This window comes from Pseudonaja textilis, chromosome 5, assembly GCF_049901715.1.
Source record: "Pseudonaja textilis isolate UNSWEBS1 chromosome 5, rPseTex1.2, whole genome shotgun sequence".
Classification (NCBI taxonomy): Eukaryota; Metazoa; Chordata; class Lepidosauria; order Squamata; family Elapidae; genus Pseudonaja; species Pseudonaja textilis.
The window spans coordinates 68,096,527-68,230,386 of NC_141994.1; the positions used below are offsets into that span (position 1 = coordinate 68,096,527).

Consider the following 133,860-nt stretch of genomic DNA (forward strand, 5'->3'; position numbering starts at 1 on the left):
CCACATTCCAAGGTCAAACACAGCCCTGATGCATACCTCAGTGAAATCGAGTTTGACACCCCTGATGTAGAAGGAACTCTGTTTTAAAGGTTTTCCTAAATGATGGATAGTGTTAAGCTTGATTTAGAGTTGCGCACAACTGCGCATAGGCATCATTGTTTACCTCCACAGATGGATAAGCATAGGTTGGGCCGATGCACACACCTCTCAAATCCCAACTATGTGTTGTGCAGAAATGTGCATCTTGCATGGTGATAGTTTGATCTGACTCCCTTTTCCTGTTGCATTTATATGTCTGCGAATGTTTATTCCGGCTGGTGGAGCGTCCCTCTAGTCAGAATGAACATTCACAGTTGTGTAAATACGACAGCTTTGCAACCAGTGATGGAAGTCTGTCCAGGGCCTTTCGGGATTGTGCAAATTTTAAAGGCGGCATTATTCTGTGTGACCACAGAAAGGCCATATCTTAGACTTCACAGTTAAGGGGGCCAACATACATACCTGGAGAAAGATGTTCCCACTGATAAACCAGTTGACTTTGGAATTTGGACAAAAGGTCTCATTTTATAGATTTAACTCTGGATTAGTCATAAACCCACACCTTAGAATTAAATTAGCACAGATGTTTCTCTAAAAAAAAGTGTTGTCCACTATATTCTTACGTTTGGCAGGAACAGTTTTCAAAGTGCAGAGAATCTATCATTAGCTACAGAATCTATTTATGGCCCTCTAATGGACAGTGAACTATATATAGGAGAATCCTTATTTAGAAATGAAGGAGGTTTGTTTTCTAGAAATTTGAAGTGTTAATGACAATGATTTAGTAAATTCAAGATAGTGTGTGAATAGTACTTAAAAGGACAATGCCTAGAAATGTGTACGAAAAGAGGGAGAAAATAGGATTTGAGGATTTACTTCAGGCCCCGGATGTGAAAAGAAGTTGTGCGTGATAGAGATTTCATTTATTTTCTGATGGATTCTACACTGGTTATAAAATCCAGTACCTTTTGGCAAAAGCTGACTTGTTGTGTCCTCTTGATATGTTGAGACTACATTTCCCAGAATTCCAGCCACTATGGCCATTGCTGAGGTAAATGATCATTTCTGTAGCTGCTGGGTCACAGCTATCTTTATTTTATTTACTGGGCTTATATGGCACTCTGATTATAATTGAAGCCGAACTGCATTCATACCTAATACAATAATTGGGTTAAAAACAAAACATACAAGAATTCTCTCACTGTCTTTCTCAAAACATCCCAAGCTCTTCTACCAACCTATCATATATAACATTCTTCCTTGTAGTAGAGAGCACCACAGATCTCAAAGGCATGCTACAAAAATTGAGTTTTGATTGCTTTTTGAAAATTTAGGAGATTTAAAAGGCACACTATACCCAACTTTAGAAAGACCTATTGTGTATAATTTAAAAAACCCTTACACTTTACTGATTTAATAAAAAGTCCAGTAGTTCTGTGGAAATTTAGACTTTGCTTAAGAGACATCACCTAGGCTGAAGTAGCAGTTGCTTTCATGTTGGGTAGAGTTGCAATTAATATTGGTAGTAGCCAAACTCTGCAGGAGAACCCATTTTTAGCATGTATAATTTGGTTTAAGTCTCTTAGGATATTTATCATGTCTGCGTCAAAATTATAGCTCAAGACAGACAGCTTGGAGCAGAGTAAATGCCAAAACAGAGGGCAGGTGTTGTGTAGTGTCCAGCAGATTATCCAAAATCTCAATTTTCAAAAAATAAAAAAGCAACATCTTTCTAATGAAAGACATACCTGCTTTTACAGCTGCAATTACAGTTCCTAAGGAATAGAAAAAGCTGTGGGAGAATTAATTCAATCACTGAGCAATCCCTTTGACTAAAAAAGCTTTTTCTGGTTTGAGATGGTACAGTAATATAGTTCATTGTGCCTTTGATAGGTTGCATTTTTCTGCAGAAATCATATATAGGTAATCCTCGACTTAACGACCATAACTGAACCCAAGATTTATGTGGCTAAAGCAAGATAGTAAAGTGATTTTTATCCCATGTTACCACCTTTCTTGCCACTGTTATTAAGTGAATCACTGCAGCTGTTAAGTTAGTAAGCGAATCTGGCTTCCCCCTCTGACTTTGCTTGTCAGAAGGTTACGAAAGGTGGTTGCATGATCCTTCATGTGATTACATTCATCGCTGCAACCGTCATAAATATGAGCCAGTGGCAAAAGGATCATGGATCATGTGACTGTGGGGATGCTGCAATGATTGTAAGTGTGAAAAATGGTCATGTCACTTTTTTTTCAGGGCCATTGTAACTTTGAACAGTCACTAAATGAACTGTTGTAAGTCGAGGACTACCTGTTCTACATGTTCTAAACCAGTACAAGTGAGAGCGCTATATGTAGTACTGAATCAATATGGTTGAACAGACAGCAAGGAATCGACTAAATCAGGGGTCACCAACCTTTTGGACTTCAGGGACCACCAAACTCATAATTTTGGATTCCGGGGAATAACCGGTTTTGTGGGTGTAGCCTAATTTGTGCGTGTGGCTTGGTGGTCATGTGACTGGCTGGGCACGGCTTGTATATAAATATTATAAATAATAATATTTATATTAATATTTATATTAATATTGAATTTTTTATTCTTAAAAAAGAGCAACTTTTACCCAAAATCAGGCAGAGCAGGCAGATCAGTTCCTCACAGAATCATTCAGTGATCTATCTATCTGCCATCGGCTAGCTCAGTCTCTCAAATTTGCTTGCCATGAGTCTGCACTGAATTTGCTTGCAAGCAAACCTTCAGTCCTAAAGGAGGTTCGGCTGTGCTGAGCAGAAGATCTAAAGACTAGCTAGAAAGCAAGAAATCCAACCATTTCCTGCTTCCTAGCTAATCTAAATCTCCCGGCACAGCAGAACAGATGATGTTCAGAAAAAGGAAAAATAGCAATTTAGCAGGCAGGTTTACCAGGTAAGGAGTGAGTGGGCGGGGAGGGTTCCCGCAGGCCATGTGGGCGGCACAGCCTTGTGTTTCTGTGCAGCCTGGATTAATTGCTTTGTGGGGGGTGCTCTGGGGGTGAGATTTCTCTGTGGCCCACCAAAATTTTCTCACGGCCCACTGTTTGGCGACCACTGGACTCAATAATAAAGTGCACTGGCTAATAATATTTGCAAATGCTTATTGAAAGAATTTGTCTGATGTGCTGCAGAGTAAAAAGGAGAAAGGTGAATGGAATAAAATGCGTTTGGTTCTGCCAGAGTTTGCAGTATGTACCATGATTATTGAAGTTTCCATTAATATAAGATTTCTCATTTACTTCATGTGGAGACAGTCTAAAGGTCAAAATTCTCAATATTAATGAATAGTTGTGTCTTGCAACTCAAATGAAACGTTTCCTTAAGTTTGGTGGGCTTATAGGTAGACAGATAAAACGCACTCACCTGTTGGGAACCCCTTATCTAAAGTTAGTTTCCAGTACTTGCTCTTCTTCTAAATATTGTCTTTGAATTTCTCCTGTTGCTATGATTGCATCAGGTTACTGTTCTTTGCTAATTTTTGCCGTTGACGAACTGGCAGCCTTCTATTTGAAAAACCTGGTGGCTTTCCAGCTATTTTCATGGATTTGTTTCAGATCTGCAAATGTTAAGTTGCATTCTAAGGAAGTGGATAATTATGCTTGCTTCTTATTCTTAAATTGTAAGAAATCAGAGATTTGGCATAAATCTAGTTGGCTTGGATTTAGACGGGTGGTGAAGTTGTATCGATTCCCTTTTTACATTTCTTTCGTATATAAGGGAGTTTCCAAGTGGAACAAACTGGCTGTAATATTGATTTGGGGACAAATGAACTGATTGAGAGACCTCTCAGAGATTCAGAAAGTTGTTTTTTTTTTCCCCAGAAAAATGAAGGTAAGTTGGAATCCAATTAATTCAAGTTGGGTCGATGGTAAAGATCAGGAATGCTTCTGTTTGCTTAATGGTTTTCTAAATGCGATGTTAATAACGAGCAGCATTAAATGTGGCCTGGTAAATGGCATGGTTATCACGCCTGGCATTTTCAGAAGGGCCTTCTCTGCAGATGTTAATGCCGAGATGGGCTTCAATTTTTTTTTTTTTGCATCAAGCCAGAAGGACAAGCTGCATTGCTTTGATTCGGTGCAAACTCTTGGTTAATGAATTTAGCTCTGGGTTTTTTTTTCTGACCAAGAGGTGCTATGCCGTTTGGTGAAGGTACATGGGGATGTGATGTGATTTGAGAAGGGGTGTTGTGGGGGTGTGTGCTGCAGGAAGTGCCAGGTAGGTTGGTGAGGGCGTGCAGTGATGTGGCACGGGTTTGGGAAGGAGTGTGGGAGCTGCCATGTGGGTCAAGGGTGCATGGGTGTGGTGGGAGTTGGAAACAGGGAGCTGGGTCTGTGTCGGTGGGATTCAAAAATGTTTAGTACCGGTTCTGTGGGCGTGGCTTGGTGGGCGTGGCAGTGGTAGGTTACTGCAAAATCCCCATTCTCTCCCCACCCTACTGACCTGCTTTCCAGCTCCGTTCTCCTGGGCAGGGCAACAAAAGAAGACCCAGCAGATCAGCTGAGAGTCGGGAGGCAGCGAATAGCTGGGGGCAGGGCCAGTCAGAGGTGGTATTTGCCGGTTCTCCAAGCTACTCAAAATTTCCACTACCGGTTCTCCAGAACTGGTCAGAATTGGTTGAATACCACCTTCGGTCTGTGTGCGCCTGTGGGAAGTGCAGCGTGGGTCCGTGGGGGATGGGGAGGGCAGGAAAGGGTACAAATTGGGGAGGCTGTGCAGGTTGGCAAGGCTTATCCAAGAAATTTGTGACTTTTCCTGCTGGCTTCTCCATTGATTTATGGGAAGCTGTCAGGGAATATTGGAAGCGAGGATCACATGATTGCATCTGACTGGGTTGTTTCTCAAATTTCATTCTCACAGCAACGATGGGTCCCAGCGTTCTGTATACTAGCCCATTTGAGCTACCTTGGTTTCATAATGGTTGCCCTACGGTACTCCACTTTGTCCAATTGAAGGTTACTAACCAACAGATATAGAAGTACTGATAAAAGAGAATATTTGTAGCTCGGGGTTGAGATGAGGGCTCTTTGGTGCTCTCCGAGCTTGGTTTGTTTTCTTCTTGCAGACATTTCATGACCCAGCTAGGTAACATCCTCAGTGCTAGAAGGCGGAGGGGTTTGCACTGAGAATGTTATCCAGTTTGGTTCAAGAACATGTCTGCAAGAAGAAAACAACCAAGCTCAGAGAACACGAAGAACCCCTCAGATATAAGAGTTTCAGTAGCATGTTGACAGTATTTCTTCATTTTAACAAAATTAAGATTAAATATAATTACGTACCAAGTGTTTGTTTACATGTGAATCAGAGAAGAGAAACATGAGCTAATTTGTTTTGTAGTCAAAAGCTAAAGGAGGGTCTAAACAAGGCCAGTAAAGTGCACTTTGATAAGAGATTAAAACACAAATATCCTGTCAGCTCCACAGGAGTCCAGCTTCATTGTAATTTTTTCCTCCTGTTCCTGCCACTTTTTCTAAGAATAGGTATCTATTTCTGAATAGATCTCTAAGCTGGCGTGTTTTCTGTTCTCATCCCTATCTACTTTTGTATTTTAAAGTCAGGTTTATATTTACCTTAACTTTTATTAGTACTTCTTTGAAAGCTGTTCTGGGAGTTGTTTCAAACAGGGCGATACACTTCAGACGAACTACTGCTGGAGCAAAGCATCTCGAACAAATTCCCTTGCTAGACATCATAAATCTAAAGCAAGTTCTAGAAGTGGGTTTGAGAATCTTTGGTTTTTTTTAAATGTACTTTGGATCTTTACAGCTACCGTTTAGATGCCGCCGAGCATTTTACCTAAAATGTTGGCAAATGATAATGAGTTATTTCCTCTCACTGACGGCTTCCTTCTGCGATGATTACCAATTCCCTTGCATTTCCTGTACATTGTCCTCCAAAATAGCTGCTTGGAAATCAGGCAGTTGACTGTTATGGGAGCGTAAGTTTTTTTCCAGTACAGGTAGTCCTCAACTTAATGATCACAGTTGAGTTCAGTGTTTCTGTTGCTAAGCGAGACAGTCGTTAAATGAATCGCTGCTGCTGTTAAGTGAACCTGGCTTCCCCATTGACTTTGCTTGTCAGAAGGTCGCAAAGGGGACAGTGCAACTGTCATAAAAATGAACCAGTTGCCAAGCGTCCTAATTTTCATCACGTGGCCATGGGGAGGCTGCAATTATCTTAAGTGTGAAAAATGGTCCTATGTCACTTTTTTCAGTGCCGTTGTAACGTTGAACGGCCACTAAATGAATGGTTGTAAGTCGAGGACTATCTATACTTGGTAGAAGTGTCTTTCTTCCAACTTTAAAGAGCTGCTATCTTTCTTTCAGGAAAAAGAGGAGAAAGGCTAAGATTGTAACCTTGTTGTAGCTTATCCCAGACAACTTAGCTCTTAGTCTGAGCAGTCTTAAAAGTGGGCAAGGCCTGAAGTTGTTGCAGGCTTGACCCATTTCTCACCGACAAAGATTGGTACTAGATTCACATCTTGCCAAGCTGATAAACAGGATCTTTGTGCTCCGAATTTGAAATTATTCTGCCTACATCCTCTTTCAGGATAAAAATATAAGCTGAAAAATCAAGAGAGGGTTGCATAATGTTCTAGGAACAATGTGAGAATGCTAAGTGGTTGTTTGTGGAGTTCTTGATGTTCTATGAACTTGATTGTTTTCCTGCAGGTGTTGCCTAGTTGGGTCATGAAACAGCTGCAGGAAAGCAACCAAGCTCAGAGAGCACCAAGGACCCCACGGTTATTTATCAAGAGTTTCCTTAAAGTTCCTTTCACTGCTATATGCTCTTCAAAACAAAACAAGAACGCTCCAAAAGTCATTGCTACGTATTGAGACTACATCATAGACTCATTTGTGAAGGATTGATTAAGAACTAGCTCTCTTGGTCCCAACAATTCCTTGGACTGTCTCATTCAACAGTTAAATTTTTCCTAAAAGAACTATGTCATCAGATGGATTCACTCTTGAAGTAATACTGTTTTCGTTGTTTTTGTTTTCCCTTGGTTAGGACATGTATACCTCGGAGAGATCTTCTCGGACAAGCTGCCTTAATTTTATATCTATCTGGAACTATATGAGAAGAGACAACCAGTCATGAGTAAGTAAAAAGCTTGGAAGGGATTCGTCAATTATCAAAATTGTCCAGTATTAAAAACATTCTTAGCTGTTCAAACGTTGTGGTAGTGACATCTGTAAAGAGAAGAATCCATACTTGCTTTGAGGAATTGGTGATTCCTTTTTCATCGTGCCCTGTGCTAAGCACATTGGGCTACAAGCATACTTCCCAATTTTCAGTCTGTTGCTACAGTCTCCACATCCTTCCATTTAAGGTTGATGCTTTTCAAATCTTCGTGAAATGTTTGGTGCCAGGTTTTCTTTGGTTGTCCTTGTGTCCCCGTCCCCCCCAATTTAATGGTATCCAATTAATTGCAGTCTTTGCTGGGTGTTGTTCATTCATGTGGACCACATGTCCCTCAAAGCTCATTCTACATTCCGTGGCTATCTCAGAGAGTCTTTGGGAATTACATCTTTGTAATTTTCTTGCAACAGAAACTACAAGTGAAGATTCCTATTTACCTCCCAGTTATTGAACGGGTTATAATCCATCAAGCGATTGGGAGCTGCATGAAACCATAATCAATACAAGTATCTTGAGGACAGAATTGGGAATATCCACCATGAATTAGTGTCACCATCAATGGGGACTTCACAATTTTCCTACAGCTTCCTAGCATGAGATCCTCAACTCTCTTAAGACAAAGGAGCAGAGTAGCTTAGTGATTAAGGTGTTGGGCTAGGGCTGGAGGACCTGGGTTCAAATCTAACCAAAGCTGTGGAGGGCTCCATAGTGACTTGGGCCAGTCATTCTCTCTCAGCCTTACCGTGTCACAGGATTATTATTGAAGGGGAAATGTCTAGAAATCCTGGAGGAAAAGTAGAACATAAACTTAATAAAAATGTAAGAGTGTATGGTGGCCTTCAGGAAGATTTTGATATAGCTCCTTTCAGATTGCTGACTGCCTGTCGGAAATAATGCTTTACGTAGCATTGGAGTGGAATTTTCCTGTTTACCTTAACCAGTTTTCATGTGCTCCTAAAAGTTATCATTACAGGATAATTTCTCTTCTTGTCGTTTACTCTTTGCTTCCAACTTGTAAACAGGGATCTCTTGATGTTCAAGGTGGAACAAGCTATCATATAGCTGTTTAGCTGACATGGTTCCTGTATCTGTTTCTTTCTCCAGATTGGTACTCTAGCTTAGAGGGGCTCCATTATTTCTTTCCATAAATGCTATTTTGGGAGAGGTGGGGGTCGAGATTACTTAAGAAGAAACCAGTAATTTTTGGATCCATGAGAAAAGGAGATGGGTAGATAAATTACTGTCTGTTTGGCTTAGTATCATCAGAGAATGACAGAAGGCGTTTACCATCCAAATAAAACGATGATAGTTAGGGCTTCTTTCTTGGTTGCCTTATAGAAAAAAAAAACAGGCAAAAGGGCATCTTATTTGGCAGGAAAAAAAGTGTGTGTGTGGGGGGGGGAAGTTACAATGAGGTATTGTTCTCTTGTGGGAGTTGGAGGCCACAAGCAGACCAGCCAAAATTGGAGAATAAAATTTCACCCTTCCTTTTAAGTCCTCCTCCTCCCCTCGCCCTAAATAATCTAGGAGTTTGCAGGCATAGTTCCTTCATGAAAAGGTCAGCCATTAAGAGACAGATACAGAAAGGCAGCCTCTTGACAAATGATTTAGTATTGTTCCTTGGGTGTTTTAATAATGTGCTGGAGATGACACAGAAAATGTGAACTGAAAACCTTTAGAGCGGAGTTGAATAATGCAACAAGAAGTAAGTTTTGCCTTATCACTGTCTGCAAATTCTTCTTGTAAGGTAACAATCCAAAGAATGTGGGTTAGAGTTTATAACAGGGTGGGCTGGGCAATCATTTTGGGCAAGGTTTGGTCCAACCAAACTGTTAACATCATCAGTGCTAGCAGGGAGTGCAGTTTGGTCTCAAACCCCACTCCTACCACCACTGATGATGTTACCTAGTTTGATAATGAAATGTCTTCAAGAAAACAAACCAAGCTCAGAGAGCACCAAGGATCCCACTGTTCAACCCTGAACTTCAGATATTCTCTTCCATTGAAAGCCATCTATACCCTGAGATCTCTGTCCCTGAAAGGTTGGCAGTTCCCCAAATAATTTATTGGCACCAAACTGAGATCTTTTGGGGAAGACTTCTTTTCTCCTTTGTACATAAAAGCGCATGAAATATGTATTTCTGAGGGGACTTCCTGATGGTTGGATTATCTTACATGCCACCTGTTGCTTTCCACTTTTGTGCAAATCGGCAAACTTGCTAGGAAGCCGCAATTAAAGGTCTGTAATTTCTAAGCCAGGAAATTGAGGTGCTGCTTTCCAGCAGGCCAGCATGTGAAATCATATTCTCAAGCTGGCCTTGGAAATCATGGCTTTTTTGGAAGTCATCCCCAATTTAGACATAGCAGGGTGCTGCATTTAAGAACTGGAGGTCCCTTTTATAGAAGAAGCAAATAGAGAATATGTAGAGAGCTTAAACCAGGTTTGTCCATCCTTAGCAACTTGGAAGATTTGTAGACTTCAACTCCCAGAATTCTCCAGCCAGCATCATGGTGGCCCAGGACGCCTGGCCAGTACTCACTCTTGATGTGTGGCCCTTGCTGGATCCTTAAGCCTTAGTGCAGGGGTGTCAAACTCAAAGCCCGGGCCCGGATCTGGCCTGTGGGGCACTTAGATCTGGCCTGCGGAGCCGCCCTGGAAACAGCGAAGGACCGGCCTGCGATGCCTCTGCCAGCAATAAATGGAGCTTGGGAGGGCCACATATAGCCCTCCTAAGCTCTGTTTTCACTGACAAAGGGTTGCAGGAGGCCATCGCAGCTGAAAATGGAGCTTGAGAGCCCCTTTTCGCTGGCAGAGCCAATGGGCCACTACAGGTGCCCCCGACACAAGTGACGTCGAGCTGGCCATGCCCACCACGCCCACCCCGTCCCCCTGAGGTCAAACACAACCCTGATGCGGCCCTCAATGAAATCGAGTTTGACACCCCTGTCTTACTGTCTGTTTTTTTTTTTTAAAGTGCGGGAAAGCTATTCTGTAAAAGAGCAGGTTTAGTATGGTTTTCAAGTTGACAGAAGGAGCCACTGGGAGGTTAATCTCTGTCATGAGCCAGAGAATGTCATTATGTGTATCTTTGAGGAAACTCATTACCTGGACAGATGGAGTAGAATGTTTCCTATCAGGGTTTTTGAATAATTCATGGCCGCATGGCTATTTTTCAATTTTTTTAAAAAAAGACTGATATCTTGTTCCTATTTTGGAAGATTATGTGAAATAGCTGAGGCTATTTTTAGTCTTAATAGCTGTTGCTGTTTTTCTTGAACCTGTGCTGCAGCTTTTCACCGTTCCTGTGTTTGTGTTATTTCTGAATAGAGAGAGTTTCATTGTGTAGAAGAGCAGATGGGAATTCTGGAGAGCCAGTGCCTTGCTTGTAACTCGAATCCATCAGTGGCCATCAGGTTGGTTTCTTTAAAAGCCTTCCTTTGCGAAGACAATCAACACTGCTGTCAGTCTATACCAGGGGGTCCCCAAACTTGGCAACTTTAAGATCTGTGGACTTCAAACTCCCAGAATTCTCCAGCCAGTTGAAATCCACAAGTCTTAAATTTGCCAAGTTTGGGGACCTCTGGTCTATACATTCATAGCTATTTATATATTAGGCATCACTGTTTCAGGGAGCCTTTGGGCCATAGCTCTTCCTCTGTCACAAAGGTCTCCAAACCTTGGCAACTTTAAGACTTGTGGACTTCAACTCCCAGAATTCCTCAGCCAGGCATGCTGGCTAGGGGATTCTGGGAGTTGAAGTCCATCAGTCTTAAAGTTGCCACCTTTTGGAGACCCCTGCTCTATCACGAATTGAGGATTTACTGTGTAGTTTCATTGAGGAGTTTTGATGCCTTAACCCCTAGGCTAGTGTTTTTCATCCTTGGGACCTTTAACATGGATGGACTTCATAGATGGCTGGAGAACTCTGGGAGTTGAAGTGCATCCATCTTAAAGTGGCCAAAGTTGGGAAACACTGCAGCAGGTCAAGCTGGCTCTCTTTAAAATAATGACTGCTTCATTCTGCTTTTTTATTTTATTTTGTTTGACTGCGTGGCTTTTGAATTTTATCCCTATGCCCGGGTATATGATTGAAAAGCAGAATGGAATTATTCATATGATATGATGTAAGGGGATGACCAATGTTTGTGATGCTTGTAAATCTAACAAAATGCTTTTGTTTCTTGCATCTTTGGCTTACGGAGTGTGTTGTGTGCAGTCATGTTGGTGTGATATCTCACTGTCCCTTCTGAAAGGCTTAATCTATCCACTTTTGTTTCACAGATTAGTTTTTCCTGAAGGGTCTCAGGGTGTCATCTCGAAATTATTTTTGATGTTGTCCTACTCTATTGCGTGTGTGTATCAGGCTTTTTTCATAATATTTGAGATAAACAATGCTTAATAGAGCTCTGGTGGCAAAATGGTTAGAATGCAGCATTGCAGACTAACTCTGCCCACTGCCAGCAGTCTCCCGCTTGGGCAGGGGGTTGGACTAGATGACCTACAAGGTCCCTTCCCACTCTGATTATCTGTTATCTGTTATAATTCTGTCCGGCTCAAGGTTGATTCAGCCTTCCATTCTTCCGAGGTCAGAAATATGAAGACCCAAATTGTTGGGGAGGCAATACGCAAATAATGCCTACATTGTAAACTGCCCAGCGCTATTGAGCGATATTTAAGACTTAAGTGCTATACAAGTAGTCCTCGACTTAGGACCACAATTGAGCCAGACATTTCTGTTGTTAAGTGAGGCCTTTGTTAAGTCACGATGAGATGATCACATGACCTTGGGCTACAGCAACAGTCATAAATATGAGTCGGTTGCCAAGAAGTCTGAATTTTGCTCAGATGACCATGGGGATGCTACCAAGGTTGTAAGTGTGAAAAATGGTTCGTATGTCACCTTTTTCAGTGCTGTTGTAACTTTGACCTGTTGTAAGTGAAGGACTACCTGCAGTTAGATCATAGATGGGAATTTGAAAAAAAGATCCTGAAAGAAAGCAGTAGTAAACAACTATTGCTAATAAATATTACTAACAGTATAACACTCCTCTTTTCAGCTGCCATAGTTTTCATTTGCTCAAAAAAATAAATATATGGCATACTTTTGTTGCTGATGCGCGGCCCTTCCATTAATTTTCCATTTACTGATCAGCTGCTTAGTCCCTGTAGATCCTCCTTAATAGGTCCATTCACTGAAGGAGCCATTTTTTCCCCTTAGGTTAGGAGGAGGAAAAAAATATATATAAATCTTTCCCCACATGCCTGCTTTCCTCTCTTTTATCATTGTCTAGAGGAAGCTTTTGAACTACCTTTGAACGAGAAATTCCTTTCTCTTCTAAGCTTTGAGAAGACAATGTATTTAAGAGGAAGGTTTGCCTTTTACTGTGTTGGGGTTTTATCGGATAAAGTAAAATGCAGACTTTTAACAGGCGAATCGCCTGGAGCTGCTAATGAATCTGGGTTTTTCTCCCCAGCAGCTGAAGAAGGTCTTCCTTGTAGTGGCTGTGTGTCTCATTACACCTGGGATTAGAACCGCCACAGACATTTGCACACTGCCAAATACTTGATTCTTGCCAACAAAGTGGTCAGGTGGAATTGCGTGGTTAGCCTTAGCTTTCCGGATGATGTAAAAATGGGGGGGTTTGGTCTCCCTCGCATCTTTTTCGGGAGTGTTGCCCTGTTTTCCCTGCTGTCTCTTTGAATTTCCTCGTTTCTCGGCATTTCCCTGATTCATTTACTTCTGACAGAAACACTTCGCTTTTCAGTGGGAGACGCGTAGGTTAGTAGTGATGTGCTGTCCTTGAAATTATTGTTTGATTTTTTTTTTAAATTTAATAGAGGAGTCCCGTTTATAACGTGCATTGTTAGATCATATTCAGTTCAGTTTTCAGTGTGTTGATTGTCAAGGAAGTCATAGCAATCCGGTCAGAATCCCCCCAAAACGCATGAAATTGCATTTATAGCCTCTTTGTTGTTGTTGTTGTTGTTGATATTGCCCTTCCAAGTCATTGTTGATTGCTGATGACTGTCTGGACAATTGTCTGCAGTTTTCTTACGTAAGATTTTGAAACTGGCTCGCCATTGCCTTTTTCTTCCTAGGACTTTTACTTATTTATTTGGCATATGGCACGGGTGTCAAATGTAACGCCCGGAGCCCAGGTGCAACCCGTGGGGTGCTTAGATCTGGCCCGCAAGTCCACCCTGAAAACAGTGATGGACTGTCCCGCGGTGCCTCTGCCAGCAAAAAGGGAGCTTGGGAGGACCCCATGCAGCTCTCCCGGGCTCTGTTTTGGGCTGCAACGGCCTCCTGCAACCTTCTGCCAGTGAAAACGGAGCTCGGGGAAATAAATGGAGCCAGTGAAAATGGAACCCGCACAGCAGAGGGTTGCAGGAGGCTGTTGTGGCCCAAAAGAGAGCCTCAATGAGTGACATCAAGCTAGTCACGGCCATGCCCCAAGCGTGTCCCCCACAGCTTCATTTTCACTGGCAGGGGGCTGCAGGAGGCCGTCGCAGCCTAAAACGGATCCTCAATGAGTGACATCAAGCTAGCCACATCCATGCCCACCCTGGCCACACCCACCCAGCCTCCCCCCCAAGGTCAAACTTGACCCTAATGCGGCCCTCAGTGAAATCAAGTTTGACACCCCTGGTGTATGGCATTTATAGTGGTAAATTCAGGCTACTTATCAGTATAGTAATCCATAATCTTGGACAGGTCCATAATCAGGTCCAGAGGTTTTTATCCTGAAGTGGATTGATTTGGAATAGCAGTATCAGAAATAACAATTAGTAATAGGTTTTCTGGTAAGTGCTTTCTTTTCCGGAATAGCAATCATGGCATATTTTCCCCAGGTTCGAGTGACTATCTTAATTGCTGCATGCTGTGGGGTAGCAGGACCTTTCTAAATTGTAGATGATGGGAAAATTTCCCATTTATTCCAGTGAGGAAGAAAGAATGTGATTTGCTACAATGACTTCCAACGTGCAAGTCAACCCCGCAAGCATTTTCCAACAGATGCCCACTGAGCAATGGGATTGAATAACAGTTTTTTGGCTTTGCTTTGTGCTGTAAATATATTAGGCGTCTGGCAAGAAAATCCCTAAAATCTGTTTGTTAAGAACAGTTAATTCTAATTTTGTTAATGGAGGCATTTTTTGTTTAATCTTAACTGATGACAGCTGAATAATCAGAACCGAAGTTCACTGCACTCTTATGCACCAGTGTTGCAAACATCAAAAAGTCGAATGGTTTAGTTTGGGTCTTAATGATTTGGAAAATTTTGGATCTTGCAGAAATGCAGCATTTCTCTGTTCATTAAAGCACCCCCTTCATTTTAGACTTCTGTCCGAAGCTGGAAAAATAAATAAGATGCAGCTACTGTAATAGTATGTCCTCTGAAACAAGTTTAGTTCAATTAAATGAGTATTTTATTCTCAGTCTCTCTTTTTCTTTAACTTAAATACTCATTTCCAACTTGGTGAAAGATTTTTTTTGTTGTTCATTGAAATTACCAAACACCAAGATACAAGCTTAAATTGATATTAATCTAGCACAGTAATTGGATCAACACCACAGTTGCTACCAGAAATAGCCAACAGCTAGCTGTCTTGTGCAAAAGAATGTAAATTAAGGATTGCTGTATGCAAGGTTCAGAAAACAACTGTATTTCCATCCATTACATAGGAAACTTGCAAATGTTTTGATTTTTTCTATCAAGAAGGTAAAAGTTGGAGTCAGTTGGAGTTGATACAACGGTTCCACTGTGATAAGGACTGGCTAAATCCAGATGATTTTGCTAAGCTTCAGTCTGCTTATCTGTGGCCTGTTTTAACTTATGCATGTTCCACCTAGATTATGATTTTACCTTTTCAGCTTTGTTGCACAGTGTGCCTTACCCATTATGAACCGAGCAAGTCCATAAATCAGCTAATAAATGATTGCATACTGATGAAGGTGTGGTTTGTGCACATAATAAATGAGCAGGTGGGCGGAAGGAAGGATTAATGGGATGCAAGAAGAAGGCTCTGAATCTTCTCTCGGGGCTCCTTCCTTTAGAATTAAACTGCTGTGTACACTTCTCATTCCAACTGCAGTAGAAAAAGTTTGAAGATGTGGTTGGAAACCAGAATGTTTGTAAGTGTCCTACATTCCTTATTTCATCCCAGCTGAAAAAGCTTGGCCAAAATCTTTGTAAACCACGGGTGAAACGAGTTGGTATTATATGATACCCAAGAACTTGGTTTATGTCTCAAGATGCGCTTGGTTCTAAGGACCTGTCTAGAATATGTCAGCTGTGGATATTTGTTTTATTCTTCCCAATCAAGTGATACTTAGCTTACCTTTCCCTTAACTGTGTATAGATCAGGGTGGGGTCCAACCTTTGCAACTTTAAGATCTGTGAACTTCAACTCAGAATTCCCCATTCATCCATGCTGAGTGTTGAAGTTCACAGGTCTTAAAGTTGCCCAGGTTGGACACACCTGGTGTAGATTGTTTACCTGGAATACATCCTGTTGTCTGTGAAGCAGTTTCACTTTCGCTTCCCTGTACTTTGCTGAAACTTTTGGTACCTGCCTGTGGTCAGATCACCTTTAAAGAAAAATTATCAGTGATGGAAAATAAAGTTGCATGGCTGTTAAAGCTTTTGTTTTCCAGATAGTAGTAGAGGTTGCTTTTTCTGGCTTGTTTTTTTTCTTTCTCTTGAAGGCTTCTTGTTTAAATGAGGTTGGTTTAATGTTGGGAGTGGCCCAATCCATTGATAAGCTGTCCCTGTCCCTTTTTCAGATCCTTTTTCTCTGATGATTTTAAATAGAAGCATCCTATAACGGCATCTTATAAATATGGACGTGTAAAGCTTGGGTCTGAGCATGCCTAAATTATTCATTATTTTGTTTATTGTAAGAGCTAAATAGCCATTTGCTTTCATTTCGTGATTTTTTTTTAATTCCATTTTTTTCCTGTGGTTGTTGCAGCCAGGATGTTTATTTAATATTCTGGCCTCTTTCCGAAATGCCTTTAATTTTAAATGTTTTGCCCTTTTGGGGAGTGGAATGGGCTTACTGTTCAAAAAGAGATAGGAACATGGGATGTTTATAATATAAACAACCATGGAATCATGCCATAAAAGATTCAGGAAACAAACACTCTTCTACAGTAATTCACTCCCCCCCCCCTTCTTGTATCATCTTAATTATTTTTTAAAGGTTCTATCTTTATACAAATGTATTAACAAATGGCAAGTAGTCCCTGGAGAATATGCAGAGGAAAATCCCCATGATGGCTGCCTAACATGTCCCGATATAAATTTCCCTTTCAGCCATAAAAATGGTGACCAGCGTTACCATGGGCATTTTGGAAAAGGCCATGTAATAAATGAAAGGGAATCCACAAAGAAAGTCAGCCGGCCAGGAAGTATGAGAATTCCTTGATAAGAAGAAGTCAAGAGCCAAGGGCTACCCTCAGACCCCTAGGAAATGTTGTGATGGCCATGGACCAGGAAAAAAAAAAAAGTTATTTTTGCAGACTTAAAAAATGCTCAGAGGGCTCAAAAGATGCAAACTTCCTTTGTTTTGGTTTTGGGAAGAGCCAGAGGTCAGAAAACAAAGTCCCTTGCAAGATTTCGAAGTGGCTGTTTATAGAGAGAATAGAATGCTTAGGAAACTAGCAAGAGTCTGTTGGAAAAGTTAGAACATAGAATACAGAATTGGAAGGGACCTTGGAGGTCTTCTAGTCCAACCCCCTGCTCAAGCAGGAGAGCCTATCAGAATCTCTTTGGAGTGAGTTGATGAAATGCAGGAGAGAGGGAGTTGCTTTCAGAGGACTAGATAAAACCAGGAATTAAGGAAATAATATTGGGGGTCAAGGAAAATGAAAATTTCTTAAGGGTTGGTTCAGGCTAGCGGGCTAGGAAGGTATGGTAGAATCCAGTAAATCTGAAGAGTCTCTTTGAGAAGGTTGGAACAAGTCGTCAAAGAAATATTCTTGTTCCTATTCATTAGTCTGGTGGTGAGCAACTATGGTAACTTTACAACCTATGAACTTCAACTCCCATGGCTGGCAGAGGAATGCTGGGAGTTGAAGTCCACAGGTTGTAAAGTTGGCATAGTTGCCCACTCCTGCGTTAGCCTTCGATTTTGCTGCAGTTGATGCTGATGCGGCTGCATCCCATAGTACAGCTCTTCGAGGCTTCCATGGTAACCACTGAGAAGAAGCATTCCCACCAAAGTATTTGCCCATCTAACAACCAGATGGAACCAACTGGGCATCCGGTTTCTTTGGCTCTTCCCAGTGATAGGATTAAGTGGTAATGTTTGCTGGAGGCAGACCAAAATGGTCTTCTCCATGAGCTTTAAATCACTCATCCTCAACTTGGCACTTTCTAATTATGCTATTTCTTCTCAACCCCCAGCCAGCATTGGCGGTTGTAATTGAGATCATCTGGCAGAACAGCAACATGTAGAGAACTCCCTGATAATTATTCACTGCAAAAAAAAAAAACCCTATATCCTTCCTCTTCTGTTCCACTCCCACGTACTACTCCTAGTTGCTGTGGCTGAGAATATAAATAGGCAGTACAGTGTGATTGGTGGAATACCGTTCAACCTGCCTGCTTATCCAAAAACCACACGTTTACATTGAAATTGGTGACGCTGTGTAAAGAAAGTGTTCACGTGGAATACATTGAATGTGATGGAGATTCATGTCCCTATGTTAAGGGGGATTCTCTGATGGACAATTTCTTCGACCCACTGTTCAGGTTGAAGTAAAAATAAATAAATTAAAAAATAAAAATAAAACTGTAAATGAGGGAGAACTGTTGCTCAGCAAAAGGGACACATGAGAGAATCCACTGAGAAGCGTGGATAACTAAAATTCTTTAAAAAGGCCTCACAAGTAGGTCAGATTTTTTAGTTCATCTTGCTCCCTGTGATTGGCTTCAGTTAGGAGCCGGTGTTTTCTCGCATTGTTGTTGCGCTTTGAATCTCAAGAGCTTGCTGGATCTGGAGCGACAGGCTCAAAAGGGAATAACGCTTATTGCCAGTTGCATTCTCAAAGGGCTAAGAGAAAAAAGCATTTACATGTAGGTTTACTAACATTGCTTTATGCCTTGCCACCGAGGAGGACCCAGGAGGCATTGGTCATTGAGATGAGCCAAGACTTCGTCAAACCATGGAATTAAAGAGAAAGCAAGGGCAGGTTGCCTCTTCTCTCAAAGCATCGACGACGTCAAACTGAATGCTGGGGGGTTGTTTGGGCTTTATAGTTCCCAAGTTCAGGAGAACCCAGAAAACGAGTCTGTTTTTCCAGCTCTGCTCCGTGCTGGTGATCATGGCTTATTTAGGCAGCAGACGGAATTCCCCGTTTCAACTCCAGCCGCAGCATTGCAGAATAGACTTTGCACTAACAGCATCTGCAATGGTTCAGGTGCAACATTAGGTCAGGTACAAGAACCACATTTTGGGGGGGGGGAGGGGGGATTCCTCTCAACAAGATATTCTCAGCTCTGTGTGTGTGTGTGTGTGTGTGTGTGTGTGTGGATCATGGAGTAACTGTATTTGTGGCTCTAGATAAGTTCGTACTGTCAAAAGCCCCAAAGGCACCGATTTCACTTTAAGTATGATATTCATACTTTTATCACAGATACATTTAAAAAAAAAAATGCTGGCTTTACCCTTACATCTTTTTCAGACTCAAAGATTGCATACCCTGTTTTTTAAAATGTGTTTTGCTTCAAAAGATTCTAACAAGACTAGGTTTTTAGAAGGAGAGGGGAAAAGTCCTTTCCCCCGTTTCACTATCACAGTGATGTATACCTGAGCAGGTGTCATGGACGATTAGGTTAATGGTTTGGAAACTTTGAGTTGTTGATGCTCTGTGGTTCAAATTACCTGGCAGCCGCAACAGGGATGGCTCAGGTGAATATGTATTCCGTTCCCCGGTGGGAAGATTTAATCGCTGCTGAAAGGCTCCTAAGGTTTTCAGTTTGCAGCATGATGCATATGTGTAAGAATGAGAGAGGCTGGGATGTGCACAAAAGGAGGAAGCTTTTCCCAACACATTTAAGAGTGCTTTCTTTTCAATTTACTGCAGCGTTACTTTGGGCTCAAAGTTTTTAGGTACCTCGGAGCTTTCTGATTTTTCAACCCATCGCTAGAATTGATTTCCTGTGTGAGTTTGATCTACGCTTTGTTGTTGTTGTTGTGGAAAAGAACAGAAGTCCACGTCCTGAAGTGGGGAGAAAGGTGTCGGTTTCAGAAGTCTTTATTTGCAAAGGGGGCCATGCGAACTTCGGAGCTCCATCCTGAAGCGCTTTGCAGAGGTCTGATAGACAGTGCCCAGTCGGTGCTGCTCCTGCATCCGTACTGTTGGTCACGCATATGCTCAGAAAGTAGGGGAGCTGCTGCGTTGCTGTGGTTCCAGCTTATCCGGAGGCAGCCGTGAAGCGATCTGTGTAGGGATGAAACCTGTTGGCATTCCAGAAGAGCAGCTGGTGGCTTTGATTTGGTTAACCAGCAATGATGATTCAGGTCTTGCAGACTGTGAAGGAGCTGGTATCGCCAGCCAGGCGTAGATCAGGCACTGCCAAGAAAGGTAGGAAAAGTCCTTAAACACCCCCCCCCCAAAACTCATAGTTAAAGGCATTCACCTAATTTATTCTTGCCCGAACCTGATCTCAGCTGTTGGGCGATTGACTTCCTGCCTGGGGCTTTGGCTGTCTTTATTTCAAGTTTGCATGTCGGATTCCGTTGCTACAGCCTTTGCTTGGAGCAGTGATAAATTCGGTCTGATTAACAATGAAAGAGAATTTTAATCACTTAAAAAAAACAAAAACCCAAAGATGGATGCTAAGGATGTTTAATAATATATAACGGCAAGGATCGTATTCTCTTTTCTCTTCCCCATTCTCCAGCCAAAGCTGTCAGGGCAACTGATGAGAAGACTAAATTTCTCGGAATACATGAATACTGGGCAGATCATCCTGTAGCTGCAATATTATATTTAAATAAAGGACGAGTATCTGTATTTCTCAGTAAAATCCCACTGTACATTTTTAAAAAGCTGCAAAAATCTGTGTCTTTAATCCCATGACACTACTTGCTTTGATACAATTCTGTTTTCAATTTTTATGTTTCCATTTATTGATTCTACATAAGTAAAAATGCTGTCCTTTTTAATATATGTAATTGTTTTTATAGATGCATGGGTAAGGGGAAAAAAAATTGAAGCCCTAAGGAAACGTGTTTAGAATTCCCTGGCATTGCTTACCCAAGTAATTAAAGCTGTATTCTCACAAATCAAAGTACTTGTTAAATTGGTCACATCTTTAAAATGAATATATCTTTCTCAAATAATGCTTTGAGGCTGAACTGGACTTTATTTCTAATCAGGTATGGTTAAGTGTATGCTATTAAACAGCTGTTTCTCTAATTAAACCCATATGTAAGCAGTAGGCATTATATAATAAAAATGTTAAAGGTCAGTTTCTTGCTTTTTAGATAACTTGGCATGCCATAATAATGTGTACTTTCTCTCTCTCTCTTTCTCTCTCTCCCTCTTTCTCTCTCTCTCTCTTTCTCTCTCTCTTTCTCTCCCTCTTTTTCCCTTTCCCTCTCGCTCTCCCTCCCTCCCCCCCCTTCATTCATTTATATTCTGTTGGAGCCATTCCCTAACTTTGCTCTTGATGTTAATACTGAGTTGTGTCCTTTACATTGAGAGCATTAGTCATTTGTATATGGGTATGTGATGGAACAAGCATGGATTGATGTAAAAGTGAAAATGTGGACTGCAGAGGCTTCTCCTTTCATGCCAACCAGAATCAAAAGTTGTTTTTCAGTCACTGTGAAGACATTTTAAGAGCATTCTTAGGCCCTCTCTCCAAGACCCCATAATCTACTTCAGGGCTCTCCAACCTTGGCAATTTTAAGACCTGTGGACTTCAACTCCCGGAGTTCCTCAGTCAGCAAAGCTGGCTGAGAAACTGGGAGTTGAAGTCCACAAGTCTGAAAGTTGCCAAGGTTGGAGAGCCCTGATCTACTTAGTCAGAGTTCTGTCTTTGGTATCAGTCATTATCAGGTTTTATATTTGGGGCTCTTTGATTTTACAAACGTTTATTGTGGATGTACAATGACCCAACATTTTAAAGTCAGCAGGAGACAAGTGCTTTGTCACTGGAACAAATGAGCTTTCCCTCTTGTAATGGATGGATCTTACATGGCAGTTAGCTTGCTTTATACTCAGGGGGACTTGTACTTCGGTCAAGATGGATGGATGAAATTATCAGGTTCTACCCTTTGGCTCTATCATGTCCAAAAACCTAAGCCATCCTTCACAAGATAATGTCACTGGTTGTTTTGTATGGCATTATGTAATATTTCCAAAGGAATGGCAAGAAATATGAATTAAGCAGTCCCCGAACGCACTACATAGAGAGACATTGTTTTTTTTCTCAAGGCTCTAATTGAGCATGACCTTGGTCATTGGTAATATGCCAAGACAATGCTGTGTGGTATAAGTCAGCCTAATTAACATTTTGAATAATTAAAACCCTCCCCACTGTAAATGACTTGATGCTCAGAATTCCAGGACATTAAAGCAAAAGGTTAATTCAATCAGGATAAAGAATGGCAAGCAAACTTTTACGGGTTTCAGAAAGTTTCTTGCAAGTGGCCTTTATGCATTCTCCTCCTTTGCCTTACATTGCTGATAAAAAGTAATCATATTATTTTGGTTATGCTAGATAAAATCTGGGTGCTCCTTTCATGACCACCTTTGTGCATGGACAGTATGTGCATGCTCAAACCTCCCCCCGCACCCGCTGCCAAACAGTTTAGCATTCTTCTTAAAATAAACTCATGGCCAAAAAGAAGGGATCTTAAAAATTATTATTGTTCAATGACTTCTAAACCAACCAATAAACCGGACTATTCCCATTGCTCTGTTGAATTGAACTTTGTGAGGTGGAGCTTGGGGCTTGAACCCCAAGAGTTTCCAAAGTTCATGGGAGTATTTGGCTCAAGATATCTCACTTGTATGTTGGGAACATCCTTAGGTATCTGAGGAAGCTTCAGGTGACTATCGATTGTAGCAAAAGCAAGTGAGAGCTTGTCAAAGATAGGACCACTTTCAGGTAAATAAGGTAGTATTCTAAATTAAACGGGGAGTGTGCGGATTATAAAACTATGATGAAGGCATTGATATAACTGGTTATAATTTTCCCAAGTAGTTCAGGAGAACTTGCAGTTTATTTTGTGCTGGAAGAAGTTGACTGAAATACACAAAATCTTAGCCCATGATAGAGTGTCTTTCATTTTTTAAAGGCCTGGCTCCACTTCCTGTTCCAAAAGAATGTCTTCTGGGCAACTGCCAGACTTCCTCCTGGGAATGGCCAGATTAGTAGGCTTGTTAAAGAAAATAGGACATTCCGAATTTTTCCTAACACCGATGCAAAATGGCATGTTTTTGCACACCCTATGCCGATCACCTGGGAAGGCCGCTGCCTGATCAAAGCGGACAATTCTGAAATAACAATGTAATGGTCCGACTTTGTGTATGCAGACTTTCCTTGCTACACTTTCCTTTCAGAATGTATGTTTCTACTCCCCCAAAATAAAAAAAAATCAAGACGTTGCTAAAGTTTATCCGTGCTAGGTGGATTGGAAATGCTACATGGAACAGTAGGGGGAAGAAGAATCTGCAGCCTAGGATCCAGCAGGATCAGAAAGAGAGATCTGCAGAACAGACTGGCTGGTGGCTAAATCTACTGCATTTGGAAAGAATAAACTTGATGTCAGCAAAGAGAGCTTGATAAAAGTGTTGGAATTCCCCCAGAAAAACTTTGCAACGAGTTGTTTTTCTCCTTTCCATCTCCTCTCCAGGATAAAAGCAGGTTTGTGAAAATACTCACTCTGTCTAAACAAAGTAAATATGCTTGACTTATGACCACAATTGTGCCCAACATTTCTGTTGTTAAGTGAGACATATGTTAAGTGAGTTTTGTTCCATTTGACGACCTTACCAAAGTTGTTAAGTGAATCACTGTAGTTGATAAGTAACCCGGTTGTTAAGTGAATCTGGCTCTCCCATTGACTTTGTTTGTCAGAAGGTTGGAAAAGGTGATCACGTGACATTGGGACACTGCAACGGTCATAAATATGAGCCAATTGCCAAGCACCTGAATTTTGATCACATGATCACGGGGATGCTGCAAAAGTCATAACTGTGAAAAAACGGCCGTAAGTCACTTTTCTCAGTGCTGTTGTAACTTTGAAAGGTCACTAAATGCACTATTGTAAGTCGAGGGCTACCTGAATGATAAGGAATATTTATAGGAACAAGGGAAGAAAAGAATGGGACAATTAAGAAAGTTGCTTAAGAATGAATTAAGGAAGGAAAAGGCTGTGTATGGAAATGTATGCATATAACTAGAGCTTGGGAAGCTAAGGCCATATATGCATTTGAAATAAATGCTCTTCATTTAATTGAAAAGCTGTGATGGAATGTGCAGCTGAAGGAGAAGTTATGGGGAACAGAAGTTGGGAGGCGAGGAGAGCACTTTTTAGACAAGAGGCTGTTAGGTTAGAACAGTGGTGGCTAACCTTTTTTGTCTCCCGTGCCGAAAATTGTGCATGTGCTCGTGTGCCAGCACCCAGAAGGCAATGCGTGTGGGGCCCCCATGCTCCCTGTGGATGTGTGCCCCCCGTGCACCATGCATCTCTGCCCCCCACGTCCGTCACGTGTCTCTGCACATGCGCGCCCAACTCCCCTGCCCCTTGTGCATGCATGCCAGATACCCGATAATCAACTGTCAGATGGGTAGCGCCGGCACATGCGCAGTGGGCAACCTCTCGCGTGCCAGCGGAAGTGGTTCTGTGTGCCTTTTCCGGCACATGTGCCATAGGTTTGCCATCACAGGGTTAGAAGGTTATAGTTTTAGTTTGGCAAGATTCTGTCTAATTTGTTAAGCAAATGAAGGACTGGATTCAATCAGACCTCAATGTGTTGTCTTTGGGACTTAAGTTTGACAAGAACACACTGAATATCACTAATGTGAAGTAGGTGTGTGTCTGGCAAGTTTCCATCTTCTCTCCTTTTAAAGACCATTACAGGTAGTCCTTGTCTTACAGTCACAATTGAGCCCAACATTTCTGTTGCTAAGCAAGACAGTTACTTAAGTTTTGCCCCATTTTACAACCTTTCTTTCTTCTCACTGTTGTTCAGTGAATCACTGCAGTTGTTAAGCTAATAACACCCTTGTAAAGTGAATCTGGCTTCCTCATTTACTTTGTTTGTCAAAAGGTCACAAAAGACCTGGGACACTGCAACCATCGTAAATGCCTGCCAGTTGCCAAAGGTCTAATTTTTGATCACATGACCATGGTGTCAGGATTCCGGCAGTTACCCCAATTAAATCATGAGTCTCTAGTCAAATTCCCATAACTTCAAAGGATTTATTGGAAGTCAACATTTCTGCATGACTTGGGCATAGCCGACTCTGAGACACGTAATTCACTGTTACCCTTGACCCTGCTTCCCCCCCCCATCCCTCTGGGTGTATCATAATTCATATTCTCCAGCGAAATACGTCCACAGCCAAGGGTCATCAATCATGCTCTCCAATTAGAATTTTGTGTGGCAGAAGCTTCAGTCATCTAATCAGTCTCTGAAGAAAATAAGAATGGAATGTACTTTTGATTCCACACTGCTGCCGGCTCTTTGAAACTCCCTCCCTTCTTTCTGTTTGCAACTATAAAACGTGTATAGAAAATGTTTTATGAGTTGACATTCGGCTCCCCTCACTTCTTGAAAGTGACCTGTATGGCACACACAAAAAAAACAAATTGATTGCAGTTATAGAAAGATATGCTCACGAATCCCCTCTCACCTCTCTCCCCCAAGCTAGGTTGGATTTTCTGCATGGAACCTTGCTACAAGGTGGTCAGCTTGGAGATTCCTACTCTTTACCCATGACGCCTCTGATAAGGGGTAGCCCTTCCACTTGCTTTCTGTTGGCAACTATAAAACGTGTATAGAAAATGTTTTATGAGTTGACACGTGGGAGATGATGCAACCGTCATGTGAAAAGCAGTCACAAGTCACTGTTTTTAGTACGGTTGTAACTTCAATCAATCACTAAGTGAATGGATGTAAGTCAAGGACTTCCTGTATGGAGAACTTTCTGGTCTGATCTGTTCTGCTACTTTTCAGCAATGGTTGAAACAATTGTGTACCTTTTCCAAGGATTTAAAATCACCTGTGATTTAAAATAGTTTTAAAACTATGTGGCTGTATTTAAAGCCCAGGCCTTGCACATTTGCAGTGGTGTATTTGTCTATCACGTGTGTGTGTGTGTGTGTGTGCATGCATATAACAGATAACAGATAATCAGAGTTGGAAGGGACCTTATAGGTCATCTAGTCTAATCCCCCGCCCAAGCGGAAGTCCCCACACCATTTCTGACAAATGGCAGTCCATATGTAAGTATTGTGTCTGTAGCATATTAAATGTACATGCATGTAAGCATATGTATCTTGATCCATTGAACTGATAATATTCCTATATTTGGTAATGATGTAACTTCGTTACAAGGGTCATTCTACCTGAAGCCAGGATAATTAAAATTTTCAAGGGTATAGCTGGCAGTATCTGTGGAAAAAAATAGGGACTTAAGTCTTTAAGGAATGTAACTGAATGCCAAATCTTTCTAGACATTTTTAACAGGGTGTAATTTTGTTCCTTTTTTTTTTCCTGTATTGGTCTGATGAGAATCAGAAAAAAGGAAAACAGAAGAAAAATAGTAATTCATTGCTGTAATGAAAATGAGATAACAACCATTGATTTAAATCAAGCATTGAAAGTGCTATATTGTTTTGGCCCTGATCTGTGATTAAAACTACTAGTGCAATAAAAATGAAAGCCAGTTAATCTAGATCTATTAAAACCTTTCCTTTTCTTTTGATTTTTTTAAATTCAATCTTCACATTTTGTCTTCATTAGGCCTAACAATTTTAAGAGTTATTAGTTGGTTATAGAATTTTCAGCTGATTGATTACACAAATGGAGTAATCATTTCTATTTAAATAAATTGGCATATTCCCAGAATTTTTTAGTACCAATTCTTTTCCAACATATGGGAGCAACTATGTGAAAACTGGCAGTTTAATAAAATAGAAGCTGTGGCTCATTATTAAAAGGTCGTCCTTATTTTTTGTTTCTTTTCAGTTATATTATAGAGCCAAAATAGCTGAAAATTAATTTGTTTCCATCACTTTAATTTGCCATTGAGCCAGATTAAATGTTTCAGTCCTAATCTTTTATATTCTTTAAAAGAATTCTGTGATGTTTGGAAATATAGAAACGTGGTAGATTACTTGTAACCTGTTGGGTCATTGTTTCAGCCATATTGCTTTGCCTAAATAGAGTAACAGAATGAATAGAATAGAATAGAATAACAGAGCTGAAAGGACCTTGGAAGTTGTATAGTCCAACCTGCTGCTTAGGCAGGAAACCCTACACCACTTCAGGCAAATGGTTGTCCAACATCTTTTTAAAAACTTCCAGTGTTGGAGCATTCACAACTTCTGGAGGCAAGTTGTTCCACTGGTTAATTGTTCTCTCAGTCAAGAAATTTGTCCTTAGTTCTAAGTTGCTTCTCTCCTTGATTAGTTTCTACCCATTGCTTCTTGTCTTACTCTCAGAATGACCATGGATGACCCTAAGAAACAGAGAAGTGGAAGCAACTTGCAACTTCCTTCCAGATTCCCCATGGAATTTCTTTATAGGAAGCTGGTAGGGAGCATCAAAAATCCCTCCCTCCCTCCCCTCCCTCCCTCTCAATTTGGACTTCCTGCCAGCTTCCCCACTGACTTGTGGGAAACTGTCAAGGGGTGTTGGAGATGGTGATCACATGATTGCTGCTGTATTAGAGAATGTGTCCAAAGCCCATCCTGAAATATGACAAATTTGTGGCTGATTCAGCGCCACTGCTTCAATGCTACCACACTGCTACCATGTTCTCTAACCCACTTTACAAGTTAGTCCATTTGGGGTACCTTGGTTGAAAACCCGAACCCTAATTTCGTTTTTACAACAGCTCAGTTCATACTTCACACTGAGTTAATTTCAAGCACATCACATGATAGCTTCTGAGCCTGGAAGACGAGAAGGCATCTCTTTGGAAAAGCAGCAAGGATCTTCTAAGTTGCTTTATTCTAGTGAGATTGAGTGTAGCTTTTTTCAGCTATTTCAGAGCTGTGGTGGCGCAGTGGTTGGAATGCAGTATTGCAGGCTAATAATGCTGACTTCCAGGAGGTTGTTTCTGACCGGCTCAAGGTTGACTCAGCCTTCCATCCTTTGAGGGTTGGTAAAATGAGGAGACAAATTGTTGGCGGCAATAGGCTGACTTTGTAAACCACTTAGAGAAGGCTGTAAAGCACTATGAAGTGCTACATAAGTCTAAATGCTATTGCTAGTGCTATTTCATTCTAGCTTTGCGCATCCGTAAATGTGTATATACATATTGTTTGCATAATAACAGTGATTTTTATAGAACTCCCCTTCCCATCGATGGAAAGGCAACATATTAACTTCAACTTCGACCACTCCTAAAAGATCTACTGTAGATTGTTGTGATTTACATATTTGGGTCAAATTTATGTCAGCCGCATGATTATCCAAATGACACAAATTATATCCATTTGATTTAATGGACAACTCCGCTTTAATGGACACTTTTCCTCACCTGGTCTGTAGAATGACAGTTTTACTTGCATTTCCGCTACCATGAAAGTGCAGCCTTCTGAATTCAATTAATAAGCATCATGATCCAATGACGTAAAGGATGGAATAGTATTTCTCAGCCTAAAGTACTTAAGCTGACCTTGGAAAGAACTTGGATCCTTTCCAGACAATACCTATTTGCAACTTGATTGTTATTAAGCATACAACTGAAGGGTAAAACGAACTGCAGCTAATTCTAATTAGAAATCAATATAAATGACATTGGGTTTAGTTTTTGACCTAACTTCACCCAGTACTTGTTGGGATGTATTGCCAGAAGACAACTTGGAGCTTGAGTGCAGATCTCAGTGTGACAATGGGTGTGTGTTGTGTGTGTTACAGGTAGCTCTTGATTTACAACCATTTGTTTAGCCATCACAACTGGTCCCAATCATGGCTGCATACTTTGGACCTAAGTCACTTCTTCCTTTCAGAACAGATTGGTGCTCAGACCTCTTTTATCGTTGTGCCAATGAAGGACAAGAAAGCTGATCTAAAAGGCTCTTCTTCCAATTTACAGGAAGTAAAGAGCCCCTCACCCCCATGTTCGGTGTTGGTGAAATCCCAGCTTGACTTGTGCATCCATGTCTGGAATTTTGAAGATGATTCAGACCTAAGGGATCAATGATTCAGACCTAGGAGAAGTTGAAACTAGGATGAGGAGGACACTGGATATTTAGTCCTAGAAGGGGAGACCAGAGCAGCTGATTGTTTTTAACTTAAGTTAAACAAAACATATTTGAGTCAAATTTATGTCACCTGCATGATTACCCAAATGACACAAATGATATCCATTCAATTTAATGGACAACTCCTCTTTAATGGACACTTTTCCCCACCTAGTCATCATCCAGGTTATGGTTGTCCCAAAAGTGCTTTTTCAGAAAGCAAATTGCTTTTTCTTTTCTCTTTCTTTTTCTTTTTCTTTGAAAATGTTTCGCTTCTCACCCAAGAAGCTTCAGTTCTGACTCTTGGATGAGAAGCGAAATGTCTTCAAGGAAAAAAAAACCAAGAAAAGTCCCATTGCCTTTTGAAAAAGCACCTTTGGCTTGAGGAAAACACACTTTTCTGTTCTGTTTTAAAAGTGGTCACACAAAAGAAAGTGCCAGATTTGCCGTCTTATTATCACAGAGGGAAGGACCCAGAATATAGATCTTAATTCGGATTCCAACAAAATGCGAGGGTAAATTTTCCCAAGGTAGGAGCAGGCTGACAATATAACCTGCTATTGATGGAGGTGGTAGTGAAGGAGAGGCGATACCCATTAAATATTAGGAAAGCATTTCTTAGGAATAAGAGCAGTGTCTCTGTGGAACTGTATCCAATTCCAATTTCAGTATCACTGTGAAACCACCAGGAAAGTGGCAAGTTTTCCTTCTCTGGGTGTGTGTGAGTAGAAGCTGGTCAGCCATCTGACTGGATTCCTGCCTGGAGCAAAGAGTTGGACATAGGAGATTAAATGATCCCTTCCAACCCAGTGGATTTTGTAATTCTAGACCATGACCGGAAAATTTGGTTTCTTAAACAATGAAGTAAGCTCATGATACTTAGCAGACAGGTAAGGAGTTAGCTTCATCAACAGATTTGATTAGCATTTTTTCCCCTTGGTTTTGATGTGAGGTTGTGATAGAAGAATGTTCCTCAGGGCTGTGAAGAATCTTATGTGTGTTTGTGGATGTGTGTGTGTGTTTTCCTAAACTGCTCAGATAGATGAGAAACCCAGAATATTGCTTTTTCTGCCTTTGGTGAGGGGAAAAAAAAAGGTTTTTCCTGCAAGTTAAGATCCTTTGAAGTCTCACTTCTGGCTTCGCTTCTTACCAAGTTTTACTGAATCTTGGCTGTTCCACTATTTCTGGGTGCCACCATTTTGTTGGTTGTTAGTTTTTTTTTATCCTGTCTTTTCCCGAGTACCAAAGATAGCTTTCATTTCCCGCTTTACCATATTTTATCAGCCTGATAACAGTTCAGTAAAGTGGACTATGCTGAAAGAGAATAAGGAGCTCAGATTGCATAGTGATTTTCCATGATTAAGGTTAGAGTGTAAAACTCTCTAGATTTAGCCTAACTAAACCTGCATGATTTGATTTGATTATTTTTTATTTTTTAAACCCACCGTTATTTTTATAAACAACTTAAAGTGATGAACATACATAATGCCTTTTCTTCTTCATGGTTTCTATAATCACCCTGTGAGGTGAGTTGGGCTGAGAGAAAGTGACTGGCCCAAAGTCACCCAGCTGGCTTTCATGCCTAAGGCAGGATTAGAACTCAGGGTCTCCTGGTAAGTGGCCCAAAGTGGCTGGCTTTCATGCCTGGCTAGAACTCACAGTCTCCTGGTGATTGGTCCAAGGTCAGCTTTCATGCCTAAGGTGGGACTAGAACTCATTGTCTCCTGGTTTCTGGACCAGTACCTTAATCACTACATCCAATTGGCTTATGTAGGCTGTATTGGCTTATGTAGTTTGTATTGCAAACTAGGATATATCTTTTTTTCTCTCTCTCTTCCTGCTCTAACTCAAATCCTGTATGGGGATTTTAATTTGTCTTGCACTAAAGAGCGATTGTAAGAAATGAAGGAAACTGTCAGCACAACTCTCTGGTTTGGAGGAAAAGTCTTGAACTTCCTCTGACAGTTGTTGTTGAGACAGTAGCTCATTCGTTGCCAGTCAAAATTGAGATAACTTCTATAAAGGCATTAGCTGCAAATTCCATTCATATGAAACCTTAAGGAACTTAGCTGGCTGATCCTTTGTGACATTCCTCAGAATATACAACAAGCTCAGGTTAAAATTCAAAAACCAGTTGACACTAAACCCGCTGGCCATTTTGACGGAAAGACAGAACTCATGTGCAATTTGCTTCCTTTTCTCCTCCTTTCCTGGTATAGCCAGATGGATTTAGCATTGCAGATTTTAATTCTTTAAAAGTCAGCGGCGTATGCTTGGCTTGTCAGGAGCTCTTATGTATTTCAAAGTGGGGAAACCGCAGAGGGTTCCTGAACTGCGAAGGGCTAAAATGTTCAGTAAAAAGCTGTAAAGAATACATATGTATTGGACATACGCTACATCAATATTTCTCAACTTTGGCACTTGAAGATGGGTGGACTTCAGCTCTCAGAATTCCTCAGCCAGCACAACTGGGAGTTGAAGTCCACCCATCTTCAAGGTTGAGAAACCTTTATCTATTTGTGCTTGAGGTGCACAAAGTTAAGGAGAATAGCTGTAGCTCAGATTTTCTGGCGGAAGATCTATTAGATACCATCTCCAAATATCGTAGAAACTCTGGCTGGCTTATTCAGTTTGGTGCCAGGAACATGCACTTATGACCTACTACCTTGGTAACCAGCCTCAGAGTCCTTGTCTCTCCTATCTTACTTACCTTTAAGCAAAACGTTTTAATTTTAGAAAAATGAAAACTAAGATACTGTACAACGCTAGATTCCAACATCATTTTTTAATCTCAGGAACGTTCCTGAGCACCACATGGGTCTTCATCATCATCTACAAAACACCAAGTGGGCAGGTTGCTGTTGTTCCATTACCTCTGATTCCTCATTTCCCAAGTGGACGTGGTTTTGTCAGGACAGCCGGTCACTAACTGTTTCTTTGAATTCTTGCAATTCTTGTTTATGCCATCAGGGAATTATAGCTCTCTGCCTTGTTTTCGGCTGGCCTTTCCTCTCCCCGCCCCGCGTTGCCTTTGATTCAGGCGGGGGAGATGGCAGTGAGGACCATTTTAGGATGGAGATGGATAGGTCCTTAGGGACAGCCATTTTGAAAGAGCACATGCAACCAGATGCAGAAAAAAAATATATACAAAGCAACCAAGATGTCTGTCACTGTCTTGTGAACTTTCCGGGTCTTCTGGTTGGCCATAGTTAGTTAGCTCAGGGGTGTCAAACTCGATTTCATTGAGGGCCGCATCAGCGTTGTGTTTGACCTCAGAGGGCCGGATGGACGTGGCCAGGGTAGGCGTGGCCAGCTTGACGTCACTCATGTCAGGGGCGCCTGTGGGGGCCCAAGCGCTATGCCAGTGAAAATGTAGCTCGAGCTCAGTTTCCGCTGGCTTTTTCACAGCCCAAAACAGAGCTCCATTGTAGCTGGCAGAGGCATTGCAGGCCGGTCTTTCACTGTTTCCAGGGCGATCCCGTGGGCCAGCTCTAAGAATCCAGTGGGCTGGATCTAGCCTGCAGGCCTTGAGTTTGACACCACTGATCTAGCAGGACCTTTCTAAAGTGAATTTGCTCTTACGAGCTGTTTACAAAAGTGTAAGATGAAGTTCCAAATCATATACAAAATATATGCAGTATATATGTTCTGCATACTGTATATCATACACAGAAGCTCCAAATCATGTAAAGCTTTGTCCTTGATTTAATACCATTCGGTTAGTGACTGTTCAGGTTACAGTGGCATTGAAAAAAGTGACTTAAGGCACTTTTTCACCTACTGTCAAGCAGTCAGTGGGGAAGCCAGATTCACTTAACAACCGTGTTGCTAACTTAACAAATGCAGTGATCCACTGAACAACGGTGGCAAGAAAGGTCGTAAAATAAAGCAAAATTCACTGAACAACTACTTTGATTAGCAGTGGAAATTGACTTTGCTTGTCAGCAGGTCGCAAAAGATGATCATGTGACCTCAGGACACTGCCGCCATCATAAATACGTGCCAGTTTCTAAGTGGCTGAATTTTGGTCATGTGCCCATGGGGATGTTGCAACGGTCTTAAGTGCGAAAAACGGTCATAAGTCACTTTTGGGGGGGAGGGGGCATTGTAACTGAACATTCACTACACCAAGGGTCTTCAAACTTGGCAAGTTTAAGACTTGTGAACTTCAACTCCCAGAATTCCTGAGCTAACATGACTGGAGGACGGAATTCTGGGAATTGAAGTCCACAAGTCTTTAAAGCTGTCAAGTTTGAAGACCCCTGCACTACACAAACGGTTATAAGTCAAGGACTACCTGTAAACAAATGGTCTATCACCTACTCGCACCGTGCCCGGGGTTTCAGCAAAATAAATAAAATCTAAATATATATATATAAAAAAGGAATACATTTTCCAATCCTTGGCTTTGCTGTTAATGATTTTTGAAGTTTTGTATCGTCTCAACGTACCACAACGACACACCGGAAACGAAGAGAGAAACTCTCACCTGAGGTTAGAGAAAGAGCTTTTCAGGGGCTTTGGGTTGTGACTCAGCGCCTCCTTCCTATTGTGTCTCCCAAAACAAAAGAGTGGCAGCTGCATTGTCCCAACTGCTAAAACACAGCGCAGCTGTGTCTCCCCTCCCAGCTCCAGGCTTGAATTGTGGCAGAATCTGTGCCAGTTGTGGGTTTGCAATTGTTTACCCAGTGAAATCCAGCCACTGCCTCAGCAATGCAGAACAGGGCTGCTGTTGGAAGAGCGTAGCTGGCAATTTGAAGGGAATCTGCCACTTTCTGGTGCCACTTGAGAGTTTCCTGACGCTGAAGGATGGTGGCTGCCCTCTGAAAGACAGAAAATATTTTATTCCCCCCTGTGACCCAGCTGCTATTTTTCATTTTCCTGGATGAATATGCTTATCGCTTTTTATCTTGTCGGTACAAAGGATTTGGAAAAAACACAAGGTACGCAACTACGGGCACAATGGGTGAACAGGCAGCTTTAGTTTACCACAGTAGTTCTTTTAGCCATGACAACTTCCAGATGTGTGGACGTCAATTCCCAGAATTCTGGGAGAAATTCCGGGAATTGAAAGTTCACACCTCTTTATGTTGCTAAGGTTTAAAAACACTGGCTTACCATCTGCAACAGCGGTGGGATTCAAATTTTTTTACTACGGGTTCTCTGGGCGTGGCTTGGTGGGTGTGGCAGGGGAAGGATACTGTAAAATCTTCAGTCAGAGGTGGAATTTGCCGGTTCTCCGAACGGCTCAAAATTTCCACTACCGGTTCTCCAGAACTGGTCAGAACCTGATGAATACCCACCTCTGATCTGCAAGCAAGAGGAAAACATCTCGCTCATAATTATAACTGATTAAAATAACCGGAAATGTTATAGATGCAGTACAAATGTAACATTGGGATTTTTGCCTTGGGTAGCACGAGGCAGAAAGATTGCCTGTGGGTGGTAAGTAATTGCATTAATCGGGTTTTTTTTTTTAAAAAAATTAATGTAATTAGTAAGTGCTAATTGCTGAAGCATGTGGTAGTTCAATAGGTAACTTTGCACAAGAAAATCTAACCAGGTCTAAATAAAACGTGGAAATGCAAATGCAAGGCTTTCGGGCCACCGTCCCCAGTTCTTCTATTCAGTCTCAGCTGGTATAGATGGCTGCTAGATTGCTCCTCTATTTACCCTTGTAGCACCCCGTGGTCATGTGATCAAAATTCAGGTGCTTGACAGCCGATTCATATTTATGACAGTTGCAGTATCCCTGGGTCACGTGATCATCTTCCGAGAAGCAAAGTCAATTGGGAAGCCGCCTTCACTTAACAATCGTGTTACTAACTTAACCACTGCAGTGATTCACTTAATAGCTTGTGGCAAGAAAGGTCTTAAAATGGGGGCAAAACTCTTTTAACAAATGTTACACTTAGCAACATGCATTTTGGGCTCAATTGTGGTCAAACTTAAATGACAGGAGAATGGAGAGCTGGTGGTGCATTCCAGAGGTGGGTATTCAGCAGGTTCTGACCAGTTCTGGAGAACCAGTAGCGGAAATTTTGAGTAGTTCGGAGAACCGGCAAATCCCGCCTCTGACTGGAGATTTTACGGAATCCTTCCCCTGCCACGCCCACCAAGCCACGCCCACAGAACCAGTAGTAAAAAAAATTTGAATCCCACCACTGGTGCATTCCACACTTGATTTAAGAATTCTGTGTCACTTCAACCTTTGGTTGCTGTAAGCTCCTTGCCTTTTTTGTTAGTAAAAGGAAAATTACATGCAGGTCATATTTTTGGTACAGTTAATTGGATTAAATTAGGTCGTCCCTCTCGATAGGTTTCTAATGTAGAGCTATCTTTTGATTTGACCAAAATGAATCTCTCTCTCTCTCTCTCTCTCTCTCTCTCTCTCTGTCTCTCTCGAGTAACTCTGTAGCTAGGACATAGCCTGGTATCCTAGTTCCTGGATCATGTGGAGTTTTCTCATCAGTTGGCTTTAAACAGTATCTTCACTGTTTTCAGTGCTTGGTTTGTAGCGTGAATAAAAATTGGAATTTACAGTGGAAGAAGTTTTCTTCTCCCGCAACAGAAATTCCATTTTGTGGGCCAGTCCACCCTTGAAAAGAAACAAAGGGTCTTATTCAAGTCTGTTTCTTGTTTGCCATCCTGCTTTTCCCAGAAAACTTACAAATTGGAGCCAGACCTTATATTAAACAGAAAATGGCAGTGTCTGAAGAGAAGTATATTAGATATTTGGAGTAGTAATGTGCGGGTAGGCATATAGATGACTCAACAGTTGAGCCAGGCCTACCCAAAATAAATAAAATGAATGTTGAACTATCAAAATTATCACAAAAATAAGAATATTACAAATTTCTTGTGTGTCCAATCCCACTTGGCCAATAAAGAATTCTATGCTATGCTGTGCTGTGCTGTGCTGTGCTATGCTATGCTATCCTATGCTATCCTATGCTATACTGTCCAGCAACCCTTTTGTACAGATGTAATCATCAGATATATGCATATACAGGTGATTCCTAATTTACAACCATTCATTTAGTGATCACTCAAAGTTACAACGGCACTGAAAAAAAGTGACTTATGACCGTGTTTCACACTTACGACCATTGCAGCATCCCCATGGTCACGCGATTAAAATTCTGGTGCTTGGCCACTGACATGTGTTTATCCCGGGTTCATGGGATCCCCTTTAGCGACCTGGGAAGCATAGATTTGCTTAACAACCGTGTTGCTAACAATCTGCCGTGATTCGCTTTGCAAGTGTGGGGACAGAAGTCACTTAATCACGATCTTGCTTAGCAATCGAAATTTGGGGCTTAATTATACTCGTAAATTGAAGACTAGCTGTATTCACTCACTTGAAGTCCGGGTTATTTCTTCCTTTTATGTTCCATTCAGCTTCTTGGGAGCACAAAAGTCAAAATAAGAAGCAGGTCACAGTGGCTAGTTTCGGGCACCCATCTCACAATCTGGTTTGTTTGATTTCACTGTAACGTGACGAAGGAACCCAGCCGTGGTACTTTGTAAACAATAATTTAGGACTTAGCATGATGCGCAAAGGTAGCTATTGTGTCTTATGTCACGGTTTCTTTGAATCCAAACAATAGGCAGGTTTTTTTTAAGCTCAGATTTCTGATGATTGCATTTGTCTTATTTTCTGAAAAGAATTAAACCCTATACAACATGTTTACTGTAGGAACTTCAGTTGAACAGAAGAAGTGGTTTAAAAGAAATGGATAAATCCTAACTGAGAATGTTAAGCTTTAGAGCAGCATTATAAGAAGCCTCGGCTGGCAAATAGTACAACTCTCGGAGAAGGGGACACGTTCAGATTGGATTAGTTTTTTCCGGGAACAGTGAACTTTTTAAAATCTATTTGGGTGAGCATCCTGTTATCTTGTTATTTGCATTTTGTTGTTTCTGTCAGATTTAATACAGGAATGATAATTAAGAAAGAACAGGTGTTTGAATATAAAGAGAGGCTGTTCTGGAACAGATGGGTCCAAATTACACCACCAAAAGAAATAATTCCATTCCCTGTTTGTCTCTTCTCTTGTCTGCCCCATGCAATTCTGTTTTTTTTTTCTCTCTCTTCCTCAAATTCTTCATTTTCTTTTTTTTCTCCCTGTGAATACGATTGGCCTACACTCCAATTTAGGTGTATCATAAATTGTGCAAGACTGTATCTGTTTTAACTATATATTAAAATGGAGAGTCTCAGGACCAGTAAAAAAAATTACGCATTTTCTCGAATTGAAGATAGTCTGTTTTCCCTAACATTTTTCTAGGATCTCAGTTTCTTTTCTTTTCTTTTCTTTTCTTTTCTTTTCTTTTCTTTTCTTTTCTTTTCTTTTCTTTTCTTTTCTTTTCAGTATAACCTTTTTTTTAAAGCTGGCAGAGACGGGCTGCTTACCTTTTCAGAAGAGGCATCCTGTCAGTCTTATGAAGAAAATAATGTTTCATGAAGACTTCTGGGCATGGTGCAATAGGCAACCCCCTCCTCCCATTTCCTTGTTAGCAAGTAAAGTCAAAAAGTTGAACTTTTAGCTATTTATTGGGCATCTTTTTATAAGAATTTGTAAGCCAAGACAACTGTCAGGCATGTTACTTTGCTTGGCTTGGCTTACTTTCCAGATGGCTTATTAGTGACAGTTTTAGCAGAAAGAAAGAAGAAAGCTGCCAGGTTTCTTTCCCTATTTACATATTAATTGACTGATTGATTTAAAGATTTCCCAACTCATAAAAATGCAACTCTTGGAGGACATATAACAACAACAACAACAACAACAACAACAACAACAACATGACAATTTTAGGAATTCTTTATTTTTCCCCTTCATCCCGGCTCTGACTTCCACTCAATTTTTGTTTAGCTGTGCTGTTATTTTTCTTTTTATAATATTTTGATTTGTCACTTGGATTTTAAATAACTTTTGAGATACCTTTCTGCCCCAGTGTGGTTGATTGCTTAACTTTTCAGCAATACAACCATATCCAGTTCTATTTAGCATGTAATCATCAGATGCATTGAATATTAGCAAGCAATAATATTGTATTAGGAGAGAAGTAAGGCATTACTGCCAATAGAGTAACATATACCGATCAATAGATTAAGATGCTATTGCCAGTACGTATTATGAATTTTCCTTTTTGGTGAAGCTTTTTGGCATATTTCCAAAAATATTGACTGGCTCTGCTTTGGGATTACAAGTAATCCTGGATTTACAACCATTCATTTAGTGATCATTCAGTTACAATAACTCTGAAAATACTGACTTATGATCCATTTTACACTTCCATTTTTTTTACATTTATGACCAATGCAATAAACTCGTAGTCACGTGAACAAAATTTGGATCCTTGGCAACTGGCCTGTATTTATAATGGTTGCAGTGTTCCAGAATTACATGTTAACTTTTGGAGTCCTGTACTTCTGTTTCAAATGCATGAATTGTTTTTGTAGAGAGAGTTGTAAGTAATAGTTCAGGGTCTCTTAAGGCTAGTAAATTGCTCACAGCTGAATTGTTAACCATTCCCTGGAATAGTTATAAAGACAAATATATATACCATTTTTATCAAGGGAAAATGATTCTGCCCTTAAGTATGATAGCTTTATTATCGGTGTTTTGATATACCCTGCAAACTAATTCTATTTGATTACTATTCTCTTTATATCACCAAACATCTCACTTGTCCTGGTGATTCATTTTTGTATAAGGTAAATCCACATCCGTATTTATACTTTGACCTGTTTTACAACACATATTTTTCCTAAGTGAGTTAAGTACTCACGTAATAAACTAACGCTATTAGAATCTTAAATAAATGAATAAATACCGCAGTCCTCAACTTACAACCACAATCGAGCCCAACATTTATGTTGCTAAGAGAGAAATTTGTTAAGTGAGTTTTGCCCCATTTTACGACTTTTCTTGCCACGTTTGTTAAGTGAATCACTGCAGTTGTGAAATTAGTAACATGGTTGCTAAGTGAATCTGGCTTCCCCATTGACTTTGCTCGTAACTACGGACCGCTTGTCAAGCACCCCGAATGTAAATCATGTGACCATTGGGTCGTAAGTGTGAAAAATGGTCCTAAGTCACTTTTTTTCAGTGCCGTTGCAACTCTGAACTGTTGTAAGTCAAGGGTTGCCTATATTGATTTAAATAATTAATCAAAGTTGTAATTAGAAGATCTGAATGCTGTTTTAAATTGATTTGATTTTAATCAAACCTACCCTAAATATTGTTTTTCCAAAATATATGTAGGCATGGACAGACTAATGAAAAAAATAATGTGAGTGGGGAGATGTATTTTTGTACAAAAACAAAAAAAAACTTTGCTTATTTTCCTTTTTCGCACCTCTAACCTCCTTTTTCAGTGCTTCAGATTGCTTGAAAAGGGCCACTTTGCCCCAATTATGCGATGAGGTAATGTTTATGCAGTACTATAGTAGATTTGTTAGACATTAAGGTGCCATACGACTCATATTATTTCCTTCCAAGGGTGTAATTGCTTCTTCAGAAGATGTTAGCATATTTCCATGGGAAGCATTCATATGGCTTGAGAATAATTTCAGATGGCTGCTAGATTTATCTTGCCTATCAATTCCCTTGGTTTCCTGTTTCAAGTTTTTTCATTTTTTTCTGCACATCTGCTACTTGCCCCCCCCACCCCCCTTTAACCATTTCACGCTCTACATAGCCTGTTTTGAAAACTCAGAAAAGTTCAGGGATAATGTATTTTGGAACTTGGTTAAGAAATTGTGAATGTGATGATTTGGTGTTAAAAAACCGCCAGCATGCATTCAACATTTTGAGTGTTAAAATACTAACGTGGATCACAGTTGCAGTGGTGTGTCGACTGATATCAAATCATGGGGTTTTTATTTTGAACGTGGTGTGTTTTCAGTAGCTTATAGTATCTAAAGCTTTGCTGCTATGGTTAGTATGCAGTGTCTTTAGAATAAAAGTAAATATTGGAAGAAATGCACTTTTTCAGAAGGGCAGTTTTAAAATCGGATGAGCCCTTTATTCTTTATTTATTTAGAACATTTATAAGAGTATTTATTCCCATGAATGAAGGTGAATATACATATCCAGATAATGTTGCAGGATCCAATTCGGGACCAGAGATTTAATCTTCCAAGCTTTCAGACTCCGGTTGGAGCCCATCCTCAGGGAACTTCTCTCTTGCAGAGTGTGTTCTTTGGACTGTTCTGCGTGTGCCTAATTGTGTGTGGCCTTTTAGTTGTTGATTGGAGTGTTGATGGCCAGCTATTAAATCATTAGCTGTTGTTTGCTTGTGCTGCCAAGTCCTGGGCTGCTAAGTACCTGATAAGCTGGTAATAAATCAAGCACTCCTGGTGGCTGACACGGGGCCTGTTTCGCAGGTTTCAATCGTTTCCCTGGCTATTTTTGTTCTTACTCGGCCAACAATCTTAGTAGCTGCGAAATTTAATGTATGTTCTTAATTCACTGCAATGTGAGGCTACCAATGAATTTGGGTTTTTTCATCCGACCGTTGACTTGCGTTCTTGCAATCTGGGGCTTAGCTTCCTCCCTTGATAGCCACAGGGGCATCCCATGCAGGAAATCTTGCTAGATTACATTTGAAGTATCTCACACCTCCAAGCGATCTTTGTAATGCATGATTTGGCCTCTTATGGTAGCCTATGTGCGATGCCCACTTGCCGATCTCGGAAACTGTTCTGCTGCTTCCGAAGTGTTTTTGATGTATGGCACGGTGTGCCATATAGTTTGTTGTGTACCTTCTTTCCTCCTTTCTCTCCCTTGTGTGTTGCTCAGGCATCTTGTAATAAATGCTTGTGGGTATCCATTCTGCCTGAATTGTCCGCCTGCTCTCCAGAAATACTTGTTCACTAGGAATCGTCCACTTGGATGCCAAATATTGAATTCAGAAAGCTCCTTAATATGAAAGGAACATTATTTCATTTGTAGAAGGGCGGGTTCTGATTCTGCAGCAGTTCACATCGAAACCTTGAATATTGAGGCCCCTGATCACCTCTCAGTTTTATCTTCATTTGTCCATATATTTTGAGCTGGATTTCTCCTCTGGCCAATAAATGCCTATCCCCTTTATGATCAAAGTGCTGTAAGTACATACTGAATACGTTATCTAGTCTTCTAAAGTATAATGCTAATATCGCACTGGTCAGAGTAGGCTGAGGTAGGGATTAGATGGTTGTTCAGAGAGTCCAAAAATAAAAGCAGGCAAAGAACTCTCCCCATTTTTTCTTAAAAGCTATTTTTAAATGACAGGCGATCGGGGTTGACTTTCATTTGTGTAAATCTAAATGAGGAAGCGATACCTGATTACTTCATAAAGACCAAAGTGTTTGCTTGGCAAAACGGACCAGTTTCTACCACACCTGTTTTGAAGTGTGGTTTGGAGGGAAATAGCAAAGGACGACTTAATTTCCACTGGATTGGTGGGAGGAATAGATTACACAACTGATTCACAAGCCAAACTAATCCAGAAACATTGAAAACCCTTACAGCATCATGAGAACAAGTATTTATCTTGCCCTTTCTCTGTGTAGGGTTGTGTTTCTCAACCATAGCAGCTTGAAGATGTGTGGACTTCAGCTCCCAGAATTCCTGAGCCAGCATGGAATGGCTCAGGAATTCTGGGAGTTGAAGTCCACAGGTTGTAAAAGGGCCGTAGGTGCCAACCCCCTGGTATAGAGGCATGCTAAACCAAGCTAGGAGTGTCTTCTCCAAAATGTGATTTTAAAAAAGTCAACGTAGTGGTCACAAATATGTAATTAAGGCCCCTCCTGTTTTTGTGTACAATCCAAACCCTGTCTGAGTTTCTGACTCCCTTTCTCAACATCTTATATTTTCCCTGTTGTTTGGAATTGCACCAGCAACTTTGACATTGTAGAATCATTTGTATTTATTTATTTATCATTTGGCATAAGAAACACGGATGTACCATGCATATTAGCATTTCACCTAAATTAAAAGCACAGTAAAAAAAGAATGTTAAAACAGATCTACGTACAGATATACTAAAGTCTAAGCCAGGGGTCTCCAAACTTGGCAACTTTTAAGACTTGTGGACTTCAACTTGCAGGAATTCTGGGAGTTGAAGTCCACAAGTCTTAAAGGTGCCAAGTTTGGAGACCTCTGGTCTAAGCTGTCTGCCCTCAGCTTACAATCAGTCACGATGTGATCTACTGTTTGAAGTGGGACTTCGCATTGACACTGAGGGGGGACGACACTATGCCCCATTTATTGCTGGTGTGGCAGTTCAGAACCTAGTAACTTTTGGGTAGCGTCGTCTATACAGGTAGCCCTCGATTTTACAACCACAATTGAGCCCAGAATTTACGTCAAGTGAGAAATTCGTTAAGTGAGCTTTGCCCCGTTTTATGACTTTTCTTTGTAAGTGAAGCACTGCAGTTCTTAAATTAATTCACACATTTGTTAGGTGAATCTGGCTTCCCCGTTGACTTTGCTTGTCAGAAGGTCACAAAAGGGGATCGTGTGACCCCAGGATGCTGCAACCGTCACAAATGTGAGTTCAGTTACCAAGCATCCAAATACAAATCACATGACCATACGGATGCTGCAATGGTCGTAAGTGTGAAAAATGATCATATGTCACTTTTTTCAGTGCCGTTGTAATTTCAAACGGTCACTAAAGGAAGTGTTGTAAGTCGGGGGGCAACCTGTATAGCTTCCTGCAGCTGGGCATTCAGCAACCCATGTGGCTTTCCATTGGGAATCGATGTTAAAGTTGTTATGCAGATGTTGTACAAGTGGCAGCGAGAGCTTCATAGATTTGAATCTTCTAATTGATAAGTGGGGAAGGTCTCTGTGGTCCACAAGGAGAGAGTTGTTCCTAATCTATATATATAAAGCGAAATACCACTCACACCTCACCACAAAATTTCCAGAACCGTAAAACCTACAAACCTGATATTTGGCACGTATGCTCCTCTTGGCTTCTAGGTGCTCACTAAGAAAGGATTTTTCAAAATGAGCATTAGCATTTCCTATATTGTTATTATTAACATGCTCTGATGCTAAGGAGTTCTACTCCCCCTCCCTACCTGAAAAGAAATCTGTTCCAAATCAAAACACCAGCAGAGGAGAGGAGTTTCAGTTTTAGTTTCAGAGCACCAAACAGCTTTAGTACAGAACAGTTGAGCTAAGCCACGCCTACGCCCCTTGCTGCCTCCTTGCTCATACAGCAAATACTGCTTCAGTTTCCAAACAGCCCTCAACTCTCACATACTGACAGTCTGCTAGCCAGATGAATACGGACAGATGCTGGTAGGCAGAGGCAGAATCCCGCCCCCCTTATTTTCCTCCCCAAAAACTAAGCCCGACCACATAGTTTCGTAGCAAAGCACAGGTATCGAGCTAGCTATTCTCTTACTAGTGTATCTTGCCTTCAGAGCTAGATGGCTCAGAACAGGAAGCCAGCAAATGGTGTTTTTAATGCATCTGTTTAATGCATCCTCATGTTGTCCTTGAGTCTGGTGTCTAACAGCTGTTAAGCCATCCAGGGGCACAATATTCTAATGCAAAGTGGACCAGCCCTAATGCCGATGACCTGAGGGTGGCAGCTGAGGTTTCCCCTTTAGTTCAACCTAATTTCTGGAGTGTGTTCTTCCTAGTTTTGATTTTTGCCCCCATGTTCTCTAGATGTATCGTATAGGAAAGAGTCCGATCCAAGGTGCTTTGGATTAGGGTTGCAGGGGAGCAGGTTGTTGTTTGCGTAAATCTTTGGAGCTTCATTTGCTAGCTTGTTTATTCAGACAGAAGCACGAAATAAACAAGTGTTTGTGTACATAACGACGAATATGTACTAATAAGCTGTCGGTAATAACCTTACATTGGAGTATATAGGTGGATTGCATAATGATTTCATTAATCATTTCTCAGCATTATAGAATGGCCTGGCAACTGAGAGAACCCAGTGAGTTTGAAAAGCTAAGCATGGTTGGGCTTTATTAGTATTTGATGAAAAACTATCAGGAAACTAGCTGGAAGAGGTAACTTAATGTTAACCTGAATCTCAAAACCTAAATATAGTTACTTTTAAGGTAAAGGTAAAGGTTCCCCTGGCACATACGTGCTAGTCGTTTCCGTCTCTAAGGGGCGGTGTTCATCTCTGTTACAAAGCCGAAGAGCCAGCGCTGTCCAAAGACGTCTCCGTGGTCATGTGGCTGGCATGACTAATTGCCGAAGACGCACAGAACGCTGTTACTTTCCCACCAAAGGGGGGAAATTATTTTTCTACTATTTTTCTACTTGCATTTTTACATGCTTTCGAACTGCCTGGTTGGCAGAAGCTGGGGCAAGTAAGGGGATCTTACTCCGTTACATGGCCCTAGGGATTCGAACTGCCAAACTGCTGACCTTTCTAATCGACAAGCTCAGCATCTCAGCCACTGAGCCACCACGTCTCCTATACTGTTACCTTTAGGACCTGCTTAATTCTGAGTTTACAAAGGCAGAGCTTTTTTTTTTTTTTCATTCTTTGAAAAACAGTCTTTGATGAAGAGGAGACATAGCTAACCATTTACCAAGTGAGGGAGGGATATCTGGATCTTCTGAACCTGGAGTTCTTTCAAAAACAGCCCGTTCTTTCCCAGGGATTAGGGAACAGGCACTTCCATGTAACATGTTCCACTGTAAAAATTCTAATGCTGCCCATGTGGTCACCGATTCATTCCACAAGTGGCTGGAGTAGTGCAGTTTACGAACTATACAGTCCGTGGGAGTTAGGCCGCATTCACATTTAATAATAAATAAATGGGCCATATTAGTTGGAGAACTCTGTCCAGAGACAAGATACACGCTGTATTCTGTCATGCAAACTGCATCCAGAAGTAGCATAGAACTAGTGACATCAAGCGATGGTCTATACAGGTAGTCCTCAATTTACAACCATTTGTTTAGTGACCGTTCAAAATTACAACGGCACCAAAAAAAGGGATTAATGACTGTTTTTCCACACTTATGACCATTGCAGCATCCCCGTGGCCACGTGATCAGAATTCGAACGCTTGGCAACTGGCAGGTATTTAGGATGGTTGCATTGTCCTGGGGGGCGGTCAATGATCACCTTTTGGGACCTTCTGTCAAGCAAAGTGATTGGGGAAGCCAGATTCATTTAACAACCGTGTCACTAACTTAACAACTCCAAGGATTCACTTCACAATGGTGGCAAAAAAAGTTGTAAAACGGGGCAAAATTTACTTAATAACTATCTTGCTCAGCAGCAGAAATTTTGGGCTCCATTGCAGTCATAAGTCAAGGACAACTTGTATATACTATAGAACAGGGGTCTCCAACCGTGGCAACTTTAAGACTCGTGGACTTCAACTCCCAGAATTCTGGGAGATAAAGTCCCCAAGTCATAAAGTTGCCAAGGTTGGAGACCCCTGCTGTAGAAGCAATGTAAAAAGTACCCACTTCTTATTTGTGTTTGAGGATAGATCCCTACATTTTAGGGCATTTGAAATATCAGGCCTTTGCTTATTTAGATGAAACTCAAGACACTCCAGGAGTCATTAAAAAAAACCCTAAAGGACTTTTACAGCCTGTTGTGTTTTGTATGATATGCTAAATAAATACTGTACCTAAGTGGCAAATAAATACATAAATTCTGCCTTTTCCAAAGTTTACATGTTGGTTTTGTCTTCTGGAGGTGGGGGGGGTGGGGGGAGAACAGTGTGATTTGTTTTATATTTCATTCTCTGCTTGTTCCACCAAAAGGTGAAATGTAGTTGAACTTATTCCTGGAAAGAGAAAGTTTGCAGCTGCTGCCAGACTTTAGTTTTTACTCAGCTCTGTATGTGCTCCTTGTTCATGGAACCTTAGAAGCCATTCAGGGCAATGCATGTGGAGCACTTCGATGGCACATCGCTCTGGTGGCGCTGTTAAATTATTGTGGGGGGTTCCGTCTCTCACATCGATCTAATACGCAGGATCAGTGATCAGGAAATCAGGTGAAATTTGATTCTGTTGCTTCTTCCTTTCAAGGCAGATCCTGATCTTTACTTTCTTTTGTTGACAGTCACAATTTCATTTTCCCAGTTCCCTACCTTCACCCTGATTGTCTCTAAATTTTCTGCACTACTCGTTCATTTACATTTAACCAGGGGCATTTTCCCAATAATATTCAGGCCATAAGCTGTGCTTTCAGCAGGGGCCTTGTCATAAGTCTTTATTTTATGCCCCTGTTCCACTTTTGCAGCAAGGCCCTTAAAACAACTTGAATCAGGGGTGTCAAACTCAATTTCATTGAGGGCGGCATCAGGGTTGTGTTTGACCTTGGGTGGGGTGGGCTGAGGTAGGCGTGGCCAGTTTGACATCACTCATGTCGGGGGCACCTCTGGTGGCCTGGGTGGAGCTGGGGGACCAATGTCTCTTTCCTTCCTTCCTTCCTTCCTTCCTTCCTTCCTTCCTTCCTTCCTTCCTTCCTTCCTTCTTTCCTTCCTTCCTTCCTTCCCTTTTTTCCTTCCCTCTTCCCTGACAGCCTGCTACAACCCTCTGCCAGCGAAAACAGAGTCCCGTTTTCCCTGGCAGAGGCATCACGGGCTGGTCCTTGCTGTTTCTAGGGAGGCCCCGCGGGCCAGGTCTTAACTTTGACACCCCTGGTTTCCATGGTTCTTCCAATTTCTGCTTGCTCACAAGTGTTCAGCTGCTGTGATTATACCAGATTGACACCATGCAGTAATATGAGCAAATAAGCAAGGATGGTGGGATTATCTGATCTGTGAATGATTGGTGAGCGTCACCAAGCAACGATCAAAAGTTACCCTGGAGTAACTGAAATGAAGAAATCCCAGTGTTAGATAACATCGCTTAAGAAATTGTTTTATCCATTTTTATCAGTCACTAGCTGGGTAAATAGAAGCGGGGGTGGTGGGGGCTGCTACCAGTTCACCCTGTTTCAGGTGAACCTGTACCGAACCGATAGCTAATTTTATGGCCAGTCTGGCAAACCGGCAAATCCCACCATTGGTTGGCCCCTCCTCTCCCAGGAGTCCCCATGTGGGCCATTTTGGATCCCAGGTAAGTACAGGCCCCACGCGGAAGCTCTGGAAGGGCAAAAAATGGGCCTCCTGGAGGCTCGGGCCTCCAGATGGCTTCTGGAGCCTGGGGAGGCTGTTTTTGCCCTCCCGGAGGCTCAAAGAAATCCTCCAGAGCCCAGGGAGGGCAAAAACGGCTCTCCCACCATGATGCAGGAGGCCGACTAGGCCATGCCCACCATGGCCACGCACACCCAGCAACCAGGCAGAGAACCCATCAGTTAATGGATCTTGAAAGAATTCTAAAGAAGACTAGGTAAAGGTAAAGGTCCCCCTCGCACATACATGCTAGTTGTATTTGGCTCGAGGGAGCGATGCTCATCTCCGTTACAAAGCCGAAGAGCCAGCGCTGTCCGAAGACGTCTCCCTGGTCATGTGGCCGGCATGACTAAACGCTGAAGGTGCATGGAACGCTGTTACCTTCCCACCAAAGTGGTCCCTATTTTTCTACTTGCATTTTTACGTACTTTCGAACTGCCAGGTTGGCAGGAGCAGCTGGGACAAGGAATGGGAGCTCACTCCATTATATGGCGCTAGGGATTTGAACCGCCAAACTGCCGTCCTTTCTGATCAACAAGCACAGCGTCTTAGCCACTGAGCCACCCCATCCCTCTAAAGAAGACTAGCATGGTATGAAACTAAGCAGATATCACTGCGAATCATCACAGATATGAATCAGTCACCAAACGGTTAGATTTGGATCACATGACCATGTTTTTTTTTTCTGCAGCAGTCATAAAGCGTGAAAACTAGTCACTTTTCTGTGCCTTTGCAACTTTGAGCAGTCACTAAATGAATGATTGCAATTCAAAGACTACCTGTACCAAAGCTACTCTACTTCTGAAGAGGCTTTCTGATAGGCGTGTATGCTTTCTAGCTTAATTCTTTTAAAAACCATCCCTCAACGTTCATTAAAACAGCATCAAGTCTTGTAGTTGCCGCCCACAAGAATTTTAATACTTGCTGAATTGGAATGTTTGGGTATTTCCAAGAGAGCTAGCACACGGCAACGCAATCTTCTACAGCTTGTTTTTTTGGGAAGCCTGCGTGGAACAAGTTTTTTGTTTTTGTTTTACTTTTTCTTTCTTTCTTTTTTTCTTTTTGACCGGGAACATTCTGTCTTATGTGCATATTTAATAGTTGCAACCCAACTACTTTTTTATCCCAGGACAATATCATTTTGATATTCTGTTCTTGTTGCTGTATTCATTGCTGTCCTTGATGTTGGTTCATCTCAAACTGTTGCAAAAGACGTTTACTGAAGACTTGTTTCTTCTGGAGTGGAATGCTGGATGTGTAGGCTGGGATGGGAAATACTTGCGCGTCGTTCACGCTTCACCAATGGCACCATTGTTTTAAAGCTCTATAGACAGCAAAGCGGGGCTACATTGAGCCGAGTGTTCGAAGGAATTTGATATTCAAACCTTCCAAGTGATTTGAAGGTCTCGTTTTTTTTTTTTTTTCCCAAGCAAAAGAAGAAAGACGGGTGTCACCTCCTTTGCTTTGGATTTTTCTGCACGCGTGAACAGAATGGACTTTGTATGATTGATTGTTGCGGGGCGATCTGGAAATAGAGGTTCTTGCTCAATGAGGACTAAAACTGTAAATAGGATTCAGGGCCGCTCAAGGAAAGCGAACTTCTATGGTAAAATACAATTCCAAAATTAAACTGCATGCTTTACTGACTTATTCTTAGTATCATAAGGAAGCACTTTGCTTCTGGTCTATCTCTTTCAACTGCTTTCCTTTAAAATAAGACTTGTGCAGATAACTTTACTTAGAAATGATTATCAGTGTAAGATATGTATTTTGTATGTAGTTTACCTCAAAATGTACTTTTAAAAGAGGAGTGGATTTGGTTCCATATCTCTTAAAAGTATTTTATGCATTGACCTTTCTGTATAAAATGCTAGAGAGGAAAAAACACAGGCACTGCGCCAATAATCTTCTACCATAATACCTTTTTAAAAAATTTGTAATCCTTATTTTCTTGTGGATGATGCTAAATGGAAGAATTATGGAATCAGCTGCTAGATAACTACATGGTTTATCACAAGCCAGACTATGTTGGGGGGGGCATGACTCTTTTAGCTTTGGTGTCCAAATTGCTTGTTTCTCAACCATATGAAGTGCTCACTTCACTGCCATCAATCAAGCCTTCTTGTAGATGTGCTAGCTAATTGTGAAATCTAATGCTAAAACCCAAGTATTACAGAAACTCAGGTAATTTGTGGATAATAATTATCTTCAGTAAGTCATTTGCTCCACCCTCTGAGCCATGGTGTAGTATCTGGCTTAACCTGCCAGGTACTGTTTTGTATTGGTATTGTTTTGGGGTGTGGGGCTGGAGAAAATTCCAGGAGATATCCAAAACTTGAGATCTGCCCATTTCTTTTACTGAAAAGCATAGGTAGTATCTATCCATGGGATGTCCCTTAATCTCCCGTCCAACCTCTGACCAGATTCAGATCTGCCTAGTTTCACCCAAGCCCTGTGTTATGTTCCTTTGTCATCCTAAGGAATTTTAGTCCCCTGGTAGGAAGGCTTTGAAAACAGCATTGCAAATAACAAAGATCTTAATGGTGCGCTGGTGGTCAGGAGTTTATGCCGCTAAATTGTTTAATGGATAAATGAGGAAACAAGGAATTTTGGTAATGCTACATGGAATTAAAATGGATCCACTCCAGAGATTGAGGAAGGCAGCAAATTCAGCAGCATTCCAGAAGAAAATGTTGCATGCCAGTAATTACAGTACTTCACTGCTTTCTCATATCATTAGAAGGGGTTCTTCCCACACTTAAAGGTAGCACATACAGGGGTAGATTTAACAGTTACGCTGATCCGTGTGTCAGTAGCTTCACTTTTCTCAATGGAGTGAGAGCTTTGTAATTTTATGCATGTAGTTTGTGACCCTTAGAGGTAAATGGTGAGCTATTGGAAGATGCCAACGGTTAATTCAAATACATTAGTTTCTGTCTCTTTGTCTCATTGTTGAGTTTTGTATTTTTGGTGCCTCTTCTGGGACTAGTCCACTGTTCTTTTCTGTATCCTTTGCAGACAGATCTTGCATCCATAAGAAATCCTGTGCCCATATGCCTAGGACTTGGTATAAATACTGTGTGTCCCCCCCCCCCCCAATACGACCTATCCTGAAAACAAGCCCTAGCCTTATTTTCATGCCTGGGCCTATTATAAGCCATACCCCCCAAAATATGCCCGAGTTAAGCCCTGCCCAACATATGGTTGTACGAGGTGGGGTGAGTCCCCAGTGTAAAAATCAAGCTAGAACCACTGCACCCAGGCTTCCCACGCCCCGACACCTGTTGTGCCACTGCCCAAATCCTTCTGCAACTGCCTGTGTCAGAATGCCGTGACGCTCATTGCGCTGGTGCCACTGCTCGTGAGAGCAATGGCACAATACACCATGCAACGTCCTGCCACAAGTGGCTGCATCAATGTGATAAGCCACCTAGGATCTGCCCATGAGTGGCTGCAGAAGTCAGGGAGTGGCACAATAGGTGTTAGGGCGTGGAGGCACGGCTGTATAAGGTAAGTGGGTCAAACATCCCCTGAAAAATAAGACCTGGTGCTTATTTGGGGGCCCCAAAAGAGAAGCCTTATTTTCAGGAAAACATGGTAGACGGGAGTGCCTAACTAGCTATCATTATTGCAAGGTTTCTCTGCTCTCTCAAAAGGAACCTGTATTATGTCATAGAGCCCTGTGGAAGATTCTTAGTGGTTGGGATAAAAGCTGTACCGGGCACTTCTCTCTACAACATCTCTTCAGAAGTAGCCAAGAACAGTGCTGGAAGTCGTTATGGGGAGAAAGGAATGGGGGCTACCCTTAATCTGCTCAATTTTGGCAAGATGGGTAAACGTGTTCATTTTGTTAATAAGGTTAATTCACTTATCCTTCCTTTATAACAATGGTAGGCTTAAATAACAAAGCGAAGTGGAATGAGACAATTTACTACCAATTTCCTGATTAGAGTGTTGGCTTTATGACCTAAGAATGTTAGTACATGAGATTATGGTAAGAATGTTGTTGAACAAACAGAACAGAATGATGCCACCATAAATTTAAGCACACAGTCATTGCTCAAGGAGTCAGACAAGTGATTGTTATTGCCTCTAAATAGCTGCCATATTCAAACAAATTGGCTTAGAGATAGATGCAGCTGCTTTCCCGCTCTGTTTATCAGTGACCACATAATTTATAGTTTACTATTGTTCAATGCAGATTGCAGCTGAGGGTTGAAAAAGTCAGAATTGGAGTGTTTGGGTATTTCCAAGAGAGCTAATACAATTTTATATAGCTTGTTTTTGTGAAGCCTGCACGAAACAAGTTTTTGAATACACTGAGCCCAGCTTATGATCTGCTGGATGTTTCATGTTTTATTTTTTACAGGATCCAATCTAAGTTGGTCAACGGGACCAAAAGTTCGTTCTTCCAAGCTTTGGGCTTGCGCTGGATGGAGCGCGTTGTCAGGGAAATTCCTGTGTTGCAGAGGTGGTATTCAGCAGGTTCTGACCGGTTCTGGAGAACCAGTAGCAGAAATGTTGAGTAGTTCAGAGAACTGGCAAATACCACCTCTGCCTGGAGATTGTACAGTATCCTTCCCCTGCCACGCCCACCAAGCCACGCCCACAGAACCAGTAGTAAAAAAAATTGAATTCCACCACTGATATGTTGGGTTCTATGTGTTGTATTTATATTGTTCCTGGTTTTTTTTTTAGTTTGCTGTGAGAGGTGTAGTATAATAGTGAACTATTAAACCTTCATCTTCGTTCTCTTCACCAAAAAAGATTCAATTTTAACACTAATTAATATTACATGAGTATGTAGGATTTTATGTCAGATTATTACATAGTGTAATACATACATGGTAGCTATCAGGAATAGCACCTGTCTCATGCTTTTTCTCAGTAACATGTGATCGATAACATTTTGCAGATTAAAAAATGACCTGCACGTATGATTATTACATAAGATTTCTGGCTATTGTGTAATATATTCTTAGAAACTAGGGATGAGCCTAAATCAGATCTAAACCAAATCTAATATAGTTTTAATCATTGGGATCCAGAATCACATTTGGCTAGTTCATTTGGGAATTTTGAAAGTGATCGTTCCAACGGATCTAGACACTTACTAGCATGTTGAGGAAGGTGGGCTGGCCAGTGCCTTGAAACTGAGAATGGGCTTGATTTATTACAGTGAAATAATTAACAAAAGGATTGATAGCCTTTTCTGTCAAGGGCTCATCAGAACATCCTGCAGAGAGTGTGGGATAGAAACATGAAGCTACTCATCAACTTCCTAAATTGTGCTGCACCAAAATTCTAATTCCAGCCTATAGCAATCTGCAAAAATCCTATTTGCATAAAGACTCTTTATTCCTACGTTGGCTAATTGAAAAGCTTCAGGGATTCAGGCTTGGCCCTGAGACCTCTAATTTGCCAGACTCTGCAGTTTACTTCTTTTGCTGAAGAAGGCAGGGGAATTGGAGAAATGAGATTTCCTTTATCTTCTGATTAATATTCACTGAGTCTGATGTCTCCCTGTCTCCTTCATTTCACTTCCCTGTTGACTCTGTTGGTGAGTCAGACCATTATTTCTGTCACTTGTGTTTATATGTACTGCTTTTTTTTTTCTTCCTTTTTTGGATGACTGAATGTCTTCTCGCTCAGCAGCAGCCTGTGATCATTAGGTGACCCCAGTGATCCAGGGAGAAAACAAGAGCACCTTGAGCTGCCTGAAAATTTTCTGATCTTCACGCTTTTCTGAATCTGATCTGATTTGTTTTTTTTTCAGCATTGGAGGGCAGCCGCTTCCAGCATGGATAATAGCTGCGCTTTGTTATCTACCTCAAGCACGGCCAATTTGCAACCAGGAGGAATGTAAAAATAGAGCACGTGCTTCTGAGAAGCCATGAGACCTACTCATTCCTTGGCAGAAATAATAGGGCTGGTGAAAGCGAGAGCTTTTCAAAGTTTCTGCCTTGTCGGGAATCTTTGCTTCCCTAGTTGGTCTGCCGAGGAATCTTTGCACCTTAGCCACAAAACACTTTTTGCATCTCAGTGGGAAAGTGATCTACATCACTAGAACATTTAGCAGGTTTATTACGTCGGCATTATTGCTTAATTTAACTGGAATAGAGCTGGAAGGGACCTTGGAGGTCTTCTAGTCCAACCCCTTCCTCAAGTAGGACACCCTATACCATTTCAGACAAGTGACTGTCCAGTCTCTTCTTAAAAACTCCGGCGATGAATCGATCTATGCTCTGGCTGTTGTTAGCTTTGAGGGTGTCTTTGGTGGCCTGGTTCCCTTTTACCGCTAACAGATACAGGTATTCCTCAATTTACGACCACAGTTGAGCCCAACATTTCTGTTGCTAAGTGAAATGTTCGTGAAGTGAGTTTGCCCCATTTTACAACTTTTCTTGCAAACATTTATTAAATGAATTACTGAAGTTGTTAAATTAATGACCCGGTTGTTAAGTGAATCTGGTTTCCCACAAAGCCTTCGCTTGTCAGAAGGTTGCAAAAAGGTGATCACGTGACTCCGGGACACTGCGACCGTCACAAATGTGAGTCAGTTGCCAAGCATCCAAATGTAAATCTTGTGACCACGGGGATGCTGCAACGATTGTAAGTCTGAGAAATGATCATAAGTCACTTTATGCAGTGCTGTTGTAACTTCGATCAATCACTAAATGAACAGTTATAAGTCAGGGACTACCTATTTTGCAAAAAAAAGTTTCTTAATGAAACAAACCTAACTATGGTGCCACAAAATAGTTAGAAATGGTGTAAGATCTCCTGCTTGGGTGCGGAGTTGGACTAGATGAACCACAAGGTCCCTTCCAACCCTGATTGTCTGTTATGTGTTAAAATATTGAGAAGAAGTTGAGTATTGACTGGTGTTCCTTCCCACCATTGCTAGCCATCTCGTGGAGGGTCTCAGTGTGAATTTATCTGGGGTCCAGAGATTCCAGCAGTATGGCCATATAGCTGTATGTCTAACCAGAGTCACTTCAAATTCTGTCCTTTAGTAGAATCTTTTCTTTATTCCATATTGCATAGATACGTGTTGTTGCTAGTTTAATGGCATATTTGGTGAATGAAGCTAGCCTCTCCTAAATTGGAGCCCTCCGTCTAGGTGGGAATTAATTAGTGGTAGTTCAATGCCATCAAGAAGGTAGGTTTTCTTAAACTCTAAGGTTACAGATGAGAGTCTGGAAAACTTGTGAATGGGGTGGATACAAAAGAAAGACATTCTGGTTTCTTGAGTTCGTCTTTAGCTTGAGTCAAACAAGAAACTTGATTATCGAATTAGCCCGTTTTCTGAGACTGCATGGGATACTGAGGTATGAGGTAGTCAAATAGTTTGGATTCACAAATAAGCTAATTAGTCCCCTGTGTCTGTGAATGTATTGTGTCCTGATTCCGTATCTCACAAATTAAAAATGAAATGAAACTATCCATTGTTAGTACATTGTACAAATGCAGTTGCGTGTTCATTTTATTGAACTATTAAGCATATTATATAAACTCAACCAATATGATTAATAATAACATGGGGACTATTTCTCTTTAAATTGATTACAAAAAAAATATCTTCCAGATAGTTTTTTTGTACATAGAAATTCAAACTCAGAAATTAGAATTAAGGAATTTTGTTATAAATCATGCATTGTTAACAGTAGATTGAAATCCAGATATTATCCTATATAAATGAAGGCTTAAGAATAAGCCAAGCATCTCTTGCTATTGATGATATATTATCTTTATATTTTATTGGAAGTGTTATTCAAACTTTCTGCTTTACTGCTTATATTCTTTAAATAAGATGCATTTTGCCACAGATTTTAATTTTCTGAAGCGCTAACTTGAATCAGTTTTACTAATACAGTATTTTGAAAAAACAAAACGCTTTGTGTTATAGGTTGCCAAAACTACCAAAATAGGTATGCAAAAATATTGCAAAAGGCGACAGATGAAAAGTTGTCAGTTTAAACGTCCAATGCTTAAAGACACCCTTTTTGAAACCATCAGTATTATGTTGATAAAGAAGAAACATTTCTTTTATATAGTTCTTTAAATGCTGATTGTCAAAAAAACAGATAGATAGAACCTGCCCAACTGTATCCTTTCTTTTTTTCCCCCCAGGTTCTGATGTTGAACAGGATGCTGCTGTCAAACTTGCTCAAGAACGTGCTGAGATAGTTGCCAAGTACGACCGAGTAAGTTTGTGTAATTCTTAAATAATTGTGTCATGGGCTCTTCTGCTTTCTTGAACTGAGTAAGGAGCGGCTCAGATGATCAGAGGATGAACAAACAAATACACACCAACACCTGCTCCATTATCTCACTCGTAGCCAATCATTGTTTTCTTAATTAGCTGTTGTACCAACATGTTGTAAGGGGAAGAGCAGGATAGCATAAAAAGATTCACCCCGATTCCAGGTAGGAAATAGAGCCTACCTTATTTTGTAATAAGGAAGGCTGAGAGCCAAAGATTTGAGGCCTTTGAACTGGAGAGGACTCCTGCAAGTCCCTTGGACTTCAAGGCGATCAAACTGGTCAGTCCTAGAGGAGATCAACCCTGACTGCTCCTTAGAAGGCCAGATCCTGAAGATGAAACTCGAAAGACTTTGTCCACCTAATGAGAAGGAAGAGCTCCCTGGAGAAGAGCCTAACGCTGGGAAAGATTGAGGGCAATAGAAGAAGAAGGGGACAATAGAGAATGAGGTGGCTGGATGGAGTCACTGAAGCAGTAGGTGTGAGTTGAAATGGACTCCAGAGAATGGTAGAAGACAGGAAGGTCTGGAGGAATATTGTCCATGGGGTCGCGATTGGTCAGACACGACTTCGCAACTAACAACAGCAACTATTTTGTAATAATTTCTATATTGCAAAAGATAGGAGGTCTCGAAGGAAGAAAAAGACTGGTTGCAATATTCCAGGCATGGTCTCACTAGGGTTTTATAAAGCAATAGTAGTATTTCATGTGATCTTGATTCTATGCCTCATACAACCCAGGATTGTATTAGCTTTGAATATAAGTTTGAATATGCATAGATGTAGGTAGCTGTGGGAAAGACACTCCAACCCATGGTTCCTTAAGCTTTTGTGGGTAAAAATGAGGTATTCTGAGATTGAGAGCATGCCAGCAGCTGTTGTTATGTGGAACTATAAGTAGCAAAGTTAATAAAATGAATTAACTATCTGTCTTCTCTGCTTTCTATAGGGACGTGAAGGAGCCCAGATCGAGCCTTGGGAAGATGCTGACTACTTGCTTTACAGAGTTACCGACAGATTTGGTTTCTTGCAGTAAGTTTCGTAGCTTGGCAAAGGAATGGCTCACTGTTGGCTTCCTTTTATTCTCCGTTGTGATTTTGCCATGCCTATTTACTCAGAGTATCAATCGTGCACCTTACAGAAAAAAAAATTGCTCTGTGACTAGGGCTCCATTTGGCAAATAAAATTCAAATGGTCTCGCACTGCGCTTTTCATTTATTTATATGCACAGCATTTTTCTTAGTCGGTGATTTAAAATTGATCCAGACTTGGTAATTGAAAAGTATCGGCTTTTGCCTTTTTTGCTGGGTGTAAAATGACCGTAGAGATGTTTTGTTCAAAAACAAAAAACAAAAAACTGGTGACATGTTAGAATAATTTAAAGATAATAGCTGCAGTATTTTTTGTCCTTGATTGGAAAAAAAATAGTTAAATTCTATATGAAATTATCAGAGTCATCTGAATAAATAGTCCTTGACTTATGACCATCCACCTAGTGTCAGTTTGAAGTAACAATTGACCCGAAAAAGAGCACTTATGACCCAATGGTTGCCTCCCCCTGTGCCCCCGCTTCATCCTTCAGGCGCTTAGCAACCTGGCCACAGTTACTTCTTTCGTGTGTTTGTGTAGATGTGTGTATAGGGGGTGTCTTGTTTTCATACAAAAGCATTAACTATGCTTGGTTGCCAAGGCAACATGTGCCAGTTCAAATTAGGACCAGACCGATCTAAGGCCAGATTTCTAGTTTCTATTGTGTTTTCTTATGCGAGTTTACCATTAATTCTGATTTGTTAACCTACCTTACATTTGTGAATGAATCAGGCAAATAGCTATCTCTTAATGCAAGGGTCTTCAAACTTGGCAAGACTTAAGAGTTGTGGACTTCAACTCCCAGAATTCCTGAGCTAACATGACTGGAGGAGGAATTCTGGGAGTTGAAGTCCACAAGTCTTAAAGCTGTCAAGCATGAAGACCCCTGCCTTAATGGAATGGATTTATTAGCTTAACATGATAAATAGAATTTTTGAGGTACTTTGGTATTGCAAGAATCATCTCTTGGCTTATTATCATTCATCCCATGGGTAAAATATGTGAATAAGAGCTGAAAAAAACTATTAGTTCTGGGTAACTGTGGGTGGAATTCCATTCAAGGATGGTTATATAATTCTCGCCTTTGTGCGAACGTTACAGTAAAAAGTTTTGCCATCTCATATTTGGTCCGTAGCTATTGTAAGTACATGGTTTCTGGGTTATCAATTATTAAAATTCAATTTTAGAGCACAGCGTTTGCATATGGTAGCTGGTACTGTGCAAGGGCAAAAGGGTTATTTCTCCTTGTACTCTTATTTTAGAATAAAATTCTCAAACGCGATGTTAAATCTAAGACTGTTATGTGGGTCAGATACATCTGCACAATCAATGGGGAACATTAACGCCTGTAACTCTGAAACAGTAAAACTGAATAGCAGCAAGCCGGCTGCCTTCCTTCTGCTTTTTATAATATTCTGTTTGCCTAATTTTGACCCACCTTCCCATGGAGGAATTAATTTATATTAAAAGTAGCTTTAATTTTCATGAATAATTTATGGAACGTTTTCAAATGAATCTAATGGTATTGACTGGTATTTAAGGCAGAGGAGAGAAGTTCCCAGTTCACACCATTTTCTCCTTTTCATTATTGCAAGATCCTTCAGGCATGGTTTAAGGTCTCTATAAGGCAGGGGGTGTCAAATTCAAGGCCCACGGGCCGGCCTGGCCCGCGCGCGGGGCACTTAGATCTGGCCCGCAGGCTGTCCTGGAAACAGCGAAGGACCAGCCGGCAATGGCTCTGCCAGCAAAAATAGACTCCCAATCTCCATTTTCGGCTGGGATGGCCTCCTGCAACCCTCTGCCAGCCAAAACAGAGCTCGGGAGGGCAGAACACTTACAGGGAGGGGTTGCACGAGGCTGTCCCAGCTCCCAAATGGAGATTGGGAGCCCGTTTTCGCTGGCAGAGCACATAGGCGCCCCTGGCATGAGTGACATCATGCTATCCACACCCACCCTAGTCACAGCCCTCCTCCAGCCCTCCCAACGTCAAACACAACCCTGATGCGAATGAAATTGAGTTTGACCCCCCCGCTTTAAGGGGTTGGGCTAGAAGTCCCTCAAGGTCCCTTCCAACCCAGTGATTCTATGAAATTATATCCTTCTAAAAATCAAAATGCTATAGTAGCCTTCTTTCTACAGTTCATAGAACAGTTTAGAAGAGAACAATGTACAAGCTCACTTGAGTCCATGTTGAAGCACTTGATGTGCCTGACTTTCTTAACCGAGGATTTGTTTTCAAGAAGTCGATTTTCTCCGTTTTAATCATTTTTTTCCCCTTGGGAAGGAATGAGATTCTCTGTCCTTGCTCCCTTGGTTTAGAAGTATATGCTCTTCAAAATATGAACTTGTCCTTAGAGGATAAGCTTATCAAGAAACCTGATCGATCCCCTGGAATCAATGAGAAACAATTCAGAAGAAGAGAATATGTTAGCAATGCAGCCATCCTTATCTGGGGGAAAAAAAAAAGAGCTCACCATTTTGAAGAATAAAAGGAAACGCATAAGAATTTAACCCGTTGCTATTGGAAATGTGGGACTTTCACATGATTTTAGCTAATATATATTCAATTGTTAAAGGTCTTTCTCTTGGATTTAGCTGGGTTTTGTTGCTTTTCTTTATTTGTGTGTGCCTTTGAGTCAGTTTTTGAATACTGGTGACTGCCTGCAGATTTTTTGGTAAGACGTTTTTGAAGTGATTTCTTCAGTTAGGTCAACTATGGCAACTTTATGACCTGTGGACTTCAACTCCCAGAATTCCTGAGCCAGCTTGGTCTACGGCAGGGATGTCAAACTCACAGCCCACAGCCTGGATGCATTATGTGCTGGCCATACCTACCCCGGGGTTAGCAAAGGGGAAAAAAGTTGCAATATGTCATGTGACAACAACTTGACACCATGAGTTTGACACTCCTGGTGTCAATCTTCTGTGGCCATTTGTGGAAGCATTGCTCACCCTCTTATTGACATATACTAAAACTGTATTATGCGTTTCAGGGAGTAGAAATCTATTTTCCATCTTGCCAACATGGTGATGTGTGTGTGTGTGTGTGTGTGAGTATTTACAAAAACCTATAATCTTTAAACATAATGTGTTGCCATAGCTGATGGGGAAACCAAAAGAATATCCTCCTATTCCAAATTACATTAAATGCTCAAACGAAGTAAGTGATTTTCTTTGTTAAAATTATAAGAGGAAAATCCGGAAAAGGAGGCTCAGAGAAGCTTCTTTTGTTGGAGTGGCTATATATATGTGACCTGCCAAGAGTCAATGTAGTGTCAGGTCCAACGAATCAGGACCATACACTAAAGTTCAATACTAAATTGGCACCAGATAAGGATCAATAGAATTCAAGAGGGTTGTACTTAGACCATTTGTGAGAACATAAGGATTTCAGGCTGATGGCTAGTTTAATTCCACCACCCCCAGCTCTGCCTGCTCTTCTACGTCTAGGCCAAGGGTCTTCAAACTTGGCAAATTTAAGACTTGTGGACTTCAACTCCCAGAATTCCTGAGCTAACATAACAGGAGGAGGAATTCTGGGAATTGAAGTCCACAAGTCAAGCTGTCAAGTTTGCAGACCCCTGGTCTAGGCATTTTCTGATTTTTTTGGCACCCTGAGCCCAAAAGATCTGCCATCATTGATGTGGGGCACGTTTTTCTTGGAAAAGCCTTATCTTCATTCTCTCCTTCCAATCTTTTGTCTCACCTGCGTGGAAGAGCCAAATGCTATCCAGCTAGTTGGCATTCCAGTTGCTGTACTTAACTTCAGAGCATTTTCATGTTGTAACTGTTTATGAGACTGTGTGTTTGCTTTCTACAGGCTACGGGGGACTTGTAATTGGGCCCCAAAAGATGTGCCCAAATGGATAATGGATATAAATGGATAAACAAGCCATTTCTAAGTTATATGAACAAATCAGCTGTTTTCATCTGATGCCTTTTCTGCAGGGGGTTTTGTGTAAAGGAGATAATTTGGAGTGTTGTACTATAGTGGTGTGTTAGACCAGGACTTCCCCAACTGGGCAACTTTTAGAAATGAGGACATTAATTCCCAGCATTCACAACAATTCTATTTTAGCTGAGGAATTCTGGAGCTTGAAGTCTACACATTTGGAACTTATCCAGGCAATAAATATTAATTAGAGACTTCTGTTCTCTAATCAACCTACTATAATAGTTTTTTTCAGTACCTAAACCAAGATAATGAAGTGAAATGCCATTAAATATTTTCTTGGCCTGCTCTTTGCTCATGTGTGAAGGATTTACATGGAGTGGCCCATCTGCTGGACTAAATAGAGATTGGTATATTTGACAGCATGCCAGTCTCTATTTGGGAGCAATGTTCCGCCTGAAATAAAAGCTTGAGCTTTTATTGCAGTTGTTGCAATGTTCAAGTCTTTGCCTTGCTTTTACTAGAGCTCCATTAATAACTTTACTCACGTGGACAAAGCCCCTTGATTGTAACATATAATCCCATGCAAATAATGATCCCAGCCACATGATTTGGTATGTCATACTATTTGAGTTAGTAGTCTTAATGGATGAATAATGGCTATCCTTTGATAGTGTTTTTGAAAGAAATATAGACATCAGCTGCATCAGGGTATTGAATACATTTAAAGACCCAACTCCATTTATTTTAAATATACTTTCTTAATAAGCATATACATTAAGAAATTCGGCTTTGTCTTAAAAGTTGCTGTTTTGCCATAAAAAACAGGGAGGTTTATGCTCCCCGTTTGTGTAGGAACCTCCAAACGAATAGTAATATTGCAGTTTTCTGCAGGTACATTCACATGCTCTGTATTAGCCATTGATCAAAATGTCCTGCTTCTGTGCAAAATATGCTGCAAATTGCAGCCCTAACAGACATGTAGCACCACACATAGTGTCTATGAAATCTCCCGCTGCCTGTTTGTTCTTACGGCCATTGATCAGGTCAATCCATATTGGTCTGGTTAATCCAGAGGGATCTGGAAGGTCAGTTTTTCTCCTAGAAAGTCTTAACTGAGATTGGTAGCATTTTTGCAGGATCTCCAAAGAAAGCTCTTTTCTCCTCTGGGCCTTATAAACTAGAGATTGTGGGCGTTGAACTGGAAACCCCTGCATGTAAAATAAGTGCTGTATCTCTGACACTTTATACCAGAGGTCTCCAAACTTGGCAACTTTAAGACGTATAGACTTTAACTCCCAGAATTCTGGCTGAGGAATTCTGGGAGTTGAAGTCCACACGTCTTAAAGTTGCCAAGTTTGGAGACCTCTGCTTTATACTTACACTATATTTGTAGAAGAAAGGACAATACAGAACAACAGACTTGGAAGCTGGTTATAATTTCTCACAGTTGGTTATAATTTGTCACAGATGCCTGATATCAAAAGAATGACTGCTAAAGCAACTCATCCCCATTAGAAAAGAATTGAATCCAGACCTCAAATATTCTAAAAGTTAGATACATTGATTCTTAGTGTGAGTTCTAATTTCAGCACATCAGTCCAGGTTATGTCTAAATTTCAATCCAACCAGGTGCTTTTAATGGCAGATAGCAGTACTGAAATATTTAAGGCCACTGATGATATAATAGAAGCAGAGGGAGTTTATTATGAACGCTGACTAATCCATTTCCATGTGTTTTGAATTCTCACTGGAATGTATCCATTAGAAGTATTCAAACCATATGAATAGCCAGTCAGCAGTATACTATATTAAAATAACCAAAATCTAATTTAACACTGGAGAGAATTATTTTATTTTGGTTATGAGACATGCATGATTAATATCACATTCAGTTTTCATAGTGGCTGTTCCCTCTTGCTTTCTTGACACCACAGTGAAATCCACAAGTCATCATTTATACTAATTAGTTAATTGGAGACATGATTGAAATGCAGAGTCCTAAGAAAGGAAGTGGGAAGGAATAACACAAGGTCAAAGCTGCTAAACACACATTTAGTTATTGAAATCAGATATAATCCCAATGTCAGCACCAATTAGCTGACAAAATGGACTTTATTTAGGATGGTTCTTCCCATTAAATATCTATTTTGAAAGCTAGGTTTTCTACTATGACAGTAAGATGCAATCTTTTCCCCATAATTTTTCCAAGAGGAATGACCTGCACATTTACAGAGAAGGAAGAAAAAACCTTTTTATGCCCGCCATTGGGTGTGTGAATTGGGACAAAAATGTCAGCCTAAATCCCAAAGCTGCTTTTTCAAGAGGCAACTGAACTTTGTTTTTCCTTGAAGACAGTTCACTTTTCATCCAAGAAGCTTCCAGAACTGAAGAAGCTTCTTGGATGGGAAGTGAAACTTCTTCAAGAGAAAACAAAGGAAGCAACTTTGGGACAACCAAGACCTGAATGCCTGAGAAACTCCATACACATATCAACCTAAGATTTGTTAGCCCTGTGAGGTAAACCCAGTCAAGAAAGAAGCCACATGACTGGAACTATTGGCTGTAGTAACAGAATAACAGAGTTGGAAGGGACCTTATAGGTCATCTAGTCCAACCCCTCTCCCAAGCAGGAGACCCTACATCATTTGTGACAGATGGCAGTCCAGTTTTTTTTCTTCAAAGCTTCCAGTGATGAAGCTCCCACAACTTTTGACAGTGATTGTTCTCACTGTCAGAAAATTTCTCCTTATTTCTAGGTTGAATCTCTTCTTGATCAGCCTTTTTTTTTTTTGTACCTACCCCAGGGAGTCTGAATATTTTAATAATATTTCCATGCCTCCCTAGGATCAGCACATGCTCCCTCATCAGTTCTTGTCTTAATATTTTCCGAATGGCTTCTCCTGGCTCATCTCCAAGGCTCCTCACACTCTCAAATCTCTTATATGGGGACCTTCTTTAATTTTAACATCAGCCATGTGAGGTCTTTCAAACTGAGGTTCAGCTGGGTCAAAGTCGCAAAGTGAATGTCCCTGGCTAAGGGTAGATTTGAACCCTAGTCCTTGTTCAGCACCTTAATCGCCATAGTATAGTGAGTCTCAGTTACTGGGAACAAAATCCTATCATCCTTAATGTAGTTTGGTTCCTAATTAGTAAGCATAGGATTGTGGGGAGGCAGACAATAAAACATACAGTATTTGGATGCTGAACATCTTGCTAATATAATTAGTAGATGGATTAATTATTCATTATTTTCATACTTTCCAATTATAGAAGTTCTCACCTTCCTAATTTGGGCAATGATCTATGTTTAAAACTGATTGAAGTGACAATCTGGCATAGTTATTAAACTTTCAGGTATGGTTCAGCTTGGCATAAAGCCAAGTAATTTGGGAATGTAAGCCCAATAAATGCTTGATTGTTTTATGCAATGAATGTGTACTTCTCTGCCTTAGAAGGCCTATGTTTTTGTAAACCCATGAAGTAATCACCCGAAAGACCTTCTAGATTAATTTGCAGTAAAAAAGGGAGTTCTATGCATATTTGCTCAGTGCGGTAGCTTCCTTGAATAAGGCTCGTTTTGTATCGAGAAATGTATTCCAAAAATTTCAGATTAGATTAGAATATCACCGTTATCACTTTAGGACTGGTGAGGTGGCCTAGAGATGGTGCTCTCGCCTCACAATTAGGAAGCTGTGAATTTGATCCTAGGTAGAGGCAGATATTTTTCTGGGCACACCGAGAATATATCTGCTGAACAAAACTCCACATTGGCAACAGGAAGGGCATCCGGTCATTAAAAAAAAACCCCACTCTGCTAGCGGCATTCAGTTGCCCAAACTCCACCCCGCAAGGGATTATGGGGTCGTTAAATGAAGATGATGATGATTAGAATATCATTCTTAGCTATTGTTTGCTTGTGGTTAATTTATAAAATAAAGCCCAGGTGGCTAATGCTAACTCAGAAATCATGGTTGCAGCGACTTCTTTCATAGTAAGAAACCACATTATGTTGCGGCTTAGCCCAGTGGGTGCTCCTAACCTGTATAACTATGAGGTGCTATTCCGGAACCAGTTACAGATAGTCCTTAGTTTACAACCACAATTGAACCCAAAATTTCTCTTGCTAAGTGTGGTGGACTGTGAAATGAGACGCAGGGAAAACGTCTGAGCAGATGCCAGCCCTGAGTAGACCCAGGTACCAGCTTTTATTGAGAACAAAATGCATATACAGAAAACAAGTGACCTCAACAGGATGTTATTTCCACAGGATATATAGGATGAGAATAAACAGGATGAGAATATACATCTGCGGAAATTCCCATGGGAATGGCTCAGCTATTCCCTTGGGAATGGCTCAGCTATATACTATGACCTTTCACTGACATATCTGGTCCTCTGCTTCGCGAGGTCCTAACAGGACAAAAACACCCATAGCAGGCGGAAATGCCCCCCACCAGAGGCATTTTTAGTCCCTAGATCTATGCAAAGCTATACAAGGACCCACAGAATAAAATATATTACCACATTCCTCCTTTTTTATTTATTCAAAGATAGGGGTGTTTTAGTGGCATAATACACAGTTCCTTCGCCGACTTTCGGACTTGGTCCCATACGTTGAAAAGCTGAGGTACACATTTGAAATAGATTAGAATACATTGAATACAGCAACATAACATAATAAGTATAATAACAATTGTCACAACTAATTGAAGCAATGAACGTAACCATGAGCTGTCAGGAAGCCAATCCCATAGCAAAGCCCAAGGTGACTTATCAAAGCCATCTTTTCCTGCTTCGTGTTCAGCTATGCGGTCTTCCATATCGTGAACAGTTTTTGTAATGTTAGGCTCATAATTATGTATGAAAATACAACAATGTGAATGAATTAAAGCACAAACTCCTCCTTTAGCAGCTAATATTATGTCTAAAGCATAACGATTTTGTAAAGTAATTTGGCGAATTTCAGACACTTCTTCATTTAACATCTTAATGCTCTTAACAGTATTATTAAACATAGCAACAGTGAAATTATTTAAAATATGAATATCTCTATAGTTCATAGCTATTCCCAAAGGTGGGATAGAGAGTCTGTGTAAGGTAACTTAGGTAACTCCAATTGACATCTATATTGTCCATAGTCTGAAACAGAAACATTAAACAGGATCAGAGTTGTAGCACAGGCTGAAGATATAATATCCTTATCAGGTCCCGAGTAAAGAATGTCTTGACCCTTATGCCAGGACCAATATGCTGGAAAAGTCAAAGGATGCCGCTGTTTGCAGATTAATTTAGTCTGATTCCCCAAAGGAACCTGCTGCATACAAGTTGATAACCTCAGATAAGCAGTCATCTTTTCCCAGCCTTCACAGCGCCGCGCCTGGATTGCCGGCATCAAGAGAATCAGGAATCACAGGTACGGAATCAGGAACCACAGAAATGCCATCCTGAGAATCAGGAACCTCCTCACTGGCACCTGCGAAGACGCCAGAATGATCAGGCCGAATACATCGACCAGGAACCCAACGAATTTGACCAAGATGTTCTACTGCTGCATAACCACGTCCCCACGTAATCAGTTCAGCGGGAACCCATGCCGGATCCGGAAGGAATCGCACCAACACTCGAGGCCTCACTGCATCTGTAGAAGGAGAAGAAAATGCCTGCTGGCCGCACTCGCAGGGGGTTACCAGACAAATTTAAAAAATTTAAAGTATACAAGGCTAGATTTAATTGATCTTGAATTGCCGGAAGCCCCAGGAGCTTCCTCCTTTTTTATTTAATTTAGCTAACATGTTCTTGAGCGTGCCATTATAACGCTCTACAATAGCCTGTCCTGTGGAATTGTATGGAATTCCAAATTTATGTTCCACAGACCACTGTTTGCAAAACTGATCAAAGACTGTGCTCCGATAAGCTGCACCATTGTCTGTTTTTAAAGTTTGAGGCGTACCAGCAACTGAAAATGTCTTAATGCAATGATTGATGACATGTTTAACCGCTTCACCTCTTTGAGGAGTAGCCATTAGGAATCCTGAATAAGTATCCACAGTCACATGTATATACTTCCAAGGTGCAAATGATGGATACTGAGTAACATCCATTTGCCAAATCATTGAAGGTTTCAACCCCTGGGGTTGACTCCCATAGGAATAGCCGTGCCCTGTTTTGAACAAGTTGGACATTGTTGAATTATGGCAGCAGCTTCTGCAGCAGTAAGCTTGAATTGATGTGCCAATGCTTTAGCATTTTGATGAAAATAACTATGGCTGTCCCATGGCTGGACAGTGAGAACTGAAGTTACCGCACTGTCAGCTTTGGCATTGCCTTGTGATAAAATTCCAGGTAAATTACTATATGGCTACGAATATGGACAACAAAACACACATTCACACGCTGCCCAAACATCCTTGCAACAACAAAAGCAAACGTAGAATATTAGATGATATTCCAGGAGACAAATAAGAACCCGCTACAAAGGGTAACAAGTTATATACGTACAAAGAATCCACTATTAGATTAAAAATCCTGATTTTGAAATTTTTGAAAAGCAAAACTACAGCAGCAAGTTCTGCCTGCTGGGCAGACTTCTGCTCTGATGTCACTTTTGTATGCCAAATTCCAGATTTATCTTTCCAAACACAAGCACCAAACACAAAAATTTTCTCCATCAGTAAAAACTTTAGGAGCATCTGATATACTGATTTAGGTCACACTCTGTCCCATTGATCTCTTTTTTTGCTGACTTTGATCCTCCAGGAGCCCAACATTGCGCTTTAAAATGTCCAGGCTTCCCACAATTGAAAAAAGTTTCTTTTTTAGCATTTCCTGCCTGGAGAGCCAGGGCTAAAGTCTCCATGTTAAAAGTCTGACTCCCCGCCTTCCTACATGCGTTTATCAAATCTGTGATCTCTCGCTTTCCACTCGCAATAAGTGGATTAAGGATCTTTTGCGATCTACATTAGCCTGATCTACTGCTAACTTCAAAAGCAATTCATTCCGGGCAAATTGATTGTCAATTTGCCTTTCAATAGCCACTTTCAACCTGCTAATGAAATTTTCATAGGGTTCATTGTTCCCTTGTTTGATGTTAGTAAGGTCTTCTCACCACCTTCGCGGTCAGGGAGAGCCCCCACGGCTTGTAAATTTAACTGTGGGAGAAGAACGAACCCTCCTCAGGCATTCCATCTCTGTTGATTTAAAGCAGCATCTACACCAATTTCTACTGGATTAAGTTGAATTTCCACTCCAAATTCTATCAAATCATCTCCTGATAATTCCCCTCTATTTGTTGCTTCCTGAATAGCTGCAGTAACTGCATCTGCTTGAACTCTTAAAGGCAAACTCTTCTCTTCTGACAAAGTATTTTCAGTGCCTGACAGTCCTCTGGATTTATCTGGAGGTGCTGTCGGTGGCAATATACGTACCGCATGGTAAGGCGGCAAACCTTCTTCAGGGGGTGCTAGGAGCGGTTGTTCATGAGTAGCTAATGCATCCATAACTACCCTCCAGGTTAACAAAATTGAAGAAGGGGCACGAGGCTCCTCGTGCAAAAATTTCCCTATCTTTCTCCAGCACTCTACTTTAATACTACCTCCCTCTGGATAACACGGAATATGTTTCCAAACATACTGTAATAAGTCCTCAATTTCTTTCTTTCCTACTGCATGTCCTCTACTATGAACTCCAAACTTAAAACTATTCCCAGCGATCTCTCTCATTTCCCTAAGGTGCTTTGTCTGAGCTTTCGAGAGACCTTCCCCCATACTCACGAAAAGAATCTGTCTCCGTCCAGCGAAGAAGATGAGGGCCCAGTCGACGTCCGCGACGATGAGTATAGGATGCGGGAAACGTATAGCTTTCAAGCTATCACGCCAAAACGTATAGCCTTCCAAACTATCACGTCGGGTCACCACTTGTGGTGGACTGGCATTTGAAATGAGACGCAGGGAAAACGTCTGAGCAGATGCCAGCCCTGAGTAGACCCAGGTACCAGCTTTTATTGAGAACAAAATGCATATACAGAAAACAAGTGACCTCAACAGGATGTTATTTCCACAGGATATATAGGATGAGAATAAACAGGATGAGAATATACATCTGCGGAAATTCCCATGGGAATGGCTCAGCTATTCCTTGGGAATGGCTCAACTATATACTATGACCTTTCACTGACATATCTGGTCCTCTAAGCTTCGCAGGTCCTAACAGGACAAAAACACCCATAGCAGGCGGAAATGCCCCCCCCACCAGAGGCATTTTTTAGTCCCTAGATCTATGCAAAGCTATACAAGGACCCACAGAATAAAATATATTACCACAGCTAAGTGAAACATTTGTTAAGTGAGTTTGCTCCATTTTACGACCTTTCTTGCCACAGTTGTTAAGTGAATCACTAGCTGTTAAATTAGTCAAACTGTTGTTAAGTGAATCCAGCTTCCCCATTGTCAAAGGGGATCACGTGACCCCAGGACCCTGTAACCGTCATAAATATGAGCCAGTTGCCAAGTGTCTGAATTTTGATCACATGACCATGGGGAATGCTGCAACGGTTGTGTGAAAAGTGGTCATGAGCCACTTTTTTTTTCAATGCTGTTGTAAATTTGGTCACTCAGTGAACTGTTGTAAGTCAAGGACTACCTGTATTTTGTTTCTGCCTTGCAATCTGTTGTCCCTGTAACTGATGTTCTCCCTTTTTCCTTTTAGCCAGGAGGAGTTACCAGTCCACGATGCAGCATCTGAGAAGGTAAGCAGCCCCGTGCTGATACACGGTAGATAGCAGTGCATGTTTTAGAAGCATCTAGACCTGTTCTGCATGTGAAAGCACTCAGTATAAATGTACTCAGTATCTGCGTGGCTAAGAATTGAACAACAACAACAACAACAACAACAACAACAAAGCTAATTTGCTGATCATTCTAATGGAAAACCTGCCTAGCCCAACCCTCCTCTTTTATCCAAGTTTTGGAGAAGTTTGGTATAGAAACTGGGATATGGGATTCTAATTTATGCCAAGTCAGGGTCATTGAGTCCATCGTTACCAGCCTTCTTCACACTTTGCAAATGTATTGAGCCATCGCCTTCAAAATTATGACCTAGCATGTCTGAGATGTAAAGGAGGCAATAATTTGAGAGCTCTGGTTTATCGGAGTAGTCAGCCAAAATGCAAAAACGCTGGGTACTGAAGTGGCTTGGCTGAATCTGCCTGTAAGATCGGGTAAGATCATTTTTTTAAAAAAATATTCCGGCATTTTGGGGAGCAACTGAAGCTGGTATGGCACTGTAGCAAGAGTTGGTACATTCCCACGTCTTTCTGACTAACTAGTTTTGCTCTGACTGATAAAGTTGCTTGGATGAACAATGAAATGTCTCACATTAACGAAATTTGGTCCAGTTGCCATGGTTCAATTGTAGACACCTTTGGCCTGGATCATTTGAGTTTCCATTGACATATTCTGGCATTCTGTTCGGTTCTAACTGTTTAGTGTGAGTTTGCCTGGAAGGTGATGGGAAATGTAGTCCAGCACTTTGGAGCACCATGTAGAAAGTAAATTTTTTAAGGAAATAAATGTCTGCAGGAAGTAAATTTTTGGCCAATAGCAACCACATGGATGGTTGCTACTTCTAACATATAAGAATGGGCCTACTGAATTGTTTATAAGTGGCATCCCTATGAACAACCAATTTTGGTTGCCCTGCACCACTTTAAAATCATCCATGCTTCTATATGGCATTGTGTGTTGCGGATATTAGTATTTCTGAATTAGTTCTAAGAGGATTTCTGTCTAGTGATTGCCTTTAATTCTTTTAATTGAAATTTCCCATTCATAATGCTGGTTAACCTCAATCCCAGTTCCAGTTGGTCTGCATTAAACAAAAGTTAATCTAGATGTAGGGCAATGTTTTTTTTCAAACTTGGCAAGTTTAAGAGGGGTAGGGGTGTATGTGTACTTCAACTCCCAGAATTCCCCAGCTAGCTTGGTGGAGTGAGGAATTCTGGGAACTGAAGTCTATGCGTCTTAAACTTGCCAAACTTGAGAAATACTGCCCAGCCAAGCTTTCCTTCTTTGTTAAATGCAATGATAAATATTGATCTCTGTAAAGAAAACTACTCTCAATTATTGCCCTCCTTAATTTAGTGTATCCTTTCCTGTCAGTTTATAGTCTTCCTTTCTGGAATAAACATTGTTTTTCCGACCAGTAGTTAATATTTGAGAAAGGAGGTAATTGAGAGGGGATGGAAGTCATTTGAAATGCTGTCTCTGTTTTAAAATGTTGAAATGCCAGATGTTATTGCGCTCAATTACTGGCTAATATGCTGTGACTGTAATTATGCAGTGAAGTGTTGCCAAGTTAGAGTCAGAGGGATGAATGAGGTTGTCAGCAAGTGGTATTTGCAAAATAATTCAGCAACCTGAACAATCAGAGCATCTCTTGTATATTTGACACTGAGGAAAAATCAGAGGTTATATAACCCAAGCTCTGTAAGTCAAGATTGAATGCTGTCTAATTCTAAATCATTGAAGCTTTCTCTCAGAGAGAAAAAAAAGTTTGCTTACTATTTGGAAAAATGTGTCTATAGAAACAGACTATTCCATATTCAGTTGCCTAATGAATGATTATAGAAGCCAGAACTAGTTTGGTCTAGAGGTTAAGTCACCTGGCTTGAAACCAGGAGACTGTGAGTTCTAGTCCCACCTTGGGTATGAAAGCCTGTTGGGTATCTTTGGACCAATCATCAGGAGATAATGAGTTATAGTCCCACCTTAGGTATGAAAGAGTATATCAATTGTATAGGTTGTGTGGTTTTGTTTTATTTTTATAGTTTTCTTATGTATAATGTACACTGAAGATGACATTTAATTTCGTTGTACGAGGTACAAGTTAAGTTAAAAGTTAAGGTCTGCTGGATGATTTGAGGCCAATCACCAGAAAGTAGTGAGTTCTAATCCTGAATTAGGCAATGAAGGCTAGCTGGGTATCTTTGGGCTAACCATGATCTCTCTCAGCCCAACTTACCTCACAAGGTGGTTGTTATGGGGAAAATAGGAGGAAGGAGTAATATGTATGTTTTCCGCCCTGAGTTATAAAAAAAGGAAGTTGGAAAATAAATAAGTAAAATAAAAATACAGAATCATTTTGCCACTGTACAATATTTGATGTATGATTCTTTTCCTGGAAAGATGTAATGACATGTGCATGACTTAAGGTTTTGAGGAAGTTATTTTTGTAATTCCTTTAGTAAGTTACAGGTTCTTCTCAAAAATATTGCCACATTCTAGTTTATGAAGAAAGTCTGTAATTCCTGCTTATCACTTACAGTTTGACTAGGAACCCATTGTAGTTTAAGCACCTGCCTTACAAGTATCTATTCTTTTTCAGCTTATTTTATTTTTATTCATCACACCCTTTGCACCAGCATGCAAAGTGTAAGAATGTAAGAATGAATAAGCCACAGAAGTTAAGATATATGATTAGAAAAAAAAATACAGCAAAACTTAGTTTTGCTAATCTTAGCCACCCCTTCTGGCTTTGGTCAGGCGATACGTTCTTTTTTAGGAAGATGTAGTAGGAAGATGTAGTAGCAAAGACATTCCCTGATAATGGCTAGGGGGCAACTAATTAGTTTTGTATATTGTGACTATGTGGTCAACACAACCCACCAACACTACCTAAATCCAGTTGTACCCCAAGGACCACTTCATTACAACGAATGGGTTCAAATTCTTCTAATAACAGTCCGACACTTTGTACTTACTGATCAAGAGGATATGTAAATAGGGGTTCTCCTTAACAGATTAGGAAGTTGCTAGAAAACTGTAGAGCTTCTAGGATTCCTTCTACAACTTTGCAAATGATTGAGTTGTGTAAACCTTGTTATTACCAACCTGGATGAGCTAATGCATGCTTTCCACAGTCATTTCTCAACGGGAGGATAGATAATCGCGGGCACTGTAGTTTGAGTTTATTGAAGTGTTGTGAAGTGCTCTAGAATTACGATAATGATGTCTTTCTTGACACAGTCATTACTCAGTATATCTTAACCGACATACCTAGCTATACCGAAGTATTTAAACTAAATTACACATCTCGAAGGGGTGCGGCCGAAGAACTGCATAATTTTCATTTCTTTGCTTTTTATTGGCATGGCTAGAATCTAGAAATTATTGAGGGAGGTTTGTGCACAAAGCCTTAAATTATCAAACTGTTTACTTGAAAGGATATTTCTGAAATTGGCAGGCTTCAAGGGAGAAGTGTCTCCAAACACTATCATATTCGGTTGCATTGTTTGGTCCTAGCGTATAAAATGATGCTCTAGCAGAGCCATGCAGATTCCTGCATGTTACCTTCTACAAAAGGTAACATGCAGGAATCTTAGGTCTTTGGCTGTCTTACGAGGGAAAGGTTGGTGAGAAAGAGCCCATCTGGTTGGGCTCCACTGCTTAAAGCAGTGTTTTTCAACCTTGGCAACTTTCAGATATGCAGACTGGTTGGAGAATTCTGGGAGTTGAGGTCCCTCCACCTTAAAGTTGCCAAAGTTGTAAAATGCTGGCTTAAATATTAAGAATCCCTTACCTAGGCTGCAAGAATCCAGATACAGGTAGTCTTCAACTTAAAACCACAATTGAGCCCCAAATTTCTGTTGCTAAGCGAGGCAATTGTTAAATGAGTTTTAGCCCATTTTGCAACACCCCCCCCCCAGTTCTTAAGTGAGTCACCGCATTTGCACAAGTGTTTAGAATGCAGTACTGCAGGCAAACTCTACCCACAGTCTGTAGTTCGATTCTGACAGGGCTCGCTCCAGGTTAACTCAGCCTTCCATCCTTCCCCTGGTTGGTCAAAAGAGGACCCCAGATTGTTGTGGGGGCAATAGGCTGAGATTGTAAACCTCCCAGAGAATGCTGTAAAGCACTGTGGAGCAGTATATAAGTCTAAGAGTTTCTGTTATTGCTACTTAACAGCACAGTTATTAAGCGAATCTGGCTTCCCCATTGACTTCATTTGTCAGAAGGCTGCAAAAGGTGATCACATGACCCCGGGACCCTGCAACCATCCTAAATGCCAGTTGCCAAGCGCCTGAATTTTGATCACGTGACCATGGGGATGCTGCAACGGTCATAAGGGTGGAAACTGGTCGTAAATCACTTTTCTCCAGTGCCATTGTAAGTTCGAGTGGTCACTAAACAAACAGTTGTAAGTTGATGATTCCCCTGTATTTAATAGATGGCAGCACAAAAAGTTTTCAATAGCTCTTTCCCCGTCCATCAAGCCTCCTTGAGTTTACTACCAGTCCTTCGTTCTGAAAATCCAGTGGCTGAACACCGATTCCTGGAAGTATACGAGTGATAATACAGGTAGCAGTGTGAAGTACTATCATTAGAAAAGCAATCGTGAAAAGATCTTGCTATGCTAAGTGGAGCCTTAATCTCTCACAAGCGGTCTCCAAAAAAAGGTGATGATGATCTAAAAATAGAGCTTGGTTAGGCTGGGGAATCACTTGCCACCTATTCCTTAATACCCAGGGACTTCCGTTGGAGAAACCCAGCATATTTCTTGGAATTGTAAGTATTATTGCCCAGGGTACAGAAAATAATCCAACTGTTAAAAATATGTTAAATTTTCGTTGAACTCTTTTTGTACAAAATTTGGTTTAAAAAGGCCTTTCATGTGGAGTGGATGGTAAACACAAAAATTCAGCTATAACTACTTCCTCATTTGCTGGAAATTGCAACTCCTGTGCTGTTTAAGACAAAAACCTAGGAGAGGGGTCTGTTCAGTTGAGTGGGCCTTCCATTTGATTTAAAATATTTGCTAGTGATTTAAGGCTGTTAAAAAACTTCACAATGTCTGTTCCTAGATACTTACAAATGTTGAAAAAAGAATGCTTGAGAGTATTTGAAGTGGAGAGAATAATGGCCTCTGATTTTATTTCAGCAAAAGCAGCTTGAGATTGAAAGAACTACAAAATGGTTGAAGATGTTAAAAAACTGGGAGAAATACAAAAACACAGATAAGGTAAGTTTGAGCACTTCCTTCAGCAATTGTAGTTATTGAATGCAAAAGTACAAATCAGGTGGTGTAGCCTTGGACTTTTTACCCACCTACTGTGATATTTGCTGAAAGAACAAAGTGCAAAGAAGCTGGATTTCAGAATTTCTGAATTATAAATATTTCAGAAATGCTGGCTTATAATTGTGGAGTAGGAGTGGAAAAATCCACATCCTCGTGACCTCACGTTTGGATTGCTGCAGTCTCTTCTACATGGGGCTGCCCTTGAAGAGCATTCGGAAGCTTCAACTACAGGCCGTCCTTCACTTACTACCACAGTTGAGCCCAAAATTTCTGTTGCTATGCAAGATAGTTGTCAAGTGAATTTTGCCCCATTTTACGACCTTTCTTGCCACCGTTGTTAAGGAATCACTCGCAGTTGTTAAGTTAGTAACACTTAAGTTAGTGAATCTGGCTTCCCCATTGATGTGGCTTGTCAGAAGTCTGCAAAAGGTGATCATATGACTCCAGAACATTGCAACCGTCATAAACATGAGTCAGTGGCCATGCGCCTGAATTGTGATCATGTAACCATGCAATGCTGTTGTCACTTTGAATAGTCACTACACAGTTGTAAATCGAGGACTACCTATAGCCGTGTTGGCGAACCTATGCCATGCGTTTCCCCCAGCACACAAGAAGTCACCTGGAAGAGACCCACTGTGCATGCGTGCACCGCCACCCAACGGCTGATTGTCAGGCATCTGGCGCACATGTGCAGGGGCGGAAGGGGGTGCATGGGAGATGCGCGCCCATGCGTAGGGACGCGCTGCGCGTGAGGGGGAGAATTGCATGCACAGGTGCATGGCACACGAGGATCATGCGCAGGAGGCATGGGGGGGAGCACGCATTGCCTTCTGGGTGCTGGCACGCAAGCGCGCGCAAGCAATTATCAATACAGGAGCCAAAAAAGGTTAGCCACCATTGATAGAACAGAACACAGCTGCATGGACAGTAAATGCATATATAACACCACTGGTGTGTGAATTACATTGGTTGCCAGAGTGTTTCCAGGTGCAATTCAAGGTGCTGGTTGTCACTTTTGAAGCCCTTCATGGCTTGGGGCTGAGTTACCGGAGGGACCATCTCCTCCCAGTTGTTTCCGCCCATCTAGTTTTGTCTGGCAGGCTCGACATTTCACAAGCCTGTCATCCAATAACTGTCAGCTGGTGGGCAATAGATAGTGTGTCTTCTCAGCTGTAGCACCAGAATATTCCAGAATATTCTCCCTTCTTAGATTGCAATGGCCTTGACCCTGTTGATCTTTTAGAAGGTGATGAAGACCTGGTTATGTGCCCAGGCTTGGAGCCCTGAGTTATAATGTTCTTGGTATATATAATTTTGGTTTCTTGGTTATCCTCTCCTCTCCTGCCTCCTTGCCCCGTCCTCCCCCTCCTTCCCTTCCCCTTCTCCCCTCTCATCTCTACCCCTTCTCTCCCCTATTCTTATCCCTTTCCTCCTTTCATCGCCCTCCCCTTCCCTCCTCTCTCCTCTGTTCTCTCCTCTCCTCCCCTTCCTTCCCCTCCTCCCATCTCCTCTCCTCTCCCACTCCCTTCTCTTCCTCCCCCTTTCCTATCCCCACCCCTCCTTCCACCTCCCCTCTCTCTTCTCCTCCCCTCCTCCCCCTCTTCCCCCCCTCCCCCGAGTCATTTCAGATGGGTGGCTGTGGGAAATTGAATAAATAAACAAAGACTTTTAAAAAAACGACTTTTACAAAATCCATCTGCTTCCTTTCTTTCATAGTAGAAACTGCTCATCCCTGACGCTCATATAAAGGCTCAGGTGCTTCTTCGAAAAATGCCATCATTTGGCCAATATGTAATGGGAGAGGGCTATAATCTCATCCCCCTTGGTAGTTTATTTTGTGGGGAAGGAAGATGGGGCGTTTTGAATTAGCATCCTATACCCATCAGTGCTGAGTTGGCGGCATTGCTTTACTCCAAGCCTGCTTTAAACTTCTTTCCTTTATAGGAATCTTTCCATTTTATGGCCTATAAATACGTACTCCTGAATATTACAAAACACAGTGTTTGGTATGGTGAAGCTCTTATAAAATTACTAAGGTACGGAGAGTTGATTTTCTATCCCCTTGAAGCAATTCCTGACAAAATTTCAGTATATTTGACCATATAGTTGTAAGGGAAAAAAACGTGCTAACCTGATTCTGTGCTGTTCAATGTAATTTTCAGCTAGCCACAGGGAGCATTAAGACTGGTGCCAATATGATGCTCATTATTGCTTCCAAAAAAGAAGACCATAATCTGTGCACAGGAGAGATGGAGCACACAATTCTTCTCATATGTTTACTGCAACTAAACAAATCATCATATCTTCACTGGGACTTAAGTGCTGGCAAAGACAGTAAATTGGTTTCCCATCTTGATTCAGAACTGATCTCCCTTTATGGAAAGCCACTGGACCTCTTCATATAACCGTTGATCTGTATGTCTGATCCTAGGATTAGATTAGGAATGCTCCCAGAATGAAAACCTAATTCTTGCTTGTTTCCATGATGCCAGACTGTGGTTTGATGTGTGCTGAATCATGGCTTAATGGTAGATAAACAAGTACACTTGTTTGTTGTAATCCCCTTCCTTCTTTCTTCCCAAGGATTGCTACGGTGGCAGCTTTCTCTTTTGAACTATTAGAGTTTGAAAGGAAAGATGAAAGTGAATATTTTAAATGATGACTGCTTTAGCAAAATAGGTTCTCCTTGTTTTTGATAGCAGAATCTCAGGCTTTTGAAAGACTGTTAAATGTTAGGAGACTTTCTGTGAATTATGGATTGTTCAATCTCACCTCCTGAAAAGTACTTTTAAAAAATCCTTTATTCACCTAAAGCAGTCAGAGAATGTTAAATCGGAGAAATTTAAGAAGGGATTTAACTGTTCTCCTTAAGATTATCTTTATTAACACTGATAAATGTTATTTTTACATTTTATTAATTTTGTAGGCTTTTATTTTTAATTTGATGTTTCCATCAATGGATGCAGAAAGTCTGCTCTGGAATTCTTTGCCTAAGCAAGTCAGAACAAGCATAAAACTGACATTCTTTACTTAAGGTTGCATTAATGCAAGTCAAGGATTGCATAACATAGAGACTGCTGAAGAAGTATGGTTATTTTATTTTTTTAAAACTAAAATGTGTTGGAGAAATAATGAAGTTAATAATGTAAGATGAGGAAAAGAAGGCTTGATTTTCAGGAAATGCAGACGTTTGTGTATAAGTGACTTAAAAATTTTTAGCTAAGGAAAGTAGCAGAGTATAACATTAGCCAAAAGAGTGAGTTAAGGAAGCAGATAGATAGATTGACAGAGTCAGGTTGTCACAGAGAAGAGAAAATCAACCTGTTCACCAAAGCACCTGAGGGCAGGGCAAGAAATAATGGATGTGTCAGGGACATTGAGATAGAAAATAGTTTTATTAGTTTTATAATTAGTTTTATATAAATATATTTAGCATTTATATTTACAGAGACAGGATAGTCAGGAAAATCATGAGGTAAATCCAAAAATAGCACACAGAAGAAGAAAAAAGACGGGGAAAAAGGGAAACGCCCCCTTTACCCCCACGGTAACCAATCATAGCGTAAGTTGGCTCACGCAGGAGCCAGCCAACCAATCAACTCCAACCGTGTCTTCTGGCCCATTGTACAATTTTACTGTTCCAGCTACTGAATTAAATATCACAACAGGATGGAAACGTAGGGATCCAACCTAGAACTAAGGAGAAGTTTCCTGACAGAATCAGAATAGAGCTGAAAGGAACTTTGGAGGCCTTCTACTCCAGCCCCCTGCTCAAGCAGGCCACCCTATACCATTCCAGACCAGTGGCTGTCTACTCTCCTCTTCTTAAAAACCTCCAGTGATGAAGCTCCCATAACTTCTGGAGGCAAGCCGGCTTGTTCCGCTGATTAATTGTTCTCCCTGTCAGGAAATTCCTCCTTAATTCCAGGTTGTATCTCTCCTTGATAACAATCTAATCATTGGAACAACTTGCCTCCAGAAACTGTGGATGCTCCTTCACTGGAGGTTTTCAAGAAGCTGGGCAACCATTTGTCCAGAATGACACAGGGCAGATCTGGGCACCTTTTATGACCCCCTGGGCCACATCTGGTCCTTTGGCTGTCCCTGTCCAGTACCTGTGGATTGCTTTTATTTTGTTTTGTTTTTTTTAATTTTTTATTAATTTTCAATAAACAAACATACACAAACAAAACACAAAACATGAAAACATAAAACTTCTTTTTGGAAAGCGGCTTAGTCCCCGGTTACATCTTTTTGTACAGACATAAATTCGAATTCATGCTCACTTTATATACCATTTCATATCTTATTTACCATTCTACATTTTCTATATAGCCTCTCCCCTCTTTTCACTCTCTTAATTCTGTTTTATTTATTTCATCTCAATTTAAATCATTATGCTTATATCTTTTGTCTGCTCCAATTATCTATTATCTTTTCTCATTAACACAAAATTTCTCCTGTAATCACTTTCCCCTAAATTTAACACTTAAAATAATATATAATTTTCATTCGGATTCTGCTTAGTACATTCTAAAGCTATGTACTATATTTCAAAATAAGAAAAAATAGTAAGTTTATAATATAATTCAATAATCCATAGCAAATTAAACTCTATCGTTAAGTCTTAAACATTTTACACATTCCTTTTAATATTTTATAATCATAAAACAATCCACAACAATCCCAGTTTCTCATAAGGTCCCCTGCTTGAGCAGGGTTGGACTAGAAGACCCACAAGGTCCCTTTCAACCTGATTATTGTATGTTTTATGTTCTAAGTGTTTTGGATGTCTAGTAGGCACCTTTGTTAGAAAATCCCTCTCCTTTTTGCACCAGGCAGTGTTGTTTTTGTTCTGCGTAGGGCAGTGTTCACGCTCAGCAATTGATATTCCATGTTTAAAACCTACTTAAACCACGGATAACATACAGATCTCCTTCCCCGTCCTGCTTCAATTATATGGCATGAGGATGGGAGCAGGCTAAGGAATATCAATAAGGCAACAATGGCCACGCAATCAGAATTCTGCATCTTTTTTGTTTGTTTCTTGTTCACACACATTACAAAGGGGCAGGGGCTTCAATTGTGAAGGCATGGCTATTATATTGAATTCTGACATTCCCTTAATTGGAATTCTGAAGTTCTGATTCTTTCTTTTTTTTTAAAGAGGTTGTAATTCTAATTTTATAGGGGGCCGCAATTTTAATTTTTAAAGTCTTGGTTTGGGAATAGCTATAATTGTACTCTTGTTCTCTAGATTTGATAGTGATTTGTAGTATGACAAATCACAGTGTCAGCTGTAATTTGCGTATGAAAAATGGATATAGCAATAACTTGCCCCAAAGAATTGTAAATTAGTGTTTCTCAACCTTGGCATCTTTAAGATGTGTGAACTTCAACTCCCAGAATTCCCCAGCTACCATGGTGAGAAACACTGGTATGGATAAATTTGGAGAATATAAAGCACTTTGACATTTTCAAAACTGTTTCATGAGTTTTATTTGGATGGATTTTGTTATTATTGACACTGTAGAAAGACTGATGAATGCTTTATTATGTGGTCATGGTTTAAGGATTGGTTAAAATACAAGGCTGAAATATTTATTGTGTGATAAAAGAAATATATTAAAAAATAAAACAAAACAGATATCCCTGCCCCACAAATCTGCTCATTCAGTGTTCTTTAATAGTAGATTTTGATCTTGATCAATTTGCCAGGTGCCAGGTGAAGCCTACTAGCTTTTCTTAAATTTTATTTATTTCACATCAAGAATACATTTCACAACCATCAATAAACCTGTATTCCAATTTCAAAAGTAGTAATTAGGATAGGAAATTTGAACAGTGATGATGTCAATGATAAAGTGAACACATACTGTGTCTGAGCTGACTGGTGAACATGTCATTTGTATGTACATTGGCTGCATGTTATTAGGAACAGGTGATAAAAATGTAGTTTATTAACTCCTATAAATTTGATATTTGAAGGATCACAGTCGTTTTCATTCTCAAGTGCCTGGGCTTGAAAAAGAGCGTGGTTCTGAAGGATTTAATTTTGACTGCATACTTAAAAATAAGAGCCATATTGGGCTGGTTTACAAAATCCAATATTTTCCATATGCTACATGACATAATAATTATAGGTTTATAATTGTGAAATTCGTTAGGAATCTTTGGTTTGTAAATTACGATCTAAAATCAGGAGATTAAAGATCCATTTCATTTATTGACTTGTTTAAACTTTTTTTTTCTCCAAATCATAATTTATCCAATAAGGATATCTCATCTAGCATCTATCCTGATTTAAATAGTCCTAGCTGATCTATGCCTAGAGTGCATTTCATGGTAAAAATAGAGATAATACAGAAAGCAACTAATCTCTAAGGTGAAGATATTCCACATAGCAGAGGCCACTGCAGTAAAGACCTGTCTTCTGATCCCTACCAGCTAGCGGTCTTTGGTGGATGAGATCTGCAGCATAACCAATTTTCAGTAGTGCCCAATTTTGGATTGGCTGTAGCCTCCAACCCAATCCTAAGAGCCATCTCTGCTTTGAAAACATATCACTAATGCAGATGGTCCTCAATTTGGAACAGTTTGTTTAGTGACCATTGCAAGTTACAATGGCAGTGAAAAAAGTGACCCATGACCATTTTTCATACTTCTGTCCAATGCAGCATCCTATGGTCTATGGGGGAAGCCAGATTCAGTTTAACAATTGTGTTACTAACTAAACTGCAGTGATTCACTTAACAAGTGCAGCAAGAGAGGTCATAAAATGGAGCAAAGCTCTCTTAACAAACGTCTCCCCATACAACATAAATTTTGGGCTCAATTGTAGTTGTAAGTTGAGGACTACCTGTACCTGTTGTTGTTGCAATAGCAATCATGTAATGATTTCACTCAAACTTACTTCGGTACATGTTAATTACATTTGCTTTTCTTTTTCGGGCACAGTTTCATAGAAGAATCTATAAAGGAATTCCATTGCAGCTGAGAGGTGAAATCTGGTCCCTGTTACTCGACGTCCCAAAAATGAAAGAAGAAATGAGAGGTTATTATAATGTGAGTTTCCGAGCCAGAAAGCGAAACATAGAGCTTTTATTTTATACAATGCAGCAAATAGTACATGTAATCCATTTAAGAGGGGTAAAATAAATGCCATTCTTTCCAAATCTTTAATCTTTTTTTTCTTCTGGAAAAGTACTGAGTAATAGGTACCCTAAATTAAAATTATCCATTAGGCAAGAACCTGAGTGCAACTCCTACTTATTTTGTATGCCTGAAGATTTGTAGAGCTTTTCTGTTTCCTACTGAAGAGATCCCAGGTTTCACTATTGGTTATACCAGATGTTGATGCTATCCTCAGAACCACAGTAGTTTCTCAGGATCATTTTGCAAGATTTTCCCTTATCTGCCCTGGTTCATTGTGTTCATTGTGTTCATTGTGTGTATGCATGGGCATATTGTGCACCATACAGAGTCACATTGTTTGAGTTGGGCAGCCTCTAGTTAATAAAACAGATAAGTAAATGCTGTCGGTACATCAAGAAACAGTCTTGTGTCATGCTTATTCTGTTTTTTACATTCTCTGTTGGAATTTTGTATTTATGTTTAAATTGTTACTTTTCAATTTGGAAATCCAGAGGAGTTTTGAAACAAGCGGGTGGCGAACATAGTTCATCTGCTACTGTTTTGCTTGGGAAATTAATAACTACATTTAAACCTGCCAGATATTCAATGTACCTATTTCCTTTCACTCTCAGGAAAATCAGCAGGAAATTGTGCTGTAATTTAGGGCAGATACCTGCCCTGTAGACCAAAACTTACATAGGATGCTGCCAATAGAAGAGAATATTAGTAGCTCAGCGCTGAACTAAGGGGTTCTTGGTGCTGTCTAAGTGAGCTTGGTAGTTTCCTTTCAGCCCCACAGTTACATACGCTGTTTTTCCTAAACTGATGTGTCCTGGGACTGCAGCTTTCAAAATTTCTTAGAGCATGATCTGTACAATTCTGATAGTCCTTAAATATCTGGATGGCTTGACTGATAGGTATAATTTTCTGCAACTTGCAAAAACTCCAGAAGCAGCCGCTTCTCTTTCCTCACGCCACCTTTGACTTTCCACAGCATTGACTGATTTCTTGCCATGGTTCCTCCCAGTTGCAAATACGGAGGCTAGCAGAAGGATGTGAATATAATATCCTTTCCCATGTGAATTTCCCTGTCGTTGCAATTCAGAGGGATATTCACTATGGTTGGCTGCTTGTACAGGTGGTCCTCAACTTATGACCACAATTGAGCCCAGAATGTATGTTGCTAAGTGAGACATTTGTTAAGTGCGTTTTGTCCCATTTTACGACCTTTCTTGCCACAGTTGTTAAGTGAATCGCTGCAGTTGTAAAGTTACTAGCACGGTTGTTAAGTGAATCCGGCCTCCCCATGGATTTTGCTTGTGAGAAGGTTGCAGAAGGTAATCACATGACCCTGGGACACTGCTACCGTCATAACTATGAAGCAGTTGCCAAATGTCCTGGATAGGTTTGTGACCTTTGCGAGAAGTGCAGAGTCATGACAAAAGGATGATGAGCTATGATGAGCAGTGAAGTCTTGGTGTATATATGTTTGTTGATTGTTTCTCTCTTTCTCCCCCTAGACTTTAAAAACTCGAGCAAGAGGAATCTCTCCAGATATCCGGCAAATTGATCTTGATGTTAATCGGACCTATCGGGATCACATCATGTTCAGAGATAGATATGGAGTAAAGTGAGTGAAACTGAATTGACTCCCTTCATGTGGATCTTGTTGCTTTTTTATTGTCTAGAACAGAGGTCAAAAAACTTGGCAACTTTAACTTTTATAGATACATATGAAGAAAATTCAATATTCTTTCCGTATTGTTTTTAGGTTAAATATATTTGGAAATTAAGAGAGCCAGTTACAGATTCAGTAGGATTACAGCTCTCCACATTCACCACCAGAGTTGTGAATTGTAGATCCGAAGCCCCAGAAGGGCACCAGGTTGCAAATGGCTTGTGAAGTGTTACAGGTCAACTTGTGTTCACTGTGAAGTATTGCCCAAGCTCCCTTTTGCAAAACTGAATAAACAAAATTATTGTTTCATTAGTTGTGACAGTGTTCTAAGTAGACTTTGGGTTGTGATTATTTTAGACAGTTGTACCCCCTCTCTGAGAGACGAGCAGATTAAATTGAAGATTTTTTTAAAAATCATTTTTTAACCTCAGGAGAATTACCAGAACAGTTAGTGAAATAGCATCATGGAAAAATGAAATGTCAGTAATTCCACTAAGAGCATTATCCAAACTCTTAGATATATCTAAATTGCCCGTTCTTATTTTTGAACATGATTTTTTTCCCTTCACTTTGGGACGATTCAGATGAAATACTGTGCCGTAGGTTAGCATTGCAACCTCTTATGACTAAAGCTGTGTGCAGGCAAAGCTCTTTTTAAAAATAAATAAATTGCATGTCCCCAATTGGTTTGTTTACACAATTTCTGTTTGAATGTCTCAATACAATAAACAAGACAAGAACAACAGTGATCAAACCAACAGATTGATAATCGGCAACAAGAGATGTAATAACTTGAGAAAATGTTCACAATAAAACTTGTCAGATAGCTCTCATGATTTGGAGAGAACAATAACATTTATTCCTCAAAAGGCAGCATTTGAGCTGCTCCTGATGATTAACAGGAAAGGAGCCGCTCTATCTTCCAAGGACAGAGTGTTCCAGAAGGATGGGACCAAGGGTTGTTTCCATGTCCCTCGGTTATAGGTAGTCCTCAACTTACGACTGGCAGTTACAGTTGATCGCTAAAATGGGACTTATGATTTGAATTTGAAGTGCTAACATCTGCACACAACCGCACAGCCACATGAGCACAGTTTAAGTGCTCGGCCCCTTGGCCGCATTTACAACAGTTTGCAGTCTTGTAATGATTATATGATCACGACTTAGGTTTTAGCCGGAAACTGGAGTTTGCATCCAGTTTCTGTCAAAACCCTGTCCCATCATGAACAATGGGTTCGCTTAACAACCGTGGCATTTGCTGCTGCTGCAAAAAAGGTGGTAAAATCAGGCCTAGTCTCATTGTGACTGGCTTTACAACCATCATGACTTATAACCAGAATTGTGAGGCTCATTTGCATTCATAACTCAAAGACTACCTGTGCTGTTTCCTCTTTGGTGGATGCCTCTCTTGGACTGCAGAGAGTTTAGAAGATGGCATGTTTTCTCTGGCAAGTGTCCATACATTTTGTCAGGATGGTGATGATGTCAAAATTTCAACTTAGATGTTGTTACATAGCCAGAGTGACTATATCTATGCACAAGAGAAGGAGGAATTCTATGGTAAGGATAAGGAAACCAAGTTAGTAAATGGGAAAGAAAGAAAGTCAAAACAAATTTGGTCTCGTAGTTTAGTCACCAGGCTAGAAAGTCGGAGACCATCAGTTCAAGTCCTGCCTTAGGCATGAGAACCAGCTGAGTGACTTTGAGCCAATCACCAGGAGATGGTGAGTTCTGGTCCTGCCTTAGGCAACAAAGCCAGCTGGGTGACTTTGGGCCAGTCGCACACTCTCAGTCCAGTTCACCTGACAGGATTATTGTGGGAAAAATAGGAAGAGAAAGGTGTGTTGAATATATTTGCTGCCTTAAGTTATTTCTAGAAATAAATAAAGTGAGAAAAAAATTAAGTGAGGATTCAGCATTCTCCCTGGACCCAAAAAGCAGATTGGGGCTAAAATGTGGATGAGAGTGAATGGAAGGACAAGCTAGAAACATGTACCCCAGGTGGAAGTTTTTAGTTTTTTAAAAGATGTTGGATAACCATCTGCCTGAAGTGGTTTAGGGTTTCCTGCCTAGGTGGGTGGTTGGACTAGAAGACCTCCAAGGTCCCTTCCAATTCTGTTATTCTACTCCTACTCCTACTCTACTCTACTCTACTCTATTGATTTAATTTTTAAAAAAATGGACAGTGAAGAATACCGGAAGTTTCACTAATAAACTGGAGTTTGTTGAACTTTGCAGGTATCCAGGTTTTATCGTATTTTTACAAATACCATATTGCATTTTCTAACATGAATGTTGTTCTACAAGAGTCCCTTTCCTCCAATGCTCGGTTTCTTTGGTTATAACAGAGCTCTTTTCCAGATAGGCAACACCCTGCATGATCTTTTTTTTTTCCTTCCAAAGAGAACTTTTGTAAATATTTTATCATATAATGGAACACTAATGTTCTTGCTTTTATCACTCGCACACATACATAATAGATAGATAGCCGATCTCTGTAAATAGTAGGCTGTTTCCAGGGTGCAGGGTCATATAGTTATAACCACTGTACAGGGTTATACAGATGTACAAAATAGGATTGATATGAAATTGAGCCAGCAACATTTTAGATCACAAGTAATTTTTCCTCTAAAGTGGCTCCAAAACACATTTTGATTTTGTATAGTTACATTCTGTCTTTTTTCCCCCCTAGGCAACAATCTTTGTTCCATGTCTTAGCTGCATATTCTGTTTATAATACGGTAAGATGCTCTGCGTATGCTTCTCTGCATCTGTACGCAGTCAGTTACATAGGTCACTCTTAAACGATGTTGAATTCATGGAAATAGAATTCTCAAGGGCAACATGAAAACAGCGAGTTTGAATAGGCATAATTCTGTATTGGATTGTTTGGCCCATCAGGTGTAAAAGCAAATATTTCTGATTCTTGGCCAGGTGCTATTAAAGCTTGTTTTGCAAATGCTAGCCTGGAACCATTCAAGATCAGAAACCGTAAAAACAGTGGTGGATAAATTCACTCACCCAATAAAATGCTACATGTTATGCTTAATAAGTTTTAGCAGCATTATCGATTTGAGTCACATATAGTTGTGAAATTCTGGAGCAGAAAGTTACAAGTGTTCCTGAAAAGACAATAGTGGTCTCCTTCTTACCTCTAATGTGAAGGGTTGAAGAGGGATAAGCATTTTAACCTATCGAGCAGAACAAGTGAATTGCTCAGTAGCAATCCTAGGATAAGCCAAACTGTCTTAGTGGACTAAAATCCACAACTTGCTCACTTTATGTATAATTCTGTGGCTTCTTACTCAGAAGTGTCAGATTGAGTTCCATGAAACTCACAACAAAATTCTTTAAAGTAGCATAAACCCTAAAAGATAGTAGAGTCTCAGAATAGGTTGGACTAAATTAATATGGACGTTTTAGGCTAGGTCCAAATTCTTTGTTCAAATGAATCAGTTTTGCATTGACTTCTTTCTGAAGTACAAATTCTCTGTCTTGAAGACAGTTTTCTACTAACTAGTATTTCATCATGAGGGTTCATCTAGTCATCTAAATGGGAGAAGAGCTAAAGATTACATGGAATAAGCTAAAGATACGGAATAACAACATGTCAAAGTTCAGAACATGGAAAGAAAGGACTCCTTTGTCCTCTTCTAACTTTATAGTCAGCATTTCCTCAGGGCAGTGTTTCTCAACCTTGTCTCCTTTAAGATACATGGACTTCAACTTCCAGAATTCCACATCCAGCATGCTCTTAAGTAGCCAGTGTTAAGAAACACTGCCTTAGGGGCTCCTCCACTTCTTCAGGATAAAAAATTAGATCAACAACAACAATGTAGTAGGATTGACTTGTGGGACCGTCGCGATGTGCAATATGTTCACATTGGTGCAATAGGATTGTGTGCTTGTTAGTAGGATTCACTGGGTTAGGGCTTTTCTGTCTTTTACTGTGAGTTATATTGTGTAGAGGGGGTGCAAGAAGGGAAGCTCAGCCAATCTCATTGTACACATGTTGTACTCTGACAATAAAAGTGTGAATCAAATTGAATCATGATAGCTTGTCCTGTATAAGCTTTGGCTATACCAGTCTCGTTTTCCTTTTCAGTTCTCCGTGCAAGTCAGACAGAGAACTAATCCTCCCCTTCCTCCAGACATCTCATAATTCACACTCTATCTACCCTTGCTACAAAAAAGTGAATGCAACTGCTTTAGGGTTGTTTGCAGGTGTAAACAAATTTTGTAACAGTTTTGTCTACTTTTTCCCAGGAGGTTGGATATTGTCAAGGGATGAGCCACATAACTGCATTGCTCCTAATGTACATGAATGAAGAAGATGCTTTCTGGGCTTTGGTGAAACTACTGTCGGGACCCAAGCATGCTATGCATGGTAGGTGTCTGAAGTTTCATTCAATGTCATGATAGGTAAACTGGCCCCTTCACCCTAAACCTTTTTTTTTTTTTTTAAGAATTGTATTTAGAATTTTGCTCTTCAATTCTGTCTGTAACATTACGTTTGGGTTCACACCACTTTCCTAAATCAAATTGACAAGTCAAAAATATTATGGGTATCACATAGAGCTGAAACAAATGGTATCACAGCTAGTTCTTGATTTACAACTGTTCAAAGTTACAATGGATCTCCCAAAAATACTTACAAAATTGTGACACACACACACACCCCCCTCTGGATTGTTTGACCACATTTCAAGTACTCAGCAACCAGCCCACTTTAATGGCTTTTCACATTGTCTTATAGTCACAAGTCCGATTTATGATGTTTTTCCTGAAAACAGATCTTTACTTCTGGTTTCCAGCAAAAAATACCCTCTAGTGAACAATGAGTTTGCTGAATGATCTTATCATTCGCTTAACAAGAGGCACAGAAAAAGTGGTAAAATTGGATCTGGTTAGATGATGATCTGCTTTACCATTGTTGTGATTTACAACCATAATGGGCCGTCTCTGTTATGGTTACAATTTGAGGAGGTATCTATATGGCTTCATGCAGTGGTGGTCTGGTTTGCATAACACGCTTCCAAAAGATACTGAACAGCCAGCTGCATTAAGCCTATTGATCGCATACCGTCAAATTGAGGTCAGCTCTTAGTGATTACATAACTAGACCTTATTCACCTAGGTCTGTCCCCATCTTTAAGTCCTCCAGCAAAGCACCTTTCACCACTATAATTGAGACAATTCACCTTGCCTGCTGGTCATTCTTTTCTGTTTCCTTCCACTTTCCCTTCCTTTTTTATCTTTCCCATTCTTATAGCTCAGATTTGGATGCTTCATTAGCCTAGGTATAGATTAATAATCCTATTTAAGTGGTATATTTTTATTTAACATTACTTATTAAGTTACTTCAGGATGCAGCGTCGCCTTGTGATGAGATAAATAAATAAATCGATAGATAGATGATAGAGATAAATAGTTGCTTATTCATGATGACCTCTCTCTTCCCTCCCCTACTTTCCCCAATTTTAGGGTTTTTTATTCCTGGTTTTCCTAAGCTGTTGAGGTTTCAAGAGCATCATGACAAAATAATGAAGAAATTTTTGTCCAAGCTTAAGCAACATTTTGTAAGTAAATGCCAATATGAATATGTTGATCCAAGGGAATCATTCACAGATGAAATTTCTTTGGCATTAATTTTCAATTTGACTTTTGCTTCCATAGAGTGTCACAGGAAACACCGCAGCTCGCACGATTCTAATCTTTATAGACATAGACACATCATGGGATCTGAATAACTTTTCAAAGTCTTTCATGGCTACTCTACCAAGTGCTACCCTGTGGCATATTTCTTGACTGCATGTTCCTTTACTGTGGATGGTTGATCCCAAAATAGCAGAAGCAATCTACCACTCTGAAATCTTCATTAGCTATTCTAAGGCTGGTTGTTTTACTTGTAGTCATTGCGGTAGTTTGGTCTTTTAAATTAAAGTTCCATTTTTTTTTTCCACTGTGCTTCTTGACTTTTATTACTGGAGCTTGCAGAGCGATTGAATTTTCAGCTTTTGGAATAGTGTCATCAGCATAATGCAAGTTATTGATCTTCCTCTCCCAATTTTAAAACCATATTCATCTTCCCTCAGGGTACATTCAGCACATAGATTGAATAAATAAGGGGGAGAGTATTCAATCTTGTCACATTCCTTTGCAAGCATAGAACAGTCTTACTGGGGTGTGTTGTTTTCTGTTCTGTGGCTTTCTGACACATCTTTATTCCTGACCTGTCTTTATGCCTTGGAATATTGCATACAGTTTTGGTCACCACGATATAAAAAAGATATTGAGACTTTAGAAAGAGTGCAGACAAGAGCAACAAAGATGATTAGGGGGCTGGAGGCCTAAAACATACAAAGAATGGTTGCAGAAGTTGAATATGCCTAGTCCGGGGTAGTGAAACTTGGCTCCCAGAATTCCTGAGTGAGCCATAAAAGGTTCCCCATCCCTGGCCTACTGGTTTTTCAGTTGTGGGGGAAATCAATTTTTGACTTGAATGGGACTGTTTAATATACACATATAGGAATATTAAATTTGTATATTAAACAGTCCCATTCAAGTCAAAAATTGATTTCCCCCACAACTGAAAAACCAGTAGGCCAGGGATGGGGAACCTTTTATGGCTCACTCAGGAATTCTGGGAGTTGGAGTCCATAAGTGATAAAAGAGCCAAGTTTCCCTACCCCTGGTCTAGTCTAATGAAAAGAAGGACTAGAGGTTACCTGATAGCAGTCTTCCAATATTTGAGGGGCTGCCACAAAGAAGAGGGGGTCAACCTATTTTCCAAAGCATCTGAAGGCAGGACAAGAACCAATGGGTGGAACCTAATCAAAGAGAGAAGCAACTAGAACGAAAGAGAAATTTCCTGACAGAACAATCAACAGGTTGCCTCCAGACATTGTGGGTGCTCCATGACTGGAAGCTTTGAAGAAGAGATTGGGCAACCATTTGTCTGAAATGGTATAGGATTCCCTGCCTTGAGCAGGGGGTTGGACTAGAAGACCTCCAAGGTCTCTTCCAACTCTGTTATTCTGTTATTCTTTAGGTTTCTTGTGAGGGCAATGAAATGTTCTGGGGTTCCCCTTTTTCTAAGCACTTTTAACAGCTTGAGATATCTGATCCAATTGAATGCTTTTACAAAATCAGTGGAGACCATCATGACTTCTTTGGGGCATTCTTGGCTTTTTTCCAGAGTCTTTGATAACTAGGAACGTCGCTTTTGTATTAAGCAAGTCTTTATTTTTCAAATTTTCATTAAGTTTTATCAGGATGTAAAATACAAAAAATCAAAATAGTGGGAAAACGGGAAGGCAAAAACGGAAGGATTTAAAAGAGTGTAGGGTAAAGTGGGGGGGGTGGAGAAATAAAAGCATTGACTTCCCCTACTCTTTTTAGTACAGTAGAATAAGATAGTAACATTGCAGCCTCTCAACGTTTTACTTTTATATACGAATATGTGCTATAACAACAAATGTATCTAATCAGCAAAACCCGAAGTCAAAGTTTCCTTTTTTGCCATCTCAAGCACAAAATCCAGAAGCAGTTTCCAAGAAGGAACAAAGCTGCAAGTGTTCTTTTCTGTGATTAAAGCAGCCAATTTGGCCATCTCTGCTAGTCCCATCAGTTTTTCCAGCCAATCTCCCATTGTGGGAATTGAAGTATTTTTCCATTTTTGTGCATTCTTGCTCCTGTCAACATATATAACAACAAAGTTCCAGAAAGTTCTTTGTCCATTAAGCCTAAACAAGATATTTGCTTTTATTTTTATATTTAAGAATCTTCTGTATTAAAATACAAATCTTACCCCAGTACTGTATATATATATATATTTGCTTTGTCGCAGATCCATCAGAGATGTTTCTTCGTTACATTTAAAACACACATTTGAAATACCTTGACACTTTTTTGACAGTTTAGCCAGTGTTAAGGACCAACAGTACATCATTTTGTAAAAATTTAAAAATCAAGGCTTTTTAAAGAGTAACAGGTCTTTGAAGGTAACAGAGTGTGAATTCTAATCCTGACTTAGGCAGATGTCAGTTTTGAGCCAATTACACTGTCTCAGCCTCAGGTAAAAAATATTGGCAAAATACTTCAGTAAATATTGCACCCTATATAGCAGTGGCTGGTCCCTGTAGTCAAAATTGACTCAATATACTCATAATAAGAAGGAAGAGTAACAACCCCACCCTCCTGAAAATAACTTAAAGCTGATCCATAATGAGGGTTTAGAAATGATATAAAATATGTGCTTTGTCTTAAAGGAGGGGGAGAAGGAGAGAGAGAGGAGAGAGAGAGAGAGAGGAGAGGAGAGGTAGGTAAGTAGGTAGGAGGGAGAGAGAGAGGGAGGAAGGGAGAGGGAGAGAGATGCGATGGATGGATGGAAATGAATATAGATATAGATGGATGAATGATTGGTAGATACATGATAGATAGATAGACAGAAGATGGATGGATGGATGGATGGATGGATGGATGGATAGATAGATGGGTAGATAGTTGGGTAGGTAGATGGGTAGATGGATGGATAGATGGATGATAGACAAACACACTAAGCCAGTGGTCTCCAACCTTTGGGGAACCAGGGACCAGTTCCATGGAAAACAATTTTTCCACAGATAGCGGGGGGGATGGTTTCACACGCTATTTAGATCACACCCATGTGTAGATGAAGCTTGGCTTGCTTGTGTGACCCAGGGGTTGGGAGCCCCTGCTCTAAGCACCTTGAAGAAAACGTCTAGAAGCTGAACAATGGTTTCCCAACACTTCTGTCACTAAGGTTACCATAAAGTGATGATTTGCCAGTTAAGCACCTTGGGAGCTTGGTATCGAATGCTGCCAAGAAAAAAACTTCCAAGAAGCCTGCTAGTATAGATAGTCCTCGACTTACAGCCACAATTGAGCCCAACATTTCTGTTGTTGAAGGAGACATTTTACTAAGCGAGTTTTGCCCCATTTTATGACTTTTCCTGCCACAGTTGTTAAGTGAATCGCTGCAGCTGTCATGTTAATAACAAGATGGCTAAATGAATCTGGCTTCCTCATTAATTTTGCTTGTCGTCAGAAGGTCGGAAAAAATGATCACATGATCCCCAGGACACAAGCAACTGTCATAAATATGAATCTGTTGCCAAACATCTGAATTTTGCTCAAGTGACCAAGTGCAACGGTCATAAGGTGAAAAATGGTCACGAGTCACCTTTTTTCAGTGTCGTCGTAAGTTTGAATGGTCACTAAACGGCCTGTTGTAAGTCGAGGACTACCTGTTAGTTATCCAACAAGACAGCACAAGGGGGTCCCTGAGAGGGAGAAATGCACTTTTGAACACACCGTGCATTTAACTCCGCATCTGCATTCTGCTCTGTGCCAATTTTATCTTCTAAAATGGGTGAACTGTGTCTTCTTGGCAGGATTCCCAGGAGGTCAACACCAGCTTTTACACAATGAAGTGGTTTTTCCAGTGTTTCCTTGACCGTGTGAGTAGCCCTAGCTGTTGCTTTCATTATCAGCCCAGCTGGCCCTCTGGGCCGGAGGGGAATTATATTGTTTTATCTGCTGATTCACCCACATTGTTCTTTCATTGCAGACTCCCTTTAGGTTAACCCTCAGGATCTGGGATATCTACGTACTTGAAGGAGAGCGAGTTCTTACTGCAATGGCCTACACCATTCTGAAATTGCACAGAAGTAAGAGCTTTGCCTTGCCTTTAAATGCTCTCTGGCCACCTTGACATGGTCAGTCCTTGTTTTGAGTGACCAGACTTGGGGGAATTCTTATTTCTCGCTGGCTAAAAAGTGATAGAAGAAAATGTTTGTCGTTCAGGCTTGAACAATGAACTTCCTTGTGTTCTCTGAGCTTGGTTGCTTTTTTTTTTTTTTTGTGCAGACGTTTCATTACCAAACTAGGTAACATCATCAGTGCACACAGCTTGGCAATGAAACATCTGCAAGGAAACAGCCAAGCTGAGAGAAGGACTTCACCAAGGACTTCAGAGTGGCTGAAAACTCCCAATGTAAAGTACTGTAGATATTCAGAAACCACAACTGAGCCCAAAATTTCTGTTGCAAAGCCAGGCAGTTGTTAAGTCAGTTTTGCCCCATTTTACAACTTTTCTTGTCACTGTTGTTAAGTGAATCACTGCAGTTGTTAAGTTAGATGTTTGTTACTAATGTTTGGCCTTCCTGGTTGACTTTGCTCTTCAGAAGGTAGCAAAAGGCGATTCACGTTGATCCAGGGATATTGCAACTGTCATAAGTACATGCCAGTTGCCAAGCATCCAAATTTTTTTGTGACATTATGGGGGTGCTGCAAGGGTCGTAAGTGTGAAAAACATTCATAAGTGCCGTTGTAACTTTGGCCACTAAAAAAATGGTTGTAAGTTGAGGACTACCTGTAGTTTTTTTTCCCCCCCCGTGCCATCTTAGAACACCTGATGAAATTGCAGATGGAAGAACTGGTCCAGTTTCTTCAGGAGGCTCTTTCCAAAGATTTCTTCTTTGATGATGATTTTGTAATAGAACAGCTCCAGAGCTCCATGGCAGAACTGAAACGAGCAAAGATGGACGTCCCTGTAGCAGGTAAATAATTCTTCTAGATATCAGTAACTCATGGTGATATGTTTATTTGCATACCTTTATGAAATTTCTTCACCTGTTGGCAAGGATTGTAGAATTGCACTACCAGGAAGGGAAGTCTGGAAGAACTTCAATATATCTCCTTAGAAGCCATGATCATTTCCCAAAATGACACATCCAGGTAACTGTTACTTGTGCACTAAGGTACTTCAGTAGATTTTGCTACCCTGCTTCAAGGTATGTTCCATCTTCTCAGTATAACATTTCCGCAAATTTTGAAGCTGTAGGAAAGACTTCATTATTATTATTTTGCTGCCTGCCTCCCCGCTTTAAAAGTTAAGTAGAATTTGGGAGAAAATGGAGGCATATTTTATTGTTTAAAATCCTGTACAATTTGCAGCTTTATTGTAAATGAAATGCGAACAAACGCTTCATTTCTTCATAAATGTGTCTTTGGTGTATGCAGTTGAATAATGGCTTTTATTCACAGGATAATGACAAATGGCAGTGGTTTAATTTACACTAAATGTTTAGGGTTTTTCTTTTTAGCAAATGGGTCTGTCAAACTCTAAGGACTATAACATCTTTTCATTTTGGTCTTGTTTAGTTAAAACCAGCACACATAAATTTATCTTTGAAAACAAGAGACCACCAAGTTGATAGTAAGGAGGAAAATGTATATTCTGGACACCTCTGGCTATAACAGAAAATAATGCGGAACACCCATTTTGATACATTAATCGAGCATCTAATCAATCATGTTCTGCATCCTAGCAGTGGATTCCTCTGCAACTGAGCCCTTATTTTTGTCCTTTCTTCATTTTCATGGCTTTCTGGAAGCAAAATGCCCCCCCTCGCCCTGTCACTTTGACATCAGATATTCATTTATTTCTTAATTTTGGAGGGAATGCTGTCAGCTCTAAATAAGGTGCACTCTAGCAATTTTACAGCTTATTTCATTTTTCTCAGGAAAAATTCAGAAACAAACTGTCAAAAATGGGAGGGAAACATGAAAAATAAAAATAAAAAGCAGTAACCCCCTGATTTCCTCCCCTCCCCCGACATGTCTACTCACCAACCCATGAATAGAGATAAAGGGTCTGGATATGCCTAATCACTTGCTTCGTAGGAGGCATCTGTTTCCCTGCAAACAGCCTACCTTTTGGCATGGACTTTGGCAGATTCTTGAAGGCAGCTTTACATCCTTTTAATTAGAAGGGAGGTCGTGTTAACATCGAGGCAACAGGCTGGGGAAAGGCGTTTCCCCCCTCCCCGCATGATGGGGAAATAGCTGAGACCCTCTCTGCCAGCCGTAGCAGTCTTTGCAGAAACAGCAGAACGAGTCTCCAGTTCCCTTGTTGTTTATTCAACCGATCCTGCCATCCTAAGGAGGTTTTTGTGTGGTTAAATGAAGGAAGTGGGAGAGGGCATTGAATGTTCTGCTTCAGTTCTTCACCAAGAGAGAAGCCTTCAAGAGGCCTCTCAGCATACGGGGCCAAAGGCAAGCAAGTTTTTTTTAAAAAATAAATAAATGCCAGGTGCAAATATTTCTTTTGCAAGTCAGGGAAGACATTTGTGCCGTGAGCGATGCGCCACGCAGGTTTATATCGAGAGGTCCTTGGTGCTCTCTGAGCTTGGTGGTTTTCTTGCAGGCATTTCAGTGCTGATGAAGTTACCTCGTTTGGGTGGTGAAATGTCTGTAAGAAAACCACCAAGCTCAGAGAGCACCAAGGACCCCTCTTTTCAATCCTGAGCTGCAAATATTCTCCTTTAGGGGCTTACATGTCAATTTTAGGTTGTTTTCCACCCCTGCGTCAGCCCATCCCTGTGTAGTATGAAAAAAATTGCATCTTTTTTCAGTGCCAGTTTGTTGAAAACCTGAAGACCTCTAGTTTTACTATCTCAAAGGTGCTTCCCTATCCTCACCCGGCTCCCAAAAAGGCAACTGGACTGTTGTTTGAGGAAGAAAAAGAAGACGTTTCTCTTCTTCTCATCCAAAAAGCTTCATCGGTTGTGCCTGGGTGGTGCTGGGATGGAAGGATTGTATTTCTTTGCAGTCATCTGGTCATTAGCACTCTCTTTGAGAGCCCTTGAGGCCCCTTGGGGTTTTATCTGTGCTGTCAGGACCATCGGAATCAGGGTGCAAATGGCTGTGGAATCTTCCTGGAACTGCTGAAAGGGCCGTGCTGTAGACAGGAGAGGGGTGGTGTCATATTCTTGCCCCTCTGTCTAATGACCAGATGACTACAAAGAAATACAATCCTTCCATTCCCCCTTCACCATCCTGTAAGAACCTATCCTTCCCTCCCCCTACCATCCAATGACAACTGATGCTTCTTGGATGAGAAGTGAAACAACTTCTTCTTCTTCTTCTTCTTCTTCTTCTTCTTCTTCTTCTTCTTCTTCTTCTTCTTCTTCTTCTTCTTCTTCTTCCTCTTCCTCTTCCTCTTCCTCTTCCTCTTCCTCTTCCTCTTCCTCTTCCTCCTCCTCTTCTTCCTCCTCCTTCTTATCTTCTCCTTCTCCTTTCTCCTCCTCTTCCTCCTCCTCTTCCTCTTCCTCTTCTTCTTCTTCTCCCTCTCCTCCTCTTCCTTCTCCTCCTTCTCCTCCTCCTCCACCACCACCACCACCACTGTTCACCACCACCTCCTCCTCCTCTTCTTCTTCTTCTTCTTCTTCTTCTTCTTCTTCTTCTTCTTCTTCTTCTTCTTCTTCTTCTTCTTCTTCTTCTTCTTCTTCTTCTTCTTCCTCTTCCTCTTCCTCTTCCTCCTCCTCTTCCTCCTCCTCCTTCTTATCTTCTCCTTTCTCCTCCTCCTCCTCCTCTTCTTCTTCTTCTTCTTCTCTCTCTCCTCCTCTTCCTTCTCCTCCTCCTCCTCCTCCTCCTCCTCCACCACCACCACCACCACTGTTCACCACCACCTCCTCCTCCTCCTCCTCCTCCTCCTCCTCCTCCTCCTCCTCCTCTTCTTCTTTCTTCTTCTTCTTCTTCTTCTTCTTCCTCTTCCTCTTCCTCTTCCTCTTCCTCTTCCTCTTCTCTCTTCCTCTTCTTCTTCCTCCCTCTTCTCCTCCCCCCCCTCCTCCATAAACCTCTAGCTTTACCTGTTACCATCAGTTTACACCCCGTTGGGGTTACTGTTGAAGGTGCAATGCATTTTAAGAATATCGGAAAGACCCCAATCTCAAGTTGGAGCCCCATGGTGATGGCAGCTGGCCTTTTCAGCCTTTTTTTTCCCCAGATTTTTCACTTATCTTGTTTTTAACTCCTGACATCTATTTGCCACCCTGTGCAAGAACCCAGTTTTCTTACCTTCAAGACTTTGTCACAGCTGTCCTTCCCTTCCCTTGTAAAATCAGAATTTTAAATCTGGAGATTAAAGCAAACGGTGCTGTAACAACATGTTCTAGCATGCCTTGAGTATCATTAATAGCAAATATAAACACTGTTGGGCTTCTCGGGATCCGCAAAACATGCTTCCTGGAAGGAAAACAAAACATTTCAGACCTTTGCCCCCTTCCCTTCATCTGCTTTCTGATTTCAAACTTGCTTCCATTTAACCTCCCTTCACAGTTTTTTCCTGCTCATCTTATTCCCCCCACCTAGTTGTTATTTTCCTCCCCTCCTCCATGCCTTTAGAATACAGACATGCCTACAGCTAGCTTGAATGGCAGGAAAGAAAGGCAGCCGGGCTCTTTTCTTGTCCAGTCCATTACATTCTGTTGGAGCATAAGGTCCATCGCTTCCAAAACTCCTCCAGCAGAAATGGATTAAAAGAAAGCGGAGAGGCATCCATATTTCTAGGTGAATAAGCAAGAAAGAACTTAAGACTAGCTGTCCTCAGCTTTCAAGCATTATTTTTGGAGGGGTGGGGGGAAGGAATGTGATTTTCTGACTACCCACAATTTCTCTGCAAGCTTGTGCATATGAGAGGCCCTTGGTGCACTGTGAACTTAGGTGTTTTTCTTGCAGGCGTTTTATTACCCAAACTAAATAGCATCATCACCGCTAGCCCTGACGATGTTACCTAGTTTGGGTAATGAAACGTCTACAAGAAAACAATCACGCTTACAGCAGCAAGAACCTCTCATTTCAACCCTGAGCTACGAACATTCTCACTGGTTTGTGTGTGTGTGTGTGTTTGCACACCCCTCTCACGCAGGCGTACCTTTTTATCTGAGTTTGTATTGTTGCAAAACAGGCATTTTGATGTACCCTACTTGGGAATCAGGTGGGTGGTACGTTCTGCTCCACTTCCTTGTTGGAGTCTCTTCTTCTACTTAACGGTCACAAAAACGTCTTTGTCTCCCTTCCAAAACATCCAGCCCATTTCTTGTCTTGTTCATTTGATCCAGGGAGTAGCTGCTCCCTTTATCTAAGTGTCATCAGTTCTGGAGTCTTATCTTCTCATCCCAGGTTCGTCTTTCTTTAATCCTTACCTACAAGCAATTTTACTCATCCTTAAGGATGTGTGTCTGCCTTTTTTTTTTTTTTTAAAGACATTACCTCACTTCAGTGCAGAGACAAGTTCTCCCAGGTAGGTTGGGCTCCTGTCTCAAGGGCAACTGCAGGGCGAGCCTGCCGTTTGCATATGCAAGCAAAGAACAGCTGATGTGTAACTTTAGCAAAGTCTTGGGTTTCAGGTTAGGAGAGAAGGACCAAAAAATGACAATGAGCCAGCAGAAGAAATTGGGCAGGGAAACTTCAGTCTTCAGTGCCCTGATACTTCTCTGTGTGACACCTTTTAGAAGACAAGATGAAATAAGAATGCATCAGATAACAGGCTTCTCTCTAGTAGGAGGAAGGGTACCAAAACAGACGTTTCTGGTTCAGAGATAGACTTCATTAGAACCCCGATGACGGTTAAATTACTCTTTTATTTGCTGAGGAAATCTCTAGCTCAGTTTTCCTTGATCCAGCCTCTCTGAAACCCTTTGAATTACAAAGCATCATAGGTTTGAAGAGTCCACCTGGAAAATACACTGATCTCAGGATTCTTAGGTGTGCCATCATTTCCTCAACAAACAGCAAATATGAAACTTTTCGGATATTGAAGTTAGAAGAAAATAATTCACGGGAAATCACGAAAATGAGATTACCTCCAGGAGAACGCTTTCTCCATTGTAACACCCTGATGAAGGAATTTGGCTATTTTCTTTCTGTCCCCAGGCAGTGATAACTTCTTCCTAGCGTTTATCTTTAAATTGTATGCACTTCGTTTTAAAATCACAATTGTCTGGACATATAGCTGGCTAGTGTTTTTTTTTTTCAGTCGTCTTCTCAACAAAAAATCTGATCTCTGACAGTGTAAACTCTTGGTCTCCAGGCTTGCAAACTAATATGAAAGGCTCCAGATGTTCTCTACTTGGCGCCTTCCACCTTTGAAGCCTGGGCAACCGTGAAACAAGACCAAACATTCCCTGTCCGAAACATGAATTGAAACAAGACCTGGAGCCCCGTTGGTTACAGATTCCGAGAATTGTAGTCTAGTACATCTCGCTGGCAACAGATAATGTTTGGATACTCAAAGCCCAACCTCAGCAGGACACACAATACTTGGGGGAATGACTTCAGTTTGATTTCTCAATTTTTCTCTCTCTTTATATTGTGATATTTCCTGGGTTGAGCGGTGCAGTGGCCTAGAGGTGGAGCTCTCCCCTCACAATCAGGAGGCTGTGAGTTCGATCCTAGGTAGAGGCAGATGTTTCTGTCTCTGGGCGCAATGAATATATATATCTGCTGAATATAACTCCGCATTGGTGACAGGAAGAGCATCCGGCCAGTAAACACTCAGCTCCATTCAGTTGCCCAGACTCCACCCCGCAAGGGATTACGGGGTCATTAAAAGATGATAATGATTGTGATACACTCCCTGGTGAAGTAGCAAAATCGATTCATTTCAGTGTGGGGAAAAATGCTGCTTTTACAGGATTTTCTTAGACAGTTTACCAGTGAATAATCCCCTTGAAACATAGCAGTGTTTGCTTCTGAACAAACCAGAGCTCCGAGCTAAGAACTACAGCGTAAAGTTAGCCCCCAATCCTTCCTGCTCTTTTGCTTAATCTGTCATTCAGTGCTCTGGGAAGAAAACTCTTTTGAAAAGAGCTTTGCCAACCTCAACTTTTCCTTGTAGCCTGGGTCCGTCCCATCAGAACATCTCTGGAATTTAATTAAGCTTGGTAGAATTCTCCATCTGGTGAGATGGTTTATGATGCTCTGAGCTGCAAGAAGCTGCCTGGGCAGACTTTGGTCTCTTATCAAGCAAGAGAACTGGTTTTACGCAGTGTTGTGAGGGCAGGGGCTGGGCACAAAACTCCCATCTGGAAGGGAATTGGTTGGGCAGACTTTATCCTTTTCTAAGCTCTCCTTCAGAATGGGATGGAAGAGATTGGTTTTTGAGGATTTGCTCTTTGCGTGTGGGAAGAAAGAGTTCTGTTTAAAGCAGAGCTTTCCTCCCTTGGCCACTTGAAGACCTGTGGACGTCAACTCCCAGAACCCCCCCGCCAGCATTGGATACCCCTGTTTTATAGCATCTGAGTTGTAGGAGAAGACATACATCCCCGGTATCCCGTTTCTAGTACAGGAAAATGGGGGCATTCAGAAAAAAAGGTTATTTTTTTTTTAAATAAAAAAGATGCATTTTTTTTTTTTAAAGACAGAGTATTTGTTGTCATCTGTGTCACCAAGTCCTTAAGCTTCCTTAAGCCTGATATAGAACATAGAATAACAAGATCAGAAGGGAACTCGGAGGTCTTCTAGTCTAACCCCCTGCTTCAGCAGCAGGCCTTATACCAGGAGGATGCAACCTTGGCAACGTTTAAGACTTGTGGACTTCAACTCTCAGAATCCCCCAGCCAGCCATGCTAACGTGCTGGCTGAGGAATTCTGGGAATTGGAGTCCACAAGTCTTAAAGTTGTCCAGATTGGACACCCACCCACCCCTGCCTTGTACCATTCCAGACAAATAGCTTAATTAATTAATTCAAGTGTATCTTGAAATATATTTCAAGAAGAAATAATATTTCTCTGTGAAACATATTTCAAGAAGTAGAAAACTGTTGGAGACATCCAGATGGTCTTATTTCTCCCCCCTTGATAGCCCTTAAACCCTTTAATGGATCTCTGGTCTTTTTGTTTTTTTTTTATAGATGATGAGTGTTTTAAGGACGCCCTTAAATGTAGAGCCCTGGTGATATATTTCCTACTGAAACCTTTTGTTCTTTCCCCGTTCGTGTCCCTGCACCAACCAAATTGCATCTTTAAGAACAAAGGCAAGTGGAGAGCTTCTTAAACATGCACCAGATTCCTGTGGTATAAACCACCCACCTTTGCTTTACTGGCAGAACTTCTTAGGTTTAACAAAAAGGGATTCCTTGTCTTTGAAAAGGGACTGCTAAATCTCTGTGGAGCGACAGTAGGGAAGATCGCTGTTGGTGGATGAAGTAACTCGGTCTCTTGGTGGAACAGGAAGTTATACTCCAGAGGCTTTAGTTTAATCCAGCAGGATTCTAGTTACTGTTCTCACATACCGTTGGGTTTAATTTAAAATATCCAAGGTATTTGACAGCCTCAGATGTGAATAGAATCTTTCAAGAGAATAGAGAGGATGATTAGCAAGGGTAAAAGAATAGAGAAAAGCTAAGGAACTGAAGAAAACTTAACCTTGCAACAGCTCAACCGTATCTTTGAATAGGCAAACTGGGATCTGTGAGTTCCTTAAAGAGTTTGCAAACTGCAGCTGCCTGCAGCTTTCACCATGGATGAGTGACGCTGGCAGGAGCTTCTGTGTGCAGTCCCGCCCCTTCTCATTTCAGCGTTAAAACGATGGGTGCTGGACAGGGTGAAAGGAGGCGGGGGAACCCAGCAGTCTTCGGAGTCCTTTGTCCCCACTTCTTGTGTTACCAGAGAGATCAGCATTCAACCAGGACACTCAAGTGATCGTGGTTCTTTTCTCCCAAGTGCTTTTAAAAGGGGGACGCATCTCTTGGGATGTTGGAACACGACTTCAAAATTTGTTGATTTCATGTGCTTTTCTTTGTTCTTTCAGCTTCCTGTACAAATTCAGAATGTGCCTCCTAACTTCATTCCCCCGCGTTTCTCTCTGCTGATATTCCTGCATTTGTTCAATCAAAAGGCCTGATTGCAAAGCCGTAGAAAATTTTTTTAAAGTGGCAAACCTGCAACATCCTCAATTCAGCCCTCGCTTTTTCTTTTGTTCTGTCTATGCTTTTCCTTAGACTTCCTCTTGTTTTTCCTTTCCAGATGAATACGGGATTTTTCATTTATACCTTTGGAGGACACACACGTATCTATTTTTCTCAGCTTTGCATTTTATTTCAGTTAACCGACTAATCCTCAAGCGGGTCTCTGCGCTGACGGGCTTCTTTCTGATTTTGGGGAGTTGCTGCCAAGGGGGTGTGAAATTGGAGGTTGATGTGGCATCTTTGCTTCCCTGGAATGTTTTGAGCTGTGTGATTTATGCCGCTGTAGTTCTTATTGTGTCTTTAGAGTAGCAAACCATAACTACTCACTTTCCTGACAACCACTTAGAATTGTTATAGATGCATGCAGCATTTAAATGCATGCCTGGGCTGAATGGCGATCTAGTTTCCCCAGAAATGTCGATGTCATTATTTATTTCCTTTCACTGTCTTTCTTTTAATCGGTTGAGGAATTTCCAAAACATGGTGGCATATAATCAACATTTTTAAACTCAGTAAAAACAGCATGATTGTATAGACACCAGCATGTGATAATTTACAAGCTAGGAGTTGCACTTTCCTTTAGTGACGAAAATAACCCAAACAAGGAGAAGGAAAAGCAGAAGCAGTTTAGTTTTAGAGAGAGAGAGAGAGACACTCAAGGTTTTTCTGAACACGTTGTGAAGGCAGGTCTTCCTTCTATCTGATAGATTCTGCTTTAATGTTGCGTTTATTTCCACGTCACTGATTGCAATGATCTGCTTGGTGTTGTGAACACTTAGAAAAAGCTAAAATTCCATTTTCAGTACAGTTTTAAGTCACGCGAATAGCATAATGATTACCTTTAAAAATTAAGAAACAAACAAACCACAGTTTGCTTGACAAGTTACCTATATGGTTAATTCTGCTCGTATATGTTCTTGCCGTTGTATCATTTCTAAAGCATTTAGTATTCTGAAACGAGGTCGAGGCTGGGCATAAAATCAAGTGCTTAAAAACTCCTGTTGCATCTGTTCGAACCAATTGGATTGTTTTGGAACAATTAACCTGAGAGGTTTTGCAGTTCAGGTGGATTTCCACTGGGTGGTGACAAAGATCAAGAATTATTCGGCAAAATTCTTCAAACCGAATTCAAAGAGTGTTTTTGGGGGAAAGAGTCCACAGGTTTTCTTCTGTTCCCTTGACTTTGGTTGGCCTATTATTCAAATCGAAGCAACTTGAGTAGCAGAACTAGATTTAAAAAAATAAAAATAAAGGCATATTTTCCAAAACACAATCATACTTGCTCTCTAGTGATGGTGGTAACATTTAAGATTCAAAGAGTTCTGTTGAACTACAGTGGTCACGTTGCAATCAGCTTCATCCCATAGAAAGTTTGGCTTTTAGGCAATTTCCGCATACTTTTTATGCTATATATGCCCTGGCTGGCTTTATATGCTTCGCTTTGTTTGGTTTGGAACTTGGTTTGTTTTTTTGTTGTCTGTTGATTGTAATGCAGGCTTTTGTTGATGTAGTAATGAACCTATTTTTTTCTGAATTATTTTCTTTTTTTTCCCTTTGCCAGCACCCGATATCGTGGTCTTCCTGTTCGCTACTATCCTCCCAGTGTCTCTTGGTATTCCATCCTTTACCATCTATGTAACATTTGGGGGTGACTGCAGTTTAACAAAGATTGATTTTTATTTACTAACCAGCATGAGTCATGGTTGGCCTTGTCTATAGTTTCATTCCTCCTCTCTAGAAAAAAAAAAAAGATGAATTAATCCTTGATTCTTTTCAAGCCACAATTGAACCCTACACAAAGCCATGTATCCAAGAATGGTGACATGGGCACCATGTTGCATCAGTGAGTATTGTGGTCATGAACTGGAGCGTTTCACTGGAAGCCAGTTTGAGTAATGGGTGCTTAAGGCAGCCTGAAGGAGCAAAGGTAGATCTTATAAACCTTGGGTGCCTTACTATCTTAACAGAATAGCAAAATAACAACTTGGAAGGTACCTTGGAGGTCTTCTAGTCCAACCCCATGCTCAGGCAGAAAATCCTATACCATCTCAGACAAATGGTTGTCCAATTTCTTCTTAAAAGCCTCTAGTGTTGTAGCATCCACAACTTTTGGAGGCAAGTCATTCCACTGATTAATTATGCTAACTGTCAGAAAATTTCTCCTTAGTTCTAGGTCGCTTCTCTGCTTGATCCATTGTTTCTCGTCCTGCTTTGGAGAATAGCTTGACTCCCTCTTCTTTGGGGCAGCCCGTGAGATATTGGAAGACTGCTATCATGTCACCCCAGTCCATCTTTTCATCAAACTAGACGTACCCAATTCCAGCAACCGTTCTTCATAGGTTTTAGCCTCCAGTCCCTACCCTAATAATCTTTGTTGCTCTTCTCTGCACTCTTTCTAGAGTTTCCACATCTTTTTTACATCATGGCCACCAAAACTGGATGCAGTATTTCCAGTGTGGCCTTACTAAGGCATTATAAAGTGGTATTAACACTTCATGTGATCTTGATTCTATCCCTCTGTTAATGCAGCCTAAGACTGCATTGATTTTTTTGGCAGCTGCTGGCTCATATTTAAACAATTGCCCACTAGGATTCCAAAATCCCTCTCACTGCTACTACTATTGAGCCTGGTAGCTCCTATAATACCATACCTGTGCATTTAGTTTTTCTTGCCTAAATGTAAAACTTTACTTTTTTCTTCTTATGGAAGATTGGAGCTCTTATACAAGAACGAGCCCTGATTGTGGAAGATTGGCCGATGTCACTGGAGTGGGTGGGACCAAGATTTATCCTTCAATACAGCATTTTTCAAGTTTTGCAACTTTAAGATATATATATGGACTTCCACTCCTAGAATTCCCCAGCCACCATTGCTGGCTGGGGAATTCTGGGAGTTGAAGTCCATGCGTCTTAAAAGTCACCAAGTTTGAGAAACACTATTTTGGGAGCCTTTCCCACACCCCATTTGCCCTTGTTCTATGAAGAACCCTAATATTTTATATTAAGTCATGGTTCATGCATGGGCATCACGCATGTTCAAACAGCATGTCAATAATGTGGTGAAGTAGGTAACAGCCTGCAACTGCATGCACCGATAGTCCTTGACTTACAACTAGTTGCCTAGCAACCACTCAAAGTTATGACGTACCCCCCAAAAGCTACTTATGACTGGGATTGGAATAATCCACGGGTACCTGATCACATTTTGGGTGCTCGGCAACCAACCTTCATTGGTGGCCATGGTTACGTAATCATGATTTAGGATTTTTATTTTTTATTTTTTGGCCAGAAAACCAGCATTTGCTTCCAGTTTCTAGAAGAAGATAGACTCATGGGTTTGCTTAATGATTGTGGCATTCGCTTATTGACTGGATTCACTTAATGACCACGGTGACTCGCTTAGTGACTGCCACACACACAAAAATATCATAGAACCCTATCAGTTGCCTGATGCCCTGTACATAATGATCCTCATGATTTACAAACGTAATTCCAAGCTCAAATACGGCTGTTAAGTCAAGGATTACCTGTCTTATGTCTCCGAGGCTCCTTTGTAGAAGATGAGTTTTTTAAAAAATATCATCTTTCAACAATTGCAGAGTTTCATGAACACCCCCCGGCTGCCTGAAGAAATCCCAGCATACCAGGTTATTTTTATTTTTTTTCCAGCTCAGCTGAGCAGAAATTCCTGCCGCTTTCAAGGTCCCGGCTGTTTTGTTTTACCCTGAGCTCGAAGCCTGTCGTTGGTTTGAAAAAAAAAGAAGACAATGCCTTATGAGCATGAATGTCATTTTCACATTGTTCCTAGCCCTCCCGCTGTAATTACAGGGTTGCAAATTGGGCAACGTGCTTTTGTGCAAAAGGCATCATGGGAACTTGGCTTTTCACCGTGGCTGTAAACGTATTTGTCACGGAAAGGAAGCTCCCTTCCCCCCCGCCCCCTCCAAAAAAATATTTCAAGGGAGTTGCATTTCAAACCATCTCTGTCAAGTGTTGGAGAAGGAGGCCAAGGCTCTGCCAGTCGCAGAGCCATGGTGCAGAACACCCAGGAGAGGTTGTCTCCTTCCTTTCACTTGTTAAGTTCTAACAACAAACCGAGATCCAAAAAAATTCAGCCAGCGTCGCAGCGTCAATAGACAGCCAGGTTGAGTAGAACCAGTGGCAGTGACAGCTCTGATGCAGAGGGGTAGAAAAAAGAGCTGGCCTCGTCTTCCCTCTTTTAATTAACCAGCCCCTTTCTTTCTAGGTTTCTCTTTCCTTCCTCTTCCTTGGGAGAGTCATGTGTTTGCCCTGTTTTAAGAGGCCTTGGCAGAAAGCAAGTCATAAGAGTAGAAAGTTTGCATCTGAGCTTAAGCAAACGGCTGTGCATTTGGCCAAACAGCCTTTTGATGGTTTAGATGTGTGCACAGTTTGGAGTATCAACAACATTGGCAGGCTATATCTCCTTTGACTTCTGAGCCTGGTGAGATTGAAATTCGTTGCTGGTCGTCCTTGACTTACAGCCGCAACTGAGCCCAAAATTGATGTCGCCAAGCAAGGCATCCGTCAAGTAAATCGCTGCGGGTGTTAACTTAGTCCCCAGGTCATTAAGTGAATCTGGCTTCCCCATCGACTTCGCTTGTCAGGTCATCACAAGACTTCGGGACAGACACTGCAGCCGTCATAAATATGAATCAGTGGCTAAGCGCCTGAATTTTGATTATGTGACCATGGGGAGGCTGCAAAGGCCATGTGAAAAACAGCCATAAGTCTTTTTTTTTTTTTCCAGTGAGCTTGTAACTTTGAGTAGCCACTAAACAAATTGTTGTAAGTTGAAGACTACCTGTATTTTTTAAGCAAATTTATATAGCCACCCAACAGATACATTGATGTTGTTGGACAGCTTGCAATTTTTTTAAAAACCCACCATATCATGAAACTCCCCATGGCATCAACAAAACAATCAAAACAGCCACTTAGTTGTCTCTCTCTCTCTCTCTCCATTTTGTGATTTTCCGGGCCAGCTGACAAAGGCACTTTCTAGGGCCTTTCGGAAAAACAGCTGGGTGGGGGCCAACTGTACCTTGAGGGGAATGATATTCCATAAGGGGCCACCACCACCACCACCACTGAGAAGGCTACTTTTTTTGTGGGGCTACCAGATGACAATCGCTAATCAATGGGACCCCCAACAAGCAGATTCCCTGAGGATCTTAAACCGTGTTTTTGTGTGTGGAGCCCTTCCCTGAGTCTGCCTTTGTGGGCTGTGCAATATCTGTCCAATTATTTTGAACATCTAATAAAAAAAATCACAAGCCCTGCTGTGTGCAGAGGCTTTGATCTTCCCAGGCAACAGTTGTGATTTTGGCTGTTAATACATGGTTAATACTTCAATTGTAACACCCGCTTCTTAATTGGAGAGCTGGCAGCCTGGTTCAAGGTTATTCTAGCTTCGATCTTGCCTGCCCTTCCCATTTGCTCAAAATTCAGGTGTTGCGCTTCCAACATCTAAACAGCTTTGAATCATGCACACCAGAACGAATGCCCTTTCCCTCGCTCTGGCATGTGAGGGAGAGATGTTACGGAAAACAATCTTCAAAGCAAGAAGGGATTCAGTAAAAATGTTGTTTTTCCCTTGGATGGCATGAAAGCTTAATGGTAATTAAGGGATCTTAAGCGTGCTAAATTAAAAATAAAATAAAAGTTGCCTTATCAATCAACCTAGGAACATTTCAGTGTTTTTTTTTCTTGGGAAAGTATGCACTGACTCAAAATTTTAAAAAGGGGACGAATCAGAGTGACTATATGATGAGGTGTTCTTGATGCTATTGAAACCTCAAAAATGTAGATACCTGGATAGAAATAGGCATGAAAGGTAATGGGTGTTTTTGGGTTGCGAGCATGAGAGGCACAGAACGTGTTTTAAAATACTCCTGTGGGCTCCCTAATAAACATATAGAGAGCAGTGATGGGGAACCTGGCTTGTGCGTGTCACATAGGTGATACCCCCTGCCAACTGTTGACGCATCAGGCTTTGGATCGTATGGAAGTTGTGCAAGAGGACTTTGCTCTCGCACAGCTTCTGAGGTGTCCAAAAATTGTGCAAGTGTTCTCACATGATTTTCTGAGGTGGTAGAGGCCTTGGATCCTGATTTACAGAGGGTTCCGAGAAGAGGAGAGGCCTCTTTTGTGTCTGTGAGACTCTGTGTGTGTGTGTGTGTGTGTGTGTGTGTGTGAGAGAGAGAGAGAGAGAGAGAGAGAGAGAGAGAGAGAGACTCATCAGAACAGTCAAGGTAGGCATTTTCTGAATTTTTGACACGCCAAACCCAAATGGTCCGCCACCACTGATATAGACAAGCAGAGTGTGTTCAGGCCATTTGCAAAAGGTTTAAAACCTCTGATCTCTTCAGTGATCAAGCACTGAGCTCGTTGGGTCAAAGGACTGATTGCATACAGGGAAGCTTGTCACCTTACTAGATGTCTGAAGGTGATAGATGTGTTGTGGTCTTAGGAGCTTGCATTTGATGGCGAGATGCCTCCAAGCTGAGGGTCTTTATAACCTTGGAGCTAATGATGCCGTATTCTCCATGAGTTTCATCCATCTTTCTGACTGCAGCTTCCATAAACCAATCATTCACCCCCATGCGTCCTCCTTTAGGTCTCCTTGTTTTGTTTGTTTAAACACAGCTTACGCTGATTCTACAAATCTTTTGCCTCCATATAGCAATAGCATTCAGACTTATATACCGCTTCACAGTGCTTTTACAGCCCTCTCTCAGTAGTTTACAGAGTCAGCCTATTGCCCCCAACAATCTGGGTCCTCATTTTACCCACCTGGGAAGGATGAAAATCTGAGTTCACCTTGAGCCGGTCAGGATCGAACTCCTGGCAGCGGGCAGATTAGGTTCGCTTGCAATATTGCATTCTAACCACTGTGACACCATGTAAAATCTGCAAAGCTAGCTAACTACTTGACAGTCAGTTTAGAGTTGTTTTTGTTTGGGTTTTTGTTTTGTGTGCCCTTCCTTTATGTATTCCGTTGAAATTGTTCTGGTTCACCGGCAGCAGGTGCAAATGGCTGAAGTCTCGGAGAGCGAGGACTCGGGTGAAGGGCCTGCATGTGATGCAGGGATGGAACCAGGACTATCAGAGAGTGGGGTGCTGCCTTTGAAGCTTGTGGAGTCTGGCAGCAGTGATGCAGAGGACCCCGAGGAGCCTGTGCCCAGTGCACATGTGCGCAGGGCTGCTAGAAGGAAAGAGCAGCTGCAGCAGCACGGGCGACTCGGGAGTAAGGCTGCAAGGTGATGGCCCCTCCCATAAGGAATAAAAGCCAGCCGTCGGGGTTGGGTTCTTTGCAGGAAGCAAAGAAGTTCTTTGAACTCAAAATTCTTGTGGAAGTCCTGTCTATTCTAGTTTGTTTTTGGAGACTTTTGGCTTTGGATATTTCTCTGCAATTATTCTTGTGTTCTTGGCAGCCTTTCACAACCAGAGCTTGCTCTTATCTGGGACAATTAGTTTTAATGACTCTTTGCTGTGAATGAACAGAATTCACAGAGATGCATTAAAAAGGTTTGCTTTTATATGTACTTTGTGTTGGTTTGATTTGAGCGAGGCTTGGGTCAGAACAGAAATGTTCTCCTATCAGTTGTTTTCTCATCCCTAATTCACCAGGGCAAAAGGGAGAACTCTTTCCCGAAGCTAGTCCAGATGAGCTACTGTCTCGCTACAAAGGACAGAAGCCTGTCAGTTTTTGTTGCTGGACTATACAGGGAAATCTGCCACCTGCAAAATTAAGGTGCTTGAGGCGACTGATCTGCAACCTGACAGAGTGCGGACGAAAATCCGGTTTTCTGTATAATCCACAGGTGGCCCAGAGAATAGCTTGAAATGGAAGCTTCAGCGAAATTATTTGCAGCAGGAATGCTTTTGCCGGCAAATTGCCAGGCTGCTGTTTCACGTGACCGTGTCTTACCAGAGAATTCAGCTTCGTGTTTTGCAAAAGTTACTGCAAGCTTAAGCAGAGTGCAGGGGTGTCCAACCTTGGCAACGTTTAAGATTGGTGGACCTCAACTCCCAGAATTCCCCAGTCAACTGGGCATAACTGGCTGGGGAATTCTGGGGCTTGAAGTCTACAAGCCTTAAAGTCACTAAAGTTGGACCTCTCTGACATAAAGCATCCACATCTAGTTAGGACTACACATATGCACATAGTTAGGACTGCAGAAAAAACCAATCACAGCCAGCCTGCTTTCCATTGGGGACCTCTATACCGCATGAACCAGAAAAAAGGCTGTGAAAATATCTGCAGACCCCTCACATCCTGGACATAAACTGTTTCGGCTTCTCCCCTCAGGATGCCGCCATGGGGGAACATTGCATGCCAAAACAACTAGACACAAAGACAGTTCTCCCCCCCCCCCCCTTGTGCCATCACTCTGCTAAATACCTAATTCTCTCAGTATTGTCTTATGTGTAAGAATAGTTACCCATGTACTAGGGCTTTATTATGATTATCCTTCTCATTTTTCCTACTCCCTTCTCCTATTGGCATCTTGCGATTATATTACTTTGTTGTTTATACGTACGTTTCTGCACCAGAAACAAATTGCCTGTGTGTGCAAACACACTTGGCCAATAAAGAATATCCTATTTTGTTCCCTCTGACGACAGGAGATCCCTGCTGAATAATTCCAGAGCAGAGATCCCCAACCCTTTTCCAGTTGAACAGCTCTACTAGGTCTTGAACAGGCATGACGGGGTCCATCCTTCCCAATGCAGGATCAATATAAAAAAACAGAACTCCTATTTCATTCTGTTTCCATCTATTTAAAATGAAACGCTTCTAATGCGATGGCTTTAATAATGTAAAATGATCGTGTCTTTAATAATTTACCCTCGCGTTATATTGAAAATTACAATTTGGTGGTAACTTCAGAAGGGTCTTGTAGGGTATGGCAGCCAAGATTTTGAGAGGAGGGGCTGCTGTCCTGCTAGAAATCAGAGAAAGGGCTGTGGCTGCAGATGGTGGTTATTTTTTTAGCAGCTGAAAGGCTTGGTCACACTCAATTCTGAGAAAGCATAATGATTAAGTCCCTCTCCTCTTCCAGTTTCTTTTTTGGGGTTTTTTTTGGAGGGGGGGAGAATAGTTGATTGTGCATTCTACTCTTGGAGAGCCAGCGATTTGAAATTGGTCATGATTTCCCCGTAAATATAATATCATTCAGTTCATCCAGTATTCTGTTTCAACCCTGTGGCTGTTAGAAGATGCACATCTATAAAATTCACAGCAGACAAAAATTCTCCCTTCCTTTACTCCCAAGTAATTGCTGAATATGCCAAATTTTCAGAAATGGGGTTCAGCAGTTTTTTGTTTGTTTTTTAAATTAAGACTTTGACTTGCTGTGGTTTCCGGGAAGCCAGACTTGTCCACTTAAAAGAAGGTATCCAGTCGGTATAGTTTGGATCATACAAGGTTGGATTACATTTTCCAGAAAATCCTTGCTAGCTTGAATGAGATTTCTTTTTATAATCAGACATACTGCCTGCAGTTGTTACCATCCAGGGAGAGTGGTTTGCATTTGAGCGTAAAATTGGCAGTAACTTCTAACCTCCAAGGGTTGGGTTTATCTTTAAACCTTCCAGCATTGTTCCTTTCTTTTTATCTATTTCACAGCCTATAATGCATTATGTAAAAAAAATAATAATAACAAAAACAGGTCAATCTATCTATGAGATCACGGTGAGAATTTTCTTATTTGTTGAGTTTTTAATTACGAGCTGCTTTGAGCCTTTGATTGGGGAGACCTTATAAAGCTAATAAATAACAGCAATTTAATTGGCAGACATATTGATTGCTCCTTTTATTTGTCTTCTAGGTAAAGAGGACGAATTTCCAAAGAAGTTGGGGAAAATTCCAGCTGACAGTCAACCAGCCATGCTGAATCTCACCCATCTCGTCAATGGACAAAAAAACAACAGTGTACCGAAGGAGGCCCGGACAAGCCAGAGGAGTGGAGAAGGATGTCGAGAAAGCTCACCAAAGAGATACGGAGAAGGAGGCCAAGAAAGCTCACCCACAGCATGGACAAAGGGAGACCGGGAAGGCTCACCCACACCACGAGCAGAGAGAGGCCGAGAAAGCTCGCCAAACCGCCAAAGACGAAAAAATTCCCTGGAAAAGAGGCCTACTTTGAGACATCAGCAAAAGCCAGTAACACTAAACACACAAAGTGCGTTGCCAAAACATGATGGGGAGAACCCCAGAAGGAAGCCCGAAGCACAGGCAGAGGCTGACCCCAAGCAGAAACACAATGCGACTGCGAACCAAAACTCCAACGCAGTATTAACTACAGGGAAAGAGTTTGTACCCAGGTGGATTAAACCTTCCGATGTTAAGATAATTGAAAAAACAACAAAAATCACCATGGAATTTAAGGCTAGGTCCCCAAAGCAGGGCTGGACAGGAACAGGCCCTGCCCCGGAGGACGAAGCTCAGCTCTTCAACCTCAAGCAAAAAGTGAGGGTTTTGGGATGTGGATGAAAGGAAGCGTGGGTCGAATGCCTCGCAGTACGACAACGTTCCCGAAGCTGATCTGGAGAACGGAAACTTGATGGAGCACGTCCCGGAAAGAGTGGTTGTGCCAAGTCCAAGGAGCACAGCTTTCTCCAGCGGTTCCCGAAAAGAGATCGAGAAAGGATCTAGTCCACCCAAAATATCCAACAGTTATGCCTTCAGCTCTCAACCCAGGGTCCCCAGATACTCCTCCCAATCTGACGGATCAGTGGTTGGACCTCATATGAGACAGCCACCCCCATCCTACAATAATCCACCTGTTTACCAAGGGTATTCTCCAAAGCATGTGACCAAAGTAGGCAACTCCGCAGCCACACAGTATAATCACGGGACTCGGACCAGCTCCGCCACTCAGTTGTATATTCCTGATTTCCCACCAGAGATGGAAACTCATCAGGTGCTCTCTGAGAAGCCGCCTAGAAATTACTCTGCCCTTCACCAGAATCTCGTTGTGACGCCTTCCAGTCGGCTAGAGGTTCTCCCAGATGAGGTCTTCCCAAGCAGTCCCAGAGGCCTCCGTCCTGCGATTCCTCCAGTAGATTATCTGCCGGATCATAACAAATGGCCGGATCCTCCTTTCGTGTACCGGCCAGGAGCCTACGGACAATCCTGGGGTGGAGACGGTGGCCGAAGTCACTTTGGTGACTTGAAGAGACATCCAGTGTTTCAGGCTAAGCCTCTGGAAGACCCCAATCTTCCCACCCTTTCCATGGACAGGCCTCTGAGATACAGGACAGCCTCGGGGGAACTTGGGCCGCCCTTCTACCAGTATCTGAATTCCCCTGGCCCCGACCACCATTACAGGCACCAAGCAGATGGCTTGTCTAGGAACGAATCAGTGCTGCTTTGAAAAAGGAAAGGCAAATAATAAATAAATTCACTTCCACTCCCCCTCAAAGGCCAGGAAAAGAACAGGCTTTGGGTGGAGAGTGATCTAAGATTAGTATTCTTCGCACAGGACCGTTCAAACTGTGATGCAGAAAAGGATGACACTACTTTCAACCACGTGTTCTAAGTTTGGCGAAAGGCGACCCTGAGAAAGGAGCAGAGCAAAACGGATCTCATAAATGTAGCAGTATCTTCCCTGTGGCAGTTGTTTGGCTCAGTCGCTTCTTTAGGGAAACGACCCAATGGCCTAAAATTTGCAAAGCCCCACTCAGCCAGCTGCTTCTGACATTAGGACCCAGGAGACCCTTGGCGGGGGGGGGGCAGGTGCAGAGTCTTAAAAAACGGAAATGTGGATGTCTGGGGACCGCGCCTGCAAAGTACTTTCTATTTAACTTTTTTTTTAAAAAAGTTTTTTGTTTGCTTAATTTATAAACCATCCGTTATTTAGAAAGGGATTTGGGGTGGGGTACGGGTGGGACGTCTTGGTTTTTTTTGTTTTTTTTTACACACTGCCGCAGTAGCTGCAGAAGAGAAAAAAAAAAAAATTCCGGGGTCTTCGGAAGACCGTCTCTAGGGAGGGATGTGGTGGCCTATGGCTAGCTAGAAAAAGACCTCTGTGTCCATATCAGGGGCATTCTGACATAGCCAATAAAACGGTGCTTCTGTAACCAGGACTGTATGTGAATTGTAGCACACTGACAGATGTTCGGCTGTTTGACTGACTCCTTCGCACTTCGCACCTCCAAAGCCGGCTATGCACTGTAGTAGCTGTCATTTTGAGACTCAGGTGAGTTCTGGGGAGGGAGGTTTAGAAGTCCACCAAATGCAGCTTACGCATTTGTAGCGTATAACCCCTGGGCCCTAGCCCGCTATTGGCCCACGAGCAGTTCGCAGCTGGGCCACAGAAGCCATGTGTGAATGGACATGCTCCATTTGTACGAGCAGCCGGTTCGTGTGCCTACTGCTTGTGTAAATGGAGCTGAGCGTGCCCACTTGCCAGCCACTCACATGGAACCATCCCCCCCCCCCCCCCCCAAATTCCTGGTCCACAAAGCCGGAAAGATTGGGGAACTCCGGTGTAGAGGGTTAATACACTTTGGAAGAGATGAAGCCCAGTCTGGTTTTGCATGGGTCTGGCCCGTTCCTGCCTTGTGAGATTTCACACCTGCCTTGGGGTTCACCAATACCGAGCACTCGCTCCGCTGGTTCAAACCCAACCTGTTATCCCTCATTTGGGTAGCCTTGTTGAGCACATAGTATCTCTGTGGCTTGGATGCCGTGCAAATGCCCTTAAATCGATGAAGCTGCAAGCCCACCCTGGGGCATGCGAATCTGTTCTGCACACTCACAAGAGGCCGGGCGCCTCCTGTTAAAACAACCTGCACAACTTGCTGCATAGGAAGCATGCAAAAGAGCAAACCTCTGCTTTTCTACCCTAGAAAGATGGGGAAAAGATTTTAAGGACAGGTTTTTTAAGCCCTGCTGAAACAGTAATCTCACATCAAAAAACCTAAAGAGATCTGATCCCTTTAAATGCTTTCTTTATTCCTGCAAGCAATTAAACATGATAGCAAGGCCGCTTTTACTTTTTTCTGTCCCATGTGCTAGCAGTATTGTCTGGGAGGTGGGGCTGACTTTAAATGGGCCTTCAGGGTGGATTTGGTGACACAGGGACAAGTTCGTCCCAAACCGGATATCTCTTACTTTAAAACTTGTGGACTTCAGATCCCAGAATTCCTCATGGCCCGCTGGAGAATTCTGGGAGTTGAAGTCCACGAGTCTTAAATGTTGCCAAGTTTGGAGACCCCTGCTCTAGAACATTCAAAAACAAGAAAACCGGAGGCGTACGCTGTAGTCCAGGCTGTTAATTACAATTTTGTACCCACCAAAACCTTGACTGTCCTTAAAAAAACGAGCAAAACCGCCGATTGGTTGAGCTCAACTTGGCGAGTGGATGTTGCATAAGCTGATCGGTGTCCTCCGCGATCCAAGGTGTTCTCTGCAGCCTGTTCTTCCGTGGTCAACGATGTGACCTTGTGGGTGCCTTGGTTTGATGAGCACCAAGGATCGCAGCTTCCTAGCCTGGCAGGAGTTTGTTGTGTTCTCAAAGCGAAGAGCTGTTTCTCGTCTCTTGTTTTGTAATTTTGCCCGTTGCTCTCTCTCCTTGAGCATCCTTGTCCGTTCCCGTAACAAGCTTGAACACCTTGTCCTTCTCGAGAGCCATAGACTTTTATGCTCTTGATTGGACTAGGGCTGCTATAGCGTTAAGCCCTTAAAAGATGATTATAGGTATAAAGTCTAGCTCTGAAGTGCTCCTTCCTCCTTGGTGGGAAGCCAGAAAATTTACTGCATCTTTGGAATTTGCTTTTTTATTATATATATATACACACATAGATCATGTAGAGCAAAAAGAGCTGGAATAAGCTGCTCAGGAAAAAAGTGGTAAAGATCTTAATCCCACTGGTTTTGGGAAATGGGGACGGGCAGCCACTTTAGGTTGTCACACAGTGGTCCCAGAGATGATGGTCTGAAGGCTCCAGGTGCCCTTGTTAGCTCAGCAGCTGTTTAGTTTATTTGTGAAGGACTTGAGTAGTGTGACAAAGACATGGATGGGGAAATGCATGACCTTGAAGCCACTATAGGGTTGATGTTCTTAAGAAGGTTGCCCCAGGTGAAGTCATGCCTTTTCAGCTGACCAAGTAGCTACATCTGTGTTTCCTTGGAGATTCACATTCTCTTCTTCGTAGCTCCCCTTCTTGGGTTCGCAACCATAATATAGCTCAGGGGTCTCCAAACTTGGCACAACCATAATATAACAGGTTGTCTCCAAACTAGCCAATTTTAAAAAATTGTGTACTTCCAACTCCCAGAATTCCCCAGATTGCATGGCTGTCTGGCTGAGGAATTCTTTGGAATTGAAGTCCACAAGTCTTAAAGTCGCCAAAGACCATCCATAACAGCTCATAAGTTTTTTGATTCTGTGTTTCTCTGAACCTCACCTCTTCTGTGCTTCAGGAGGACAAGAGTTTGCAGCTCAATCCAATGTGCAAACTCCATCACTGTGGTTTACTCAACAATGCCTTAGTCCAGAGGTCTCCAACCTTGGCAACTTTAACATTTGTGGACTTCAGCAGCTTTGCTGGCAGAGGAATTCTGGGAGTTGAAGTCCACAAGTCTTAAAGTTGCTAAGGTTGGAGACCCCTGCCTCAGTCCATCCTGACCATTATATTTTCCTTTTTCCTTAAAATTTGCAGTGACATAACCACAAAGAACAGGAGGCCCCTGGAAAGATCCAACATTAACCCTAGGAAATAGACAAAGATATCATTTTGGGTCTTCCAACTCTTCACAGCAGGATTGCAAGGTCCACTAAAATGCAGTGTGTATGTGTCTCCTAGGTTGTACACCGGCCCACTCGAGGATAAAAATGCTGAGCAAAGCAATGTTGAAATGCTGAGATTTTGTCTTGACTGCACAATACGGCAAACATGGTCAAACTGCATTGTTCTCCCTCTACACTACACTGTGTTTGTAAAATGTGTGACCCACCACACTGAGCCTGAATTTTGCACACCCACAGGCAACCCCACCCACAGGTTTGTCGATCCCTTCCACACTGTAACCACCAAACCTGGTCTGTGGTCTATCTGAGCTTTCTGAGTTATGAGCTGGACAGACCTGCCTTAAACAAAGCTCTGCTTTAGTGCCTGCATTTGCTGCAGAATGGCATTAATTGTGTTAGTGTGGTCTTTCTTTTACGATATATAAAAGACAAAATAACATTTAGCTTACATGATGGACACCAGTTGCAATCTTTAAAATTTCTTTGACAATTCACCTTTTTATATTTCCTTTTTTTAAAAACCCATTGCATGCAGCTTTGCATTCTAGCAAAGGTTTTTAAAGGAAGAGGTGACCTGTGTTCCTCCAAAGGGTATTGGACTCCAGGTCCCATCAGCTCTAACCACTGTAGCCAAAGGGGGAAGGAGTGATGGGACTTAATACTCCATACCTTCAGGACCACCTGTGTCCTAACCCTGTTCTAAACTGGCAAATAATACTTTTGTCTTTTACTTTTCAAGTTTCATTTCCTGCAGTCTAGAAGTATATGTATATAATAACCGTGTGATTATGTCATAATCTCAAAGTTTAAACTTTGGCTTTGTGATTTGTAATAATGACAATGAAATTTAAGCTGTACAATTTACTGGATGCTAGCAGCAGAACGGTGGCAGCTGCGAAGATATGTATGGAGATTATTAAGTATTGTAGATTTTTATACATAAAATATATATATGCTATTTTTCTTATGTCATTTTCGTTCAGTTTTTTTTTTTAAGCCGTGTCTTCCTGCTATTTGCTTTCTGGCCTGTGTTCTTAACATGCTAAAAATCACGATTGTGTATTCTGTGCCACTCTCCAAGTGTCTGTCAAAAGAAAGCCCAAATGCAAAGTCAACTGAATCTTTTTTAGTTTTTTTCCCCCCTAAGGAAATATTATAACCTGTCACCCTCATTGTGTCTTGAAACCAGATCAAAGTTATCTAGGTTACTGCTTTGAAGCAAAAGTTTAAATAATATAATAAGCATAGAGACTCCAACAGTTAAATTCATAATAACCTGCAGAACCTGGAGGGTGTTTTTTCTCTCTCTTGGAAAAAAATTACCGATGTGCCTAGACATCTCGGTTTCTGCCTTATTCAAGGCTGCTTAGCAGACAAGACAGAAACATGGGTTGCAGTCCATGGTTACAACACCACAAGCCAGTGCTTGGCTTGGATCTCGTGGCTCCTATTAGGACAGAATCCCTGCAGATTTTACTCCACTACTTTTCAGCTAAAGAGCAAGGTTCTGCTCTCTGTTTCAAGGTCACTGAGCCAGTGCTGTCCAAAGATACTTCTGTGGCCAGCATGACATCATAGAGTGCTCTTAGCTTCCCAGTGAAGTGGTACCTGTTTATCTACTTGCATTTGCATGCTTTCAAACTGCTAGGTTGGAAGGAACAGGAGCTAAGACGGGAACCCAGTCCATCGCATGATGCTCGGGTCTCAAACTGGCCATTGAGCCAGTGCCCTCCAAAGTTATACCTATGCCCAGCATGACAACCTGAAGCGCTGTTCCCTTCCCAGTGAAGTGATACCTACTTGCGTTTGCATGCTTTCAAACTGCTTGGTTGGCCGGAGTGGAGCTAAGATGGGAACTTACCCCCCTCGCATGATGCTCAGGTCTTGCACCTTGGCTGTTGGCTTTCCAGATAACCAGCCCAGCATTTTAGCCACTGAGCCACTCTCTACCCCCTGAGCCACACGTTGCCCCTTATTAGATAGATATTCGATATTTAGCATCTTACAGAGTAGGCCTGCTTTGGATCCTGTCAGTCAAAGGACTCTGACAATCAGGATCCAGAAGAAGGGTCATCTTTGCTGTGTACCACTCTGGACCATCTAACCCTCTAAGGTAAGTTCTGACTTCCAGCCTCCAGTCCTTCTGTGAAAGCCTGAAGACCTGGCTCGGCAGATCGGGCTGGGGTCCAAATGGGGCGTTCTACACAGTGGTGAGATTCAAAAAAAAATTACTACCAGTTCTGTGGGCCTGACATTGATAGGTGTGGCAGGGGAAGGTTACTGCAAAATCCCATTCCCACCCCACTGGCCTGCTTTCCAGTTCCATTCTCCTGTGTGGGGTAACCAAAGAAGACCCAGCCAATCAGCTGGGACTCAATGGGAGGCAGAGAAGAGATGGGGTTGGCGGGGCCAGTCAGAGGTGGAATTAGCCGGTTCTCCAAACTACTCAAAATTTCTGCTACTGGTTCTCCAGAAACGGTCAGAACCTGCTGAATACCACCTCTGGTTCCACACTATGGGAGCTTCTGGGTTGATGGTAGATTCCAACACCGCGCGCGCACACACACACACACACACACACACACACACACACACACCTTGCTCTCTGCCCTCCATCCATCTTTTTGGTTATCGCAGTGACCCTCAGCTACTCTTTGACTTAACAACAGTTCTTACAGTGATCATTCAAAAACAACAATGTCGCTGAAAAAAGTGACCCAAGACCGATTTCACACTTATGACCGTTGTAGCCTCCTGTGGTCACCTGATCAGAATTCAGGAAACTTGGCAACCGATTCACGCCTAAGACAGTTGCAGAGTCCCAGAGTCACGTGATCTCTTTTTTTGTGTGTGTGTGACTTTCGGACAAGCGAAGTCAACAGGGAAGTCAGACCCACCTCACAAACTTGCAACTAACTTTTAAGAGCTGCAGGGATTCGCTTAACAACTGTGGCAAGAAAAATCATAAAATGGGGCTAAACTCACTTAACAAACGTCTTGTCTCGGCAACAAAAAGGTTGGACTCGATTGTGTTCGTAAGTCGAGGACTACCCGTGATTCATTCCTTTTTGTTAGTATCGATTTAGGACTTCTAGTTAAGATTAATCACCAGTGAGGGGGTCAGAACACCATGCGTGCAGCCAATACCTGTGTTTCCCCCAAAATAGGACAGTCTTATTTTAAGGCCCAAAATAAGCACCAGGGCTTATTTTGGGGGGGGTGTCTTGTAAGACGGTGCAGGGCACATGGGGCAGCGCCACCATCCCCTGCCTCGCAGAGAGCTGCTACACCACAAACAACCAGACGGAATGGGCGGCTGGCTGGCTGCACAAGCGTTTAAATAGGACTTATTTTGGGGGTAAGGCTGATATTAGGTGCATGTGTAAAACATGCCAGGCCTTATTTTGGGGATAGGTCTTATTTTGGGGGAAACGGGGTATTTGGTGTCTTCCTCCTCTGCCTTCTCTGATCCTTGTGGCTTATATCTTTCTCCGAACGGATGCAAAGGAACCTGTGTGATGGAAAACCAGAAGACAATATTAAAAAAGCAAATAAAACAACTGGCAGGGACAATAGGATTGCAGGCAGAAAGCAATTTCCAGAGGCTTCCCAGTATTATTAAAATCTATTTAAAGTGCAAAAAGATGTGATTGAGTTGACCTCACTAGTTCCTTCTCTCCTTCTCCAGCCTTGGTTGAAGTGAGCGAGCAAAACCGAGCAGCTGCAACCTCACTTCAATTCCTGCAATTCACGATTGATTGATCGATTATGTGCCATCAAGTTGTTGTTTTTTTACTCCTAGTAATCACCTAGATCCGGGGTGTCCAACTTTGGCAACTTTTAGGACCTTTGGACTTCAGTTCCCAGAATTCACCAGCCAACATGGCTGACCGGGAAAATTCTGGGAGCTGAAGTCCACAGGTCTTAAATTTGGGAAGCTTGAGACTCCTGTTGTAGAGAATCAAGCTTTAGACTCTGGGAAGTTAATGGAATGGAATGGAATGGAGCAACAGAACAGAATAGAAGAGAACAGAACCGAAGAATGGAATGGAGTAGGATGGGATAGGCTAGGATAGGATAGGATAAAAGCGACAAAGGTTACAGCCATACAGTCACAAGTGGGAGTGGATGGGTGATAAGGAGTGATGAGAAGGTTAATAGTAATAGTAATGCAGACTTTGTAAATAGTTGGAGAGTGTTGGGGGAGTTATTTGTTTAGCAGAGTGATGGCGTTCAGGGAGAAAACTATCCTTGTGTCTAGTAGATCTGGTGTGCGGTGCTCTTTAGCGTCATTTTGAGGGAAGGAGTTGAAATAGTTTATGTCTGGGATATGAGGGGTCTGTAAATATTTTCACAGCCCTCTTGACTCTTGCAGGATACAGGTCCTCCATGGAAGGCAGGTTGGTAGGCATTGTTTTTTTCTGCAGACTGAAGTACACGGAGAACTTGGAAGATGGTGACCTCATCATGCGGTTGAGCTTTTTGCATTGGACCCAACTGGCATGTCCAATGGGAAGAGGGGCTCGGACTTGTACATTGGCACCATCTTGAGGTCCTGTAGGTTGCTTCCCCGGTGCAGAGAGACAAACTGCACTTTGTGAGACAAAACAAATGTCTTAATGGAGTTGGATGCCTGATTTTCTCTGGGGTACTACATATGATAAGCAGGATTGCCTTGCATAGTCATACAAGAGCAATAATGTAGAATCACACTGGCTGCCAATTGATCTCCAGGACTTCAATTCCTGAATTCAAGTCCAACAAGGCTTCTGCTTCAACCTTTGGTGACTCGTATCTGGAAAACAAGACAAGGGTACCATTCTAGAGCCACATGTCCACTGTTTAGCTTTGATCAACACCAGCGGTGCGATTCAATTTTTTTTACTGCTAGTTCTGTGGGCGTGGCTTGGTGGGCGTGGCAGGGGAAGGATATTGTAAAATCTCCAGTCAGAGGTAGTTCTCCGAACTACTCAAAATTTCCGCTACCGGTTCTCCAAAACTGGTCAGAACCTGCTGAATACCACCTCTGATCAACACACATGTCTCCTTTTGACGGGACTCTCCTAGCAAAATCCGACTCGAGTTGGGAATCATTTTGGTGGCGTGAAAAGGTCACCAAAGACATACTGAGAAAAGGAGAGAAGGCCAATTAATCACACGGCAAAGCAGAACCTGAGTGATAATCCCAATAGTTGCGTAAATCCCTTCGTGCAATTGCTAGTTGACATGATGGCAGCTATAAGGTTATTTTAAGAGTAGAATAACAGCAAACTTCTCCCAGCTGATCCCTTCCAGATATGGAGGGATTACAACTCCCCAAATGCCCCACTATCCCTTCCTTCCTTCCTTCCCTTCCTTCCCTCCCTCCCTGCAACCTTAAAGCAGCACTTTAGAAGCAATTCCTGACCAAATAAAGCTTATTCTTCACATGAAGCCTAGTTCACCCAACCTGCTGAGGAACTGGGTTTTTGCAGCACATCAAATCACCACCTGCTGGAGCCCAATTTTAACATCACCCAGCACGATTTGGAGAGCTCCCTCATTCTCTCCCCCTCTCCTGTGCGCACACCTGGATGAGGCAGCTTATGTGAAGTTCGCCATGTGTGAAGTTCACACGTGCCATGCATATTGCAGCATCGAACATAGAAGCACAGAGCTGGAAGAGACTTTGCGAAGTCTTCTTGTCCAACCCGTTGCTCAAGGCCGGAGCCTTCTCCCCAATCCAATGGTTGTCCTGTCTCCTTTTGCAAACCTCCAGTGACAGATAGAGCACTCACAACTCCAGGAGGCAAGCTATTCCACTTTTTTTAATTGAGCATTTTCCAACAGTTTATAGCACATAAACACTTTTAATAATGTTGCAGCATCCTCAACATTCATATTCACATATTAGTTACAGCATTCCTTTTGTTTCTATTATCTAACCAAGGGTACCAGGCGTCCCAGACCAAACAATACTCCGATTCACCTCTGTCTTTTAACTCTAGGGTCAGCTTGTCCATCTCCACACAGTCCAAAATCCTTTTTATCACTGTCCCCTCAAATGGTATATCGTCCCGTTTCCAGTACTGTGCATACACAATCCTGGCCACAGTTGTTACATGTAAAATGATATATTTGTCTTTCTTGGTATATTCTCCTCTTATTATTCCCAATAAAAAAGTTCAGGTCTACATTCAATTTTTTTTGTTTCGTTATTTCCTCTAACCACTTTTTAATTCTACTCCAATATCTGTTGGCTTCCGAGCAAGTCCACCAAATGTGGAAAAAGATACCCTGGTTATTTTTACATTTCCCACAATCTGGGCTTCTAGTTAGGAACATCCTTGCCAAACTAGCGGGTGGTGGTGGGGGGGATAGGTGCCATTGGTAAAACATTTTGTATATATTTTATTTACAGGTGAAACTCAAAAAATTAGAATATCGTGCAAAAGTTCATTTATTTCAGTAATGCAACTTATAAGGTGAAACTAATATATGAGATAGACTCACTACATGCAAAGCAAGATAGTGCAAGCTGTGATTTGTCATAATTGAGATGATTATGGCTTACAGCTCATGAAAACCCCAAATCCACAATCTCAGAAAATTAGAATATTGTGAAAAAGTTCAATATTCTTGGCTCAAAGTGTCCCACTCTAATCAGCTAATTAAGCCATAACACCTGCAAAGGCTTCCTGAGCCTTTAAATGGTCTCTCAGTCTGGTTCAGTAGGAATCACAATCATGGGAAAGACTGCTGACCTGACAGTTGTGCAGAAAACCGTCATTGACACCCTCCATAAGGAGAGAAAGCCTCAAAATTGCAAAAGAAGTTGGATGTTCCCAAAGCACATGAATAGAAAGTTATGTGGAAGAAAAAGTGTGGAAGAAAAAGGTGCACAAGCAGCAGGGATGACCGCAGCCTGGAGAGGATTGTCAGGAAAAGGCCATTCTAAAGGGCTGGGGACTGAGGCTGGAGTCAGTGTATCAAGAGGCCACCACACACAAACAGATCCTGGACATGGGCTTCAAATGTCGTATTCCTCTTGTCAAGCTGCTCCTGAACAACAAAATACGTCAGAAGCTTCTTACCTGGGCTAAAGAAAAAAAGAACTGGTCTGTTGCTCAGTGGTCCAAAGTCCTTTTTTCTGATGAGAGCAACTTTTGCATCTCATTTGGAAACCAAGGACCCAGAGTCTGGAGGAAGAGTGGAGAGGCACACACTGCAAGATGCTTGAAGTCCAGTGTGAAGTTCCCACAGTTTGTGTTGATTTGGGGAGCCATGTCATCTGCTGGTGTTGGTCCACTGTGCTTCATTAAGTCCAGGGTCAATACAGCCGTCTACCAGGAGATTTTGGAGCACTTCATGCTTCCTTCCACAGGTGAGCTTTATGGGGATGCTGACTTCATTTTCAAGCAGGACTTGGCACCTACCCACACTGCCAAAAGCACCAAAACCTGGTTTAATGACCGTGGGATTACTGTGCTTGATTGGCCAGCAAACTCGCCTGACCTGAATCCATAGAGAATCTATGGGGCATTGCCAAGAGAAAGATGAGAGACATGAGACCGAACAATGCAGAAGAGCTGAAGGCCGCTATTGAAGCATCCTGGTCTTCCATAACACCTCAGCAGTGCCACAGGCTCATAGCTTCCATGCCAGGCCACATTGAGGCAGTAATTGCTGCAAAAGGGGCCCAAGCCAAGTACTGAGTACATATGCATGCTTATACTTTTCAGGGGTCCAATATTGTTCTATATACAATCCTTGTTTTATTGATTTCATGTAATATTCTAATTTTCTGAGATTGTGGATTTGGAGTTTTCATGAGCTGTAAGCCATAATCATCACAATTATGACAAATCACGGCTTGAACTATCTTGCTTTGCATGTAATGAGTCTATCTCATATATTAGTTTCACCCTTTAAGTTGCATTACTGAAATAAATGAACTTTTGCACGATATTCTAATTGTTTGAGTTTCACCTGTATATGCTGTTGACAATGTTAATGTATAGTTTTTCCCTCTGAGGCGAGCTATTCCATTGATTAATTTTCTTAGTGTCAGAAAACTTCTCCTTCGTTTCAAGTCCTTCCCTCAAAACAATGCTATAGAGCACTGCACACCAGAACAACTAGACACAAGAACAGTTTTTTCCTGAACACCATCACTCTGCGAAACAATTAATTCCCTCAATACTGTCCAACTATTTACAAAGTCTGCAACTTTGTCACTTGTATCCTTACGATTTATATTGACTGTTTCCTAGTATGATTTGATTGCTTATTGTACCCTAGGACTATCATTAAGTGTTGTACCCGATGATTCTTGACTCTTGACAAATGTCTCTTTTCTTTTATGTACACTGACAGCATTTGCACCAAGACAAATTCCTTGTCTGTCCAATCACACTTCGCGAATAAAGAATTCTATTCTATTCTGTTCTGTTCTGTTCTGTTTTCTGTTCTGTCTGTTCTGTTCTGGTCTGGTCTGGTCTGGTCTGGTCTGTTTTCTGTTCTGTTCTGTTCTGTTCTGTTCTGTTCTGTTCTGTTCTCTTCTCTTCTCTTCTCTTCTCTTCTCTTTTCTATTCTATTTCTCTATTTCTCTATTTCTCTATTATCTCTATTTCTCTATTTCTATTTCTATTTGATCACAAACGTCCATCCATAACTTCTTATCTTGTCTCCAGGTACTTTGGAGAATAAGTCAACCACCTTTTCTCTGTGACAGCTGCTCAAGTACCAGAGGACAGCTATCCTATCTCCCCCCAACCCAATTTCATATCTTAGGTAGGCCAGACATCCATCCATCTCTCTCTCTCTCTCTCTCTCTCTCTCTCTCTCTCTCTCAACAGTTTGTCATACAATTTAGCCTTTGGACCCTTTATTGTCTTCGTTGCACTTCCAAATTTCCAGGGTATCATCAATCCAAACATTATCGATAGAAGAGAATATTTGTAGCTCAGGGTTGAAATGAGGGGTCCTTGGTGCTGCTCTCTGAGCTTGGTGGGTTTCTTGCAGACGTTTCATTACCCAACTAGGTAACGTTATCAATGCACCTCTGTGATGATGTTATTTAATTCAGGGAATGAAATGTCTCCAAGAAAATGGGTGGAAGGAGAGAAGCAACTTAGAACTAAGGTGAAACATCCTGACAGTGAGAGCAATTACTCAGTGGAACAACTTGCCTCCAGAAGTTGTAAATGCTCCAACACTGGAAGTTTTTTAAAAATATAACCATTTGCCTGAAGTGGTGTAGGGTTTCCTGCCTAGGCAGGGGGTGGGACTAGAAGACCTCCAAGGTCCCTTCCAACTCTGTTATTCTATTCTATTCTAAAACATCCAAGGTTAGAAAGCACCAGGGAGCGCCCCCACCAGTTATCACACATGCTTTCTGGGGTTGGAACTTAACAAAGTAGCATGTTTCCATCTGATGTTTTTTTTTTTTTAAGAAAGAGCCTATATTGAAAAGAAGAAGAACCATCTGTATTGTTTGCCTGCAGAATCTGCAATATTAAGAGAGGTCTTGTCTGCCAAAAGCAATATAGCAAAGCAAATATCACAGGCAAAAAACTTTAATAATGCGTTGCTCTCTAAACCAAAAATGCTTTCGAGCAGGTGCGCGTCAGATATAGTGGTTTTTATCCCATGGATGGAGATGGGCCTTCATCAGACTTCATATAATAGGGCTTACAATGCCCATCATCCTTGGCCAGCGGGTGAGTTAATCAGGTGGAAGGTTGGAGTAGATGGTTTTAGAATAGTGAACTTTCATCTGCTCTCTGAACATTGTTGTGGGGTCTTTGGGTGCTCTCTGGAGTAGGTTGTTTTCTTGAAGATGTTTCATTACCCAGCTAGGTAACATCATCAGGTTTAGAAGGGAGTGGCATTTGCTTGCTTGTAGCATTAATGGTATTAACCTTATTGAGTAATGGGATGCCTGCAGGAAAACAACCAAGCAGAGTGCACCAAGGACCCCCCCCCCCCCAGTTCAACCCTGAGCTACAAATGCAGTTAGGTCTTAACTTACGACTGCAATGGAGCCCAATAATTTATGTTGTTAATTCCATTCCAAATAAAGATTCTATTCTATTCTATTCTATTCTATTCTATTCTATTCTATTCTATTCTATTCTATTCTATTCTAAAAGATGTTGAGATTCTAGAAAGAGTGCAGAGAAGAGCAACCAGGATGATTAGGGGACTGGAGGCTAAAACATACAGTGAACGGTTGCAGGAACAGGGCATGGCTAGTCTAGTGAAGAGAAGGACCAGGGGAGACAGGATAGCAGTCTTCCAATATTTGAGGGGCTGCCACAGAGAGGAAGGGATCAAGCTGTTTTCCAAAGCACCTGAAGGCCAGACAAGGAACAATGGATAAGAACAATCAACCAATGGAACATAAGTTGCCTTCAGAAGTTGTGGGAGCTTCATGGGTGGAAGCTTTCAAGAAGAGACTGGACTGCCCTCTGTCAGATTTGGTGTAGAGTCTCCTGCTTGGGTGGATGGGGGTTGGACTAGATGACCTACAAGGTCCCTTCCAACTCTGTTATTCTGTATTCAGTTCTTAAAAGAATCACTGCAGTTGTTCAGTTAGTAACATGGCTGTTAAGTGAATTTGGCTTCCCCATTCACTTTCTTTGTCAGAAGGTTGCAAAAGGTTATTTTCATCCTCAAACCCCCCAAAACTTTAACCTTAAACTGTCTATCATGGACCTCACTCCATTCCTAAGAGGTCTGTAAGGGGGCATGCATAAGTGCACCAGCGTGCCTACCATCCCTGTCCTACTGTTCCCATTTATTCGTACTTATTTATTATGTATACACTTATACTGTTCATGCTTATATGTTTATATGTTTTGTTCATACTTATACTTGTTTTCACATACATGCTTGACAAACAAAATAAAATAAAATAAATAACATAACCTCACGACCCTCATAAATGTACATGCCAGTTGCCAAGCATCCAATTGTTGATCACATGACCACAGGGTTGCTGCAAAGGTGATAAGTGTGAAAAATGATCATAAGTCACATTGTTCAGTGCCCTTGTAATTTTGAACAATCATTAAACAAATGGTGCTAAATTGAAAACTACTGTACTCTTAAATCTTTGGATGAATGATGGGTTCCAAAGAAAAGCCCATTCACCAACAAGGATTAGATGCTTCAGTGGGATTCAACCAACACCCCCCTTTCAAAAATGTAAACCCCCCAAAAATCCCATAGAGATCCTGCCAAGATGTGTCAGCCTCCAAAGCTCTTGGATCAGTGCAATATTTTTCATGATGCCTTAACAGGGCAACTATTTTCATTCTGTATCTTAATGAATTCCAAGTAATGTGTCTCCACTTTTCATGGATGCCAGCTAAACTTCTGATCTATCCAACTGAACTTGAGAAAAGAAATTTTTGAAAGGCGAAAAAAAAAAACCCTACTTGCAAGCATCTCAGCGGTAACTTCTGGAGCGTTATCCCAAAATAGCCCTTTCATTTTTTTCAAGCCTTAAATTCTGTCCCCATAAGGTCTTTCATTGCTCTGCATCCAAGTGTTGTTTGAACCAAGATCTTTGGTTCTCTTGAATGCCCTTTGTTGATCCATAGTAATTATAGCCTTTAATGATTCCTCTAAAAGGTTGGGTTTCTCGCCCACCATCTCTTTAGAAATGGATAATTTCTGGTTCATATTTGAGCAGGGACAAAAAGCAAAGGAATTATAATTTCCTTTGTTCCCAGCCTTAACAAGCATAGCAGGAAAGTTGTTTACTTAACAGGAGCAAAACAGCAGTTTTCTGGTTTGGTTTTATACGTGGAGTCAGAAGAATAGGAGGAAATGATTAGCTGGGGATGGAATCACAAGGACGTAAGGTCTACAAAAAGATGTTAAGTACATTAAGCCATCTTGGAAACCCACTTCCCTTTTATAAAATAGAAGTTTTAGGTTTTTGAGAAACCGAGATTTACATATGATTTGCTATTATTGTTTAATACCTGGTTCTTCGGCTTTTTTTTAATGTTATTTTTGGGGCAAGGACTGCTTGGGTTCTAATTTTTGCAACCACCATTTGTATAGTTGATAACCCCACTTACAGGTGTCACAAACTTTCATCAGATGGGAGTAATTTCCATTAAGAACAAAAGACCCTGGGTTAAAAAACTAAATGGAAGCTCAGTCTCCGCCCATGGCAAATCTATGCAGGTTTTTTGCTGGCCCAGCTGGTGTTTCGCCATTGTGTTAACCATGGAGTGGTTTTCCCTTAGCCTCTAACTGAGTCTATTCATTGTCTGAATGGGCTTTAAGTTTATTCTGTAAGCCCTTATGTGCTAGAGGTGTGTTACAATCACTTTCCCCCTTTCCAGTTTTAAGTGATTCTTCAGAATAATTTTTTTTTAAAAAAACAAACCATTTCAGGGATGTAGATGGACCAGGCAGTGGGACAAAGAAGAATTTACCAACAGAAGATCCAAGGCGAGAGGCGTCTTTGAAACTCCTATCCTAAAGGAGAAATTGTCTATGTTCACTCTTTTCATGGCTTGCAAAAGAAAGGGTCAAATTGAAAAAGATTGTGAGCAGCTGCTGGAAAAAGTAAGTGGTTAGAGAGAGAAAAGAAATAAAAACAACTGACGATCATGCTGGTGTCCTGAGTCTCATTCCTGCGACTTAACACTTTGGGTGTGCACTTATATGGGTGTGTGTGTGTTTCTCCGTGATTTATTTGGTTGTTTCTTTGTATCCTTCCTTTATTATTTGTACATATAAGGCAACAAACATATCCAACACATTTTCCTCCTCTTATTTTCCCCATAACAACAACCCTGTGAAGTGAGTTGGGCTAAGAGAGAGTGAGTGGCCCAAAGCTCACTGGCTTTCATGGCTAAGGCGGGACTAGAACTTATAGTCTCCTAGTGATTGGCCCAAAATCACTCACTGGCTTTCATGGCTAAGGCGGGACTAGAACTTATAGTCTCCTAGTGATTGGCCCAAAATCACTCACTGGCTTTCATGGCTAAGGCGGACTAGAACTTATAGTCTCCTAGTGATTGGCCCAAAATCACTCACTGGCTTTCATGGCTAAGGCGGGACTAGAACTTATAGTCTCCTAGTGATTGGCCCAAAATCACTCACTGGCTTTCATGGCTAAGGCGGGATTAAAAATTATAGTCTCCTAGTGATTGGCCCAAAATCACTCACTGGCTTTTGTTGCTAAGATGGGACTGGAATTTATAGTCTGCTGGTGATTGACCCAAAATCATCCAACATCCTCCTGGTTGTCTTCTTATCCTGGGCCAATCCCTAGGACTCATATTTGATTCAAGGGCATTTTTACAAAAGGTGCCTAATACAACACCTTTAGCTGTACAGAAAATCTTATTATCTCAACATAGAAAAATATATTTTGACAGGTCCAGAGAGCAGAGTCTCTGTCTAAAAAAAGATGGTTGGAAGAGGGGGGGGCAGGGGAGTGGGGAGAGAGAGAGAGAGTGAGAGAGGAGAAAGAATGAGTGTGTGTGAGAGAGGAAGAATGAGAGAGAATGAAAGGGAGAGAATGAGAGACAGAAAGAATCAGAGAGAAACAGAGACAGCGAAAGAAAGAATAAGAGAAAGAGAGGGAGAGAGAGATAAAGAATGAGAGAGAAAGAGAGAATAAGAGAGAAAGAATGAAAGAATGAGAGAGAGACAGAATAAGAGAGGAAGAGAATGAGAGAGAGAATGAGAGAGACAGAGAAAGAAAGGGAGAGGGGGATAAGAATGAGAGAGAGGGAGATAGAGAGAGAGGGAGATAGAGAAACAAAGAATGAGAGAGAATGAGAAAAAGAATGAGAAGAGAGAGAATGAGAGAGAGGGAGAGAGAAAGAATGAGAGAAAGAGAACGAAAGGGAGAGGGAGATAAAGAATGAGATAGAGAGAGAGAGAGAATGAAAGAGAGGGAGATAGAGAAACAAAGAATGAGAGAGAATGAGAGAGAGAATGAGAGTGAGAATGAGAGAGAGAAAGAGGGAGAAAGGGAGAGGGAGATAAGAATGAGAGAAAGAAAGAATGAGAGAGAGGGGGACAGAGAAGCAAAGAATGAGAGAGAATGAGATAAGGAATGAAAAGAGAGAGAATGAGAGAGAAAGAGAAAGAAAGGGAGAGGGAGATAAGAATGAGAGGGAGAATGAGAGAGAGAGGGAGAGAGAGAGGAGAAAACTATTTCCAATCTAACAAGCGCCTTGTCAATTTCGGAGGGGCCTTGCAGGGCTTTTGCTGAGCTGACATCTGAAACCCTTCAGAATGAGCTATATGGTCCTGGGTTTGAAGTGGCAACACAGAGCTGATTGCAACACAAGAGGAAAATGAATTGCATTAACTCCAACAGACTTTGAGAAACTAGCAGTGATGACAAAGTCTGCAATGTTCTGCTTCAGAGACTCTTGGCTTTACCCAGGTGCCAAACAAGAATAAAGAACCACACTAAGACCATCCGAAGGACAGCAGCCGAAAAATATCTCAACCAAAATAGCGATTGCTACGTGCATTTAGGCTCCTCTCCGGCTTTTATTTTATTTTTATTTATTTTTTTAGTCTCTTTTTCTTCCTTCAAAATCACCAACAGCCCAGAGTTGGAAAGAAGGGGAAAAAAAATAAAATAAAGGTCTCCCTTTTATTCTTTTGTTCAAACATCTATTCATCGTTAATAATTGCATTGAAGAGCAATTGTTACACCTTTTCACAATGTTCTACCCGACAACAATAGATGTGTTGAATCTCTCTATGCCTGTGTGTTGGGATCAAACTTTGGGGGGAGTGTACTTTTTAAATTTTTCATGTGCTATGTGGATAATAAAAAAGGAAGAAGTGAAAGAGTAGTGGATCTATAATCAAATCACAAAGCAAATTATATACTCTGCTTCAGTGCACTATTTGAATAACTCGATTGTAAGACAGAGGTTTTCTAACCTCTGTCCACTGAGTGTGGACTTCTCCTTGTTATTGGTTTGAATTTAGTCTTTAATGTTATAAAAACAACTCTTTTCGTAGAATTTGGGTTTGGCTAGTCTAGAGAATGGAAGGACTACGGGGGACATGATAGCAATAGCAACAGCACTTAGACTTATATGCTGCTTTATAGTGCTTCACAGCCCTCTCTAAGTGGTTTACAGAATCAGCCTAACACCCAAAACAATTTTGGGTCTTCATTTTTACCTACCTCGGAAGGATGGAAGACTGAGTCAACCTTGAGCCTGGTGGGATTCGAACGGCCAAATTGCAGGCAGCCGGCATTCAGCAGAAGTAACCTGCAGTACTGCACTCTAACCACTGTGCCATCACAGCACATAGCAGTATACCAGTATTTGAGAGGCTGCCACAAAGAGGAGGCAGGAGGGGTGGGATTCAAAAATCCCAGCATCTGTTTCTCTGCCCGGTTGCTGGCTGGGTGTGGCTATGGTGGGCGTGGCCTCCTGAAGCTTCCGAGGGGGGCGTTTTTCGCCTTCTCCCAGAGTCCGGAGGCTTCCCTCAGGCCTCTGGGAGGACAAAAATGGATTCCCTTGGGCTCCAGAGGGCCTCCGGAAGCTGGAAATTAGGCCCATTTCTGGAACATCCGGCTCAGCCCATTTTTCGACCTCCCAGAGCTTCCGCGCAGACCCTGCACTTATCTGCATCCAAAATGGGCTTCATGGAGACTTCTGGGAGGGGAGGGGGGTGGTGGGGCCCTCTGATTAGTTCAACTACCGGTTTGACGAACCAGATGTAAATTTAACATCCAGTTCGCCTGAACCAGCATGAACCAGCTGAATCCCACCCCTGGGATGGGGTCAATTTATTTTCCAAAGCACCAGAGGGCAGGACAAGAAGCAATAAATGGAAAGTAATCGAGGAAAGAAGCAACCTGGAATTGAGAAGAGGCTTCCTAATAGTAAGGAATTAACCAGTGGAACGGCTTGCCTTCAGACATTGTCGGGGCTTCATCATTGGAGGTTTTTAAGAAGAGACTGGGCCGTCAGGAATAATGAAAGACCAATACCCCCAAAAGATTAAATACATAACATTACCTATTCTAACAGCAGCCAGAATAGCTTATGTGTAAATGTGGAAAGGGCCTAACGTCCCAACAGAAGACTTAGTCCTACAGAAGAATAACAGATTGTGCAGAAAAGGGATATGCTTACACTAAAAATTAAAGGAAAAAAAGGGAATCCGATTGTTATTCAATTTGGCCTACATGGTACAAATAGAAAACAGAGATAAGAAATGAAAAGCGAAGATTACATAGAAGAAACCTAAAGAGAATGATAGGTAGATATGTAAAATAGATAAAGATCGAGATTAATAACATAAATAAAGTTAATATTTATTGCTGATGTATATGACTGGATGATAGTAAACATAAGATAACACTGTATGACGGTGTCAAAGTGCTGTTGAAAATGTAAATATGATTTGTACTGGTGGACAAACAATAAAAAATATTTGTCAAAAAAAGAAGAAGAGACTGGGCCGTCACTTGTCAAAAGAGAAATTGGAAGGTGCACCTTCACCATCATCCCACAAACAATGCAAGGGACTTCCAAGAATTTCCAGAAACAAAACAGCAGGAAATCTTTTGACATGTTGGTCATTTTCAGAAGGAAAACATCACGATACCTTCTGAATTTCTTCTCTGTTTCTAACTCTGCCCTGAGTTTTCCTTCCAAGATAATTGTAATCGCATCTCAACATAATTCTTCAAATAGAGGATGATGTTTCCCAAAGAGATTATGCAATGTGCCTTTATCAATTTTGACAGAAGCAATAGAGTCTTGAATAGTTCAAGAGTCTATTGAATCTCTGGCCAGGGATACATTAGGATGTTTTAGCGGTTGGGCAACTTAACATTAAAAAAGTAGGCCATTGTGAAAATCATCGGATTTCATTTGACTTTGTATCTCTAACTGCATGATGCATCAGGTTAAAAAACAGAAAAACCCAGTAGAATCCACAATAATGAATTGTACCCTGTTAAGTTACAAATTCCAGTTTCCATAAATTCATTGAGATTCAGATAACAGGGTTTAAGAGTTATATGGAGCCCTGGATGCTCCCTTGAGCTTGGTGGTTTTCTTGCAGACATTTCATTACCCAACTAGACAACATTATCAGTGCTACAAGGGAGTGAGGTTTGCTCTTTGTTTACGCACAACTGGCTTTCCCTGTCAGTGTTGATGTGTGTGTTGTTTTCTTCTTGGAAATGACATTCTTTCTCCCACCAACATTGGCCGGGCAAGCCACTTATATATAAACTGATAGCAAACTCCACTCCTTTCTAACACTGATGATGTTACCTAGCTAGGTAACGAAATGTCTGCAAGAAAACTACCCAGCTCAGAGAGCACCAAAGGACCCCACGGTTCAACCCTGAGCTACAAATCTTCTCTTTTCAGAGTTG

At 41.4% G+C, this 133,860-nt stretch overlaps 1 protein-coding gene and 1 long non-coding RNA gene across 3 annotated transcripts; one reads left to right on the forward strand and one right to left on the reverse strand.

The window, feature by feature from the left end:
- The first annotated feature begins 19,492 nt into the window (after positions 1–19,492).
- USP6NL (USP6 N-terminal like) lies at positions 19,493–117,438 on the forward strand. The gene is given in 15 exon segments (XM_087935276.1): positions 19,493–19,808; positions 54,912–54,985; positions 55,993–56,075; positions 68,731–68,770; positions 73,960–74,040; positions 81,058–81,165; positions 82,755–82,864; positions 85,605–85,653; positions 87,179–87,299; positions 88,397–88,491; positions 92,329–92,394; positions 92,505–92,604; positions 93,343–93,495; positions 111,543–112,195; positions 112,197–117,438. Coding segments are annotated over 15 exon segments (2,703 nt in total). The 5' UTR covers positions 19,493–19,732; the 3' UTR covers positions 113,091–117,438.
- Positions 82,859–96,916, reverse strand: LOC148125678 (uncharacterized). 2 transcript variants are annotated; one of them, XR_015743937.1, is made up of 4 exons: positions 96,797–96,916; positions 94,652–94,876; positions 84,278–84,467; positions 82,859–84,173 (listed from the first exon to the last, which is right to left on the reverse strand). It is a non-coding gene; the product is annotated as an uncharacterized LOC148125678 (long non-coding RNA). The 2 variants fall into 2 exon arrangements; XR_015743936.1 differs by lacking the exon at positions 96,797–96,916 and having other exon boundaries at positions 94,652–94,975.
- Positions 117,439–133,860: the final 16,422 nt, after the last annotated feature.